We start from the raw sequence: 112,473 nt of genomic DNA on the forward strand, positions 1-112,473 counted from the left end.
GTATTTTTAGATGGAAACATTTATTTTTAAAACACTCCACATGTAGATGGAAACAGTTCCAACACAAATCTGTCGAATTGCTTTAGCACATTTGATACTCGAAGCATGTTGTCTAATATTTTAAAACATAATATAGTCTAATATAATTAAAAGTTCATTCATCTATTATTCACATTAAGGCCTCCATTCAGACAAATTCTTACCCAATAGGCTATCCAGCAAATAAAATATTCCTAGACAGAGTCTTTGTTGAATCCTCTGAATCGTAAGATAAGATAACCCCCAGCTGAGCTATGTTCAAGGGCAGACAACAGCTCTGAAACTCAGGAGAGGAAACCGTCAGCCACCTGGGGCTCCATTTTGACAGTTTATATTACAACTTAAATCCTCAAACATTAGGTGGCAAATTTCATAGGACGTCTCTAACGCAGAGGGGAATATGCCATATGTTCAATATGTCCTCACCAACAAATCAAATTATCAAACATAACTGCATGCAATGACTATTAATGAATAACTCTCTGTATTTTGTTGATAGCAACATCTATAAAACAGCTATTAACAAGTGTAAACACATTAAAACGTTTTCGTGGCCTTGACCCCTTGCAAGATGAATATTTACAACAGCTACAACATCACATGAACTCTAACAGGAATCTTTGTTAGTCCTGTAAACTGTTTGACAGCCTGACTGACAACATTTAACAGAAATCTCCTTTCTCAAAAACAGTATTCTCAAAACGCTGTTTTTCTTAAATCTGCAGCCAGACTGGCATTTTCTGTGTTAATTGTCTCCTTTACTGGAAAATGTACTATGGCACTAAATTTGACCTTCTTCGCATTTTATCAAACAAACGTGTTTTCATCTGTGGGGACAGGCGAAAAGCAGACCATGTTTGTTGGCATTGTAATTTAAAGGATATAGCTGGTGACTCAAAGAATAGCTCTGAGATAAATAGCCCTGCAGATGTGGTTTACACTGTATGCACAGGATGAAAACATGTTTTCAGATTTCTATGAACAACTATTTCTGACCAAGCAGATCTGTAGAGTTCTGTGCCCCTCCACCTGGACTGCCACATTATTCAGCACATGTGAGAGATTAGAGGAAAAACATGTCAGACACCAACATTTTATTCATAAACACACATATGTATTCACAGAACTGACCCAAACAGGAAACTTGTTGGGAAAGAGGTTCAATGACTTTTCCCCAGTCCTCAGATGAGGCTCTCACCACCTATCACATAACACCTTTAAAAGAACACACTGAATGTTTCTAAATTCTCAAACACTGAAAAAATCTGTGTCCCAAAAACATTTAGCAAATTTACACAGATAAATGAGTAGGTATTTTTAAAAGACAATCAAAGAGACTTTATTAATGATGGATTATTTTTTATTTTTTTATTTTATATTTTATTTAGCTTGTTGCTAATACATCTGAAAGTATCTCTATTATTATTATTATTGAAAGTGTCTCTAGCTTATCTTTTGTAAGACTTGCAAAGAATGTTTTTTGTACTCTATAATATAATGTAATATACACTCACCTAAAGGATTATTAGGAACACCTGTTCAATTTCTCATTAATGCAATTATCTAATCAACCAATCACATGGCAGTTGCTTCAATGCATTTAGGGGTGTGGTCCTGGTCAAGACAATCTCCTGAACTCCAAACTGAATGTCAGAATGGGAAAGAAAGGTGATTTAAGCAATTTTGAGCGTGGCATGGTTGTTGGTGCCAGACGGGCCGGTCTGAGTATTTCACAATCTGCTCAGTTACTGGGATTTTCACGCACAACCATTTCTAGGGTTTACAAAGAATGGTGTGAAAAGGGAAAAACATCCAGTATGCGGCAGTCCTGTGGGCGAAAATGCCTTGTTGATGCTAGAGGTCAGAGGAGAATGGGCCGACTGATTCAAGCTGATAGAAGAGCAACTTTGACTGAAATAACCACTCGTTACAACCGAGGTATGCAGCAAAGCATTTGTGAAGCCACAACACGCACAACCTTGAGGCAGATGGGCTACAACAGCAGAAGACCCCACCGGGTACCACTCATCTCCACTACAAATAGGAAAAAGAGGCTACAATTTGCACGAGCTCACCAAAATTGGACAGTTGAAGACTGGAAAAATGTTGCCTGGTCTGATGAGTCTCGATTTCTGTTGAGACATTCAAATGGTAGAGTCAGAATTTGGCGTAAACAGAATGAGAACATGGATCCATCATGCCTTGTTACCACTGTGCAGGCTGGTGGTGGTGGTGTAATGGTGTGGGGGATGTTTTCTTGGCACACTTTAGGCCCCTTAGTGCCAATTGGGCATCGTTTAAATGCCACGGCCTACCTGAGCATTGTTTCTGACCATGTCCATCCCTTTATGACCACCATGTACCCATCCTCTAATGGCTACTTCCAGCAGGATAATGCACCATGTCACAAAGCTCGAATCATTTCAAATTGGTTTCTTGAACATGACAATGAGTTCACTGTACTAGAATGGCCCCCACAGTCACCAGATCTCAACCCGATAGAACATCTTTGGGATGTGGTGGAACGGGAGCTTCGTGCCCTGGATGTGCATCCCACAAATCTCCATCAACTGCAAGATGCTATCCTATCAATATGGGCCAACATTTCTAAAGAATGCTTTCAGCACCTTGTTGAATCAATGCCACGTAGAATTAAGGCAGTTCTGAAGGCGAAAGGGGGTCAAACACCGTATTAGTATGGTGTTCCTAATAATCCTTTAGGTGAGTGTATATGTGTGTACATATGTACATATTAATGTGGATGTATATTTTGATTTTCTTTACTTTCTCTAATTCATATCATGTAATGTTTTTACGTGTTTTTCTTTTAACATTTTAATGTGTTTTTGTGTTTTTACTTGTACAGGTATAAAATTGAAATGGTAAAAAGCGCTATAAAAATAAAGATGACTTGACTTGAATTTAATTATTTATTTATCATTGCATATTATCAATTTCTTGTTTTGTCTAAAACAACAACAATTAGTCGTGTTTAAGGTAATCCCAACATTCATTACAAAACCCATTAGAAACCATTTAAGCACTAATTACTTATTAATTTAAGGAACTTTTTTGTAACATGACTATGCTCTTAATTACCCCATTAAACTACAGAAAACATATTTTTCTCCTCTTTCTGGTAACTCCTTGTGTCAGACATACCTCATATTTCCCCAATGAAGAGAACATGAAAGAAATATGGCATCAGCACTCTTGGGCGACTCAAAAGCACAGCTACACAAACAACATTTTCACCTTCCCCCAGTCCCTAAACCACTACCACACTGCTGCAGAAAGACAGGTGAAAGCAGGAGTCAGCACTTCATCAAAAATAGCAAAGAAAGACCTCACTCCCCGTGGAGTCCAAGACCTCTTCAGCAAAATCAATACAAGACGACTGGGCATGGTTATAGGAGACTGTATATGTGTAGTTAAAAATGGTAAAGCTACTGTAAAAGTCTGTTATTATGAAGTTTGAACCATGTTTTCACAGGATATACCCTAATACCGTCAAATATTGCTGCTCTTCTTCTGAAACCTTGTATTTCCATATTTTGTGATTTACATTTTTTGTCATAAATCATTATTATGTTTGTCACTGGGTTGTGCCAGTATCTATCCAAAAAAAGTATTAAAAGTTCTTGTCAACTTTGACAAAGTATTCATTTATAATTTAAAAAGTAGTTTTTTCCATTTCCTGAAAAACAGCGAATTTGGACATCGGTGGTTGCAGAAGGACAGCAACGATATTCTACTTGCAAGCCTACACCAAAGATATTAATATGAACAAGACGCGTCACTGCCATTGAAATGAATGGGGAGGAATGTAATGCTCAAAATGGCCGCCCTATCGAAGCTTTGCGCATGCATATTATCTAAAACAAAATGAAAAAGAATGCTTTTAAGCGCAATTTAATCATAGGAAACAAATGTTATGGGACAGTTTACGTCATTTTAAATGTTGTTTTTAAATATGTCGCTTAATTGGGATTTTAGCCGGCGATTGTAGAAATCAGTCACGTCTTGTTTGAATTACGTAATAACTGCCCTAACTGCCCGGAGGCGCGTTGCAAACATGGCCGCCGAGTGGCACGACTTCCCTTAATGGACTTTGCCTACACTCACAATATGTTGCAATTTGTAAACATTACATAATATAAAACGATTTTTATTAAGGTTGATTCATGTTATTTTTAGAGAGTGCAAAGTGAGTTCAGATATGACATGGTAAGCAGGGATACATACCTTGATAACAAATCACTTACACACAGTCCACTCAAAATTACACAATCCTCCCCACTGCACTGTAATAACATCGATTTACTGGTAATGAATAAAAGTCTCAAGAAGTCCCATAAAAAGACTGAGGCTTGGCCTTTAAAAGCACAACACAATGGGCAGTCAAGCACTAGCCTTTAGGACAATAGATTTATGGGGCCTGGAGAGCTTGATTTCTTTTGAAAAATTGTGCATGGTGCCTGGCTGCCCTTTCTGTCACGATTCATTCTTGCATTCAGTTTTGCCTAGTATTCTAATGCAAACACACACACCCTACGGCTCTACACCAAAACAACACGACAGAGACCCTCATTAGGCCATGATAATATTTCAACAGTTTTTTTTAGAGCAACCCATGGACTTGCTTAAGCAAAAACAAGTCTGATCTCAGGTCAGTGTAAAAGACTAATAACACTCTCGATTAACAAGAGTAAGCAGCTGATATTTCTTTCTGCAGGGAACAATAGAACCGTGAAAGTCCCCTAGTCTGAATTTACTTTTTCCTGTGACTGTTTTCACATCTTTCAGCCAAATGAGACTGAACGGATGCAGATACTACCATTAAAAATATCTGTGTTTTCTAACCTCCACTTGTCTTGGCTGTCAGACAGCCCTGTAGTTCTAAACACCTTAAAGGAGTAGTTCACTTTCAAAATTCTGTCATCATTTACTCACCCTTTTGTCATTTCAAACCTGTATGACTTTCTTTCTTCCGCAGAACACAAAAGATATTTTGAAAAATGTTGGTAACAGAACAGTTTTCGCTTTGAAGGTGAACTACTCCTTTAAGCAAGAGAGGTAAATAAGGGAGGTACATCTTTTTAATGATCCCTTTAAGAAGTATAGTGAAATTATAAATTTGTGTTAAAGGGGTCATATGGCGCGAATGCCCATGCATGTATTAGACACGTAAAATTACCAAAATTAAAGTGTCGGGACAAAAGATGCATTCTATCTAAAAATGCTCACCCAGACCTGCCTGAAACGCCTCGTGTAACCACACCGCCACAAATCTACGTCAGTTCGTGGTATGATTTGACTAAGACCGCCCAAATGTATACGCAAGTAAGGTGGGCGTACCTGTCAGTACAATTGCTTTGGAACCTGATGTTCCAAATATGGTAAGAGGCGTTACATTTCCATCACGCGTTTGCAGTATTCGACCAATCACTATGCACTGGTTAACTGGCCAATCATAGCACACCTCGCTTTGTAAAAAATCTGCACGTTTCAGAGAGGCGGGGCAAAGAGGAGATACAAACATGCACGATATGTGGAAAAACAGCGTTTTTGAACCTTAAATCGTGTATACACATTGCGTTACATCTAAAACAAACGATAATATTCAACCTGAGGGTGAGTAAATGAGGACAGAATTTTCATTTTTGGGTGAACTATCCCTTTAAGTATCACTTGATGGGTGAATGTTAGGCTTGACCTCTAAACCCAAGACTGGTTTAAGATGAATAAATCCTCAGTAATCAAAATGATTTCAGGGCAAGATAAGAGCATCCAATGTTGACAGAGATAAGCTTTATCATCAAACAAGTCCAATTCTGAGAAGCAACACATTGACTCAAGTCATTATCAACCCACTTTTAAAGAGACTTGAGATATACTACTAGAAGTATTTCACACAAACAGATGAGCCCATAATCAATAATTCCAATCACAACAGCCTGCCATTAGTGTCAGAATCACACTTTTTTTACACCTGCTTTTTATGTGCCTTAGCTGAATCAATGCAAATGTGTCCAGTCTCAAAAACAAAATACAACTAAAATTTATGGTGATTTTTTAGGAGAACCAAATTTCAAGGTAAATGAGGTCATAATAGAGGCCAGTCAAAGAGACAGAGACATCCTCGCACACATCCAGACATAGATTATACTTCTACCTGAAGAAACAGTCAAGGATGAACAGGCAATGACAGACCATCCTTTACTGTATGCACACACTTTAACCACCTCAGCAAAACAGTTTTGCTGAATTTCTTTTCATGTCTGTGATTTTATACAGAACCAATAATATTATAAAGAGGCGGTGGAAAAGACGATTTCAGGTCTGTACTACTGCTGTAATATATTCACAATATTTGAGTATTAAAAATCTTTTATTATGGAAGAATATAGTATCACTTATTATCTCTAAAATATAGAGCTGCACTTTAAAAAATGCACTATATTAATATGCAATATTTTTTTTGAATTTTGCAGTGTATTGTGTTGTAGATAATATCCTGGAAGAACAGTTCTGTTTGTTTTCTCTCATTTTTATTTTACAGCATACAATCTTATCAACAGCAACACAGAAATGGTAATGGGATTATTCTGTGATCTATTCTGTACCATGACCGACTACATAACCTACATCTCAATATCAGCAACATTCAGTCACTTATGATGAATGTATTACAATGTGATGTTGCCATGGCAACACGTGTTAAAAGTCACACTTCTGTCATACCCTAAATTGTATTCAGCCTCTGTTTTACTCACCTCACCTCTTGTGTTTTCCTGTTTTCTGTACAAACCTGACTTTCATCAAATAGGACAAAATCGATCAGCTGCACAAAACACAAACCGACATGAAAAATAAAAACAAAAGACTCAGCTTTATCATGTTGTTCATCTGATCCTATGGTATGTACACCCAAGACCGCATAATAAAGGTAAGAATAAAACCAGGCCATGATGTGGCCATCTTCTGTGCTATGAGCTTTTGATAATAATCACTTGTGGGGGTTTACATGTATCCATTTTAATTTTGCATGTTTGTGTTAATGTTTGAGCAAGTGCCAAGTCACCGCTATAAAAACATTTGCCTTTGACTTTATTTCTTCCTGTCTATTATTTCAAAATTATTTCATTGTTTATAATCCCCTCCACAGCTAATTCATTTAAACCCATGGTGGTCCGATGAATACATCTAACATTATCAAAAAGTGCGGGTAACTCCGCAAGAGACCGTCTCTTAAATTTGATAATGCTTTGATGATTAGATGAAGACGGTCTAAACAAATGGCACATGGATCCATGAAGTGCTTGTATAAAATGTAATTGTGACCATGACTGTCTCTTTGACAGATTGCCACAGTTGTCATGAACTTTACTGTAGCTGCACTTGCGCAGTAAGCATTTGGCATACTTTCAGTGTTATTGTGTTGCGTATGTACACAGTATAGACTAAATTATTTTTTGCCTCATTTAGCCACATATGCTTAAATTCAATAAATAAATCATTTTCAAGATTTAAATCTATTGCCAGGCAAACATCGAAAAGCAAATTATATCACAAAAGTTATTGATTTCACTTGACTCCAATGCAGGCTTGTCAACATTTATTAGGATGCTCATCAATGATAGTTGAATATAAAAAGCTTTCCTCTGAAAAAGTTAAAAATGTCATAATGATGCACTCACTCTACTATTGCATACTGGTTGCATCATGAATCACATTTTTAGGTTCCATGCAAATTTATTTATTTAGCATTTTATCCTATTTTTAATATTTTAATGCACTTCAACTGAAATTAGAATTGAACCTGTCAATATTAAACCGTGCCCATCACTACTAAACCATACAGTAAATAGCTGAAGGGTATTAATAGCATTTTTGTTCATTTAATTAGTCAAACGTAAAGTAAATGCTCATAGTGGCACTTACATTTTATAGATATTCATAATTAGCATCGCACTTCCACTGTAAAGTCTCTCAGAGCTGAAATCACCACCACATGTGAGCTGAAATAAATGAAAGCTATTATTTACCTGCTGCTTATTGCACAATGCACAATGCACAAGGGAAATGCTGAGCCAGCACCAGGGGCTCGTTTCACACATTATGTGGGCAACCGAAGCTGTCTGAACCCCAATTTTGTCAACCTAAAACATGTCCAATTTGATTTATGTGGCAGCTTTAACACAGCTTCCTCTCAGAGTAACCTCACATGTGGTTGTGTGTGTGCTATAAATGTTTAGACAGATTATATAGTCAGAGCTGAATTATGGAATATTTGAATTAATAAGTAATATATTTATATTTGTTTGTTAATGACAAAACATCATCACATTTAAACACCCTGTTTATGATCTTCAGGCATTACTTGACAAACTCACAACATGCTTGAAATCTTTAGAATAGCCTGCTGTGAAGCTGTTCATGCTACTTAAATCACAGATTCGCTGTAGGGGTTCGAACAATATATAACAACAGCATGATTTTATGAGTCTCATAATGTTTTCCTTCAAATGCAGAAGGGGAGAACAACTCATAATAGCACACAACCCATCCTCAGGGCATACTGGCCATTGAGCTGTTATTGAACCTCTATTTTCCTTATTCTCAGCCTGTGTTTCTTCTGCCACATAAACCATTGCATTTCAATCTGTTTTCCATCTCTTCACCTATTGTTCTGGCAGGTGGGATGACCGTGTCAGTGCATTAGCAACCAAATATATCTCTTTCATTGTGCTTCTTTAAGATCTTGTGTTAGGCTTGAGGTCAAAAGGGGAAATGGAAATAGCTCTTCATATCATGTAGCTCCTACGAGTACATTTGGAAGAAGGATTTTTCTCTTTAATGTATTAACAAAGTCTTTTCATAATATCGTGAATTGCACAGAGGGGAAATGAATGGCTCTCTAGCTTTGTTGCAATACATGAAGATGTCTCGAATAGATATTGTGCTTTTTAATTACCCGATGAATGGGGTGAGCGTAGTGAGATCCGAGCCAGAATGTCTTCACTGTGAGATGATAGCGTGTACCACAGCTTCCCTCTCTGCTCCTAAGGATGCTGAATGCTGTAAGGTATAAGAGTAGAGTAGAGTATATAATAATGTTATTTAAATGTAAGTAGTAGATAAATGTCAATATGTTTACAAAAATCTATTCGTCCTCATGAAAGCTACAAGGAAAACAAGCATGTGAGCAGACTTACAGATGATGGGTGGAACTAATATACAGCTTACAGATCGATCCATTGTAAACTGTTCATCATGATTCTAAGCACACTGTGAACCTTTAAGCACTAAATTCCTTTACAACCACAAGCATGAGCTGTCTGACCTGAAAAAATTAGAAGACCTTGTCAATAAGGTTGATGTGTTCAAAAACAACTCAAACACGTGGCTTTGATTTAAGATCTGCATTTTAATTTTCTATTATAACTGTTAACAGAGCACATGGACGAAAACTGCTTTAAAGGTGTTGTGTGCAATTTTTTTGGAGGATCTATTAACAGAAATGCAATATAATACACATAACTATGGCTTCAGAGGTGTATAAAGACCGTACATAATGATGCGTTATGTTTCTATCATCTTAGAATGAACTGTTTGTATGTATCTACATACACCGCGGGTCCCCTTACATGGAATTCACCATGTTGTTTCTAAAGTATCTCTAAACGGACAAACTGCTCTACAGAGCGTGTTTCGTAAATACGTTATCTCCTTCGGCAAAGAAGTGAAAACATGACATCTAAGTTCTGTGTCAGCAGTGCTTTGAAAGAGAGGGGTTAAGGGTTGAGTTAGCCGTTGGTTGCAATTCCCAACCTCACCGCTAGATGCCGCTAAATTTCATACACTGGACCTTTAAAACCATTTATGCACTAAAAATGAAACTGTAATGTGCATGAAAGAGAAAACATGTACTACAACTACACAAATGTATCTCCAGAACCTATAAATTGTATGTATAGTCAATCTCTGCATGTTGCTTGTAGTATATTGTTAATGCAGCGCTTAATTTTTTTAAATATTTAAATATTTAAAGAAAACATTATAGGATTACAGTTGCTGGAATACCATTTAGCTATTCCGCAGAGCGACACACATTCTGATTTAAAGACAACTAAAATATTTGGTTATTTCACAGGAAAGATTAGACAAAATTAGGATTTGCACAGCAGGATTTAATCTGATTTAAACACTGAACTGTGTTTCACCTCAGGATGCGGAAAAAAAACAATGTGATTAAAATGTCATGCCTGTGTTTTAAACCACATCACACGAAAGCTTAAATGTAACATTTTCATGTCCGTGCTGTGGGTGATAATGGCATAGTGTTCAAAGTGATTAATATCATTTCTGGCCAATCAGATGAACTCAGCATCTCCAAGATGTTTTAACTGAATACTGCATTACCCATGTAGCCAATGTATACCTCAAGAGCCATATTATATGCATTTCTGAGTAGTTCTCTCATAAATGCTGCATTTTCAATAGTGCAATGTGTGGCTTTTAATAATTTGATGGGGAATTTCCTTCTGTTGCACGAAAGAAATGTAATGTGATTCAGTTTCCATCATGTATTCATTTTAAGTAGCAATCTACTGTGACACCAGCAGTTTAATGAAGAGTAAATACTCCTGACATTTAGTATTACATTGAGACCCAGAACATTAATTTTGTTTTTGTCTAAACTGCTTAAATGTCACAGCAAATAAGGCCACGGCAGGAAAAGCATCGAACAAAGTTTCCATATCATAAACCATAACGTTCAGCCCTGCTAATGGAAATGATGCAGAAATACAGAATGAGATCTAACACTACGCAAAGACACCAGCCAAACAAGATCTTTTGGCTAGTCATCAGAATGTTTTTCCCTTAAGAGAAACATTTTCAAATTCTAAATTTGCTAGTTTGGTTAGTCAACTTTCAGGCCTGCCACCTCTCCTGAAAAAAAACAATAGAACCCATGACAGAACTTCTAATGGTTTCCATTTAAATACTATTATGAACCATTAGCTTTTCCATTACAACCATTACAAAATTCCTTTATGTATTGTGTTTTTGGGCATTGTTCCAATAGGATTTATTGGTGTTCTATTGGTTCCTATCTGCCAGATAACATCCCACCAATAGAATCCATCACATAGACACCGTCATAGTTTCCATTAAAACCTTTTACCACTTTTTATTGTGTTTTGAGCAGGATTCTATTGTTTTTCTTCTGCAGGAATATTGATGAACCCAAAGCCAGACACAAACTAAAAGCAAGAAAACTACTGTATGTTTCCTTTAATCCTCTGACATCCGTTTTATTAGAAGTACAACAAGATTTTGAATCTTTACAAGTTTACTATCCGTTCACTATCCAAAAGGGACCCAGCAGGCAGTAATGGATTTACAGTAATCATCAAATCTGACAGTGATCTACGATTACAACCCAAACTGTAATATTTCGAAATATTGCAGAGATTATAGCCCTGCTTCGCAGCATCCTTTTACAATAGCTACTAAAGCTGACCATCGGCGATGTTGTTGTGTTTTTATATCATCATACAGCCATCGTAAAAATTGAGAGCAGCAACTGTGACATCGGCACTCAACAGCACACATATGATCATCTACTGCTTTCATGATTTAGTGTCTTGTGGTGTCCAGAGGACCTCTTGTCTCCGTCTGTGTGGAATGCCATCAGTCATGACATCGAACTGGTACAGAAATATAGAAGATAACTGTGGCGTGTCGTGATGATGCCTGCAAATGGTGTGTGAAGCTTCTTTTTGAAGCATCATTTCATGACAGAAAGCTGTAGTGCGATAAAACACTTGATGCTCTCCAAACCATTTCTGCCTGCATTCAACAGGCATGAAAACTTTCACAACATTAGTCATGATGGGCTCTGCCCGACCTGTGTGCTTTAAACATGATGAATGACAGTACAATGTAATGTCAGTTACAGGTAGATTTACTAAAAATTAATGCTAGGCAGTATGAAAGAGTATATGAAAAAATATATTCTGTGTATACCACAGTATTTAAATAAGTGGGCATGGTTAACACATAGATCAAGAAGACCCAGAGTTCACAGAATGAAACAAAAATGATAATTTTACCTAAACACATACCTATAAATAGTAAATTCAGGTAAACCATTTTGAAATGGTCTCTTATTTTCCGCGGCTGTATTTATTAGCTTGTCATAAAATTACTCATACTATGAAATAGGCTTTTAATCATACTACCCAGCCCAGCAAATAATCAATACTTGATTTTGCTCATGGTCCCCAAACTAAAAATGACTTGTGCTCTCAAATATATATTTTTGTAGCTCTTTTGTTATGGATGATGTCTGATTACTAAACTGCAAGAGAAACCCTAAACAAAGATTTCCATGTGACAGACTAAAATTAAATTAAATCATAATTAACGCACAATATGTAACTTTTACATCTATAAGTACCAAAAACAACAACAAAGGCATAGCTTGATGATGCTGTTTTGTGGAATTATGGGAGTTGTAGCTTTCCTGTAGCTCAGTGGTTAGAGCATGGCGCTATCTATGCCAAGGGCGTGGGTTCGATCCCAGGGATTGCACATACTCAGAAACAAAAAAAATGTATAGTATAGTGCAATGTAAGTCGCTTTGGATGAAGCGTCTGCCAAATGCATAAATATAAATATATCAATATTTACCGCCACTGATGGAAATCAATCCGACAAGTATCAAAAAAGCTTGTTAAAGGAAACATAACGGTATCAATAGGCTAGGTTAATGTAATTCGTTAACAAAGTTAACAAAATATCGGTGCTAGTAGTTTTTTGATATTTGAATGCAAACATTTTACAATATTGTGCCTTTAATTCAAGAAAAATGCCAACAGTCAAAAAACATCTACAAAGACAACCACATTATCCATCACAGTACATCACAGAGTGTTGAATAATGCACGACATAACACACGCCTGTATAAGTACTTTCTCTTTTGCCTGTGGTTACATGAAATATCATTTCCACCCACCCACAAGCGATGAGCCCCTGGATTTACTCTCCTTATTACCTCTGTGTAGCATTTAATTTCCTGGGTATTTAGGGCTGTTATTGCTACAAGCAGCCGCACGTCAGGATGGGCAATCACTCTGGGCAATGCAGCATGACAGTGACGCATCATTCAGAACTCTGTGTGTGCGTGCATTAACCCAGCTGTTTATTTTCTCTAAGTACACTAGCTACAATCCATCATGCCATTGATTGTTGAGAAACACCTATGCTTGGGAAAAAATGGCCTAAATGAAGTGTGTGCTATGGAAGGGATTGATTTTAATTTAAAGGTCCTCACAACTGTGCTATAATGAATGTGTTACGAGTCCTCCGCGATGGCAGTGGACTCGCTCGCAGTTCTCTAGGGGGCCAAGCTGGGAAGATCTCTCTTTACTGGGCTAATCGTGGGTATAATAGACTTCCACATATATAAATGTATGTCACTGTATGTGTACTAGTTCACTGTATCAATCCTCAACAGATAAAAAAATGAAAGGATTCTAAAGGCATTCTTGATTTTGAGATGCACGTTTATCTCGCAGAGACATTCGAACAGCAACATAGTTGTGACTAAAATAAAAGGTAAAACAAAATATATTTTCTTTGCATATCGTCGCTGTCCTTCCAAAACCTTGTATGTCCAAATTCACAGTTTTTCAGGAAATGCAGAACACTGTACTTTTTAAACGATACTGTTGTCAAAGTTGACAAGCACTTTTTAATACGTTTTATTTGCAAAACCCAAACATAAAGGGTGCCTAATAATAATGATTTATGTCAAAAAATAAAAAATTTGGAGATACAAGGTTTCAAAAGGACAGCAGCAATATATGACTACGTCTTACGCCAAAGTGTGCTTTGTGTTGCCTTTTTACACAGCCAGATTTTAATTAGACATAGTAAATACTTGCAGTGTTTAATATCACACATTTATTCTTACAGCAGTTACTGCCATGACAAATGCTTGCGACCCACTAGAACATATTTTTTACTCCATTACCTCTCTATTAATGCTAGGTGAGGAAACATTAAATGTTTAATGGCATCATTGTTACTGACAGACATAATAGTGGGAAACCATTAATCTTGCCGGTTAAAATTTTAATTAAACAAGAGACATTAAAACAATGAAATGTACTCAAGTAACAACAGAGCAATGAACCACATATGCATCATTAAACCTCATAAATGCAGTTTTATGAGATTTTATTTACATCAGCTGTAATTTACGTTAGTAAAATGTTTACTGCATTATATTAGCACTGACAAACTAATAAGGTATAATAAACCCTGCCAAATGAATAAATATGATTCAATGCTGCTTGTGCATAAAATATCCCTGTATCTTTCAGCAGTTTACAACCCAAAATTACCCCTCCCCTCTTCAACATGTCCTCAGCTGAGAGGAAGGATATACCCTACTTCCCTGAGCTCCACACCCTGTGTATAGCACACAGACAAGAGAGGCTTAAAGACTCCCATAGGGATTAACCTGTGGGTGGGATCCCGCAAAAAAAGCAGCGCGGAGGATCCATGGAACAATCCCGCATTCCTTTCTCATCTATATGTGATTTTCTTTTCTTTTTTCATGTAACATGAGGTGATTTATCCATTCATGTATGTGGTTTACATTTTAAGGAGTGCAGTAAACATTGAGAATGAATCCCATTTATTTATTCACCTTAATGGTGCTTAAAAGACGTCATTGCAGTTCCTTTCTTCTTTCTAATTCCTTGGCGGTTCATCCCAAATCTTGAGGTATGCATGAGGCAGGAGAGGAAGTAGACTGAGGGAGACAGGATACAGGAAGTAGAGGCAGAAATAAATGAGAGCTGAAATAGCGAAAGGGGTCAATTCCCTCCTTTACTAGTACAAGAGCTTACCGGAGAATGACAACAACTCCATCCCTGAAATCTGGAACTTTCTTTTGGAATCCTAGAGAGCATATACTGTGTATTTCACGTAACATTATAACCATGATATTGGTGATACATACAGTATGTAATTTTTTTCCACCATAAAACATGTTTACCAAACTATAACAAAACCAAAAAAAAACATATACTTCCCAAGGGTTGCAAATCAAACTAAGTGTGGTAATAAAATAACAGATTCTCTTCATAGTATTTACCAAACTTCTTCAGTTGGGTCTTTTTCACTTATAGTATTGATTATTTCCACTTAAAAATGGTAATTAATTATTATGATTAGGCTAATTGGTATGCACAGTATAAATACAAAGAAACTCATTTCTGGTTTGGTGTTTTAGGGGGTACTATAACCTGACTGAGTTACGACAAAAAGCTTTGGTATACACAACAGACATGCATTTTACATTTATTGTGGCCATATTAAATTAATTTAAACATTTTGTTGATATTGGTTAAGTAAATGTTTAGGTTGCAATAATTAGCCTATCTGTGTGTTTGTTGATCACTGTGTGGTCTCACCTGATCTCCTCTGTGTTGGTCAGTTATGCATTTTTGTCCCCATCTTAGAATGGGACAACCCAGCGGGAAAAACATATGAGGCAAGGTCACAGTACGCCCTCCACCCCTCCAAGCAGGAAGTGTCGACGGGCCTGGCCCATCAGAGACAGGAAGCACAAAGTGCAAACCAGCATCCACAACTCAACCCTCCAACCAGGAAGTACACAGAAAGCTCAACCTCGCTTGCACTTAAGCATACAACTTAACACAGTAAAGATATCACACGTGGGTTACTAGTACTCTAGTCTCTGTTAATGTGTTACTTCACTGAATGTGTGACTGTTTCTAATCACATTTAAAAGACACTGTCAAAAATATTAAGGATTATGAAATTCATAAGCTTTAAAGGAATAGTTTAGCCAAAATTGAAAATTCTGTCATCATTTACTAACCCTCTTGTCATTTCAAACCTGAACGACTTTCTTTCCTCTGCAGAACCCAAAAGAAGATATTTTGAAGAATGTTGGTCAGTGTTAATTTCGTTAACGAAAACTATGACGAAAAGTATTCGTTAACGACATGTTTTCACTGACGAAAACGAGACGATAACTAAATAAAAATGAATGCATTATAACGAAAACTGTAATAAAAATATACTGACATTTTCGTCAACTAATAAAAACGAGACGAAAATATTCTTGTCCCACCTGGCGGACATCAGATTGCGCGCATGTGCTGCTTATCTCATATAAACGGCAGAGAGAAGTCTCTGGGAGAAGGGGAAGCATAGGTGTCTCCACGCGGTTTACAAAGCGTCTTATTTTCCTTCACGATCGCCGGTAAAACGCCGCAAACTTGAAGCGCGACTGCAGGCGAGTCACCCCGAAACACATTACGAAGGCAAGCTCAAGTGTTTTTATATGCCTATGTTAACTTAACACGAGCTGCTGCATAACGTGAAATGCAACAAAGTCAGCCAAAAGAAACCAGCGCCGTCCTCTACTGATTATAGAAGTGATGAAGTGAGTCGAACTGTACATTCCAACCAAGTATGTAACATGTTTGCATGACTAAAGAAATGTAATACAATTTATATAATATGTCTTTTTGAAAGCTATTCTCATTCATTGCTGTCTCAAGCAGAGACAGTGCAGCGCTTACTTCAAAGAAGCATGCCATGAGCCAATAGCCTTTGAGTGTGAGCCCTGTCAGAGCGTTTCATTGGTTGAATGAACACGCCCAACTTAACGAGGCAATTGAGTCAAATGGGACTGAATGAACTGGAACATGTCGTTCATGGTCTAATACTCTGCGTTCCAACAATGCATATCTAGTTACTGAACTTTTCTGAAAAATAAAGGTAATGACCTGGTTTAATTTCATTCTAAGGTGAAGTAAATTATGTCAAAACAGTTGAATCTTTGTATGGAACATTTAATTACACCAAGTAAATGATTTAAACCATTTAGATTTTAGTAGACTAAATATAATGTATATTTATTCGACTAAAATGTTTTTCATATTTCGTCGACTAAAACTAGACTAAAACTAAAATGATGGGGTTGACTAAAATGTGACTAAAACTACATTGCATTTTCGTCAAAAGACTATGACTAAAACTAAATCAAAATTTGCTGTCAAAATTAACACTGATGTTGGTAACCGAACAATAGCGGCACACATTTACTTCTATTGTCAAGTGGGAACCGCTTGTTCTTCAAAATGTCTTCTTTTGTGTTCTGCAGAAAAAAGAAAGACAAACAGGTTTGAAATGACAAGAGGGTGAGTAAATGATGACAGAATATCCATTTTTGAAAATACTGTACTGTAACATTAAGAAATTAAACGACACATATGCTTAAGCCACTGGTCCTAAGGAGAATAGTCACTTACCACAAATCTGTCTTTTCAGAAATCATGATACAAAGTAACGAACGAAGCATGTGGACCAGACACTCCATGTGTGAAATATCTGTGCTAAATGAACACTCTAGGCAACATCTGCCTAAAGTAAACACATTCATCATGCATTAAATAACCTAATATGTGCAATATGCACAACAGGGGATAACTCCAGTTTTAATACGGGGTGTCAGTATACAGAATATTTATCGCGAGGACAGACAGTTATGAAAACATCCTTGGCAGGCCATTGTTTGCAATATTGTTAGCCTCAGAGAAATGCACAAGATGCAATATACCTGGAGATTGCGCACACACAGATACTGTGCAAAGTGTAATGATGTTGTGAGTGGTGCAAATAAATCATAAACGCTTTAATCAAACCACAAAGGTATAACAGAATAATCAATCATTCAGTGTTCTGTCTCTCGCTCTATTTCTCTCTGTCCTATGAAGCATCCCTGCAGTGTCCATAATAATGATGTCAGGTCATTTCAGACATTATATTATTATTATTACAGATACTTCAAAGTAAATATCCTTAGTGGCCTTGAAAAGCACAACACAACTTGTAACACAATAACATAAACAGCAATAAATCACTTCTATTAAAAAAACTATCAAGTTAAATGAATCTAGATTGGGTTTACTGGTCCACAGTCTGTTACATGTGAGAATTAATTTTTGCCATCAACACCTGTCCCAAATAACACCCTTGATGTAAACTAGGGGTCTCGCATCATCTTCTTGCATGCGTTGTAAGATTCTATTTCGCAAAGCCTTCATTTGTGTTACTATATTTTAGGTCACTTAAAGGGACAGTTCACCTGAAAATAAAATTCTTATGTTTTTTTCCAACACTGAAGGTAAAATCATAATTTATGTTCAATGTGTGTTTTCTCAAAACAATGAAAGCAAATAGGGACTGGGGCTGTCAGTATATAAAATTCTGCCATACATCATGTTTTGTGTTCTATGGATGAAAGTCATACGGGTTCAGCTCAACATGAGAGTTATTGATCAGAAGGTACATTTTTCGATGTTAGGTGAATTGTCGCTTTAATTGTAGACTCAGAAGACTGCAAGGATTGAGGGTGTTATTTAGGACAGGTCATCCAACACTAGTTTTCTCCAAGTAGGTCTACAATTTCAGTTTACGATTTTCTCTCTGACAGTGAGTCTTATGCACCCTGATGGACAGTTCCCTGGTGGTAAAGGTGGGCAGTCAGGAGAATCAGGATTAAAGTCAGACACATCATTAAGGATCCAGGAACACATAGCCTATAAAAATCTCTGAAAATGTCTGCTGTGAGATATCTGCTTTGGGGCCAAATGTAAAGTGTCTCAGGAGTCAGAGCCCAAACCAACAAGATCCCTAATGAGGGGCCTGAATACTAACAAAAACACGGACATCTTCATAAATGTACACACAAATACACGTTTTTAGATTTGCAAAATTATAGTCTTAAAAATACGTATCTATGTGTGTATTTATTGTTATCTTTTATTTAAATTGTTGTTTTAATTTTCTAATGTGCATAGAGTTTTTCATAAAAGATGTATTGTCATTGTTTGGGTATATAATTAATAAATAAAATGCTATGAAAAATACAAACAAAATTAAAAACACTAGTTATAAACAAATGTGAGGAATATTTGTGCTAAATTATTACAAAATTTCACAATAGATTGTAAAATTAGAATCGACTTCGAACCATTAAATCCAAATTTGAGTAACGTGCCTCCCCTGGTGGTACACTGGGGGAATTTAAATGCTCTAAGTACTGCTGTGCATAACTCTTGAATGGTTATTTGAAAATACATAATATACATTGCAACATTCAACAAACTAATGCATGACACTATTCCAGGGCAATATTGTTGAACACATTTTGCTGAATTCTAGCAAAACTCACATCACAGGCACACAAATAAAGGTCATGTTCTGAATGTGAGACAAACCACAAAGGCATATCTCTCAACAGAATGACAGATCGGTTCAGTAAGAAACATTTTATTCTGGATACTGTGGGTCATTTTGTGCTCTTTACACAATCCAGCTGTGATAAATGATAAGACACCTGACAAGTACAGATATGACATTGAGTGTATCATTCCAAATGACCTTAGAAAGGCCACGATTGATGGGTATCACAACCCACATACTGTCTACAAGAAAAAGCCCTTTCCGAGTGGTACAAAGTAACTTAACAGAATACAAAAAAAGATACCAAAGTCATGCATTACTAGATACTGAGTAAGTTATTCTCAGACAAAAGATTTTTGAATTCCTGACAAGTAGCCTATTGTTAGTTACAATTTTCATAAATTTCATAACGCCTTAATATAGGTCACATTTCGGAATAAAAAGAGTGAGTCAAAGGCACCAGAAGACACGATACACCTTATCGGTACTATAGTTTGGTCAATTGTTTAGTGCGATTTGAAGGGTTTTATTTTAAGTTTTCTCTCTGATGGTTTACCGCCACCTACTGACGAGATGCTACTATGACATCATAATCAGAGAAGGCTATCATGCAACATTAGAATATGGGCAGAAGCAAGATTATGCACTTGATCTGATCAAATTTAGGCTAATATAATATAATATATATATATTAGCTTTTGGCAGTTCACTTGAAAAGATGTATAGAGCCTACAACAAGAATAGCACACGTCAACGTTTACTTAAATTGACTATCTAATACTTAAAACACACTAAATTAAACATTTGGACATCGAGTAAAATATAAATTGACCATTTTTTATCGTTCAAGAGCTTGAAGCGACATTTGGTGATTCGATTATTTATCGGAACATGGGCCCAAGAAAAAGGCGAACGGAATGGTATTTTTTACCTTTATTTTAAGTCTAGGCCCATTGTTTTTTCCTTGTGCCTCTTTTATTGATATGAATACGATTGATAACGTCGATCAATCCAATGGATGGTGACGCTTTTTTATTTCGCGTGACGCAGTTTAATATTTTAAATGCCCGCGCCCTTACAAATTCTTTAAGATTTTGATTGGCTGCCAGTGTTTCATCGTTCAAAAACTGGAAATAGTAACTTTGAAAGTGTCACCTATTAGTATCATATCGTTCCTCTGCATCGTTACAGCTCTGTGGAGTCCGATATGCGTAAATTGGCTAACGTTACATTACTTAAACGTGCACTGAGTGAAAACCTTACATTTCAACAGCAAACTACTGTAATCCATCATTTATTTGAATCACACGACTACAGAGGCCTATACTACACTGTTGATTCAAGAGGTAAAATTCTTAGATACTATTGTTTTTAAACATACTACAGTAAAACAGTATTTACTAGTTTGTTCGTTTACAAGTTAACACTAAAGAATATTATATTATGACAACATATATTACAGTTTACTGTACCAATTATTATGTAGGAAGACCTACATTAAGCATGAAATGTTTCAAACTATATCAATCACCTCTATGAAAATATTTTTAAGGAGAATGTCTAAAACAGAGAGAGACAAGAGCACAAAGATTACTTGTAATCATAAAGAGGTTTTATTAGAACAATGTGATCCGCAACAAGAGTGGCTTTAGGACAACCGTTAATAGCCTATAGACATATTCCTTAAATGCTGGTTAAGCTTTTACAATACAAAGACTTTCTACCGAGAACAACTCTTGCTTTTCCTTTACACATCATTTTAAAGCTATATGGCTTGCTTTTCTATTTAGAAAAAAAGTAGATAAAATCGTACCTGTATATACACACATACATACATATTTACATGTCTTGCTGTATTGTTCTAAACGTTTTTTCCGTTTTTAAAACAGCAGTACAGGGAGAAGGTTGTGCTGACAAAATTATCATCAGGTAAGTAGTACACCCAAAGATGTCATGAACATCAATGACTTTACATGTAAAAAGCATAAAAATGTCAAGCAAGACAAAGTACAAAAAAAGACTTTGAAGCATAACTTTTAAATCCATGCAACTTTAGAAAAAAAAACATTCAGAAAATGTTCTTTCAGTTTTTCATCATGTCAGATGAATGACTTACGAGTGGGATTCAGATTCTGTTGACTTTGCCCTAGAGGTGTCAGACTTTTCCCTTCTGTCGTCTTTTCTGTCTTTGCTCCTGCTTCGGTCCCGTCTGTCTCTGTCTTTCTCCCTCCCTCTGTCTTTCTCCCTGTCCCGGTCCCTATCCCTCCTATCACGATCTTTCCCACGATCTCGTTCTCGGCTCCTTGAGCGTTCTCGTCTCTTGTCCCTGCTATCCCGATCTCTTTCCCGGTCTCTTTCTCTGTCTCTGTTCTTCGCTCGCTCTCTGTCATAATCTTTTCTGTCTTGTTCTCTCTCCCTTCCTCGGTCTCTGTCTCGGTCCCTGTCTCTCCTCTTGTCCCCATCTCCATCTCTGTGTCGGTCAGACTCTTTGCCTCTACTACGTTCCCTCTCTCTGCTGTGTTCCCTATCCCTTTCTCTGCTGCGACCACGCTCCCTTTCTCGTTCCCTGCCCTGGTCTTTTTCACGTTCCCTTTCTCTGCCTCTCTCGTACTCGTGTTCTCTGCTCCAGCCCCATGATCGTCCACCATGAACAGCTTCACGGTCTCTTTCTCTCCTCCTATCCTCGGACAAATCACGTTGCCTCTCTCTTTCTTCAGACAATGCTGAGGGGGCATCTCTGTCGCGTGAGCTACTGTCAAATCTGCTTGGACGGTTGTGAGGCTCTGAACCATCTCTGGAGGAGCAGCTTCGCCGCCTCATTTCAGGTGAGTGTCGTCTCCAGTGGTCATCACGGTGGGTGTCGGGACTGTGTCCACCACCTACACGGCCTTGCACTGGGATGGGACCATCGGGAGGTGTTGGAAGCAAAGGTCCACGAACAGGTCGAACATCACTTAGGCTGTCTTCATTATAGCTGTATCGTGGTGGCGGACCAGCTTCCTTATCATAATGACCCAGTGGTGGACCTCTTGGCCCACCAAACTGCTGTACTGGTGGTCCTCGGTGCCTTTCAAAGTCTTGAGACGAACCCCCCCGTGGTTCGTCAAATGAGCCTCTGTGTTGAGGTGACCCACGAAACTGGTTTGGAGGTGGAAATCGCTGTCCTGACAATTCCCCTGTAGGACCAGAGGGAGGTCTCCTCCGTCCATCAAAGGGGTTTGGTGGCGGACCCCTAAAAGGTGGCCCTTGTGTGGGTTTCTGGGGTTTCTCTATTCCTTGATAAGAGTTTCCATCATCAACAGGGCCTCTTGACATATTAGAAGGAGGTCCATGAACCTCAATGTTATGAGGGGGAGGTGGTCCTCGTGGTCCGGGGAAATGAGATTGTGGCGGCGCTCTATTATCAAAGTGACTTGGAGGGGGACCTGGGAATGGTGGAGGTAGTCCTCTAGGTGCAGAGAAGTTAAAAGGGGGTGGAGGACCATTAAATCGTTGCCCGTCGAAGTTTGGAGGAGGTGGTCCAGAAGGTAGAGGCCCTGGAGGTGGGCCTCTTGGTCCAATATGCTGAGGGGGTATTGAGTTCATAGAATTATCAAACATCTGAGGAGGAGGACCTCTCTGACTTATCGGTTGGAATGGAGGCGGTCCTCTTGACGTGAAATTAGAAGGTGGTGGACCTCTTGGAGCATCAAACTGAGAATTACCACCCCACTGATTCTGAAAAGGAGGATATGATCCAGGTAGCGGATTTTCTCCAAGGGGAGGGGGTGGCCCTTGCATTGGGGGAATTTGCATTGGTGGTGGTGGTCCTGACATTGGAGGAGGGAGATGCATGGGTGGTGGAACATTCATTGGTGGAGGGCCTTGCATGGGAGGTGGACCGAGAATGGGAGGAAGCCCAATAGGGGGAGGAAACGATATTGGAGGTGGAATGTTTGTGGGATTTGTTGTTGGTATATGTTGTATATGGGAACTGTGAGAATCCATATAGGATGAGTTGTCCTGGAAGATATCGTCTGGCATTCGTGAGTGGACAGACGTGGATGACGAACTGATCGTTGAAATGCTGTAATATGTGGTTGTAGTGGTCTCAATAGGCTGTCCACTGGACACAACCTCAGATTTTAGTATGCTGGCAGAATTAGGCCACACCTCCTCAAAACTTTTACTCTCAGATTCAATAGGCTCATCCTTCATTTGTTCCTCTTCAGGTTCTCTGTCCACATAGCTTTCAACTAACTCCGGGTCGATGTTCTCCCCTAGTAACGGAATAGAAACTTCGGTGCTCTCTGTACCAAGGAAAGGTACCGCTTCACTTTCAGCTTCCTCCTCAGGCTTGGGTGCTTCTGTTTGCAGGATCTCATGCTGGACTTCTTGGGAATCCAAGGTGGTAGTGGCGTGTGATTGAAGTGTGTTCATTGTTGTAGAAGTTTCCTCCACTGGTGTATCCACAATAGAGTCCGGCTGTGTTGTTTGTGTGTCTGTGGCTATACTCGCTTGTGATGGCTCTATGACTGCAGATGGCTGTGGAGATGGCTTTTCTGTAGTTACATGAGACTGTTCTTCTTTCTCTATGGAATCAGACGTATGTCTTCGGTTTGCTGCTGCTGCTGCTCGAGGGTCCCTACTTTGCCTTGGATCTCTTCTCTGGTTAATAACTGGAGCTGCTGAGCTCTTCGCCACTAGGTCTTCAACTTTTTTACCAAGTTGCAACAACTGGCTATTAGCCAGTAGAGATGTGACAGGCTGTGAAATCAAAGTCTCTGGTATTTGTTGAACTGGATCCTCTAAAAGCTTCTGTTCCTCTACTTGTTTCTCCTGAAGCCCTTTCTGGTGTTCAGTTAATTTCTTACCACTTGGATCAACCCCAACAACATCAAAAATGGAGTCGTCCTCAGGGTCATAAGCAATATCATCCACCACACCAGGGATGCCCTCTGATAGCTTAATAGCTGTTGATAGTTTTGTTGAATTGTGGGTTTTTTCTGCAGCATAGCCAACAGCTGGATCATATTCTTCCTCTGGATCATACGGCCTATCATCATGTACTTCCACCTCTTTACCCTTGGTTATTGCAAACTGCTGTACAATCGGGTCTAGCAGCGACACAGAAGGCATGGACACCTCTCCAGCACTTTGGTCTGAAGGTGATGAGACGTCAGTATCTTGCTGCTTCTTACCAAAAAGTGTTTTAAGGATGGTCTGCAGCGGTGTGGAAGTGACTGCCGGTGCTGCTGTGACATTATTGCTCGTGTTAGAGGTGATACCAGGTGCTTTCACAGAGGAAAGAATGGAAAGAACGGAAGTTGAGATGGAACTTGAAGATTCCGAGGCAGTGAGGGGAGGTGGTGTGCCTGGGGAAGTTGTGCTGATGGCATCAAGACTAGATCGAAGAGCCTTGTCCTGTTTGATTTCAGGTTTTGCAACATTGGATGGTTTGGGGAGGCCTGTCTCATCATCTCGTAACGTTTTCGAACGTTTTTCCTCATTTTCAAGAGGGGCTGCGGGACGCTTCTTGTCTTTCTGGCAAATCAACAACCCCAGGAGGAGATTGGGACGAGCTGGCTCTAGCCCTGCAAAGAAAATAAAATCTTGTCGTCACTATCGCAGAGGTACAGTATATTCTTTACGTATACAGTCGCATTGGTTTCAGAGAGCTTGTTCCACAAAATACAATGGTAACACTTGTACAGTACACTTTTTAGTATTACAGTTCGGCATTATTTGTACATTTAAAGAAAACAGTTTTCCCTTTAAAAACAAATATAGCATTTTTACATACACTTTAAATTAACCTCAAGGTGATGACCCAGGATAGTGATGGGGACACTATACTGTAAAAAAAGCACAGTCCTTCGGATGAGATGTTAAACCAAGGTCCTGACTCCCTGTGGTCATTAAAGATCCCATGGCACTTCTCGTAAAGAGTAGGGGTGTAACCCCGGTGTCCTGGCCAGATCCCTGGCCCTTGTCAATCATGGCCTCCTAATGATCCCCACCCCCTGAATTGGCTCCATCTCTCTCCTCTCCACCTATAGCTGGTGTGTGGTGAGCACACTGGCGCCGTTGTACTGTGGCTGCCGTCGCATCATCCAGGTGGATGCTGCACACTGGTGGTGGTTGAGGAGAGACCCCCCTCATATGATTGTAAAGCGCTTTGGTTGTACATCAATACACAGAAAAGCGCTATATAAATGCCTCATTCATTCATTCATTAAAGATGAATTTAACAATGGTTGGAATAACACAAAATCTTATTCATTTAGATTAAATATACCCTTTATAAAACAATAACAACTCTGAATTATGTTTGAAAATGGTTAGAGTACTAATCATGTTTATCCTCTGGAACACGTCATAACACCAATAATGACTATTCTAATTTTGTGCAACAACTGGTCTTGAAGTAAAGATGCTGTTAGCACCTCTACATCACTCACTTGGCTTGAGCAGGTCAGATGACTTAATTGATCAACTTTGTTATTGTAATTTTGCGGCATGGTGGTTTAATTTGTGTTGTATTTTACAAGGTTAATACTAAGTGTATTTAAGTTTTATAGTTGTGACATACATTCAAACTTTGACCAACTCATATTTTTTATTGTAAGAAAAACAATTCTCTTTTAGACTAAGACACAAATCTAAGACCAAACTTGGATTCAGAACATATTTTATTAGCAAGTCTAAAAATACATGACAACTAGACAGATATCAAGTAAAAAGAAATGCACAGACAAACAGCTAGGGAAGAAACACACATTAAAGAATCCTTGACGTTGGTTTTCTTTTTTTTTGTAAATTATGAAACAAGCTCTCAAATAACCAGCAAAAATACAGACAAATACATTATAACCATGCTTATTTGTTATTAACATTAAAACAGATCAGTATTGTTAGATAACCTGTTCTTGCTTTCTATGAGCAATCTGAGAAACCAGATTTAATGATATCCGTGTAGATTCTTACCTGGTCCATCAAATGGTAGAAGCTTGGCAGGCAGTGGGTCTTTTGAGCTCAGTGGGATGAGGTAAAGATCTTTGATGCGCTTGTTGCTGTTAGCCACCACCCCAAACCGCTTACGGCTACTGAAATAGGAAAACAGAGACACATATGCTACCTCTTCCTCTTCAGTTGCTGGATGGAAACGAATGAGACAGAGTTCCTGAAAAAAAAACATTGAGGAAAGCGACAAGCATTGTAAACTGTTAGCAAGTTAAGTAACATTTTAACAGGGTTGACTTAGTAAATTGTGAATTCTCTTTGTTTTATATATTTTCATTTCATACTTTTGACAGTGAAGTCTTCAGCTTTCCCACATAATCCCACACTGTGTGTGGTGATATTCTACCGCCGATATGAATGGTGTCAGGCAAGTCCTGCAAATAAAATAAAAGGGTTTATAGACTATCGAAAATTTCTATGTGACATTCTAACAAAAAAACAAACCTCCTTAATGTGTTCGAAAGATCCAGAAACTAAGTAGGCTTTTGTGACAAACTTAGCGACTGTGTGCATGTTTATGAATCCTTTCCACAACATCTCCTGACCGGACAGGAACAAAGCTGTTTCTCCCTCAGGAGGGGGCTCTGTCACGCTGCTGAAAACACAGAAAAAATATAATTAAATCCAAAAGTGTGGAGATTGTCCATTATAACACATTACATTTCTTTCAGACGAATTGGATATGCTTTGAATACAGCTGTACCTAGCAACACTGGATCCGTAATGCCGTGCATCTGTTGAAGAGGCTGGTTTTTGCACCACAGGTTTGGGTAGAGATGCTGGGGCAAGAGGGGGCATAGGCAAAGGACCCTTTGCTTCTACGACCAGAGGCTCAACAGGCATAGGAATACTGGCTGGTAAAGCAGGAACACCAACATCAGGAAGAGTTAAAGGTACGGATGACCGGTGACCTGCTGTACGAGGATCCCTTCGAGTTATTGTAACAGAGGAAACGGCAGCAGGAACTGGGGTCTGAACCAATGGCAATTTACTTTTTGGATCCTCCATCACAGATGAAGAATCGGGCATGGATGTCTCTACACCACTGTAATAGGAAACTTGGGGGTGGTCAGGAGGGGCTTTGGACGGTCGCGGCTCTGGTTTGGACTTAAAGGATGGCTCTGGCTTTTTAGGCACAGACATTTTGCTTTTTTTGGAAGGTGGTTCATCATCTGCGGACTTCTGACCTGAAAGATTAGCATTAAGCAATTTAATGCACTTTACATGTAAAACAATTGTAGTTATACACAAATCTAGTTGTACCAATATGTTCCAAGAGATATTTAATAATTGTATTTAAATGTCCTTATTTTGACAATATTTTCTCACCTGTACAAATTTTGCAGTTTAGGTCAAACAGATGAGCCCTATGCTCTGCTGTAGTGTCTTTCAGCATAGTACTGAAGATATCAGGCATAGCACTGGCTTTTCCACTAGAGACTGAAGCCTGTGATGTAGAGGTATGCGTGTCTTCCTGCGAGTCCTGCAAAAAAATAAAAAAACGAAAGCAGAAAAGGATTAAAGAACAATATTACAGGTATTCAAAATGTTATTATAATCCATTCATTTATACGCTCATGTACACCTATAACAACAATGAACAGAACCGCACTAAGGTGTTTAAATTGTTGCAGATTTGAGTTTTAAAAAAGCAAGCAAATTATGCATCCAGCAAGCAAAAGAAAAAGAATTGTTGTGGGCTTCGGGAAACTGAAATGAAAGAACAGATAGATCAGGAAAGCCAGAGATCCAGCACTTACAGCAGCAGAAGCCAAGCGGGGAGATTGGGAAGTGGCAGGCATACATACATCTCCATCAGACATTGGAGGAGCTTCCTCCATGTCTACATCGGGGGGGACACCTTCTTGTCGGGATCCGGTTTTGGAATGTCCTGACTGGGATTTTACATCCTTGTTGGAAGAAGTACACAACTTTAGCAAAGCATTCCTACTGATAGATTTTTATGTAGTTAACGCAGACAATGTTTTTCATGTTTGTCGTTTTACCTCCGTGGTATCTGTTTTTCTCCAATCTGACATCTCCTTGGAAAGAAGTTCTTCAGGACTCAATCTCACCAGCCTGAAAGGACTGATCTCACCACCAATAACTCGATAAAACAAGCCCTGACAAACAGAAGAATCAAAGAATACGAAAGCCATTTAGATAACAATGCACATTTACTGTCTATGATGCAAAGACGCATAAAATACTTGTACATTAAAGGACCAACCTTGTTTTTAGGGTCCTTTAGATTGAACATAAGGGATCGGTACTTGTTCTTGTACTTGTTGTCAGTGTTCATACAAAGGTTAAACATCTCTTTCTCAATGCTGACCGCCAACTTCCCAACTTCACTCTCGGACATGGAGAGATCATCACTGTCGCTCACCCTGTGACATTTAATCAATTTGAACTACAATGAGATTCCATAAAAAACATGCCATTCGGTCCATTTCTTACCCAGTGCATAATTAATAAAAAATAAGCTAATTCTTAATCAACAAGACAAATAAAAAAAGGTAAAACAACTAAAAATATAAAAACAACAGTGTTTGAGAATCATCCCTCACCTCTTATACAGAATATCAGTGAGTGATCGTCTGATGTTGGATCTCATCTGGTTATTGGGTGGAGGTTGCGGCGGTCCAGCAGGTGCAGGGGGTTGGGTCGGTTTAGGCGTCGGGTGTTGGATGGATGGTGTGGTTGACACGGGTGAGGGTGGGGTTTTAGAGGAGGTAGAGGGACCACCCTCAATAGACTCCTTCTGCCCCGCCTGTGGCTGTTTTTTAGGGATGGTGAAGCTGCTCTTGGTTACGCGGAGCGCTCCAGAGGCATGATGGCGAGATCCAGGAGGACCTGGTGGAGATAAAACTGGAATGGGAGACAGGGGAGGCCCTGGCTTTTTGGGTTTGTTCAATTTTCCTTGTGGTTGGGGCTGTTTCCTTAAGTCTCTGGTACTACTCGTAGGTGTCGCACTGGGTTTCACTTTGGTAGGAGAAGCATCAGCAGGCTTTTTTATCCCCTTTGAACCAGGTGACTTCTTCCCACCTTTGAGAACATCTGAAGCAAGAGCTCTCTTATCTGCAGATGCTGGCTCCTTTTCTGGCTTCACTTCTTCACTGTCCTCCTTTTCTTTGTCTTTATTGGCAGCTGCTGGAAAACACAAGAAATAAATCGAGCCATCAACACAAGAGCAAAATGAATAAAATCAACTGTGTTATAAAAATACAATGCTTTCAAAGTACTGCAGTGCTGTTTATATGGTGTCTAAGGATGACTCGTATATTAAAAGAGCAAAATGTAGTTTGTTTGATTCACATACTTTAGTGCCTTGCCATGATATAGTAAACACTCATCTCATGTTAATGGACAAAGACCAAGCTCAGGAAACAAGTTGTGGATCATTCAAGATTTATTTTAGAAAATGTACTTTCATAATGCCTACGATATACTTTACAAGGCATAACATATATCTTTATAAATTATATTTATTTACATATATTCCTTTCTATAAAATATCTGCAACCCATGTTAAACAACAGTACTAGAAAAACCAGTGGCTTTATATTAAACAACAAGAACAAGCAAATGTGAATCAAAACGATTAAGGGTAGACCAACAAAATGATTAACATTTTATGTTGGAAACAAATGTAGATCACTTGAGAATCAAATGCAATTTCATCAAGAGACGCTTCTAAAACAGAAAATGCTCCTTGTATATTGTGAGATGTATACAGTGAGCAAAACGACATTTTTTAAGTGTTAAAAAGGAAAATCCTAATGTAATATTACAATGGAAAATGACAAAGACTTCCCAAAGATTACAGCTACACAAGGTTGGAATGCCAATGTATCACATTGAAATGCAAGGATATACATTTGTGCTGTAAATACTACAGCTCAGAAGTGTACTTTAAGTACCCTCTGTCAAATTAATCCACATTCATGTGTTATCCAGATCAGATGATTTCTCCTTGGTAGAAATGTCAACATTGACAGCACAGATGACACACAGCTGAAGCCAACCTTATGTACACAAATAACACTAAATATTAGACTCAAAACCACATGACCCGATTAGACAAAGGCAAAAAAAAAATGATTAACCTTAATATTCATATTTTGATATCAAACAAAGTCAGCATTTTTCTGTGTATTCTTCTATAATGACAACTCAACTTTCTTCCTTTAAAGTCAACCATTCCCACTGGAGAAGCAAACTCAACTTTCAATCTCAGCATCAATATCAGCTGCACTTAAACCTGTACACTAACCTTTCTCCATATGTAATCATTTCTTAAATTATTTTGAACAGAGAAATGCACATATGCATAAGTCTACAATCTATGTTCGTGTATAAACGTAGCTCAACATTTCCTTGTGTGCTGCAGTTATAAGGCGTGTAAATTCTGTCGACAGTTGCTGTGGGGTGAAATGGTGTCCTCAGCTGTTCTTGAGCGTTCCTCATTATTTCAGGGTCTTGGACTTCTCTGAACTCCACGGTTCTTCTCTCCGGCCGGCTCCAAGGACAGTAGGTTTCTTATTGCAAACCACGCTGTGACATTTAGCTTATGGCTGACAAAGGCCAAAAAGAGGCAAAGTCATGCCATCCAGTGTTGTAATCCAATAAACAGACTTCTTGCACAATTGAAGCACAAGGCCATCAAGAGTGTTATCCGTAAATTCACTTTATTTTGAATGCCACTTTTCTCAATTGGGGTTTATAAATGCAGTGCATGCAAGACAAAGGAATATCAAATGAAAAGCTGTTAGTTTAAAAGTTACACTTTCACTGATATGATAGCATTGTAGTCAAGTCTAAGTAAGAGATAAGAAATGTTCTATACTTAGTGATGAGCACAGGATAAAAAGACACCAAAACCTACCTGTTCAGTAGTACCTGTCTTGTGAAGTCAGAACATCTTTTTGCATCTATTGCCTCCCATGTCGGCAGAGATTGGAGATAAATTGGTAGATAAACGCGCACACACACACATACTTTACAGACCTTGTCCAGAAGGTATTGCAAATGTATATCATGGCAAGGCACTACAGTTTGGAGTCAACATTCTATAAAATTTTACTTTATATTTGTTCATCTTATTTAAAAAATATATTTTCTTAAATAGATTAAACACTATTTACTATAGACTAAAATACAATGCATCTTTATTATCTATACTTACTATTCGCATATTTTATAAACTTACCTGTTCGGGAGCGTGAATGACCTGATACAGGCACTTTCACAAAGCATTTTACAACAAAACATGTAGTGTAAGATGTCCAACTTGAAAACTTTCAGAATTATAGCTGTGCTAATATTTCTCAGCACAAATTTCCCTTCACAGGCAAATACCGTGGATTTCAGTCCAATTTAGACAACAAAGAACGTTTTTTAGATCTCGGAACTCAAGTCACCTATGCTGCAACAACATCACTCCGGGCAGTTCAACGGCCCTATTATTGGCAGAGACAAGACAATAAAAATGTGGAAAACCCTCAGAGAGATACATACACGCTTTGTTTAACACAGATGCTGATATGGGAGCAGTCTTTTCTGGCGTTACTGCCATGTAATTATGATCACTGGACCAGGATGACATGGCTGCTGGAGGTGGATGCTCCTCTGCATGCTTGTCTTCATCCTCATCTTCCTCAGTCCCAGAATCGGAGTCCTCCTCTTCCTCCTGGTTAGAGGACCTCCTTTCAGAGCCACTCTTCTATGAACAAAAACAGAAACGTTAAACACAAATGTGACCCTGTCTGTGAAATCCATCTCAAATTTCTAATTATAACAGTATCAGTTTTATTTTAATTTTTACTTTCACTATGATTTCAATCTTTGCAATGGCATTACTCAGGCAATATAAAGAGATCAAAGTTATATTTTCACAGAATTTTCTTAACATTATCTAGGATGATTTTATGTAGAAAACAGTAAATCACAAAACATGACTTTGGCTGGGTTTTCACAAGCAGGGTCATCTATCTCTCTATATAAATTTCTATTTAGGCACTCATTTAAGATTCATTACTATTTGAACATTGATACTGAAATCTTAGCAACTTCTTAACACTGCTACCATTTTAAATCAGCAACAAAGTGTCTGTAGAAAGTAATCAAATCCAAACATTTCAGACAGATACAGTCAGGTCTAAATGACAAAAAAAGACACTGTACCTTTCTCCCTGACTTATCTTGCACCTAAATTTGCAACCATTTGGTTAAACGTAACACCAATAGAGCTGTTTTTCTAAACAGAACAGTCATAAAATCAATGGATGCAAATTCATATTCCACCCCTAAATCACTACTAAAATCCATGCTGACCATTCTCGGGTGCTTTAGAATACCTTTTGCGGCGATTTATTAGTAGTCTTTTTCTGTTGTTTGGGCTTGCTCTTCTCCTTCTGTTTGGAGTCTTTCCCATCTGTGGTGATAATCTTCATGGCAGCTGCGGCATGTCGAAGGATGCAGTCATTCCCACAGTAGACGGAGTCAGGAAGAGCGTCTCTCTCACAGCCAGGACCGATGCACTTCGGAAGGGAAGACCCCTTGGTAGCTGTCACCTGCTGAAGACTCAGGGACGTCACATTTCTGCTGCCACTTGAATGTGGCAGAAATGTTTGAAATATCTTACGTTTTTTAATTAGTTTAATTACAGTAGATTGTCCTGATGTGCATGAGTGAACATGAATGCTTCTCTAAAAATCTGTATTTCTTATATTTTCACTTCTTTTATTCTTAAAATAGATTTTCAAAACTTTAGCTTTCATAAGACAGGGCAGCAATTTAATAAAACGACGCCAAACAATCATTACTTATAATGCAGTATTATCTTTTGCTTTAGCCATTTCAAACTACATTTTATGTTTTCCTAATATATTTTAAAGAGGATCATTTACATCCTGCTTTTAGGTTTATTATTAAGAAGGCAATCTGCATTTTACTACTATTATGTATATTTTAATCCATGATAAAACTTTAAATTTTATATGAAATTAGATGGTGAAGATTACAAAACTTTCTCATCTTAACTAAATTATTGAGAGTAAAACAAATTGAGAGCATAACAACAAACAAAAAAAAATGTCTTTACATAAAACTGATACATTTACCCTCGTTATTCTAGCATTATAGTCAAAAGTCTAGTAGATAGAACGTTTGCAATCATAAACCTACTATACACTAAAACAACCAGATATGATGCTATACAAGATACCAAACAATTACTTACATTTAAGAATCTCATACTGAAAATATTAAAAATTACAATATTACCTTACCAATAATTTACAATTTAAGTTAAACTGAAGTTTGCAAATAATGTCAGGCAATAAAATCCTAATATATGCATCACACACATGTGGATCAAAAACAGCATTGCGAACCAATGTCAAGTTGGTCAAAATGATGAAACAAGCATAAAAGCAGCAGTGTTTAGACTCGCGATTCATATTGCAACATACCGGCTGGAAAATCTTTATTTTCTTTTTGCCACTAGGATTGGCAGCCTTCTCAATCCTGCCTTTGATCCCCAGGTCATCGGTGGCTTTCTCCTCTGGTGTCACTGCAGCAGTGCTTGATGTAGCTGGACAGGGCTCTGCTTTACGATGGCCGGACGCTGGCCGTTTGCCATTCTCTGCAGCTGCCGCGGAGGGCCCGGCCTTGCTGATCTGTCCTTTGTGCGTGCTGCAGTTAGGACAGACGTAGTCTTCTCCGTTTCTCTCCATGAGCCGGCCTCGTGCCTCGGAGATGCCCACGCAGTCGCCATGAAACCACTCCTCGCAGCGATCGCAGCAGATCATGAACCTGAGCACATGGGTTTAAATAACCAAACACCCTCAAATACATATCTGAATATTTACTCAGACCAGAAGCAACAACCTCCATAGAGAATAACAAGCAATGAAATTTAAATTCTGGGCTGATACACACTGTTAAACAATCTGATGTGCCTAATATCAACCATTTCAGGTTTTTGCATTTTAACTGAAGATAAACATTACAATGCATTCAAAAGAAAAGTTTAAATGTACTTAATATATAGTTTCTTAATATGTGTAGTGTCCATAACATTTCATTCTATTAAAGGTGCTGTGTGTCATTTTTTGGAGGATCTATTGACAGCAATGCAATATAATATACATAACTTTGTCTTCAGAGGTGTATAAAGACCTTACATAATTAATTTTTATTACCTTAGAATGAGCTTTTTCTATGCACATACACCGTGGGTCCCTTACATGGAATTCACCATGTTGTTTCTACAGGAGCCTTAAACGGACAAACTGCTCTAAAGGTGCGCATTTTGTAAATACTAGGGCTGGGCAAGTTAACCCGCTATTATCGCGTTAACGCATTAATTAATGCCGACAATTATTTTATCATGTATTAACACCGTTTTTTTAAGTATTATTTTATTTCGAAAGTTTATTGCTCACACAGACAAACCATGGGTCACAGAAGGGGTGGGATATTGATCGGTAGGGCTGTCACGATTATGAAATTTGACTGACGATTAATTGTCTAATAAATCATTGCGATTATGACGATTAATTGTCTGTTTTAGGGCTTTGACGATTATGCAGATTAATTCTGTTTTTGAGCTTTGACATTTAATTCTCATTCATTTTTGATTCAGCGATTGAAACGACCATATTGTTCTGAATACAAGACTATGTTTTTTTCTTGGAAATACATTGGAAAAAATTGGGTCATCATATATTTAAGGTTTAGGCTTTTACCTGTCAATAATACAACTGCCAAATACTTGTAAATTAAGTAAATTGATCAGGTGTGAATTGAAGCCACCATTAAAATACTATCAGTCATAGAAAAGCTTCTAGTCTGTTTTTTTCTCACTTGCAAGACTACAATAAAATTTAACTTGTGTGTTAATGAAATATTGGTACTGGTTTTCACACTGAGATTTGCTTAAATAATATTAAATTGTACTGCAGGTAATTTGTATATGTTTTAGTTTTTTTTTTTAAGTGATTGTTTTGTGGTGGTACATTTTACAAGTATTACCATGCTTTAGTAACAATATATACACTAAAATATGAAATACGCCGATGCACTACAGCTCCCCCTAGTGTCTTCTATAGAGATGTGCAATAATTGCGATGATCTGAAACCATCGCAATGAGGTCAAACAATCGCTATGAGACTATTATTTAATAATCGTGACAGCCGTATTGATCGGTACTGGCTTGGGATGGGCGTCACCACGTGTCTCAACCAATGAGAGCATTTGGGGTTGGCCCAAGACTGCTGAAGCGTCATGAACTAGGACCACCAGAACTGAATGGAGAAAGGTACCGAATTCTTACATGGACATTTCGCTTTAAATCTCTTCCAGACGTCGGAGTTGACAGAACAAACCACTTCATTTCGTCTCCCCTCCTTCAACCATGCGCTTATCTATCAATGCCCTCGCCCCACAAAGACGTAATATGCGCAGGTGCAAAAGGCTTATTTAGTTGCATGTGTTGTATGCAATGTGAGGCTAAGGCAGAAAACATGAGTGTCAGATTGCAAACTACTACACTGAGTTCTCTTTAACGTCTTCTTACACTGAAACGGTCAAATAATCACAAAATTATGTCTAAATTCCCATATAAGCAAGGGTCCATGTAAAAGTAGTCTGTTTTATGAACGTTAACAGCTGGGAAACAAAACTGACGCTTCACAGTATATTATATACATATATCTGTATAGAGCGCTCTTAAAGGGGCAGCAGCATAATAAAGCTCTCTGTTTATAATGTTCATCAGACAACAAAGGACGGCCCAAAACACTCACTCATATTAAAGGAATTGTGTTCTCCTTAAATGAATAGTTAAGATAAAGAAAAAAAGTAGCATGCAATAATTTAGTTGTTAAAGATGTGCTTTAAAGACACTTTAAATACAGTACACTTTACACTTTGTGATGAAAGAGTGTTGAAAGAGAGTTCATGTATAAGCAATGATCAATAATCATTATAACATGTTTTTCTATATCAAACTAGACAGAACGTTAATGCCCTGGCAGTGGCAGATAGCTTTGGTTTTATATTTAATTTGATTCAACAAACCCGCACACTATCAATCTTGCAAAAGAATCAACATTTTTTAAATACAACGTTTCCGTCCATGACATTCATCAGGTATGCTATCGAAGGATGCAGTCACACCTAATGAAGGTCATGGACAGAAACGTTGTATTTAATACATTTTGATACTTTTGCAAGATTGATAGGTTGCGGGTTTGTTCTGTTGTACCTTATTACTGACCATTTTTTGGTCTTTTTTTCCGATGCGCACATTTCCTACAGGTGTGCGAGGGTGATCACTGATTGATATTTAATTTGATTACATTAATGTTTAAGTTGAAATTGACAATAAATATTTTAATGTGTAAAGGAAACACTGTTGTTAAAATGCACATTATTTGTTTAAAGTGTTTGCAAACCAAATTTTATTGCACTTTTGTTCATATAGCAGTACTTTTAAAATAAAAGATCACAATCCACTACTTTTGAATTCATTATTATACAGAAAGGTCATGCGATTAATCCCGATTTAAAATTGTACTCGTTGCCCAGCACTGGTAAATACTCTATCTCCTTCGGCAATGAACACTCAAAAAAATTTTTTGTTGGATTTACATAAAAAAGTTATGTCAAGTGGTTCCAAGCAAATATGTTGAGTAGTTTCTACAATTAACAATTTAGTTGTATGAACAAAATAATTTAAGTGAAGTTGACAAAACTTTTTGAGTAAATTCAAACCATTCAGATTGTACCAGTAATTTTAAGTTAATTAAACTCAATATTTATCCTTCTCAATAGTACTTTTTGTTGTCATACATAAATTATATACAGACTCACTGCATGCAAGTCAAAACACAATGAGCAAATCAGTTGAGAGGCATCTCAGTACTGGCATTAGCACAGTTAAAGCTCATTGAATGATGCAATAGACATGTGGGCATGCTTTAACCTCTCACAGCCTAAGCACATGTACCACTCTTCTAAACAATGGTAACCCTAAAACTCAAAAATACAACAAACTCTTTTATACCACAAAGATAAATGAACATTAAGCACAAACAAGTCTTAATCTTTACTGAAAAACACTTAAAATAACACAAAATTTAGGACTTTACTGCCTAAATGCAGTCTTAGGCAAAGCATGCTCGGAACTGAAAATCCCCCTCAACCAGTCATGTTGAATTAACTTGTTTATATTAAGTAACTCAACAATAAGTCCAATATTATATGGTTTTGCGTTTTACTCAACAATGTTAAGCTGACCAGTCAAACACTTGTTAAGTAAAGCCGACAGTACAACATTTTTAGTATAAATAACATAGTTAACTTACGTTAATGTAGTTACTTGCATTATTTATGTACAGTGAACAAGGATGGGTTTAGTAAAACTAACAACAGCGACAATTCATTTATTTGAGTGAAGTGAAAACGTGATGACATCTTAGCCCTGTGTCAGCCACCGTAGTGCTTCGAAAGGGAGGGTTGGAGTGAGCCGTTGGTTGCTCGCAACCTCACCACTAGATGCTGCTAAATTTCATACACTGGACCCTTACGTTCTTATTCAACCATTTTTATTCTATTTAAGATAACTTGAGTACAGTTAGGTGTATGACTTGTGTTGTCTAATATATTAACTATATGTCATAAAGGAACATCGTTTTATTTAACTATGTACAAGCTGTATATGGTTAAAACGACCATGAAGCTACTCTGACTTCATCTTTTGCATCTGCTGACAACTTGGAACCAAAAATCACAATATCATCACTCTGATGAGGAAAATTATACAGATCAAACTGTCATGTTATTAAAAACTCTTAACCAAACATAATATTAAGCTTATCTATTCCCCACATAGACTGAAATCTTGAGTATTTGTAGAGAGCCCTGTCAATAAAATACCATATTAACATGTACTATATTATTATTTATTTTTAACACTTTACCAACGCTTAACGCTTTCATAGGCAGGTGAGTCATGATTTATGAAAGACTTAATACAACCAACAACTATGAAAAGTGGCATAATGTTCATTTTCAACGGCTGATCCAAATGATCTTAAACACATCTCAGAGTACTGATCTTAAAATAATCCTCACAGAGCTACATGACATGCTGATCACACAAGACTGGTTTAGTTCTTTCTGCCCATTTGATAAATAAATACATCTGTCTGCACTGGTAATGATTAGGACACATTTACTATTATTATTATTATTTTTAATTGTAATATTTTACATATGCATTATATATATAAATATTATAGTCATCTTCCAAAGACACATACCTTTTATTGTGTTTCTGCCTGCAGATGCAGTATAGTGCATTAGGGTCATAGCCGTCATTGTCAGACTCGCTTGAAGACGACTCGTCATCATCATCATCTTCTTCCTCCTCCTCATCTGTGTCTTTGTGGAGCTTTGCTCCTGCTTTGGGTTTAGTGTCGTTTTTGGATTCTTTACTGAGTGACCTGGTTGGAGGACGTCTATTTATGGACTCATCTGAGGACTTCTCTTTATTCTCCTCTTTATTCTCCTCCTCTTCCTCCTCTTCCTCCTCCTCTTCCACTTTTTCAATTTCTTTCTTCACATCCATCGCTTGTTCTTCTTCTTTTGTCTCCACATCCTTTCCATCTTCAGCACTGGCTACGGTCTCGACATGTTCCTCTTTCGTCATCTCACCTTCAGCCTCCTCTTCGTTCTCAGAGCTGCAGTCGTCACTGACCGAGCCACCGCTAGCTTTAGGCTTGGCGGTTTTTCTCGCCCGCCCTCGTCCACGTTTTCTTTTCACTGGTGAGGCAACCTTACGTTCCTCAGTTTTGGCCTCTGTGTTTCCATCAAAGCTGTTTTCAGAGGCTGTTTCAGCATCAGTTGGGGTCTGGGACGGTGGATCTCCACCTTCGAGCCGTGAGGGACAACTCCTCCTTCCAGTTCCTCTTCCTCTTTTGACAGTAACCAGAAACTCTTCCAGTTTGTCAGTGCGCTTGGCCTGCCTGCCGCTGCGACGCACAGGGGCACCCTTTGCATCTGGAGTCTCCCCTGCCATATCACCAGGGATTTCTCTCTTGGCGATTGTGGTTCGACGAAAGCCCCAGGTCTTCTTTAACTCACGAGAGGGCTTGGTGGATTTTTCAGCGTCCTCTACTCTATCTTCACTAACATCACTAATGCCTTTTTGATCTGTGACTTCTTCAGAGACTGATGTTGGTTCTGTATTCAAAATGTGCGAAAAATCCACAATAAACAAATACTGCAATAAATTTCAGCTTTAAATTAACAGCATGCAGGAGACTCCTGATCACAATTAAAACTGTGAGAAGTGCATATGACAATGAAAGAGCAAGTGAAATTGCAGCCCAAAAGAATCATATGCAGTTTTAAACTGGCAGTAGAACATCATTGTAAAAAGATAATTGAAATGTTCCAGTGTAATTGAGATTCAGTGATTTCTTGATATTTAAGTAAATTCTCCATTGGAATTTTGATTCCTGACAATCTGACTCCTTCCCACAGCTCTCATGAAGAAGTGCATGTGGTGGACCGAGCTATGGTTACCTTGTGAGCTGGTATCCACTGGATCCTGGCTGGACTCAGGCTCAACGGCTTGAGCCAGCTCAGGGCTCACACTCTCCTCCATAACAGAGAGACACTACTTTCAAACAGAATATCTAAAATTAAGAAAGAAAAAAGATTTAAGGAACAGCACAGCTCCTTTATGTTACCAAAAGTCTTTCAACCAGGGATGTGTGGGCTTCAAACATAAATAGATGCATGCGTGTCTAAATGGAGCTTGCTTTGCTTTAGATGTTGCTTGTATTTGATCAATAGCTTGATTACTTACATACTCAAAAATCATCTTAAATCTCAGATCTTTTGCATTTAGCATGATGTGTCAAACCAACAGACAATTAAAGGAGTATAAGATGCTCAAAACACTTTGAAGTAGAGATGGTTGAAAACCCTTTTGCTATTCATCTATAAATATCAAGCTTGACTTTAAAGTACCAGTGAAATAAAAAATGACAATTCCTATTTTTTCATGAAATATTGCAGAATTTATAGTAAATAGCTTATCAATGTGGGTCAGTTTCTTTTTAAAATTCATGTACCCTCATAATCTTCAGTTAAAATCTGAAAATGCTCTTCCGCCCTGAAATGACTATCCATCTGAAATGAGGTAAATTAGACAGCTTGGCCGGAGTATCCGTTAACTCCTCCCCTTCAACTGTCAGTCTGCTGCCAGTTTCATTTCAAAATGTTTTACCACATCCAATCAATTCGCAGTGAAAAATGCAAGCCATGCCCACTAATTTTCTCCTTTGAAATTCCTTTTCACTCGGAAATGTGCAGAGATGGGTAGTAACGCGCTACATTTACTTGAGTAACATTTTGGAAAATATGTACTTTTTAAGTAAAATTAAAAGTGTGTACTTTTACTCTTACTTGAGTACATTTCTAATAGAAAATCTGTACTTTTACTTCGTTACATAACTTACATTGCGTGAAGTTCCTTCGTTCCTTCATTTTAAAATATGCTTTTTAAAAGCATCGTCTCTTTTTATGGGCATTCCCGAGTGATTGATTCTTTTGAGTCGATTCTTTTGAAAGCATTAATTGAACAATGGGCAAAACCATTTGAATGGGCTAATGAATCAGTTCAAATGATTTGTTCAGTTCGCAGCACGATCTGAATCATCTGAAGCAGGATTACTCACTCCTCGTAGCGCGAAACTTAAGAACACGCAGAACACAAAGAGCGTTGGATGAAGTGGATATTAATCTATATCTATACAATCAAAACTGCGAATGTGTCATATTGTTTGCCAGCAATGATAAATGCCAGCCGTGCGCGCAACCTGTTCGTCAGACACAGCAACATGCGTGTTACCTGTCAGACACAGAGACTTGGGCTTGCAGAAATATACATTTGAAGAACAGAAGGAAGAAAACTTGTTGATGGGCGTGTGGTTCACTGTTTGTTTACAAGTAAGAGCGTTTCACAACACACACGTGACACTGCACGAGAAAACATGAGCTTTGTTCAAAAATGTGTATTTCATTTAAGAGAGCACTGCAGATGTTCTAGATCATCTTAGGAAATGCTCTGAGTTTAGTTCATGCTTTAGTTTGACATGGTCTATTATTCTAAATAAGTTATGTAAACTACATTGACATCAGGACTAGATGAAATTTACAGAAATGCTCGTCTCTTCTGTGTCTGTCTATTCTTTAGTCTCTCTAGTATATTGCAAAGATATCAGCTTATGATAATTAAAAATATTGATAAAATGTAATATTAAAATATTGGCGTTAATATTAATTTAATGTAGTAGGCCTATATAATCAGATACAAAGTAACTAAGTAACTAGCTACTTGAATAGTTTTTTCATTGCATACTTTTTTACTTTTACTCCAGTAATTTTTAAAATAGTGACTTTTACTTGAGTAACAATTTCTCTAGTTACTTGTACTTTTAATTGAGTAAAGATTTTGGCTACTCCATGCCACGCCGCATTGCTGCAGTAATTCAGGCAAAAGGAGCACCAACTAAGTATTGAGTGCTGTACATGCTCATACTTTTCATGTTCATACTTTTCAGTTGGCCAAGATATCTAAAAATACTTTCTTTGTATTGGTCTTAAGTAATATTCTAATTTTCTGAGATACTGAATTTGGGATTTTCATTAGTTGTCAGTTATAATCATCAAATTAAAAGAAATAAACATTTGAAATATATCAGTCTGTGTGTAATGAATGAATATAATATACAAGTTTCACTTTTTGAATGGAATTAGTGAAATAAATCAACTTTTTGAGGATATTCTAATTATATGACCAGCACCTGCATGTATCTTGAACAAATGCAAGCCAAGAAAAAGATGGTGACTCTGTCTGTAATGTATACCGCAATGCAAGACAGTACATTTTTACAGATTTTTTTTAATGTGATTTATATTGAGCTCTCACTAGGAAAAAAAAGATCACAGTTGTAAAAATATTAGTCCCCATAATCACATGAATGGAGTAATGAAATGCTGCACCTGTTTGTATAACCTTCTCGGGCTCAGCTGAAATGAAGACCAAGACAGGAACTCTATCACAGACAACGATCTAAAAAAACAAAACAAAAAAAATGAGTAAAAATAGCAAGAAATACTTTGAACACTGCGAACTTCACAGTAAGAGGCCAATGTAACATCATAATCAGCAATGCCCTTTCAGTGTAAAACCAGTTGTCTGGAGACGACCACAGACTGTCTCAACCCTTATAGACATATATACATATATACCTATACCTATATATATATATATATATACACACACACACACACACACACACACATATACACACAAACATATACACATATACATACACATATACACACATATATTATATACACATATATACATATATATATATATATATACACATATACACACACGTATACATATATAAAACCGTGTGCCAAAACACGTAAAGAAAGAATCTGTAAAACACGGCTAATATACAAAAAACAACTTACGTTAGCTTGATACCACTATATATAAAAATAATTATTCAGTTATTCTATCATTCCATTTGTTAATAGTTTATCCTCTGCATAATCAAATTGCTGTTATTTTCTCGATTATTCTCTTTCGGTCCAGTAAAATGTAACCATGTGAGGATTTTATTAAAATGATCTTAAAAGTTAATTTTCTAACACGGATACAGCGCCAGCATGACAGCCTGTGATGTCATACGGTGATCGCTAAAATCTCCCAACATATTTATTCGAAAGTCATGCAAAATATCTTCTCTATATTCTCTCTATTACTAATAGACAAATATTATCACATAAACATGTAAAATAGCACTCAAATGCAGATATGGACATTTCAAAAGTAAAATAAGGCCTATTCACTCAAGTCCTAGATTAGATTTAGAAAGCTCTTTTGTCTGGTGCAATAAATGAATCCCGTCCTTCGCTTCTCTTTCTTTTTATTTTAACTACATAAACCGTTAACAAAATAAATAAAACGTACATAACGTTAACTTACATGTTGTTGGAGAGCTCTGGTATGGCCGCCCACAGTATTATATGTCATAGTAACACACTCGTACTTGACAACAAAAATGACGCAAGAACTGATAACCTAATAAACTGCGACAAGTATTTAGAAATAAAGCGTGTTATAAACACAAAATGCCACATTACCGAGATAAAATAGACTTTCGCCGTAAATATGGAGTTCGTCTACTCGTCTGTTAGCTTTAGCTAATCGTTAGCGCGCGACCTCCATTTCACACCGCCCCGCTCGTGCTCAATCTATCTTACATAAGAAAGCTTGGTTACAGTTGTTTTAATACTTATACTTGCCCAAAATATCTATAAAGAGGTGTATACGAGCCGGATATACATTATACAAGCTTTATTTACAATATGCACCAAGAGTATTACATTTTAAACGGGTGGGTTTCGGTCACGAAGGACTGCCACGTGATGAGTTGCTAATAACGTTATACACCTGAACATGCTAACGCTTAATACTATACTCATTTGAATGGAATCATATAGTAATGAAAAGCGTTCAAACCTATAACCATTTTTTACATATAAGCTAAACATCACAGGTGTGGCCGTCTACACACACTAACGTGTGTATCACGCCTTCTTCCATCAGTGCCGAAATATCACAAACTAGAATCACAGAAGTACTTCAGATATAAGTCGTTTTAATACAATAAATAATGACTTAAAGTAAGACTTTAAATAAATGCTCCCAAATGAATGCACCTCATTTATTGTTAAACCAGAGGACCTCACACACCCACTTTAACACCATTAACGTAAAAATCAAAAATTTCATAACATAAATAAAATATTGATTTAGAGTCACACTCAAAGAGAAGAATCACATAGTCATACAAATAGTACAAAAAAGATTTACAGTCACATAGTTATACAAAACAATGTGCATACCTTAACATTCAACACTGTAGCACATCAAAGCAACATACATAACGTTACACCCTTTTAATGTGTAATTACACTGTATACAACAGCTTTCAGTTGCACACGTCACCAAAACATAGATTTAGCACATTTCATCTTAAGGCAAAATGTGGGCTTTTAGTCATCTGCCCAGGGGTGTTGGACAAATCATTCTTAAATCACATAAATATGGAGGCTCGAGGCGCCATTACTGGAGCGCGAGATTCGCTGCTGTAAAACTGACATACCGCAAGTGCATTAGTATCCATCTGTTCAGCTCAGACGAACTGTGAAACGACATGCATTACTGTTAACTGCGACAAAAACTGAATACTCACTTGTTAACATTAATAATGTTCGGCCTGCAGTCAGTGCAACAGTCTGACCTCCATTTTCTTTCCTGTTGATGATGGTGGCGATTGCAGCATTAGCTTTTGCTTCAGATAGCATGAGGCAGAACACATTCTTTCGTTTAAAAAGTCAAGCGCCACGCTCTGGCGTGGAGGAGTAAATGCACCAAACATTTACTGCGCCACGCTCTGGCGTGGAGGAGTAAATGCACCAAACATTTAGCGTGTAAAAGTGCGCCCTCTAGTGTGCAATTCATGGCTTACTTGCAACAGTTGAAATGAACTTTAAAAAATGAATAAATCACGTGAAATCTGTATCATTGCTCCCGCCACACATTATAGATATCCTACAAAAATTGTGTCCTCAGCTTGTCTGTGATGGTACACCAACGGATCCAATAGTATGGGAGAGTCTTAATCGTCTATGCCCTCTGATCTTAAAATCATCATGATGGTAGCCTCATTCTAGTCCGCTAGGTCTAAAATCTTTTGGTTATTTGTCTGTGATGTTTCTGTCTTGTCAGGCAAGCATTTTTACAAATTTTCATACATGCAATTGTCATGTAAATGTATTCCAACTAAAGAATGACTTGTAATGTATGTAGCGTGTGTGCCATGAAAAGTTTCCACATCTAGATGTGTCTTTACCACGAAGATTAATCTTTGTGATATCCAGGCCTGAAAAGGTTATAAAAAATAATAATTTAAGTAATCTTAAAAATTAAAAGACAATTTCTATAGTATACTTTATAATATACTCTATAACTCTATAATATGCTCAGCTAGACTAGAAATTGTTTGAATCTCAATAAAATGTTTACTAAAATACTTCTTAGTTTTAAACAACTAGCCTAGATGTTTAAGACAATAGATAAACAACTAGCTGATCTAGGTCATATTGCTCAAAGTAAGACTCGAATGTGAAACTTTTTCAGGTGTTCTTTAATACAGTTGCACCATACAAAAACTATTAAATTACAATTTAGACCACCAGATCTTTATCAATATACAGTATGCAAATATCTATTTGTTCTTTGTTTGAAATCGCTCTCTTTTTCTGTATATGGTTTGGAATAACATATTTATGCACTATTAACATAAAATGAAGGAATGTTTCGGTTCAAAGTACAGCAGTTTGTTCTTCACACATTGAAAATAATGCATGATGATGAATAAACGTTGTAAGAAATTGTAAGTTATAACTAGCAAAGACCTTTGGTGTAATACAGTATATTATAAACGAAAATGTTTGATAAATAAAAACAATACCCACTTCCCCCACAAAAAAGACAGAAAACAGGAACAATGTTTAAACAAAACGTAAACAGGTCTTTTTGGCAGACTAAAAAAGAAAAAGATTATTTGGTAGAAACCAAATCATTTTGAAATGAGTAAGACAAACATGACAGTGTATTCTGTCACTTATCATTAGTCTAATGCTATAGTTCTTTTAAAAAGTGATTATAAATAAATAAAAGTGAACCCATGAGATCAGACTGATGTCACAAACATAACTGAAACGAACCAATGAGGTGAACTGGAGATCAAAAGGCAGCAAAAAATACTCTAAGGCATTTAAGATATATTACAGTAACGCAGGTAAACAGATCATGCTGACTGTATTAATGATAATACATAGTTTTACAACAAACCACAATCTGTGTCCACAGACACAATTCTACCAAACTGTGATGAAGTAGTCATATTTTTCGAAACAGTGTTTAAACTTGCCTTAGCAATGTAATGACATAATATAATGTAGTCCTCAACGTTTTATATGACCAAATATTCTTCTTTGATAAACTGGCATGAATAAGATATTCCAAGAAATACAGAACAGTACTATTTCCATCAAAAATAAAAATAGATTTAAATCAGATCAGAAATTCTGAATTTCTAATCGTCATCTTACAAACAAGGTGTTACCCCCCCCCCCCCCGAATAAGGCGGTATATAAATATGGCAACATTAAAAAAAGTTCTCAAGAATTTTAAAGAAACATAAATTAACAGGTCTTTCTAGGCCCTCTAACTTCTTGTAAAATGAGATCAGGAAAAGGTTTGGGTGTTCTGTGTGTCTTTGTCAGGAAACATTCAGACATGAAGTCAAAACGGAAAAGTATATCACAAGAGCACAATCAGGCAAGACAAAATTTTGTTTTTTGTAGTGAATACTCATCTATGTACACCTGTACAAAAGTAAGTGCTGTTTAGTGTATGTACACGTAAGCTAGGACATAGTGACAATGTCCTTGGATTTATCTCCTTCGCTGTTGTTATCAGCAGGTGAAGTGGTTACAGTCTCTCTCGGTGAGTTGGGTCCATTGTTGGGTTGCACGGGGGCTTTGGGAGTAACATCTGCGCCGCCTTCTGTTTCTTGTTCTTGCTGTGATGATGTTGCTGGAATGCACAAAGTCAAATTATTCATTGAGACAGATAAACATACATGAGCATGAGTAAGGTTGACAGAGGGTAATGATGGCAGAATTTTAATTTTTAGGTTTCTAGGTAAACTATTCCTGTAATAAAAAAGGGTAATTTTATAGTGGTTTGGTTATTGTTCTGTAGGTGTCTGATCTCCACACTATATCTTACCAGACTGTGTACACGACTTCATGTGTTCAGGCCAGTGTGCTTGTTGGCAGGGGTAGTCACAGTAACTGGTGTTCCAGCAGCAGTAGAAAATGGCCTCCTTTCTGCAGTTTGCACACCATTGCTTCTTTTTCGTTTCATCCACGGCCTGCTGTTTCTCTACCTCCATCTGCTTCTTGACCTCCGTCACGATTCGCTCTCGCTCCTGCTCAAGACTCTGTCTCATCTCGGCCATGGTCAGCTCTTAAGATCACACACAGACGTTTGTTTCATTTGTTGTTTATACATGTTGTTTTGTTTGTTTCTAAAGCCGACATAATGAATTTTATAAATCTAACCCTCACTATGCCATCCCTAAACCTAACCTCTGCATTTTTATTTGGTCCCCACCATGTACAGAAACCTGTACACACACACACGTCAGGTCATGATGATAAGCTCTAAATCATAGTAATAGACAACAAATTTACTGTACATCAATAAATAAGTACCTAAATTGTGCTTCATCTCTGATAACTCTTGTTGATGTAGCCACTGCAATTTTTCAATTTCGATTCGCAATCGTTTGATCTGTAAGACAGAAGAAAGTAAGCCATTTGTTCAAGTGACCAGGTTGCTTAAATAATAGTGTTAAGGCGCGTTCACATTATAACGATAACTATAACTATAAAAAGTAAAGTTTCAAAAATCATTCTTCGTTTAGGAGAATAGGGGTTCACGTGATTTTTTCCTGCTACTGAACGCAAAAGTCCCTAATTGGATCTCTAATATTTGGCTATTGATGATCGCGACGCAGGTTTTATGTCAGAATTAAAGGGATACTTCACCCAAAAATGAAAATTCTGTCATCAATTACCCACCTTCGAGTTGTTCCAAATCTGTATACATTTCTTTGTTCTGATGAACACACAGAAAGATATTTGGAAGAATGACAGATTTCCCCCCCCATTGACTACCATAGTGGGGAAAAATACAATGGTAGTGAAAAGTGCTCCAGAACGGTCTGCTGTCCTACATTCTTCAAAATGTCTTCTTTTGTGTTCAACAGAATAAAAAAATGATAAAGTAATTTTCCTACTATGGGAGTCAATGGGGGGCAAGATCTGATATTCTTCCAAATATCTTTCTCTGTGTTCATCAGAACAAAGAAATGTATACAGATTTGGAACAACTCGAAGGTGAGTAAATGATGATAGTATTTTCATTTTTGGGTGAAGTATCCCTTTAAAGACTGTAAAGACTGGTCCAAAAAGTGTGTTTACGGCGGGATATACTATATGTAATGCTTACAGTACTGTATATCTGAGCAAGCTGGCAAAATATATGCTTTACATCCCGGACACGAGTGCACCTTCATCCTTCAGAGAGACCATCCAGCCTTTGCTGTGCTTTGTTGTCATATTTTGGAGAAAAGACGTTCGGGAATGAAAACGAAAGCATCAGGTCATGTACTTTCATTTAAGTGACTGGGAACACTGCACTGCTTAAAATGAACAATGTAAATAACGATAATCGCTATCGTCCGCTGGTGTGGACGCAAATATAGTTATAGTTATCGTTATAATGTGAACGGCCCTTTATACTCTTGGAAGATATGAGTACAAACCTCAGCTATTGTGTTTCCTGATGTGCTCTTGGAAAGATCATTATATATCTCAGTCATCGTCCCTTTAATTGCATCCATGATCTGTTCAGAGTTTCAAAACACGCAGTCAAGCATATCAACATTTATGAACCAAATTAAACCTGTTTTCAAGATTTTCTTTCTTTCAGGAATATCTCACCTTGTTAGTGTACTTGGCGATGTCAGCTGCTACATCTGCAGATGTGGTGGGGATCTGGATGTCTCCGGGTGTGGAGGTCGATGATGAAGAGCTAACAGTGGCTCCTGCCATCACGGTGCCAGAAGCCGGCGCACTGGTGACAAGAGGGACCGCTGATGAGGACGTGCTGTGTGCCGAGTCTTTCTGCTGCACAGCTGGATATACAAACACATCAAAGTTAACATGAGAAACATTTGTATTATTTTCAATAAATCTTGTTACTAAATATTGATCTATTCATCTTCACGCATACCTTTAACAGCCTGTCTTGTTTGATATCTGGTGCTAGAAGAAGGCTGCTGTCCTGACGAGGACGAGGAGACCTGCGCTTGCTGCTGCGGTTGTTGGTTGTGCTGCACCTGTGTTAACACCTGCGCTTGCGTGGCCGGCTGCGCTTGGCCCTGCTGCTGCCTCTGAACCTTCTGCATGTGCCACTTTTGCGAGGACGTCTGAAACTTGGTGGTGGGGTTCCACACCACGGCCTGCTGAACCACAGGCACGGTCTCTCTGGGCAGTAATGGACGTTGTTTCTTTATGGTACTGGTGGGGGTAGTTGAGGAACTGTGGGTGCTGGAGGTGGCATTGGAGAGGGTGGAGGCGGTCAGAGTGGTGCTGGCTGGAGCTGTTGTGAGGGGTAATATGTTCAGCGGGATCGGCACTGGGGACTGAGATGGGTCTTTGATGCTTGGGGTGGAGGACAGAACAGCCGGGTTCTGAGGCTGGGTAACAGCACTGGAAATAGGAGTGGATTTACCTGAAACCAAAGAAAAATGATTGATATTTACTCAACATAGTGGCCCACATGATCTAATGCTATGATTGAAGTCTTTTATGGGAGTGAACATGATTTTAAACATGTTTCAATGGAACTATTCTATAGAGCACAAAACATGACATGCAAAATAAACAGTTATATTGTGGCCACAAATAAGAATTCATTCCCACGATTTATTAATACGCGAGCACGTTTTGCTTACTTGTTCCCTCGTTTTAGTTCAATTGTGCTTGTTTTATTAATTCGTTGCCTTGTTTTAGATAAATCAGTTTTATTAATCTTACTGATAAAATAAAATCGTACTTCCTTTTTCTGAGCAGGTTCCTCATCCCAGTCCTCAACTGTTTTATGCTCATATGATCTGGAATACTTCATTCGGATTGGCCTGTCGCAACAATCCAAGGTCAGTTAATTCTAAGTGTTTTACACAGTGTTGCAGTGATTATTATGAATGATTTATCCTTTTTTTTTTTTTTATTCATTGGCACTTGTAATCTTTATTCAAAACCATTAAGCTCCTCTCCCCCGCTTAACAACAACTCTTCACCACATCATGATGTAAGCAACAAAAACGAGGTAGGACTATACTCACTGTCCCATGGCCAGGCATTTTATTCCTCCCCTCCAGGCCCAACTTACAACAAACCAATCAAAAAGGGAAGGGCAAAATAAAGCCCCGCCCTACATTTTTTCTCATTTCAGAAGCCGTTTCACTCGGATATACATCACGATATGGAAAAGAAGTCAATCGCAACTTTTGTTTCATGGTGACTTTTAAATGATAAGTTTATTAAATGAATAAAACGTGAGCATGATCTACCTAAAACGAGATGAATTAGCAAAGCTTTTTCACATATGAATAAATCATGGAAATATTTTTTTCACATGTCGTGGGGGCTTCGTACTATTAATTTCTAAAGACAGAGTGCGCACCAAAGCATATTTAATATGTCTGAAAACGGCAGCTGTGGACACTTGGCAGTGTTTTTCTCAGCTGAGGTGCTGTGGTTGCTATGATACGGCACATCAATACAGTAATGTGTTATTTATCTGATTTCTCTAGGGCTTTGTTTATTCAACTAAATTAATATTCTGACAGTCCGACGATATTATCTGGTACAGAAATGATACTCAGTGACAGAAATATTATTGGTTTTCAGTGGTTTGTACACAAACATATGTTTGGAAAAGTAGGATGTGCTGGTTGGTTGGTGTGGCAGTTGTCCCGCCCCTCGTGCACTGTGATTGGATGGCTGCGTTAAAAGTGACAATGTGGAGGGTAGCGTCAAATTTGAAAATTTTTCAACTTTCGATCAAGTCACCAAACTTAGAATGGGAAAAGCTCTATTTTAAGTTATTTTGAATAAATTCCTGTTTGGTAAGTTATTGGTAACTTATATTTCTGCAGGTGAAGAAACTGTATCCATATCAATTTAATATCGATCTGCTGTCATGTTTTCACATAATGTGAAAAAAAGCCTTCATTAGTTAAAAATTCTCATGAAAATCTATTTAATAAGGCAAAGTTCTTTAATGACCCTGATAACGAAAGGCAGTCTCACCATCAGCTTTTGAGCCTGCAGGCTCTTTGAGTGCGGTGACAGCGGCTGAATCTCTCCTGGTCCTCTTCCTCTCTTTCCCTGCCTGCTCTTCCCCCAGATCAATGACCAGCTCTCTCTCTGAATCTGAATCCATGTCCACATCCACAGGTGCCGGCGGCCCATCCTCCTTCAACGTCTTGGGCTTCTCTCTAGAATCAGGTGATGCAGCAGCCACCTTTATCTTCTCTGGAGGTTCTTTCTCTGATTCCTCTTTAGCTATAGGATCGACAGGGTTTGTCGTCTGGGTGGGTTCTCCTTTGGTTGCCGTGTTGGTTGTTGTGGTAGACTCCATGCTGTTGTCTTTGTCCTCACCGGCCACTGCTGAGGGTTTCGTCTTTTTTTTAAGGGACTCTTTTGCGTTTTTCCCATCAGCTGCGGTTTTATTTTCTTGGTTGGACTTGGATTTCTGTTCATCGTCGGTGGCGTATTCACTGTCGCTGGAGTCAGACTTGTCAGATTCCTCAGAGTCACTGTGCTCTGCACCTTTATAAACATCCTCTGATATTTCATCTATACCTGTGAGACAAAATAAAATAAAAATGTAATTCAGAATCAATCAATAAGTATTTGTTTGTAAATGAAGAGGCTTGTAAATAATGTAAAAGTATTTGTTTAAAATCTGTATTAAAAGTGTTCAAGCCTGATTGTCTCATTGGTAAGACAAAACAGGAAATCCAAGGGACATTAGGCACTTTACACATACATCTTTTGCCATAAAAATGCCATAAAACACGTTTTATGTTTAGAGGTCAAATCACTCTGGCAATTTGCCAGCGTAAAGAGTTTTAACAATGCCGTAAAAGTTTTGTACTGATGCCATGTGTGAAAAAAGCCATAACAATGCTCTGAGCACGTCTGCAGTTACGATGCTCTCTCATGTCAAAGTTTTAGTGATGCAGTGTGAATAAGAAGAAGAAATAAAAACTATATATATAAATATATTTTAATCAATATAGTGGATTAAAAGACATTTAGAAAGTGTATTCAATGACAATGTGATGACCTCAAGTCTTTCAGGTCATATTTGCATCTGAACTCACCCAGCTGTGCTTTGCAGCTCTCTATGGTCTTGTCCAGGTTGAGCTGAAAGCGACTTCTGATCTGTCTCTTAGGGGAGGTGAGAGAGGGCTGCTGCTGGTTCTGCTGCTGAACGCTTTCACTCAGCTCCTTCAGGTCCATCTCTGCTTTACTGCGATCTAACAAAGAACACAGGCATCTCAGTCAAGTATACACGTATACAGCCTCATAAATGACAGTGGAGTTCACAATCAGCAGTAGGTCAGTTGTTAAATGTATTTAAGTTTTTTTTTTATAAAAGGTGTTATTAAGTGCCACTAGCATCACATCGTTGTTTCTCAGACAACAAAGAGAGCACCGCAAACGTGCAACTGGTTGAGCCAATGTTGCTACAACAGGTTGCTTAAACAAATAGATAAATGTTTAAATGGTGCTGCAAAGCTATAGTTTTTACACTTTTGAGTGTATTTTATGAAACGCCTTCTGGAATAAAGAAAAATATATGGAGGGCCTTGATTTTGTCCTTTAAGTTAAAAGCCTGACCATTGGACAGTCAGTTTACTCCTACCCCCAGGCCGAGACATACGTCTGTATGAAGGGGAAGTTAATATTTTTGATGAAAGATTATGAGGGTACATGAAATAAAAAAAATAATGACCTGCATGGATAAATCATTCATGACAAACATTGCAATATTCCATAAAATTAGAATTGAGTTTTGATTGCATGGTTACTTTTAAGATCTATGAGATCAAGCTTGAGTGAAAAAATGGAGAGGTGATGAATATCTACCAAGGTTGAGGTTAAGGATGCTGCCGGTGGTGGGGGTCTTCTCCTGTTTAACGGGGGTGCTGGGAGCTGGAGAGTGGAATGGTTTAGGGCTTTCTAAGCTGCTGCCAGTAAGACCTGCTTTAGGAGGAGTGGGTGATGCTGTAAGAGAAAAAAAATGAGCGTGTAAACTACACATTCACATTTTGGCAGATTAGTTCAAATGAAAATTCTGTCATCGTTTACTCATGTCAAACCTGTATTCTTTCTTCCGCAGAACACAAAAGTAGATATTTTGAAGAAAGTTGGTAACCGAACAGCACTGGCCCCCATTGACTTGCACAATTGAAGTGAATGGGGGCCAACATTCTTCAAAATATATATATTTTTGTGCTCTGCGGAAGAAAGAACGTCACAGAGGTTTGAAATGACAAGAGGGTGAGTAAATGATGAAAGATTTTTTTGTTTTTGGGCAAACTATCACTGTATCATCAAAGCTAGCGTGTGTACTTTCAGTGTTTTATATACCAGTACAATCCATTGACTCCTCCCCTGTGCTGTAATGGGGCAAAGCAGCTTTAGCATGGCTTTTTTCTGCAGTCTCTTGCTCTCCATCAGATCCCGTATGAGCAGAGGAGTTAGTGCTCATTGGTGAACGAGGCATGTCCGTTAATGAGATTCGCCTTCCAGTCCCGCCCCCTACAGTCCCACTGGACACCATGCTCTTGCCCACGAGCAATTTAGGAGATGCTGTTAAATCAAAGCTAAACTTGATCTTTTCATGTTTCTCGGGTTTGACGCAGCCCGCGCCGGGGTTTGCTGGGTCCAAAAGCATCTGGAACTGGTTGTCCGGTGTGTATGGCGTGCGGAACGGAGCGTAATTAAAGACTCCGAACTTTTTGCGGATGTTTTCGACGTACACTTCCATCTCTTGCATGGCACTGTTGAAGATGCTCTTGGTCTTTTTGACAGAGAACGGGATTTCTTTAGACATGAGGTAGCAGTTGTTAATAGGAACCCAGGCCCTGAGAAAACAAACAAACAAGTAAAAATAAATACAGAATAGAACCGATGATTCATGATTCTGTATTTCTTAAAACTTACTGTGAACGAAAAGAAAATATTGATAAAATAATAATATTAAATATTAAATAAATAATATAATCTATAATAAATATATGTATATTAAATATAAATGCAATGATATATTTATATTAAATATATTAATATAATATGGATATATGAAAATATAATCTACAATAAAATTTATATTTTAAAATATTAAATAATATAAATATTTCAATGTGTTCCCAACATAAAGCAGTATAGTGGAATAAAACATATACATTACGGTATTACTATACTTATGGTGTTTTTTATGTATTTTTTGCATAATGTTTGCATCATCCAACACCATTCTCATTCACTTCATGTATAAGCAGTATGTTCTAACAATACGTGCTCCGCGAATAATGGAAAGTAATATAAGAGAAAGAAATACAAGACATCAAAGTTCATACATGTAGTCACTTAGCTATTTCTCACCTGTCATGCTGCCCAAAGAATCGAGCATCCACTTGTCCATCTTTGTCTCGAAGGGCTTTAGCAGGCCAAAATGGAAACCCCTTCAGCTTGGCCCACACCAGAGGGTGGGGGTTGCTCTGATGCACACAAATATTTCATGAACAGATGGTTAACTCACACTTGTTACTATGTGAAGAAGGAATGTATAAATGCCCCATCGTTTTTGTGAAGACACTCACACATGGCTCACAAAACCAGTTGTCTCTTTTCTGGCACGCGGAGAGATAGCACTCCGGACAGACTTCGATCTCATTCATCTGTAAGAAAACAGGTGTTAAACCAACTGGCACTAAATTTAGTGTCACTTTATTTTCACTGTGTGATTTAATATTCTACTGTACAGTACGTACTTCGTGTTCACAGATTTTTACAATAACTTTTGCTGTTGCTGTAAGTTTATGGTTGCCTAAGAGAACAAAAACAGCACAGATTTAACAAAACAAAAACTTAGCGAAACAAATCTAATAAAAGTGGAACAATTTATTGTACAACCAACCTCCATTATAAATAATGCAGTTGTGCAAAATCCACTTCACATCAGCCAGGAACGCCTCGGTGGAGCCATACATTTTCTTTTTAATGTTCTGAATAATAACAGAACAAACACACTTATGAAATGCTTTATAAAATGCCAGACACTTCACATTTCTATAATGTAAAAATGACCATTTTTAGACATCAAATGCTTCGCTCACCTTTTCTAAAGTGCAGAGATCCATAGGATTAAATATATACTCTGCATAATCTGGATGCTGTTCCAGTGCCACTGGCTTCTGAAAGGGCTCCGTCTAAACAGAACATAAACACAGAGAGAAAAGATCCTTTAGCATTAACAAATCTCTAAAGGTGTCTTTGCATGACTGTTAATGCCTCACTTTCCACACCTCCACTAACTACAAAGTTTGACATTTTGTGTCCAGTAATGCACTAAGAAGTGAGGGATGGGCCCAATAGCACCATTGAGAAGTTAAGGAAGCTTTTCATGTTTGCAGAATATGTCCATGTTTGCCCTATGAGGGAAAGTACTTAAATAACTCCCAAATATTTCATTTCAGCTGGATGTCTACAACGATTATAAAGCAGAGAAAAGACACTTTTCACCATTCCTTGGGTGTTTTTTAAAATATAATCTCATTAGAATTACATCGCCACAAAGTGGAGATGACAAGTCCGTGTGTTTGCTGAAGGAGAGACATGAGACTTACACCTGGCTGTTTCATCTTCTGCAGAGCAAACTTCAGCAGGAAGGACAGCTGCTCCAATGTGAGCATTGTCATCGCTTTACTCTGAGTCTCTATGCATTCGGCAACTGTTATTTTCTGAAAGAATAGAGAGAATCATAAAGATATATATGAATGCAAATGTTAAAGCAGCAACATAAATACAAATAGACTTTTTCATTTTGTTTAGAAATAAGAGTTGCTGAAAAACATCACATTTACATTTATTCATTTAGCGACTTACAAATAAGAGATTTTTTTGTCGACCTGTGTTATATATCAATATTTGTTCAGTTATTATTTGTTTTGTAAATGTTCGTAGTTTCTCGTACCCAATCAAAACTGGTTATTTACATTTTTTTACAGGTTTACGTAGTCTCAACACGTGTATGAGAGAAAATGATTCCTATTTTGAACTTATTTAGCAAACAAAACGTCGATTATCTATGAAAACAGATAGATCGATGCAGTAAATAAAAATGTGTCGGCATATTGATAATGTTGAATCTCACTGGTTCTCAAGTGTGTTGTGTTCAATTGCGTTTTGTCACAGACATACAGGAACCAATGAGATTCAACGTTATCAACGTACCGCCATATTTTAATTTACTGTGTTGATTTGTGTGTTTCCATGGATGTCTTGGTCGCCAAATGACTTTATTAAACATTGCAACGCATTCATACGGATGTTTCCATATTTGTTGTAACATAGTTACATAAAGATACATAAATATAGTTTTTACAAAACAGTGAATTTTCGTGACAGAAAAGCATTTCATTTTCACATCTATTCAATATAGACAACAAACAAAAATGATTAAATTAAATGTTAAGGGCCAGATTTACTAAACAGGGGAAAATAGCGCAAGAGCACAATATAAAAAAAAGCGCCGATGGGAGTGGAAATTTCTTAAATAAAGCCGCAAATACCAGTACAATGACGATCGCAAACCTTATGCTGTGTCTGAAACCGCTCGCTCGTTCACTCCTTCACTATTCCCTACATAGCGAATGACATACGAGTAAACTATAAGGGTGAGAAGTGAATGTAAATGAGTGAGTGATTTCGGGCACTGACGTATATCTGACAGTACTGTCGCAGACGTTGGTCATAAACATAAACCTTAGCTTATATTACACCTGTGTGGCTTTGTGGGTTGTTTTATAAAATCCTCAAATTCATTTTCACTTTACTTGTTACGTTTATTGTATTAGTTTAAAATAAAGAGAACAAAACAACCATCACATTTATTCGCAGGTATGCTTATTTATCACGTTTAATAAAATTATTTTATATATTTAAAATAAAACACCACTGTTTATCACATTTATTTAATCTGCATACTCTTTAAAAGTATAAAATAACTGTCAACAAGAACAAACATGTGTGTATAATCATACATTCATGGCATTAACGGTCAGTGTCCTCCAGCTGATTCTAATCAAGCGGTCGTCTCATGTTGTCTCATGGGAAATAGTGAATGAGTGCACAAAATCAGAGTGCATTGTGGGTAAAAAAAGTGTGAACGAATGGAGGGAATGAAGTAGTTCACTCTGGTTTCAAAATGGCGGACACCCCATATAGTGCACTATATAGGAGATAGCGAGCGGTTTCAGACACAGCTTTAGTAAAATTTAGTAAATTTATTGAAATACTCTCCTCCCGTAAAGTTTGCGTCTGAAGAGGAAACTCCTACAAATGCATATGCAAAAAGGTCAGTCGCAAAAACACCTGTGTCTACACCTTTTTACCTCTAATTTTCACTGCGTGTCTTGAGTAAAAAGTTTAAAACAGACAGTAGTTTTTTACGCCAAAAAAGGTGTTTCCGCTGCCGCAAGCTGTTAGTAAATCTGGCCCTAAAAAACAAAGATGGTTTATTTATTTATTTGAGCTTTCATGTCATAAGCACCTCACATTCAGGACAGAACCAGTCTCCTTCCGGCTCTGCGGCCAGTTTGAGGCACTTAGCGTGGTAGACACGTGGGCAGAGCTCACAGCAGAGCACCTGGCCCTCGCGGTGGCACACCCAGCAGTAGAAGTCATTCCGCCCGTCCTGCGGTACAACATCAACAGGGTCTGTGGTGAGTGCAGGCTGCTTCACATAGTAAAAGGGACCATGTCTTAGTTCTGACTGGAATGCGGGCGAGAGAAACAGAGGGTCGGGTTTTCAAAACACTGGTATTAAACAGGACAAAACAAGCTGGCACAAAGGTTATCAAACAGGAAGTGGCATGGAAAGACAGAGAATGGAAAATACAGACAGGTGAACGTTGAATTAGTGACACTAGTTCCGTCTGAAACTGTCTTGATAGAGGTGAAAACAGGATGCAGAGGGGTCTTATAAATCATCTCGTCTACATTAACATGAATCATTGTCTGTTTGTCTGGCATTCGTTTGGCTGTTACGATTCCGAACTCCAATGAACAAGTTTTTCATATTGACCATGTTGAAGCATCTCCTTTGAAAAATGCATCCGACATTTGACAATAGAAACGAATGCCAAAAAATGGCCTTAGTGGATCTATATTGGTTGATGAAGGTAATGAAAAATACCACTTAAATCTTGCAGTGTATCACCATGTAGAAGCCACCCAAAAGACAAGAACAGACACACACTGTTAGTGAATGACTCACAATGACACACGTGTGTAAGTCAGGCTTGCAGGACAGGAACATGGGTTTGTATAGGGAGAGAAAGTTGCACCTGATCTTTGCTGTTATTGACGGCTCCAGGTTTCTTCTTCTTTTTGACAGGACAGGAGGAAGATTCGGATGGGGAGTGTCCATTAGAGGAGTGAGGAGGGCTGGAAACCTTGCGCTTCGAGGCAATCCGTTCTGCTGACCCTTGATCAGAGACTGCAAAATAATACCACAAATAACACACATAAACACAGAGCAAAGACATTATTAAATCGTACTTAAAAATATATACAGTATATATGTATGGAAACTCTAACATAAATACAAACTTAAAGCTGCACATATTTTTCAATTTAAAACAAAATAGATTAGTGTTCAAAACAAATTCACAACGGTAAATTTATGATAATGATTTATAAGTTGAGCTGCCAGGTACGATTTTCCAGGAAATGTCAGTATGATGTCATTTGAGTCCAACTCACGCATATATGCACCTGTAAAGTAACCTAAAATTTTATGCTTCAAACAGAGATGGTGATAGTGAGGCAAAAGATGCGGACTGCAGCTTTAAAGAAAAAGTGTGCAATACACAGGGCTGGGAAGGTTACTTTTAAAATGCATTTCACTGCAGATTGCAAAATACATGCTTTAAAAGGCAATCTGTAATGTAATTCATTAGATTACACAAATTTTTTATATTTGTTATATTACAGTTTATATTTGTAACGGGATTTGGCTGTAATGAAGCTCACGACCAAAGAGTAGAATCCAAAAGTCTTTTAATGAACAAACATGGAGAAATCCAAACACAATCAAACACAACAATCAAAGGCAGACAATGAACTAAGGAACAGACAGGGCTTAAATACAGAGGGGAACATAATTAGGCTGAACAGAAACAGGTGTGGGACTAATTAACTAATAATGAACACAGGCAATGAACACAGAAGACAAAACCGCAACATAGCATAACAAAACCAAAACGGACTGAAACCGTGACAATACGCCCCCCTCCGGAACAAGGTCCAACAGAAAAAGGAGGGCGGGGGCTCAGGAGGTGGATGAGGCGCAGGCAAGCGGCAGGTAATAGGGAGAGGTAGCAGTCCGTGGGGCCAGGGTGGTCAGGATGGTGGGAGGAGCCAGGGGAGCCTGATGAAGGTCCAGAGACCAGCACAGATGACAGTCCATAAGGGAGTCACCAGAGGGAGGTGACATGGTGGAGATGGGTTGGCAGGCGACACCAGAGGGCCGAGTGACGGAGATGACGCTGATTGACGAAGAGCCCAGGGTGATACCGCGCAGACGGAGAACCAGAGTGACACAGAGGATCTGGAGGGCCAAGGCGGAACCGGCGGCTCAGGCGACCGAGGCGGGGATCCGGAATACCACAGCAGAGCCAGAACAACAGAGGATGGAGGTGAAGCCGGAGGGAAGGAGGAGCCTGACAGAGCCATAGGGACAGAGTGACGAGGCGTAGCCGGAGGATTGGAGTCCCGAGGCGGCGAATGGTCGATGATTGACCAGGCAGAGCCGGAGGGACGAGGGAGCCTGGTGGAGCTGGTGGGATGACAGGCTATGGTGAAGGTGAGGGAGGCAGGAACCAAGGTGTAGCCGCTGGGTAGGAGGGCCGAGGTGGAGTCAGGGTCTCGGAGGCTGGAGGCGGAGATATGGGATACTCAACCCCCGAGGTAGCTGGCGGCTGGAGATCCCGAAGCTAATCCGACCCAATGGCCCTGGCGTGCAGAGGGTGAGCTGAGGGGTCTCCAGATACCAGCAGACCCAGGGCAGACAGACTGGCTGACGACAACAGAGGAGGCGGGAGAGGGAGGTTGGGTGGGACCTTCTTGGAGGATGAAGAGGAGGTGCTGGCTGAAGAAGAGCTGGACGGGAGCAGCGGGGACTTGGAAGAGCTGGACGGGAGCAGCGGGGACTTGGAAGAGCTGGACGGGAGCAGCGGGGACTTGGAAGAGCTGGACGGGAGCAGCGGGGACTTGGAAGAGCTGGACGGGAGCAGCGGGGACTTGGAAGAGCTGGACGGGACCAGCGGTGTGATTTGCAGGAGCTGGACGGGACCAGCGGTGTGACTTGCAAGAGCTGGAAGGGACCAGCGGTGTGACTTGCAAGAGCTGGACGGGACCAGCGGTGTGACTTGCAAGAGCTGGACGGGACCAGCGGTGTGACTTGCAAGAGCTGGACGGGACCAGCGGTGTGACTTGCAAGAGCTGGACTGGACCAGCGGTGCGACTTGCAAGAGCTGGACAGGACCAGCGGTGTGACTTGGAAGAGCTGGACGGGACCAGCGGGGACTTGGAAGAGCTGGAGGGGACCAGCGGGGACTTGGAAGAGCTGGAGGGACCAGCGGGGACTTGGAAGAGCTGGAGGGAACCAGTGGGGACTTGGAAGAGCTGGAGGGGACCAGCGGGGACGTGGAAGAGCTGGAGGGGACCAGCGGGGACTTGGAAGAGCTGGAGGAGACCAGCGGGGACTTGGAAGAGCTGGAGGGGACCAGCGGGGACTTGGAAGAGCTGGAGGAGACCAGCGGGGACTTGGAAGAGCGGGAGGGGACCAGCGGGGACTTGGAAGAGCTGGAGGGGACCAGCGGGGCCTAGGAAGAGCTGGACGGGAAATATCAGCTTTAAAAGAAAGCTGTTTTCACGTGTTTACATGCATAGTAATAAACCGGCTATGCAGAAAAACGCGTTTACATGGAAGTTTGAGACTTGCCAGGTTTCTTACGTGCAGTGACGTCATCGCCGATAGTCTGTTTAGTAATTAAAAATGCAGTGGGAAAATGGTCAGAGGTCAGAAGCTGTATTTGTATATCTCTTCTCATGTCCGAAATACCTGCATATGCAACAATAGTTCTTCATTTTGACGGTTCTACATCAACTGCATGATTCGAGAGCGGACTTTTATGAGTTATTTTACTATTACTTCCATTTGGGACTTTTACTATTGCGCCGTCAGACATGCGCACATAAACAAAACTGAGAGAAAACAGGTAAAGGCGTTTACATGCAACGCGAAATCGTAGTAATGGGCAAAAAACTACCTCTGCTGAGTGGGTTTTGCTTACGCCGTTTATGAGCTTTCCCCGATAAAAGTAGGGCTGAAACGATTCCTCGAGTAACTCGAGTTATTCGAATACAAAAAATAATCGAGGCGATTTTTGTTGCCTCGAAGCCTCGTTTAATCCATTTAACTACAGTACACACGGAGCGCTGCGTTTCCCCACGGACCGTTATTACTGACGCACAGCCCGCTAAACTCTATTCATGTTACAGGGCTCTCAAGTCTCCCGCATTCACCGTGAGATACACGCATTTGAGTCTGTTCACACGTATTTCTCATGCTGATAAATAACTGATAGCTTATTGAAATGGTGAACTGCTATTTGACTTAGTTTTAGTCTATTTTGCGAGTGAAACTTGTTTTCCGGCTGCAAACTAGATGCGCACTAGTGGATGCCGAATCATGTTACTTACACATCATCTGGCTGTTCTGCGTGTCTGAGTGAACGAACTGCACAGTTTAACGTGCTACACACGTGATGCTCATGAATTTGTCTGCGTCTGCGCTTTATGAGGACATGAACACATGAACTTCATCTGCAGAGTTGCTCTGAGAGTTTATTTCAGAACATTTTACTGAGTGAAGCTAACGCACTAAAAAATAAGCGTCTTCCGACGACCTGCCAAAATAAAAGTCCGGGTAACTCGGTATTTTTATGTGGACAAATATATTACTATTTAATATTAAAAAAAGAAACTAAAACTAATTTAGATAAACTAAATGCATCATGCATAAGCTGAAGTTAGTTGTTTACCTTTGAAATTATTCTTTCTATTTTTATTAATGTTTCATATTTATACACTTGTATTAGGCCTATATTGCATTTTGAATGTAATATGGCAATGGAATGTACTAAATGGGTTTAGTTTTCACAGATATTAATGTATGCAATTTCAGCAATAAATATGTTAATTTTTCTAAAAAGGAAACAAATGAGTTGTTCATTTTAAGAGACCTGTCTTATTTTCTCTTGTATATTTAGTATTGCTCTTTAATAAAGAAAACGTACTTATTATCCGAATACCCGATTAATCGATGGAAAAATCAGTAGAATACTCGATTACTAAAATAATCGATAGCTGCAGCCCTAGATAAAAGAAAACCGTTTTATGCGTTTACATGACTTACACGTTATCAGCTTATTAAGCATAATTGGAATAAGACTGTGCATGTAAACGCAAGGAACAGACAGGGCTTAAATACAGAGGGGAACATAATTAGGCTGAACAGAAACAGGTGTGGCACTAATTAACTAATGATGAACACAGGCAACAAACACATAAGACAAAACCAAACCACAACATAAAACCAAAACGGATTGAAACTGTGACAATATTAATGTTTCAATAAAATAAATTACATTAGAATTCAATGTAATCACTTTTGTAATCTAAAATACTTTTTAGATGTAACTGTTATTTGATTACCACCCATTTAAAAGTAACTGTAATGAAATAGTTATTCAAATTTTGCATTTTAAATACGTAACTAAGTTACATGTATTTCGTTACTCCCCAGCCCTGGCAATACATCAATCAAATTTACTAATGTCACAGAATTTAGGAATCTCACCCTTGGATCGTGTTGCGATTTCCATCCCTTCAATTGCATCTGACTCAGCCTTCACTTCTCCTTCAGCCAAACTGCAATCAAGAAATCAATGCTGCATGTATTTAAATGGTTTCAATGGTGTGATGGTGTCACCTGTATTTCTGATGCAATTCTTTCCAGTGAAACATTTTTTTTTTAAGGGTTTTTTAAGGGTTTAAGCCAGAAATAGTAAATTAATGTTAAATTTAACAAATGAATAAATGAAAACTATGTGTTCTGCTAACCTACTGTATGCAAAGGCAAACAAATGCACTTATTTACTATTTTTAAAAATCAGCATTGATTGGTTTCAGCATTGAATGCAATAGATGGACATTCACACACTGAAAGAAGCCTTTGACGTCATATCTGCGGCAGGCCTCCCTCCAGTCAACATAATATGCTTATTCTGTACTCTGAGGATCTGCCATTCCATAATGCTTACTTACAGCTACACTTGATGCTGAAGAAACTGAACATTAGGAACAATAGATCAGACATGGGTAGGTGAAGCTCTAAATGCTCTAAATGCAAAATTAACATTTGATACTGGTGAAAAACAATGAACACTACAAATCAGCTTATATCCTCATGGTCTTTTTTGATGATGACTAAAACACATCACACTTTACACATTAAAGATCCAGTTTTGGAGGATTTATTGACAGAAATGCAATATAATATGACATATAACTGTCTTCAGATGTGTATAAAGACCTTACATAATGAAGCGTTTTTTTTACCTTAGAATGAGCTATTTCTATCTACATACACCGCGGACCCCCCTTACATGGAATTCACCATGTTGTTTCTACAGTAGCCCTAAACGGACAAACTGCTCTACAGAGCGCGTTTCGTAAATGCGTTATCTCCTTCAGCAAAGAAGCGAAAATGTGACAAGATCTTTTCAGCCACCATAGTGCTTTGAATGGGAGGGGTTGAGTGAGGCATTGGTTGCAATTCCCAACCTCACCACTAGATGCCGCTACATCTCATACACTGGACCTTTAATAGTTATTCCAAAGATACAACAGTTATTCCAAACATCCAAATTTCAGATTACTCAAAATTTTTATTCTAAACCTACATTAAATGAAGAGGCAATTTTCAATTTTTTCCTAACACAAAAATATCTCAAAGTTCCCCTCTGGAAATAATCTGTACAATGTGCCTTCCTTCCCTCAAATGAAAAACAAACCAGGCAACACAGCTTAGTGATAACACTGGCAGAGGCAGCCAAGACAAAACTGTTCTGTTTCAAATTCCTACAAACATTAAACAGCTAAGACTGATGACCCAGAACTGTTCAGATTTTGTTAGCCTGCCACTGTCAGTTTACGCTGAAAAGCAGTTATAAACCTCCCCCAAAATTTATATTTCTTGTGCGGCATAAAGGCTTGGGACCTGCTATGCCGTTTTACATTTCGTGTCGCACTCATTTTGCAGGAATCATTTTTGTAAATGATTCTAAAATACCATCCAGTGGTAAACGGAGAGAAGCAGCATCTCTCCTTCCTGATGCCCGGGCCATTACCACACATACATGCCCACCATTGCACAGCTCACCAAAGAACAGAGTTTATCGTCCATGAGCCAACCTGACCACAGTCAGGATAAACAAAGAGAAAATCACAACATTACTGACATTATTCTTGTGAATTTTCTTTCAGCCATATAAACATAATTTCCTCATGAAGCCTGAAAATGAAATCCCTGATAAACCAGCAATATCTTTGCCTTTCTCATCAGGTTTTTCTCTGTCCTGCACCCCCAACCTTCAAAGATGGGTGGGGAGGGGGTGTGTGACAGCATGCAGAAGGCAAACATCTGTACAGACTGAGCATTTGCCGTGTTGGCCTCCTCACGTCCAACCTACATGCACCATCCACTCCCCACACAGCAGCATCCAGCTCCACTGACATAATCAATAACCCAAAAGCATCTGTCAAAAACAGCAAAATATAACCATACATAACACACAAAACCTCAATATATAATCTTAAGCACAATCACGTCAACACTGAATGATTCTCCACATAAAAACTGACACAGCATAATAACAGCATACCTTCTTCTTTACAGGCACAGTACAGATTCTTCTTTTAAATCTTTTTTTCAGATATAAAGGCAGTGAGGGATGAGACAAAGATGGGTGCAGAATTTTCCAGAAAGGCCTTGCTCTCCCTGCTGCTCTCAGAGCGATTGTCAATCTTTAACCTCGGCTGTGTGCTGCCGATTGGTTTGAGAGCCACACGGAGGCGCGTGATTGGGCAGCTGGAGCTGTGTGGCTCTCTCCGCTTCCCTCTCTCTGCTGCAATGCAGGGAGGGCTGCTCTGCCATGCACCGGGAAAACGCTCGGAAAACCTTCATATATATATCCCTTCTCCCGGAAAACGACCGGCTCCTGTGTGTGAATAAACACAGGATTTCGGACAAACATGTCAGGTGGCTTTTTTCTTCCTCCCCCTCAGGCACTGGTGGCTAGGAGCGACCATTTTGATCGTGTTCCCTCCCTGTCATGTTAAGTAAGAGTCTAAGAGAGCTTTGACAAATGAGTGACTCGCAGGAATGCAGTAAAGGTCTTATAACCACCATGAGACAAAGAAAAGGCTGGAAAATGTAATTTGATGTCGGAGTAAATTGCTGGTCTTGGGAATACTTTGTATGCGATCCCATTTAGCCGTCAGCCGCCTGCCAAAAGGGACCTCGTGCATCAACAAATGTTTTTTCAATTTACACAGACATGCTGTAGTAATAACAACAGGTCATTTTCTGCTACTGTAACTAAAAGTATTACGGGTGACCATGATGAATGTACAATGTTTTCCTGTTCTTTATCTCTCTTCATATAAGCTTGCTAGATCACGAATAAAGGGACAGTTCACTCAGAAATATAAATTCAGTCATAATTTGAACCTGTATGATTTTCTTCTGCAGAACACAAAAGAAGATATTTGGTATCTCAAGATATCTCAAGTAAAAACACACTGTTAAGCAGTCATGTGAAGACAAACAATGAGGCTCAAGATAGTTTAGTCAAGATAACTGAGCAACTGTCAAACACAACTAAAGAAATACTGGAAGCTAAGGTAAAAAACACAAATGAACACCTAAAGGTCAGTTTATGGTTCTGCGTAGGACCTACGCCGTAACCTACGGCGTACCCTACGCCGTAGCCTGACGCGCACCTCTCCAAAAATGTAACAACGCGTCAACTCAACGCGGACCCTACGCGGACCGCAAGCGCTGTGATTGGTCGGTTTGGCAGCATCGTACTTCCTTCTACGCATTTCCGGCATCTTCTTCTCTGGTGTCTTCTTCCGGCAAGTTCAGAGTCCACAAAAGAACAACATGGTGAGCATCGACATCGACCAAGTTACTGAGCGTCTGATTGAAGAGGTTCGGAAATACACGCATCTGTATGACTCCTCTTCGGCGGACTATAAAGACTGTCAGATGGCGGCGAATTCTTGGAGAGAGATTTCCTCTAACGTCGGTTTGGCTTCCATTGTCGTTTGCAAACACTAGCATACACACACACAAAACATCGGCGAAGAAGAGCAAACCCATGAAAACACAAAGAGCCAACTAGCGTTTCGGCGGTATAATTGCAGTATGACGCATACTCTCAACGCAGAACCATAAATGTTCATGACGCGTACGTAGGCTACGCCGTAACATCCTACGCAGAACCATAAACTGACCTTAAGTTTAACATTTTGGTTTTGTCGGAAACACTAGTCTACAGTCCTGTGGTCTGACCTCAGATTTCTACTTTATTAATTCAAGTACCGCCCAAAATAATATAGGCTATGCTTGCTATAAATATACATTAAACATGCAAAAAAAATTAACAAACAGTCTTTGTGGTTCTACAGCTGAAACCGGAAATGGCCAACTCATACCAAAACTGAGTTTTGATAAAATGACATTCCTGTCTCTACAACCTATGTAAACAAACAGAAGCCTATATTTACTATGAAGGACAAACCTAATTCACAATATCTGTTTAAAGTCAGGAATTTCTTTCTGCACCTCCAATAAATCTGCACACAAACGTTGCTGTGTGCTGTTGTGAATCAGGCCTAAATCCTGAGCAAACTGGACATTCAGTATGTCGGCCATTGAAAAGTATTCTTTAAACATGAAACTTGGGCTGCATCTCGAACTTTCTGTCAATCTGCACGTGAGCTTCCTCTTACAAACTGTCTGCTCCTCGGGGCCTTCCATTTTGAGAGGCCCGGCCTGTGACACAACCTGACACGACTGTGCTCTTCTCTACCTCTAACAAGAGAGAGACAGAGAGGCCATTTCGGACATTGTGTAAGCACAGGTCAGCCATGTGATCCTGAAAGACAAACTGAACAAGAGTAAGTGTGATTTCCCAGCTCTGTGCCTGTCAGGATCCAGATCTACAGTGTGGGGACAGGTCTTTTCCACCTTCTCTAATCCAATACATTTCTCCATGACATAATATAAATGTTCAACATTAACAGGAAGTGCAAAAAGCAAAGAAAAAAGCAGGCTTACCTCTGTGGATGCATGGCTTAAAACACAGTGTCAATGCTTATTAAAACATGGAGGACTGCCCTCAGCCTTCCCTCTCTATACAGAAAGAGCACTCTCAGCTCTCCAAGCCAGCCAAGCCAACATTCTGATAAAAGCTATAAAAGCAGTGCAATGATTGGCCGGGGCTCAGAAGCAGAATGGAAGGCAGCTTCTGATTGGCTGAAACGTTTCCTGAGTAAATGTCTTTTGTTCAGCTCAGGCAGGCTGAAAATGGAGCTAGGCCTCGATCGCACAGACTAACGCATACTAGAAATAATCTAAACTCTACCAGCCGTCCTCTTGCTGTGCATTTTATACATTATATAAAAAATGAATTATTTAAAAGGTAAAGGATCAAATGTGTGTCACTATACATGCATGAGGCCCAGAGTCCCTCCCTGAAATGAATCACTTGACCGAGAAGGAAATCAAACAGAGGTGAAGAACGCCAAGAACACGTCTTTCAGCTTTATAGCATATTTTAGGAAACACATCATCTGCAGTCTAATCTCAGGGAATTTGTGAATCATTCACTAGCTTGAATCATTCACTACTTACTACTTACACAGCCAGTGTAGTTTACTCAAGTTCACCTCATTTTTTACAAAATCATTTTTCTTTCTATAATATTCCAAGAATAAAAAAGGTATCGAGATATTGAACCAGAAAACAGCGAAAAAGACACACTAAGCTCCCTGTTGCAAACAAGTAAAACTACTCAAGATGTTACAAACTGTATGTTTCAGACAGAGAGGGTGGGGTTTATATTAAACCATTGTGGTTAGACAGGCTCTGAAGGTGTAATTCAACTGGCAAAAACACACCATTCTTTTCACCGATTTTGTCTTAATATAGTTAAAGACACTATCTTAAGAGGACCTAACCCATACTTACTAAACCACAAAGGCTAAACATTACTTTACACTACATAGTAGACTATAGGAAGTATGATACACTGAAACGATGAATAAGTATCATTTAATAATCTGTCATTTAAATAAAGATATAGTACTTTGATACCTCATAACTGTTGGTTATATATTAAATATTGTTCGCTACGAAAGCAGAAGCACACACTGTGCCTATTTAACAAATAAAGGTTGGAGATTTTGGAGAATAACAGTGCTTGCTTTAGCAACAGCACAAGTATGACGTCATGACGTACAGATCTATGAGTTACTCGTCACAAAAATAGCTAACTACAGTGATCATAAATTAAACCTGTCTGGTGGAAATATTTTAACAGGTATGCCAGACAGAATATATCCTTTTGATTTCGAATAATTTATGACGTCGTCCTTGATATACAGACAACATGATCATTATCTAAATTAGTATGCGTGCACTCGGCTAATCCAGGACGGGCAGCAATGTAAGCAACCAAAACACGCCTAATGTAAAAGTATCAACTGAGACTGTCAAACTGTATCATTCACGACACGTTTTGTCTATGTAGCCTGCTTAGTAACCATTCTGGGATGGTCGTTTAAGATGGTTTGACAGGTTTTGTTACCACCACATGTCTGCGTTTCCTCGCGCGTTGTTTTTCAGTGTCAGACGGCCTCATGTCAAGTCAAAACTGGAAATTATTACCTACACATAGCCACAAATTGTTTCTTTGTACATCGTGGAAACAATCTTATACGACAAAATTTTCAGATTTATATAATGTGTTTTCATACATACCCAAAATCCATTAAAAAAATTAGACGAGACAATTATTAAACGATTAGATATGATTCATGTCTTCATCGTTGCCAGTTGTCCACTAGAGGGCGCTGTTCGACTTTCTAGCCTCCCGTGTAGTTATCAATGCTGAGGACAGCTGTCTACGACTCCCTGCTGCATTAATAAATCAAAACACATACTGACACCGACACACACTCACACAGCATGCAAGAGCTCAAGCCAAAGAAATATTGATATGGAGCATTTTTTCCGTTGGTGCACTGCTTCTTTTTCAGCTCCATATCTCAAGATTCACACGCTTGCCTGTTTGTTTGTCTGTCTGTCTGTATTTTAGTCTTTTTCCACATAATTGATATATCTCATCTTTATATTTGGTCAAGTGCTTCAGCAATTCAATGAATCTAGTCAATCTTAAGGAGCCTTAAACTCAAAACTATAATTTACTCACTTAACCTTGAATGAAGTGATTTGATTGTTGCACATTTATACTTGATGCTCACTACTACATTTCTAACGAGGTGATTTAACCTTGTAAATGTTTTAATCGCATGATGTAGGGTAGGGAGGAGGTGGGTGAAAGAGGGGCTCATGACTGGATGTTTGCAGGTAGAGAATCTATAGATGCAGATGATTGGGGGCTATCTCCTGTCCTTTTAAACCGCTATCTCCTGCCTTTTCAAAGGGGACAGACGGAATGAGGGGGTTGGGGTTGACCGTCTCACACTCCTAGAAGGGGGAAGCCAGTTTATGAACAACATAACAACAACAGGTCTATAGGCCTCTGGTTTTTGGAAGAATGTTATCGGGACACTCTTATGGGTTTTTTCACACAAGCGTGCGGTCAAATACACTGATATCTGAAATGTATTCTTCGATTTGAGAATGGTATTATTCTTTAGGCTCAAATACTAATTTGCATTGCTATCAATTGGAATTAAATCTAGAATATTTTATTAATGTAAGCGTGCAAATAAGGTTTATTAAATAATCTTTTTATGCGAGTTTGCCCTCAGTGATTCTGATGGCTAGATAATTGCTTGACTCCACGCTTCACTTTTACATCCACATTCTTAGCCAGATGAGACCAGAGGTTGTATAGCAGGGAACTGTCATGACAGGAAACAGCAAGCAATGAGCTAATTACTACTCTCTCTCCTCAGTCTGTCTCTCTCGCTCTCCATTCTCCCTTCCCCCTCCCTCCCCTCTCTTTTTCCTTCCCTCCCTCCCTCTTTAGCACTGGCTCCTCCAACAGTTGAAATTCTACACTGGTATGCCTCAGAGATCACCATGGAGACGAGTTCATCGCTATCTTCCTTGTCTGGTCTTCAGAGGGCAGCCTCAGCAGACCACAAGAAGAGTGTGTCCTAAAAGGCCCTTACGACCATTCAAGTATATTTGCATAAGGATCTAAAATATATAAACATACAGTAAACAGTGCACAGTATATGCTGGACCAACACGCCTCCGATTATTTACTCTCAAGCTATCAAGTTTGCTATGTCAATATGAAGTCATTTATATTGTACACTCGAGTCCTTTTCTATGTAGCATTTCCTCCTGAACATGCAAACGCATGCAAACACAAACACAAGCTGCCATTGTCGCACGACCGCAACAGTGTTAGTTAATTAACAAACTGAAATTAACTAACGTTACTTCAAGTTACGCAATTAAAGCGCTCCGAACGAATCAACGCGAAGAGAGCGAGTTCACGATACTTATCTATGCACATAAAGGCGTACGTCAGCAGCCTACTCATTGGGCATAAGTGACGGTTATCTCTATGTAGTCCTTGGTTGGGCTAAAAAATAAAGGCACTATGTTTTTTATCTACTGTATTGCTACTACTGCCCATCTCCTACTGGATGTCTATTTTTCGATCTGCAGGGGTTCATGTATTTGTAGTTTATTTTTGCGCGAGCTCCGCGAAGAATGCGAAGTTCGCTTTGGTGAAGGAACTACACTACCCATAACGCCCCGCGCGCACGGTCGGGCAGGCTTCTTTAGGCTTTGGGAGTGTTTCCCATTTAAACAAACATAGCTAATGCTGAAGATGGCGGATGCGTAGAAGTGGCTTAAAGAAACTGGAGTGTTTCACTGGATATATTTACACCGGTAAGTGAACGGAATCACTTCGAACAGAATTGCGGTCGTAAACGGAAACATTTGAATAATTACTGTGTTCGTGAAACAATGTTACGAGATGCCGGTGATTCAGAAGTACATTCTCCACGGTGGGGATCTTGCCACCTAGTTATTCTGCCTATGAGACAATAATCGTAGTAACACAGTGTTGCCAGATACAATATGCTCCTGCTTGTTGGTTTACTTTGACGGCTTGAACGTTTTCATAACAATAATTGTTTCTTGACATTTTCTCTGTTATATTTATAAGAACATTTTGCTATTAAGTTGATACAGTACTTGACTGTTTCCCTACAAAGTTAATAAACATTCGTGGAGGTTTGCGTAAACGTACCTGCCAGTCTAACATATTTTAATTAAATTCCGCTTTTGATATTATTAGCAACGTTAATGGCTTTTATGTTGTTCATATATTTATTGTATTAATACAAGCATCGAGGAAGGGTTTCGCAGTTTTCTGTCTTTGATCAGCAGCAACTTTGTTTACCAGTTTGTGGTAGTAGATTGAGTCACGTAATCGTTGTTAAGCATTGTTCGGAGCTGAAGTTAGTTTTGCTTAAATGTAACATGTTTTTTTTAATATGGTTAAATCATCGTTGATTATTCAATCCACCAGAAGTCAGCTGGCAAACAGGATAGCTTGAGTCTCTTTCTCTTATCTTTCCCCTTATTCGATTTGACGTTTGCTCAACCGCTTAATTATCATCATGTTAAAAACTGTTACAGATCCAGTTTATTTACATATATGCTGCATAGGATGCTTTTATAATGTCTGTGTCTTAAACCCTAGCTAGCTGCCTTTGTAGACAGCGGCATTGTTGGTTAGTACAAGCGCGTTCTAAACGAGTAGATTCTCAAAAGGGTCAGAATTCTTATCAGAAACATCAGACGCTATTTTTAAACACTCATTCTTTACTGTTGCAATGTTAATGGAAATGACTGAGCCCGAGCACAGTGCACTGCGTTGCTACTCGAGAGTTTAGGAAGTTTCTTATAATTTACAGTCATGCACATTCGTATAGTCTCTTTAAACGCATTTGGAGAGCCAGAAGAGCGTTGCCTCGTGCCTTCTGACCACATCCCACCATTTCTAAAATATTCACTGTCCATTTATAGAAACTTTACAGAGCCATATATGAAGAACCAACGTTTTCCCCAAATTCACTTGCAAGCATAGCTTTACAAAGTATTTATTTAAGTTACCCATTATTGCTTTGACACTCAGGTGCAGGTAGGTAAATAACATGATCAAAATGATGGAAGTCTTGTTTATAAACACGCTGGCTGTTTAATAACACTGTTGAAAGAAAATCCTGACTTATTTCCTCATATTGCTTTTACAATGCAATAAGAAACATGCTGATAACTGTGATATTACTTTTCCAATCTGGTTTCTTATCCTTGCAGAGCTATGAGTGTTTCATGTTGCAAGAACACTGACGTTTCAGCACGCCTATAAGATATGCACCAGTTTACTACAGAATGTATTTTTACCAGCACCTTTGTTAGCAGCATGTGTTGACAGGCAATTGAATGCATTACAGCAGAAAATGCGTTATGCACCCTTTCCGTCTCGACATTATATCTCGGCGCTTGCACGCAACGGGACCCACGGATGGCCTGACTGCGTGTGGGAAAAGACCCTCTGAACTCTTCCTCACACTGGTCGCAGGCTGAGGCCCCCCTTCCCCCTTTATCTCTTCCTTTCTCTCCAGATCCCCCTCTCTCACACGCCGAGCGTCAGGCTGAATTAACTATGAATCAATCTTGTGTTGAACGCTTTGACTGCAGATGGGGTTAAGAATTAAAGGATGCATAGATTCTCTGTCCTCGTCCATTTGTTAGCTTGGGCTCTATAACTCATTAACTTGGCCGCTCTCAGGGGAAGGCACAAGATGAAATGCTTGTACAATAGATCACATTATTTTGATTTTAAGGATTGCATTGGGTTATGACTAAAATAACAAGCGTTTTCTCTATATCAGTGTCCATTGTTGCGATTAACATCTTAAAGGAGGCATGAATTAAAATCACAATTTTAACCCGAGCTTTTTGTTATATAAGAGGGAATCTATTCACGCGAACATCATGTAAGTGTCAGAACTTAAAACGTCCTTGTTACTGAGATTACATCTGTTATTGACACCAGGCCCAGCGAACACCAGGTCCTGGAATGCACCTATCTAGATTGAACACTGCCTCCACAGGAGAATATCAACGACTACTTCTCTAGCCCCGCCCACTAGTTCGCTTATGACAATTCTGAAGTAACACAAGTGGCGCGGAACCAGATAGAGCGAGCAAGTCGCTGCATAACCTTCCTTCGGATTCCGATATTAGGAATGCGTGGTTAAAGTTTATTTTTAAAGACGTTCCAGCGTTTCATTTCTCCCGAGTATTCCTTCGTGAACAAGGCACAGGTCGACGCTGGATTTGTGGAGAGACTAAAATTAAAAAGCAGTGCTGTGCTGTCAATATTGGATCCGATAGGAATGGCGCAGCAATCTTATGCGAGTAAAACATTGTTGTACTATGCGTCACTATTGCTTTGTTATCGCTTGATGTGCCCTGAGCACTATTCGCACAGGATTAGTATTACCTGGGGACCTCTAGTCATTTGTATTAATTGCAGCGGTTGTCTGTGATCTTAAGCCCGTGCGAATTGGGATCTCTGTGATTTGGCGGGCTCATATATCATTTTTCAAGGTTTTATCCACCGTTTGCGAATAACGGAGGCTGTTTTGAAGTGTTTTGGTGTTATTCCGGGTGCTGGGTCATATCCATAAGTTACCGCGAGTCTCCCGTTTGTTTATTTATCATGGAAACTCTCGTAACATTTGAGACCCGCGATCACGGTGATCTTCTGTCCGGTTTGCGATCACGGGTCTCAAATGCTGACAGGTACGGTCATATATCATTAAACACCATAAAGCTATAGGCTATACAAAATATACGCGAAGCCTTGCCATCACATCTGGGAAATAAGTCAGTAAATTTGAGTAAAATCATCCCGTGCGAATGCGTCACATGAAATACTGATGTGGGGAGGTACTTTATAAATCACAGGAGGTCCCCAGATAATGCTAATCTCGTGCGAATGGTGCTAATGTGTAACCTAAACGTTACGTCTCTAAACATATTCACAGAAGGCTCCAACTACGCAAACTGCTCTCCAATCAAAGCAGTGGGCATTTACTTATAAAGTCTTCAATGCGGCACGCCCATTCAAACCGAGCGTTTGTAGAGCTGGCCTCAAAACCCGGGTAGAAAATAGCCTATTACTTATTGATTTTGATGTTTTTGATGTAAAAATCACGCGAACGTCATGAGTAGACCTCATACAACAGTATAAAACAATAAACAAGCCCAGTTCATCACACATTTAAAGAATATATTTTAGTGTGTGTGGTCTGGATCGCTGGTGGTTGTGACTAGCACCAGAAATGACTAATGTGTTTCTCGTCACCTTTTTGACACTGATCTGATGATTGTCTCAGCTCATTTTACATTTGTCAGGCCGTGTTTTTCTGCTGATCATTTTAAAGAAGTTGAATCGATGCCATCCTCTAAGGGTTCGTGTAAGAGAAGGAAAACAGTGTGGTTGTTGTGGGTGACAGTTATTTTCAGAGAAGGGAAAACAGTCCACTTCTATCATGTATCTGTGTGTTTGCTTCAATGTAAGATTAATGGGGGGGGGGGGGTCGGGTCGGGTCGGGTCGGGGGTGTATAGTGTTACGTTGACGGCCGCGGCTTGAAACAAAAGCTTGATTGTTGCACTAATTGAAATGTGATACCTGTTCCTTTGTGATTTTTTTTAGCCCTGTAAACTTTTAATACGTGCGGTGTGCTTGACTCACATCTAAGTGACTCATGTGTGCAAAATGAGTCGAAAAATTAAACACCTGGAACTTACATGATGTTATGATTTATGGCACTCATAACTAAATCTTTTGGATTAGGATTTCTTTGAGGAGTTTGCACTGTAATTTACTGCGCTAATTTGTTGCCCTAAAAGCCTGCTGTAACTTTTCCTTCTGTTAACTAAAGAGACAGACAGAAAAGTAATGTCAATGCTTCCCGATGAAGTCCACAGCGAGTAATAAATTTAATCATTTACTATTCCATTCCTGTACACGTTTAGGCACCGTGAATGGGTGCCAGATGAACTGCATTGCTTTGTTTATAAACCCTCGTAGACAACATTTCCAGTTTTCATTTCTCTCCATTTGTTTAGTCGGTTTGTAAACAACACGTCTGCTGAACTTTCTCCCTTCAGATTTGCAAATCAGACGTCCCCGTCAAGGGCTTTACTGTTCAGGTCCGTCGATTAAAAAAATTCTAAGCAAATCATTTGGAAACTTATGAGTCATAATTGAGAGCGTGAGCCTCTGCGTGGCATCCGTGTGTGAGTGCCGCGCTGTGTTCGCTGGCTACGTTTTACAGCTCCCTTTAGTGTCCTATAGCACAAGTCAAATTTAAGAGGAATGGGTAAGTTGCATCCAGCTGTGGCTGCTTGTGTAAAGCTGTGTTGCCATGACGACACTCCTGCACGACTGGCTCAAGGTCGTTCGGGCGGTGACGACGAGCTGGATGTGGTGATGGCGTGCGTACGATATGCACACATACGTGGAAGGAAGCTGTCTGCAGTACTGTGGGTTTGAAAGTGAAACTTGAAAATTCATGCATTTTGGAGTTATATTTTTATCTATTGTTGCATGAAAATATTGAGATGGTGAAAGGGTTTGAGGAGAAACGAGGTGTTTTTTTTTTATTTACTCACAGCTGTTGTGCTTTTTTTGTTGTGTATTTTCCTTTCCAGTTAGCAGTGGTTAAGGTCTCTCCATGATCTGTTGATGTTTTCCAAAACGCAGGCTGAAATGTTACTGTTATTGCTGTGAAAAGAGAAGAGAAAGGGGGTGAAACGGCTAACAAGGAAAAAAAGAGTGAAAAGTGCACTGTTTTTTTCCTCTCTAGTTTTTTGGCTTTCTCACCCTCTGCTGAAGAATGCTCGTAAAACGGGTTCACCTGAATATAAGGCCACGGGAGGGTAAGGCCCTGGTCTGGTCTTGTTACCATTGTAAAAAGTTAGCAAGACTTGGTGTGTTTGTGTTGTGCTTAGGACCCTGTTGTATAATAGTAGAGAAAAGTTTTAAGTCATGCGGTAAACGTTACCAGATGCGTTCTCCGGCAGTTAGACCTAGAGGAGAGAGAGAGCAAAAGAGATGTAGATGGAAAGAGAGAAAGTCAACTTTGGATGAACTTCTCAACTGCTTAGCGGCCACCTTGTTTTCTTTTTGCCAGCATCCCCACCCCCCAATTTGACGAAAGGTTTGTGGAGAGTTGCTCAGAAATCCACGCTTACAAAACCCCACTGTGGTGCTGGAATTCTACTGCTGCAACTACTGTAGAATTAACTCTACAATGAACTCTTTGTTAAATCTTAAGTGACTAAATAATTTTATATGGCCAGGTGCGAGTTGTTTGTGCGCCCAAGGTTTAGGTTCTTTTTGAGTCATGTGTTTCAGTGGCTCAATTTGTAAAACATAGCATTGGCAACGGAAAGGTTTGATTCCACTGAACACGCATATTGATAAAATTTGCCAAATGCATAAATGTAATCGTCATGTGGACAAATACAGTCTAATACACCTTTACGGTAATTCAGCCAAATAAAAATATTTTTTGTAGAATAGTTTTCGGTTTCAAACAAACAAGCATTTGTTTAAGTTGTTATTCAATTAAAATATTCCTCTATGCTACTGCTTTCAAATGTCGAACATGTTTCTGTTTATTCAAATATTTCCCGTCAAGACACGCCATGGCAAGTTTGATGTCAGTTTTTCAGAAGACTAGGAATATAGCTTACATCTGGCGTAGACTAGTTTTTTTGTGTCTTCTTTGGCAGATAGTTGTTCTTTGCTTTTATTGTTTCATAAATTCCTGTTATTTGTGTTCCATAGAAGTAAATCAGACTAGAACAACATGCGAGTAATTGATAACAGAATTTTCATTTTTGGGTTCTTTTAAATGGAAAAAGTGAACATTTTGTGATTTACACACCCTCTTTTCATTTCAAACCTGTACGACTTTCTTTCTTCCGCTGAACACAAAAGAAGATATTTTGAAGAATGTTGGTAACCCATCAATGGTGGTACACATTCATTTCTGTTGCATGGACACAAAACCAATGCAAGCCAATGGGTACCGCCGTTGTTCGTTTACCAACAATCTTCAAAATATCTTTTTTTGTGTTTTGCAGGAGAAAGAAAGTCAAACAGGATTGAAATAACAAGAAGGTGAGTAAATGATGACCGCATTTTCTATTTAGGGTGAACTATGTTCTGCAATTGGTTTTTAAAATGTTTCCCACTCTGCAACTGTATGTACAATAACCCTACTTCATCCCCTGACCTCTCCTCTCAGATCACATCCAAGTTTAAAAGACTGTCTTCTCTCGTCGTTTGTCAATAGACTTCAGCTTTCTTTGTTCTCGAGGAGAGTCTATAATCTCTCTTGTCTCCGCCTGAAAATCTGATCTTGTTGAAGAGACATAGCGCAATAGGATTTAGCATCGCAGCAAAGGTAGGATGCTGGAAAACGGGGTTGTCGCATTTTTGCATTGAACAGATGCACCTTATGCATTGGCCTTGAAAAACTATTGCACCAGGTGCTTGAAGGAACGGCTTGTCCTTTTAATCACATCATTTAGGTTTTAATTAGCCACTGTCGTTTACTAATGCAGGCTTTGAGTGCCGCTGGACCGGTCACACACCTGAGACACATGTGACGCTTGTCAAAGTGCATAACCGTCCGACCGGACACCAGCATTATCAATTTGTTCGGACGGTGCTTACGGTTGACCATTACAGCTGAAATACCTATTTGCATTTTATGTTTCTGTCAAACAAGATGCAAGATGCTAGCGTTATGTGTTAAATTAAAATTAAAATTGTGGAAATGATGTTTACGCTCCCAAAGGATGTGGGGAGGGTCTTTTGGCTTTTGGTTTGAAATGCATGTCATTCTGCTGGGCAGATTCCAAGACCTTGTGGTAAAACAGATTATATCCTGGCCTCTCTGCTGTCTGTCTGCCTGCCTGTCACCATGGCTTCACTCATGTTTGTGGCCTGTTGTCAAGGTGATGGGGCCGGTCGTGGGCGGGGACAGCTCTCCTCACTGTGGAAAAGATGATGGGCATCCTCATGCCTGTAGGAGGTCCATCTATCCAGTGCACTATTAATAGAGCTTATGATTACATGGCCCTTTTGTTATTGCTAAATTTTAATTAAACTCTCATTGTGTACACAGAGAACCAAGGTTATGCCACTAGGTATACATCATAATGGCATGTGAGCTACTTAACGTTACCTTGCAGTGTTTTTTTTTTTATCATCAAATAATGATATGAAACCATGAGTTCCTCAATCAAGCAAATTGTTATTATTGCATATTATACATTTTTTCAGTCTTTTACTGAATTTTTTTGGAAATGTTGGAAAAATCTGAAGGCCATTTGTCATTTTGACAGATTAGGCTAAGGGTGATTTATTGTAACTTGTAAGTGTAATTCTCATCTTTATCCATTCTTTGCATGTGGCATAATAATAAGCCATTATCTAGTATTGTCTCATCTTTGATCCATCAAACACAAACAAAACAAAATTAAAAACTGGCAATAAAATTAACTATATTAAAACTGCCAGAAGTTGTCAGTTTGAGCCAAAGACACAAAATGTGATGACAATTCCTCACTTTATGCGAGCACCGCTTTTAAGTACATGAGGATCAGGATTAATTGTATTTTGTAGTGTTGTGTTTTTCATATTTGCATGTTTAGGCACAAATGTTGTGTTTCACTCTGGAAAAAAAAAAACATTCATTCATCTGCTTTGTATGGCGTTTAGCAACATGGCGCACAGTGTCTGTTCATCTGTTCTTTTCATAAATAAATAAATGCATAATCTAGCCCAGGGGTTACCAAACTTTGTCTTTCCAGGACCCACCTAGACAGCTGTAATGTATCTCAAGACCCACCAAAATATTTTAAATGGAAATGTTGGGACAAAATACAATTTTTTATAGTATTTCTGAATAGTTTTAGTGAATTTTTGTATTTTGTGTGAAAGAAATACAAGTTTAGTTGCAATATAGTTTAGTACTAGCAAATAGCAATACAAGTTTAGTCGCAAAATAAACAATCAGAGATGGTCATTAACTGGACTTAACTTATTTTTGTGTCATTAACCACAGTAGCCAAGTTATTTTATACGACCCACGTTATCCCGCAGTTCGGGTTCGATTTATTCAAAATATTCAACAGGGCTCTAGAGTGCGACCAATTTGGTCACACATGCGACCTAATTTCTCAATGGTGCGACTAAAAAAATCTGAGGTCGCACCGGTGCGACCAGCCGTTCGATGGAAAAAAAAGTCTCTGCGAAAGTCTCCCTGTGGTTCAACAACAGACACATTAGGCCCATATCGTGGTCTAAACCAATCAGAGACAGTGAAGGGCGGACCCCCCTCTGATTGGCCGTGGTCCAGATATTCTTGTATGTGTGTGTACGTTTGAAAATGCTGTGCTGCAGTCTGACAGAGAGGTGAGTAGCCTATTGGCCCGTCAGATAAACAGAGTGGATGTAGCCGCGGATGATGAGAGAAGATGAAAAGAACGATTGACAACTTTTTCGTTAAGAATGTTAAGTTAAGGCCTGATCTGTCCGAAAATCATTACCAATGCTCCGACAAGCGCTAGACTGCGACTAAATGGTCTCATTTTGCGACTATTTTTCCTGCCAGTGCGACAAGTGTTTCTTAATGGTCGCACCGGTGCGACTGTCAAACTGATCAATATATAATTGAATGTTATATTGCGCAAGCTGTGCATTCAGTCACTCATTTTCGTCTCCCCTCCTTCAACCATTCACTTATCTATCAGTGGCCCCGCCCCCAAACACGTAATTCGCGGGTTACGGGTAAGAGCAAGAGGCGAAGGACCGAAAGAGCAGACGAGTGAAGCGCTCAATCTTGCAACTTAAATAAATATGCACAATACAAGAATTTCCCTGGCTAAGGTACAAAACAGCAAAGATAACGAAATGTGTTGCAAGTATTGTATGCATGTGAAGCTAATGCAGGAAACACGTGTTTAAACTTTATGCACTAAACTATTGTATAAAGATCTCTAACAATACTGCAAAGCATACAAAACATTACACATCACGCTAAATACTATTTATTTGTAAGTCGCTATTTATAGAAGCCGAACGTGTATCAATGCAGCTTTCATGAAGAATAATCACTAAAAGCCTTCAGGTCTCGCGGGTTGTTTGAGATGCGCGCGCCCAGAGAGTCCGAGCACCAAATACTAAACAGAGTTTTCTTTCACGCCTTCTTACTCTGAAACGGACATATTAACACAAAATAACGTAAAAATTCCCATATTAACAAGAAACCTTGTAAAGGTATTCAGTTTGTTTCGTGACCAAACAGTTGGGAAACAAAACACGTGTTCTAGTATATTGCGCTAGCTCTTAAAGGGGCAGCAGCATAATAAAGTTCTCCGTTTATAATGTTCATCAAACAACGGACGGGCCCAACGCACTCACTGATATTAAAGGAATTGTGTTCTCTTATAGGAGTTGTTCACAACAAATAAAGGAAGAAAGTAGCTTTAAGAAAGATGTGCTTTAAATATGGTAAAGTGTTGAAAGAGAGTTTACATATACAATAAAAATAATTCAATCATAAACAATGATTTGTATTAATTTCTAATTGATTTATTAATGTATTAAACACATTTTAATGAAGTTTTAGTGATTCTTTTTTCTTACCTCACCCCACGACTGGTGCTATCAAATTAAGGGCTGGTGCCACCAACTGAATAACTTGGTAGCACCAGTGCCACCTCTCTCAAGTGTTAGTCTAGAGCCCTGTTCAAAGTTCTTTTTGATGATAACAAATGACTGCAGAATCGCTTGAGACCATAGGAAGACTGATTCACTTGTCTTTTGCTCTTTTTTTAAATAGAAAAAATACCTTAAAGTTATGCGGACACACCATAGAGCAAATTGCTTGGCAACTTCAGGTGGTGAGTCTGGTTGGTATCATTGCCCATGTTAGATCTGTCTTGTAAGGTCTACGTTATTGCTTAAAGGGACAGCTCACCCAAAAATAAAAACTCTGTCATCATTTAGTCAATCTGTATAAAATCTTTGTTCTGATGAACACAGAGAACGATATTTGGAAGAATGCTTTTAACCAATAGTTCTTAGCCATCGTTGACTACCATAGTAGAAAAAATTACAATGGTAGTCAAAAGTGCCCCAGAACTGTTTGGTTTTCTGCATTCTCCATAATATCTTCTTTTGTGTTCAGCAGAACAAAGACATTTATAAAGCATTTTTCCTACTATGGTAGTCAGTGGTGGCCAAGAACTGTTTGGTTACAAGCATTCTTCCAAATATCTTTCTCTGTGTTCATCCGAACAAAGAAATTTATACAGATTTGGAACAACTTGAGGGTAAATGAAGACAGTATTTTCTTTTCTGGGTGAACTGTTCTTTTAAAAGTAATTCAATGAATAGTTTTTTTCCTGAAACCTTACTATTGCAGTTTAAAGGGCCTAAAATCTATCATATTGTTCTATAGAAACGAGAGAGGATGTACTGTAATAAGCTGCGTGATCCGTTGACAAAGTCTTTATTGACATGTATGCCTTTGCCTAAAATAAACTTCACAAGAACACAGCACCTCTAGCTACCCAAGCTCTATTTTTGTAAATCCTTGCATTTTTTCTTTGTCTTTGCAGCACACCAGGTAAACTCTATCAGCGTTTGATGCAGAAATCACGCATTGATTCAAATATAATATTTGCTTTTCTAACCTCATAATTGATCTGCAAAGATTTACTCATTCTGTTGGACAATTCAAAACACATAATTTTTATATCCAAAGAAAGTGTCAGTTCACAATGGAGCCTGACAGTTTGACTCATCACCTGAGCTTGTCTCCAATCACCATCTGACCAAACAGTGTTCAGGATCAGTGCGTAGTGACCATTTTCTCACTCAGCACCCAGTCAAACACCATCGGCAGTGGCAACATAGCCCCACTGGCTGACCTCACAGCGGGTCAGAGGTTATCTGAAAGAAAAGAACAAGCCAACAAAAGCAACTAGCCTTTAACCCTGCTCATTCTCCTCTTTAGAGAGTGTTGAGAGTTAGCTGCCATTTTGCAGATCTACAGCCCTCTAGAATACACAGGTACAGGAAGTTTTCAGGTTTATTTATAGTTTACGTTTTTGTTTTGGTGTAATTCAGGTGAGGAAGGTCACAGCGGAGCGGTTGTTTGGCACTGACATGACATGGTTATTCTAAACACAAAAAGAACGCCATTCTTTTTGCATTTTGAGGTAACACATTTCCCATGGTGCACCTCTCTTTATAAGAAATTACACGTTAACTCCCCTAATTACTTTTCGGTCGGCATTGTAAGTGAAAGAAAATAATGTCAACGACCAAAGTTGAAGCGTTTTGTGTGGCTGTTACCATTTGACGCCCATTGTTTGAAGTTCAGTTCATTTACATGAAATAACTGGTACTTGCCAATCAGCCTGCGTTTTTCTGCCAAAGTGACTAAGAGCGTAACCTTGAAATATTCACAAAGGCCTTTTGAACCCTTCCAGGCTTCATCGAACGTATTGGCAGTTCTAACTCGATTAGTTGATTTTTATCTGCAATATTGGAGCCACTTTGGAACGATCTCCTGCCTCCAGCCTTTCTCGCGTGCTCCCCGGTGCTCTGCCCAGTCGACCTCTCTGTTGTCTCGGTGCTCATAAGTCATTTAAACACGCTTTTAACAGTGTTAGCCCTGCGTCGAGTTGCCGTTTAGCCTGCGCTGGGGCAGCATGTGGTGAGGGAGAGCGAAGGAGAACCTTGACAACAGAAGGGGTCATAGACTGGGGTCAGCATGGGGCATTTAGCTCCCTTTGCAATTTATAATTTGATTTGTGAATGAGCATTATGAAGGGAAGAAAAGTAGTTTGTTTGACCCACTAGATAACCAGCTGTTTAAGGGAAAGAAAGAGACACTGGCGACGGCTGTTTTACTCGTAGTCCTGAACAGTTATACTTAAATGGTTTAGCCCAGAATTCAGACCAAAACGGTTCTTACCACAAATAGTCTAATCTTGAGTCGGAAAATATTATGGCTGAATAGGAAAATTGACACTTGTATAAATAAATAAATGACAAAGGAATACCATATTAAAAGTCCTATAACATTTGTATGGATGTAATGTGATTATTAATTTTGTTTTATGTTTTTAACGTTTGCTTTTTCCTTAGTTTCCTTACCTCATTAAAACAGAGCCACTAGTTGAAAACCTCTGATCTAGGAAAAAACAATAATAGGTGGAAAAATATAAAAAATGGCTAAATTACTATTTGGTTTCTGGGCAATTCCTTTTTCAGGCAAAACTTTAAATTTCAATTATCAGAGTATGTATTTATTACCGATTTATTGAACCATCTGTTTATATTTGACTAAACACCTGATGATAGAGTCCAGACATCAGAAATAATCAGTCTATGCACAAGTTTTCTATTTTAAAAGAGGGAAAAATGAATCCTTTATAAATGTAACAACTCGCCTATGGGAAAGCCTTAGAAACTTAAAAAAAGCTTTAAGAGAGACTTCACATGGGTATTTATACCACCAAATATTGACATCAGACCTATCAGCATGGTGAAAACCTTTGGTACAAAACTTGACATTTTCTTCTAGATGTCTGTTTGGACTGTCTATAGATCTATTTATTTTATTTTTAGTAGGTTTTTACATTCATGTTCATACATTTTCCAAGGAAGATACTTGTTTGCATTAACCAAAGCTAGTTTAGTTTTCGTTTTTGTCTTAAAATAGTTCTTATATCTTAGCATTAGCTCGGCCGAGTTGCTCTACCTTTAACATTGTTTAAAGTCTCCCGTTCTAGCGATTTCAAAACAAATCCAAGTAGCGAGAAAGAATCTGAATAATAAAAGAAAGAAACGAGGGGGGAGACAGAAGCGAAATCGAGCAGCGATCCTCCTTCCAGTAGAATCCTTTCGTAGGGGTCAGAGTTCAGCTGCTGCGCTGCTATTGGCTGAGGAAAGGTGAAATTAAAACCACTGTAAACTTTTGACCCTGCCGGAGCTGTGCAGGAACGCCCAGAACCAGTTTGGAATGGAGCCTACGCTCTTCCTCTGTTTACTTGGAGAGGGAGGGAGAGAGGGAGGGAAGTGGGACGAGCGAGCGCCAGAGAGAGCGAAGGCTAGAAAAAGAAATCGACACAGTCTGGAATGAATACGTTTTTTAACAGCGCAGAGCAGTCAACATGAGTTCAAGAAAAAGTAAAGAATGATGGAAAAAAGAGAGCATGAGTTCCTCTCTCTCTTTTCTCCTCCCCTTCTTCCGAGTTCAAAAATCCATAGATGTTTTTCAGAGCGGAGCTGTGCTCTTTAAATGGGCTTTTTTACGAGGAAAATGGGGCCCACCCTCTGCTTTTTCCATCTCCCCTTCGAGCGCTGTGTTTTTATGTGTGTAAAAAAGTCAATGCTACATTAGCTCACTGACTAAATCTCAAGCTAGACGACCGAGCATGTTACCCCAACACCCCTGTTCTTCTTTCTTAGCTGTTTCTTTCCATGGCTTGCAGTCCTTTTCTTTCTCGTTGTGCTTTTTTCCCGTCAGGCTCCTGAATGCCCTCTCTGTCATAGATAAATGAATGAATTTGCATAGTATGGACTCTTGTGTTCAAATACATTTTTTTACCCCCATGCTTTCTCTCTTGCTGTGTACTGCTATGCAAAAGTGATTGTGCCAGCCATTGTTGAGTTTCCCCTCAACTCTGCAGTTTTTGCCGAGTGCTGTTGGTAAGAGAGGAGGTGCGTGTACCAATTTTCTAAAGGGGATGAAAGGTCCCAATCTGCTGCTTAAAGGGGCAGTTCACACAAAAAATGAAGACTCTGTCCTCATTTACTCACCCTCAGAATGTTCCAAAGCTGTATAAATGTCTTTGTTCTGCTAAACAAACATGAAGATATTTCTAAGAATGTCAGTAACCAAACCGCTCTCATCCCTCATTGACTCCCATAGTATTTATTTTCCGTACTATGGCAGTGAATGGGGGATGAGATCTGTTTGGTTACTGACATTCTTACAAATATCTTCATGTTTGTTTAGCAGAACAACATTTATACAGATGTGGAACAACCGGAGGGTCAGTAAATGATGACAGAATTTTCATTTTTGGGTGAACCGTCCCTTTAATTATTATTCCCCATTTTCTGTAAAATAGTCTTTATTTTTTTATATGCATATTTTAGAATCTTTTAGACTGTAAATCTTATTATATTGTATTGTCATTGTGTTGAATGTCTGTACTAGAAGCTTCCAACACCAAAGAAAATTCCTTGTGTGCGCAAGCACACTTGGCAATAAAGCTCTTCTGATTCTGATTCTGATTTAAGAATGCGTGTAAGTGTTACAGACAATGACAAGAGTGTGAGTAAATGATGACAGAAATTTCATTTTTGCGTATCCCTTTAAATGCACTATATAATTTCAGTATGCATTCAGTTAACAAACCCTAGAATGTATGTTCGGAAAAAAATATTGCTTGATCACCCAGGATATCTGGCTTCATCACCTTGCCAGTTTTTAAGATCTAAGATGTCCGATATCATTCCCATTTTTTCAGTTCTTCACCAGAGTAAGCAAAGAGCTTTACAGCGAAAAGCTTATGGATGTCTGCACATGTACACACATGCTTGCCACATGTCTGCGTGTCTGGGCTGTTCTCTATTGTTCTCTCTCGCTTTTTGCTGGCACTCCTCCTCCAATCACAGCCACTCTCTGTCTCTTGTTCTTTATCTGTGCTCTGTTTTCTTTCTCCCTATCTCTCTTTTTGTTCTACCTGAGCTCATCTCATTCACTTGCTGGCTCACTCCTCTGCAATAGTGGCTGCACGGACACACTCTGGACTGCTCAGGACCGGTGACTTGTGGAGGAGGAGGTGGCACACACGTCTGACTAGATTTTGTGCCTCATGCATGGTGAAGCCACAGCGTGCATGTCATTGTCTGTTGCGTGTGTGTGTGTGTGTGTGTTTATTTAGTGTTTCACTGAGATCAGATTTCATGCCTTATTTCAGACTCTGCCATAATGTGCCGGCTATTCTGGGTCTGAATGGCTCCTGCATTCTGTCTGTTTCTTTTGGCTATATTCTACCTTTAAACTCGTACCTCCCATTCACTTTTCTAAAGATAAGAATAATACACGGCATTTGTATGCATGATTTACACACATGTTGGATTTATGTTACCATTTTGATTACATGTATGCACTTTTAGTCTCTCAAGGAAAACAAGACTGAGCAGATATATTTGAGTAAACCTACAAAGCTCTGGTTGGATGTTGTAGGTAGCTGATTTCCTTCGAAATCAGGAGTAGTTCAAGCAAAAATAAAAATTGTCATCTGTTATTCACCCTCATTTCATTCAAAACGTGACTCTTTCTTCTGTGAAACACAAAAGAAGATATTTTGAGAAATGTGGTTGTGTTTCCATACAATTGAAGTCAAAAGGGACCCAGTGTTGTTGGGTTACCACTGTTTTTCAAAATATCTTCTTTTGTGTTCTGCAGAAGAAAGTAAGTCATGCGAGTTTAAAATGACATAAGGGTGAGTAACTAATGACTATGAAATGAACTTTACCTTTAAAAGCTTGAGGATTTAACCCTCAACAGTAATAGTAGGCTATTAGTAATAATAATATAAATAAATATTTTACTACAAAGATCTAATTCCGCTTCCCAGTCAAATACAAATGAATGTGAACTGGCTTTATTTAATTCACTTTAGAAATGAGCAAAAGCAAAGAGAGCTTGGTTCTCTTGTTAACACCTTTACAGTAAAAATGAAAGGATGTTAGGAAATCCATTTTACTTCTGAAATATTGTCTTATTTTGGAGTGAAACTGAATGTTAAGCAATAATGTGTTAACAGCAGTCATGTGTAATTTTCTGGCTGATGTCCAATGCGTAGCTTATGCTTTGCGTTCTTTCTGTAACTGGCAGCTTTTTTAAGAGCTTCAGGTTTGTAAAAGGTGCCATTACAGTTTTATGAGGTATTGAAAATACCATAATAACATTTCACATTAATGCATGATTTGTTAAATAACTTAATAGTCCTTTATTGCAAACAGTGTACAGTTAGTTGCAGGTGTTTCTTTTTAATAAGTATTTCACCCTTTAACTCGGTGTGATAGTTTTGTATGGCCCATTGAATTTCAATGCTGTTATGTATGGAGAAGGTGCTCTGAGGTGCTTAAGTAGACCGTGTGTTGTGTGTGCATGTGGTGACAGGAGGCAGCCCCATCAATAATGCAGGTACTCTCTGTGTGGGGTCAAGGCATGATGGGATATTAAGACGTTACCCTACTGGTCGTCAGGGAAACAGGCTGAGGAGACCGGATCAGTGATTGGATAGAATGGTTGTGGTTTTGTCAGCTATATCCGTAGAATTGGTTGATGGTAAACTTCTTTATATTTTACTATATTTAATTAATAAAGGATTCTTTGCCCTCCAGCTAATGTATTAGTATCCATAAAATGTGGTGCATGCATTTTTTTCTAATAGACCTTGAAGATGCTGAATTTTATAACATGGATCCATGGAAAGCATTTTAAAACCATTTTCTTATTTGAATATTAAGTGTTTTAAGGTTTTAATGTTTTATTTCCGTAAATCAGAACTGTCTGGTATATATGTAGAAATATGAATAATAATTATAAAATTAATTATAATGTATAACAGAATTCCCAGGTTTTTTTTATTTAAATTAAATTTTATAATGTATATACATTACTCAAAATAATTAAGGGAACACTTAAATCATATAACAGATCTCTATAAACAATGTATTCAAGTTAAAAATCGAAATTAAGAAGAGGCCATTCCAAATATTCATTTAATCAGCATTTCTAGATGTATTCCAGTCCTGTATCTGTTGAATTTCAACAAAATCAAACCTCCGGAGTGACAAAGTCATCCAACAGCAATGTGAAAGACTGAAAGCATGACAAGACACATGAAAACTGTGATATAAATCAAGGATATCGCAATAAAAAATAGCGTTTGAACATTTCCTCAATACATGTACAAGTATGACTGTTGTGCTTAAAAGTGAATATGAACTTCTTTTCTTTGCAGTGCTTGAAGTCTGAAGAATACAGAGCATGTATTTTGACCCGTTTCTCCAGTTTTTATTTTCTGCAAATAAATGCAAATAGGAACAATATTTTTATTTGAAATTTGGGAGAAATATTGCCAGTAGTTCCCAGAATGAAACAAAAAATGTGCATTTTACCTAAACACATACCTATAAATAGTACATTCAGAAAAACTGAAAATAATTTTGAAATGGTCTCTAAATTTTTTCCACAGCTGTATTTATTATATTCAAATATAATAATTAGTTAAAACTTGTCACATGCAAGGTTAGTACGTGATTTTATCACACTAGTGACATGCAATTTGTTGGTCCATCCTGATGAATGACGGCGTAATCTAGGGCATTGAGTTTAGCCAATCATATCAGAGGTCATTTACATACAGGCTAGAAGTCTTAAAGATACAGTATCAAAAACAGCCTTCTCAGGGTCAGAGAGAGGGCGGGAAATTGTCATAATTAAATGATGAATACTGTTACAAGGGAGCCTTGACTTGGGTAAACTACACAATTGTAGACTATAAATGTTTAATTTTCCTAAATGGTGCTTTGACAAGTTAAAGTTATACTGCTCTTAGTAAGAGAGCGACTGAGTGGCTGTGCGATGTTTAAAAAGATGAAGCGATAAAGAGTATACACACGGAAAGAGACAGACAGACTGATTAGCTTCTGAGAGAAGACAGACCAGTTCAACCCATGAGGTTGAATATGTAAATACAGTTGCACAGGGCCAGCAGGCTTTTTCCAGGCAGAGGAAGTGGTGACGCAGAACACTGCGTGTGTGGGACAGCGCAAACAGGATGCCTCCTTTTGCCGCTTCCTGATTATGATATTCTCGATAACTGTTCCATTAAAATAACCATTATTCTCAGAAGGACTGGAAATGCATCTTCACGTAATGATGCTCTGAAGTGTGTTCTGGGAGAGGTTAATGCAAAAGCTCTGTTGTAATGAGCAGCAGTCTTCTTCTTTGTTTTTATCAGGTACTCTGCGTCTTTTAGGGGTCTAAAAGGTGAACAGAGTGCATCACTGTAAATTTAGATCTTAACATGCTTAGAGGAACAGTTTTCCTCCACACCAAAGTTCTGTCATTATTCACTTCCACTTATGTTGTTTTGAAAAGAATTTGTTGTATTTCCAAAAATTCTGTCTTCATTTACTCACCCTCAAGTTGTTCCAAATCTGTATAAATGTCTTTGTTCTGATGAACACAGATAAAGATATTTTTGAAGAATGCTTGTAACCAAACCGGTCTTGGCCACCATTGACAACCATAGTAGGAAAATTGCTTCATAAATGTATTTGTTCTGTTGAACACAAAGGAAGATATTTTGAGGAATAAAGGAAAGCAAACCGTTCTAGGGCACTTTTGTCTTCCATTGTATGTTTTCCTACTGTCTTTTTAAGTGTTTCTGTAGGTCATTTGGTAGAGCTCTGCGGTAACAGCACAAATGTTGTGCTTTCCATTCCTGTGGAACTGTAATCATCTACTGTACGTTGCTTCTATAAAATGCACAAATGTAAATACATAAAACACAAAATATTCCAAAATGTCCAGTGACCTCCTGTCCTTTTTATGTTAATAAATGAGGTATCAGCTGTATCTCCATTATAACGTGAATGGCGACTGCAAAGTCTGATTATTCTGTGCGTGTTGTTGATTTGTGACAGGCTGCCGTACCAGTCGGCACAGGCAGCGTGCTGTGGCATGGGCAGAGTTGTGTAATGTTTCACCGTTGAGTTTAGGAATGATGAGCTCATACCAAGTGTTTTAAGGTGACAGAGGGCAAACTGTGTGCGTCTGCATGTGTTCTCAAGCGAAGGGAAGAGGCTGTACACATGTGTGTGTTCGGCAAGGGAAGGGAGCAAGACTGTGACCTGATGGCCCGTGCTCTGAGATTTCCGCTGAACTCTGGGAAGGGTCAGGCACGGGGCAAGGTCAGGCCTCTAAAACAAACACACTCGCACACATACAGCAGAGGCTCTGTGACCACTGATAAAGACTGATAACAGTAGAGGGAATGCGTGGAATGGAGAAGGAAAGATTGACAGACGAGTTCGTGTATGTACAGTGGCCCCCCAAAAAATATTTGGACACTTGAGTTACACTTGTGACTGTGAGTGTTATTGCGCTATTATTATTATTGCTATATTATTATTATTACATGAAACTGAGTGGCATCTGCAGGCAAATGATGCTAGATATGTGTTTCTCAGAACTAACCTTGCTTTTGCTATTGCTGTTAACCAGCTGGTCCCAAGGTCATTTTTAGCGTATGCATGAAGTAAGTTCATTTCAAGTTCACACAAGTCTCCTGGCAGAGTCTCACAGGTGTATTTCATTAACTCAATATGTTCCAGTAACGTTCAACATTTGTCTTCATTTTCAACAGTTTATGTATTGTGTCATTAAAGACGGAAAGCAGTTTTACACAAGAAAAGGTTTTAAAGACATTTTAAACGTTAAATGCTTTCTCTTATACTAGCTTACTTTGCTTTGTTTGTTTTCGCCTCCCGACATTGTAGCATTGACTCCGACAGTCATTGTTTTTGCGATTCCATTTGTTGGCACTTCTGACATTGAAATTACGTTTCACTTTAAAAGAAATGCCAATGATATTTGGTATCTAATGCAGCAGTGATATTCTGAGGTTTTTGAAGGAACAGTTCAACCAAAAATGAAAATTCTGTCATCATTTACTCACCCTCAAGTTGTTCTAAATGTGTACACATTTCTTTGTTCTGATGAACACAAAATATATTTTGAAGAGTGTAGGAAAGCAAACAGTTCTGGTGCACTTTCGACTACCATTTTAAAATTTTCTACTATGGTAGTCAAGAACTGTTTGGTTACAAGCATCCGTCCAAATATCTTTGTGTGTTTAGCAGAGCAAAGAAATGTATACAGATTTGAGAGTGTAAATTATGACAGAATTGTATTTTTTCTTTTATGTGTTTTTCATGTTATGCTCATGCACAAACTCTGACGGTGTTGTAATTTCCTAAAGTAAAGGAAAACATCGTAAATTACAGTAAAAGTAATCTGACAAGGGCGCGCACACACAGACAGACAGACGGAGAAGTGAGAAGTGTCACTTAAGAAGAGGAAGCGTTGTGGTTGGTGAAGTGGGCGGAGCAATGACGGTAAAAGTAGGAAGAAATGGTGTGATAGTTTGTAATAATGAGACGTGTAGGAGAGACGTTATGTCATGTTTTTTCATCCGATTCCTCATGTTTTGTGTCCATTAGATTCTCTGTGTGATTTTTATTTAACTTTAAGTAACGCTGATACATCAGCATCACATTTTTAATGAAATTGTTTCTGCATTTCAAGTATATTCTGCAGCGTACGACTTCATGGGTTGAGATAATTGACCCAGTCCCTGCATCAGAAATACACACACACATGGGGTTGATCCATTTCCCCGGGGGCCTCGCTTCACTCCATCATAATCAGTGTCTCTTCTCAGACACATACACACACACATGCATACAGCACCACTGCTGTGGCCTGGAACATTCCGCGCATTCAGCTGTATGTGGGACCACTTAAAAATAAGCCTTAGACACACACACACACACACACACGTGCAGTTTTGCACTAGAACACCTTCAAGTGCATTGTGTTGAAATTTTAATATCAGTTCACTATTTGTTACTTTGCACTTGTGGTGCATACGAAATGCATGCGTTTCATTTTAAAAAGATAGTATGCTTTGCAACTTGTCAAGTATGTAAAGTTTGTTTGTTTTACGTGTTTGCTAGGTGCTGATATGTTTTAAAAATGAGTAGAGTGGGTGAGAACTCACTTGAGCCCCTGTGCTCGGACCGGAAACGCAAGCTCTCCACATGTGACACGCCAGGGCAAGGGTAAGAAAACAAATATGTGAAATATGCAGCGCACGTCTGGGGTATTCCACGTTTGCGGGGTTTTGCTCACTGCGTGTTTGTGTTCTACAGGTGTGATAAACGCAGGAGGGAACAGGAGAGCAAGTACATCGAGGAACTCGCCGAACTGATTTCGGCCAACCTTGGCGACATCGACAACTTCAATGTCAAACCAGACAAATGTGCCATCCTTAAAGAGACAGTACGCCAGATACGACAGATCAAAGAGCAAGGTGCTCGAGTGCTCAAACTGCTCTTTTACATATTGGGTCTGTGAAAATATTTACTGAACCCACAGTGTGCTTAAACAAATACATATCATTGGTTTAGAAAACGCTGCCACCTGGTGGCAGGTGTATTGTTGTGGTGCTGCAGTGTGGTGGCCCCTGATATTCGGTTAAATCCTTATTTATATAGCGCTTTTCACAGATCTGCATTGTTGCAAAGCAGCTTTACATACATTTAGGCAGTAGTCAGGTAGTAAAGAGATAAAATTATGAAACATAAAGAAGACACAGATTATACTATACAAACGGGATTATAATACATGGTATTTTTTTAATATGTTGTACAATGATAAAACTTAACTGAAGTTTCATAAGTTTTTGGTCAGACATTTCTATTGGTAGTACTAGTAAGCACTATATTATTTGTTTGTAATTCTTTGTTATTGTTACATCTTTGCCCTTCAGTAGCTGATAGAAACCTTTTTAAATAGTACTCAAACATGACTTTCTGTGTATGAAAACGTGAGGGATGTTTCATCAATCAGGCGTTCACAACAGGACGATCAACATGAGACTGTCTGTGTAACAAATGTAGCTTTTATTTTGCGAAGATCACCATGGCAACAGGCGTGACACTCCTGTAACCAACACTTTGACAACTGTCGAATGTGCAAACTAAATCTCGATAAAAAGATCTTCAATACATCTTTATTGATAAACTGTGCTTAGTTTAAATAATGGTGCTAGTTATTGTTAAAGATTTGGAGTGTTTTCTACAATGTGCTTTTCTTGTTTGTTTGTTTGTTTTTTCAAATAAAAGTATAATTATATATTCCGTTCATGAATGTAGTCTGGGAAATGGAATGGGTAGCATGAGCTGTAGCGTTTGCTACAAGTTGACACATGCCTTTTTTCATTTGAACTTTCTAATTTGACATTCCATTAGATAAAAGTGTATTATAATATTGGAATACCACAAATACTTACAGCCATATACCAAAATAAATAGACTCACGTTTCCACATTGTAAGATGTGATGAAGTAATCAGTTTGTCTACAATTGTTTTGTTAACATAGTATGTATAAAAAATGTTCAATTGATTGATTTTTGTAATAATACAATTGTGATATTCTTTAGCCTAATCTGTTTATAAAGGTTTCCTAATGTTATTGCTAAACACAATTTGTGTGCACACATCATCCAGGTAAAAGCTCATGTGGCGATGACGACGTCCAAAAAGCGGATGTGTCGTCTACTGGTCAGGGGGTCATTGACAAGGACCATCTGGGCCCTCTGCTGCTTCAGGTTAGATTTGAGACTTTAAAATGTCACCAGCAGAACATACACTGTCCTTCATCCACCCTCATCTTTATTATGATTTGTTGACACGCAATTCATTTGTTTATAATGCATTAATAACTTTTCATTTCTCTCTGTCAGGCCCTTGATGGATTTTTGTTTGTGGTGAATCGTGAGGGCAGCATTGTGTTTGTGTCAGATAACGTGACTCAGTATCTGCAGTATAAACAGGAGGAGCTGATCAACACCAGCATCTATAACATACTGCATGAAGAAGACGGAGAAGAGCTACATAAAAACCTTCCCAAAAGCAATGGTAAGACCACTTGTGTGTAGTTATAAGCACACGGTGTGTGAATGTTGCTCTGTTATTGTCCAGCAAAGCATAAACGCGGGCAAGCACATGACCGACCAACCATACTACCATCATCCCACATAACAGGCTGTTATCTTTAACATGATCGAACTCCATCCTTTCAAACATCATGCATACTGTTTCATACGTGTCAAACCCTCATGTGTAATAGGTGTCATGTATTTTTAGGTCCCAACAGTGTGTCATGGGGTGGTGATGCCTCCCGTCAGAAGAGTCATACATTTAACTGTCGTATGCTGGTGAAGTTCGGTCATGGAGGTCCAGGAGGAGAAGAGGGGGGCGGTGGGCCTCGCTACGAGACCATGCAATGTTTCGCTCTCACGCAACCTAAAGCTATGATGGAGGAAGGGGAAGGTAATGCATCTGTTCTCAGAATGTCCCCATGAATTTAGATTTGTTTATTTTGTCTCAGTGCTGACTTCAGTGCAATATGTGTCCTTTAAGAGTTGTTATAATTTTGTCTTCTAGACCTGCAGTCGTGTATGATTTGTGTAGCACGAAGAGTGACGGCTGTGGAGAGGACAGAGCGATTCAGCACTAGACACGAGCTATCAGGTAAATTCACTTCAGTTGAGGTTCTTATAGAGCAAATGCTGCTTTGGAAGGTAACACAAGTGTCTCCTTTGCTTAAGGTTAACTGTAAATGTTCGACCTCAATGCGTCATTTGTGTTGTGAACATCAATGATACCTCAGGTTGCGTGGTTAGTTCAGAACAGGTGTGCTAAATCTAGTTTGAGGCTAGTGTTTTCATCCAGGGATTTGTCGACACCTGGGGGTGTGTGGAGGTACTGCAAATTTATAAAATGGAAAACTTCATAACATTAAAGCTATTTCAGTAAACATAATGATCTGACATTATATGCTAATATGAATTAAATAATAGTTAACACTGAATGATTTTATAATTAGCTAATTCATAACAAAATCTAGTTTAAAATCTAGATTGTTTTATTTTGGGTCGTGCCTGTTGCAGATAAAAACACATTTTCTTAAGAAAATGGATTTATAATTTTACCTGGAGAATTATTAAAAAGATTAAAATCAATCCTATAGACCAAAATTAAAGAAGATATATCATATTAGTACATCATAGAGACTCTGTCCCCTCCCTAGCAACAACCCAGAACACCCTGGCAGCTGCATAGCAACACCAAGGCAATGAGTTTTGCATAAGCAAAAATGTATTAACATTCACTACAGCAGAGTTCTTTTATTTATTAGTTTTATGGTATTTTAAAGCATTTAAATTGGCTTAAATTTTTTTCATTTCATGACCATTTTAGTTACATTTTTCTCATTTAATTTGATTCATCCTATGCCATTTTTCTTTCAGTTTTGTTTTAGTTTTTTGCTATTTATTTTCAGTTTATAAGTTTAGTGCCTCAACTTAATCTTTTTACTTTATGCTAAGGCAACATGTTCTGTTTAGTTTTTTTAATAATATTTAAGCCTATATTTTTTATTTCACTTAACAAAAATGTTCTAACAATTATTTAGTATACTATAATAACCCTTCTCCACTTAAAATGTAGAAATTTTGTTTTAAAATAACATGCATCTGGATGTGTGTTTGACCGCAGGTAAGCTGATAGAGATTGAGCAGCAGAGTCTGTTGCACACCACCATGCGTCCTGGCTGGGAGGATTTGGTGCGCAGGTGTATGCAGATGTTCCTGCATCGCAGCGAGGGTCAGCCCTGGTCTTACAAGAGACACTACCAGGAAGGTATGTGATTTTATTCTTGCATGGGTTTGCTACACAGAAAGACTTTCCAGAACTAAATGGAAAGTATAGATTGTATTGATATGATATGTATTTGTTGCCTATCCTAACATGTCTTCTCTCTCTTTACAGCATATGTTCATGGTCGAGCAGAGACTCCGCTCTATAGGTTTTCTCTGTCAGATGGCACTCCTGTAACGGCACAAACACGCAGCGAGCTCTGCCGAAACCCTGTTACCAATGAGCCGCTGACCTTCCTCTCTACTCACCTTCTGCAGAGGTCGGTAGCGCTCTGTTCAAACTCCAACATTACACAGAGTTCTCCAATTTTAAAATGAAATTTTGTGACTTTTAGTCCACTTTTTTTCCATCCATTTGTTCACTTTAAATGAACCTCTGTAACTCCTGTAATGTTCATTATCCATTTCTTTTAACTCCCACTTCCACACAGGGAGCAAAATGGATACAGACCAAACCAGGGTGGTGTAATGCGATCAGTTATGGGCAATGCCAATCCTAATGCTCAGATGAGCATGCCTCCTGGTGGGGGTATGGGAGTGGGTAACACAAGGGGCTATGGCATGAACGAGCAAGCTCACATGGGACCCCGAGGCGGCCCTATGTACGGCCCAGGCAACCGCATGAATCAAATTAACCAAATGAATCAGATGAATCAGATGAACATGAATCAGATGAACAGTATGAATCAAATGGGCTCTATGAATCAGATGAACTCCATGGGTCAGATGAATCACATGGGACATCCTGGCATGAATCAGCATCAGCAAGGTCAGTTCCATGGTGGCGGTTATGGCATGGGCATGACCAGTCCTTCCCAAGGGAGCCCTGGTTTGAATCCTCCTCAGCAAAATCTCATGGGGTCTCCACGGATACGAGGGAGTCCCAAAATGGGTGCGAGCCCCTTCTCACCTGGAGGTATGTGTCCCTGTGATACAGTTCAGCAACCCACCCCCCTCCCTTGCATATGTGGCTATTTTTTACATTTATACATTTCATTGGCAATATTGTAGGTGTACCCAAACATGCCAAAGCATTTACATGAAACAAGGGTGGAGTTAAAATAAGGTGATATGATAAAATATTATATAATAAAATGTGTAAATATAACATATAAGTATAAACTACTAAAATATATAAAAATGTACATGTATTAGACTCACTTGTGAAGGGAAAAACACTATTTTATTGTATAAAGTGTATAGATTGGAAATTATTCAATAATAATTATTTCATAAGACTTTCAGCTACCTGTAAATAATGCCATCATTGTTTAATGTATTTTGACATACTCAAATCCATTTTGTAGTTTTTACTAGGACATTAAGGATAATGTAAGCAGAATATTTATTATAGTTTTATTATATTATTTGTTAGAATTATTATAGTTTTTGTCGGTTAATTGTCATTTTATTAGTATTTAGAATTAGCTTTTTTGTATTTTTAGTCTTTATGTTCCTTTTATATAACATTTTAGCAATGTTTTTATGTGCTTTTTATATATTTGTATTGTTTTATTATTATATAAATATTTTTATAAAGAATTATTATACACATTAATATATATTTTTTAATATACATAATATAATGGTAATAATAGTTTTTTATAATTTTTATTGAACTGTGTAAGTTTAATATTCAGTTAATACTTTTAGTGCCTTCACTCAAACTTATTTTAGTTTATTGTTGGGGCAAAATTTTCAATCTCTGTTTACTTTATTTTAAATATTAAATAATATTTAGGCTGATATTTATTTGATTTTCATTCACAGAAATGTTTTAGTAGTTTTAGTTAAGTATAATAACCCTAATGCAGGTTTCATAGTAGTCTGAATGATTTATATGATTTAAATTATATTATCAATATAGTATCATATAGACCATTTCATTGGACGCGTGGGCTGGGACTGCAGTTAACTTCCGGTTTGGCTAGTGTCTAATAATATAACTATATTATTGTATGTTCTTTTTATTAAGTAAGGGGTCCTGTAGTTTGGTCGCATTTAAAGAAACCGTATGGTACATTGACATCTAGCAGTTGAACATAATATAACAGTCTAAATTCTAAATATTGGAGAGGCAAGTTTAGCCAAGTAAAGGTTGTTCTCGGTCTCTTTAGCTTGTTATCAGAACTAATCTACAGGCACTCTATTGTTTGTGAATGTGTACCAGAAATTAAGGGCAGTCCACGAACGTGCGCATGCGCAGTAACGTTTGTTTGTCACTTTGAAACCGTCTATAGTATGTCATATATGATCAAAATATAGTTTTTTCAGTAAATTATTCCTTCACCTTATGTCATAGGTATGCATTCTCCAATGGGCCCTGTCAGTATGGGAGGCACTGGTGGATCTTCTGGTCCCACAGTTGGCAACACTTTCTCGAGCAGCTCACTGAATGCCCTTCAGGCCATTAGTGAAGGTGTGGGTTCATCTCTGCCTTCAGCTCTCAACTCACCTGCCCACAAATCCGACAGCTCTCCCAGCATCAACTCAACCCAGTCCAGTCAGCAAGGCCAGACTGGCAACAACAAACCCGGCAACGGTGACTCCAAGAGCCCATCGAGTTCTCACAGCAGTGGAGTAGATCAACAACAGGCCTCTTCATCTGAGACCACTATGGAGAAGCCAGACAGTCAGTCTAGTAAGGACGCTTCTGCTGGACCTGAAGTCAACAGAAGAGTCCCTGATGGAAAAGGCCACAAGAAGTTACTTCAGTTACTCACCTCCCCAACAGAAGATATTGGACATGCGACAGGTGGACCCGTCCCAGGTCGCGCCTCTACACCAATGAGTCTCGAGTCCAAGGAAACAGGAGGTGGCATGATGAGTCCTTCGTCAACAGGCGTGTCTTCCTCATCCGGTTCATCATCGGGAAATAATGCAAATCAGCAAGGCTCAGGAGGTGTTTCATCGACAGCTTGTCCCAGCGGCTCTCACACCGTACAGGAGAAACACAAGATACTCCACAAGCTCCTTAAAAACGGAAACACGCCAGATGAGGTGGCTCGCATCACAGCCGAGGCCACCGGTAAGGCCTCTCTTGGTGCAGAGCACCCGGGTGCCGAGGCCAGGAGTTTGGAACTCAAACAGGAGCAGCTCAGTCCGAAAGAAGGAAAAAAGCCAAAGGCTCTTCTCCACTACCTCCTCAACAAGGATGACTCCAAAGACCCCAATCCCACAGAGGCCAAGCCAAAGCTGGAGGAGCTGGAGGGGAGAGGGGCCATGGGAGGGCAAGGGTCAGGGGTCACAACCTCGAACTCGAACAACCAGGAGGGCAAAGTCAAGCTCGAGCCACCTGATGAGGTAATTGAGTTGCTTGTTGGGCTGAGATTCACTCAGCTCTAGATTTAACACAATCGAAATTGTAAATCCAGTATTGTTGTATCACAATATTTTGAACAAAACATTTGTTAAAACATCAAGTACGTGCAATCCCTGTGTTCGTACCCATGACTTTGGCGTTGCTAGTGCCATGCTCTAACCACTGAGTCACAGGAAAGCCTGTATTGTTACACATTTACTTTTCAAGATCATATTAGTTGTGTATTTTGGGATTTCATTTTTGGGCAGTATAAAAACTAAAAAGTCATTGCTTTGGCTTATTGTACAAATTTGACATAATTTGAAAGTATTCAAAGTACTAAACTAATCACAATTACTGTATTGTTTTGTTGATGCGCTGCCAAAAATATCTGCCTTGTTTAGAAAGAACAATCTGATGAAAATCCGAGTTTTAACATCAGCCCTTTGTGTTTCCAGCTGGACAGCTTGGAGAGTATTCTTGGAGGCCTGAGGAATTCTGCTTCTGGAATGTTTGCTGATTCTAGAACTGGCGGGTCGGTGGGGGGAAATAAGCAGGGCAATGGACCCAACAGCACTGCACATGGTGAGTCACAACACCTCAAGGGCAAGTCAGGCAGGGGGCTGTGAAAATGTAATGTGAATAGGTGATAGCATGTCAAGTTCAACAGAAAATGTGTTGAGAAAACATTTGAAGGCCGTGTGAATGTTAAAGGTTTAGATCTTTGTCTGTACCCATATATGTATTAATTAGTGTGTTTTTGCAAACTACTGTGTGTTTCAGACCGGGAGGGTGTTGGTATGGCGTCAAGTCAACGTGTGCCCTTCCAGAGGGCAGTGTCTGTCGATGGTAAACCCTTGAGTGGTCCAGGCATGTCGGGTAGAAGGAGCGCCCCCTCATCTCTGGTCAAACAGGAGCACACTGATAACCAGATGGCCATGGGTTAGTTTCTTTCGCTTTGTGTTTGCTCTGTGGAACAGAATTTGGATTAGTTAGACATGTTTATTTTAGAACGTTACTCTTTTCAGTACATACTTTTGGTAGATTTTAACATCCCCAACATGTTGTTCCCAGGAGGTCCAAACAGGCCGATGGGAATGAATCGACCCTCTATGGCAGGTGCAGGCGACTGGGGAATGTCCAGTTCCAGCCCTGTTGGTCATCCTGGTATGGGTCGCCCCGGAATGGATCATAATCCTAAGGGCATGATGGGAGGACCCATTGTTAACAGATCTAATAGCGTTCCAGCAAACAGATCTATACTGCAACAGCAGTTAATGGAGATGGGTAGGTGTTTGTTTAGGATAACACCGTGTCTACACTGGACGCCACCGGCTTGTTCTAATGGAATTTAGAAAATGTAAAATTATAATGGGTTCTAATGCGTTTTTTGTCTTTTGACACGTAGTGCCGCACCGTGTCCAGTTTTTTGACTATCGAATAATTAAAAAATAACTTCAATTCAGCAGGATAAGCAAATTACAACAGATGTCTAAATATCAGATTGTGTGTGATGTTATTTTTGTAGGGCCTTATGAGGTTGGAATGGGTATGACTGCATTCAGAGGACAAGGACCTCCACCACGGTCACCTTCGTGGCCAGACAATGGGATGGGAATGGAAGGAGCACAAAACACAAACAGGTGCGTTAATTGAGCTTGTAATGGCCAGGTTACATCGGATCTGTTTCTTTAGTTAACTTGCCTTTTTTGATGGTGGTAAATGTTAAAGTTGCTGAAAGATATACGTATACTGTATTAATGACATTTTCTTAAAGGAACAGTTCGCCCAAAAATGAATATTCTGTCATTTAGCCACCCTAAAGTTGTTCCAAATCTGTATTAATTTCTTTGAACATAGAGAAAGATATTTAGAAGAATGCTTGTAACCAAACAGTTCTTGGCCACCATTGACTACCATAGTGGGACAAAATTGTTTTGTAAATTCCTTTGTTCTGTTGAACGCAAAAGAAGATATTTTGAAGAATATAGGAAAGCAAATAGTTCTGGGGCACTTTTGACCACCACTGTAATTGTTCCTACTCTGGTGGTCAATTTTGAGGTTTTTCTTTTTGTTCCCCATTGTTTTTTGAACACCTTACCAGATGTAATTTATTTATATTTAAAACTCCATTCTACAAAAAAATCATCCAGTTGATAGTAATTCTTCTCCGATATATAAATGATTTGTAGAAAAACAAGATTTGTGCCAACTCATGTTTTTTTTTCTTTAATGTCTACTACAATGGACACCATGACTGAAGAGTATTCACAATACATGTGAGCAGGCTTTGCGCAGGCTTTGCATTTAAAACACTTAGAACAGCTATAAAGACTGGGAAATAAATGAAAAATCACGCTTTACAAAATTCAATTCAGTCTTTACACAGTTTTGCATTGTTTCAAAGCAGCTTTACCTACATTTAGGCAACAGTTATTGTAGTAAAGAGATAATATGAAAATAACGAAGACACAGAATATATGGTATTGCAATACATGGTATTGTTATACAAAAGCGTGTAATGTTTTCTGTTTGATTATCAGGTTACCCTTTAATAACTCTTTGGATGATCTTCTGGTTCCTCCATCCACCACCGAGGGTCAGAGTGATGAGCGAGCTCTGTTAGACCAGCTGGACTCTCTACTCAACAACACTGATGTCATGGCTCTGGAGGAGATCGATCGTGCCCTTGGCATACCAGATCTCGTCAGCCAGGTAAACAGTCAGTTCAGTTCACAGAGTTCAGTACGCCTTCTGTTCTTGAGAGAGGCCCGCATGCGCTTAAAACTTTAATGTGTAGACTTTTTTTACTGATGCAAGAATCCTGTCGTCCCAATACTCAATTGAAACTAAGGAAGGATTTTTTTTCACTTTAGGGTCATAGAACAGAACAAGCCCCTCCAACAGACCCCTTCCCCTCTCCCTGTCCCGACTCCACTTTGGGAATGGACCCCAAGGGCATGTATGGCCAGGGCTACCCGGGTCCCCCTTCCATGGGGATGCAGGGCAGATATGGTCCTGGTCCCAACTCTGGACCCGGTCCCATGCAGGGGCAATCTGGGCCAGGCTTTAACCCCATGATGAATCAGATGAGCCAGCAGGGTGCTTTTCCTGGAATGGGCGGGATGGGTGGTATGCATCCACGTGCTAACATGATGAGACCTCGGATGATGAATCCAACCAAGCCGCTCCGATTACAGCTTCAACAAAGACTACAAGGACAGCAGGTGAATAGCTTCACTCTATTAACACACGATCAACAATATTTGCCAATCAACCTGAGAAAACTGTAAACATGCGCAAATTTGTTTCCTTTACTGCAGTTTTTGAACCAGAATAGGCAAGGCATGGGCATGGGCATGAGGCCAGATAACAGCCCTGCAGGAAACCCTAGCATGAGACCTAACATGCAGCCAGGCATGGCTGGACAGGTATTTTTAGCTCATTTTAATGCACCACGGTGTATTTTTCCCTATATATAAAGCCTTATGTTCATTGCACCTCTCTCATGTCAACCTTTCTCTATTCTTCAGCCCGGGTTCCTGAATGCTCAGATGATCGCGCAGCGGAACAGAGAAATGCATAATCTATCAGAGGTGCGAAGACATGATTTATGTTGATGTGTCCTGTATATAATATATTTATGTAAAACGTGTTCTGGTATAGTCAGTTCACCTATTATACTATTTGTGAAAGAAGAGATGGCTGGTACATAAAAGCAACTCATAAATCTATAAAAATACAAATGTAATACAAGATTAGCAATAGTATTTAGCGTTTCAACTGTTGGTGGTTCCTCTCCTGCAGATGAGAAGACAAAGGATGATGATGGTGATGCAGCAGCAACAGCAACAACAGCAGCAGGTTGCACCCGGAGGCTTCAGTCCTCCTCCTAATGTTACCGCACCCACAGGAATGGACAATCCCATGGGAGGACCCCCAATGAACCAGTCCAGCCAACAGGCTTTTAACTATGGAGGCAACTATGGTAGGCTGAACTTGTACCCTTTCATTTGTAGAGGTTCATTGTGACACTAAACCAGACTGAATTGTGAAAAGTCCCGAACTAAACTCATGCAGTTGTTTAAGATCAACAGTAGCATTTTGATATTCCCACAGAGCCACCATGGTGACGCTATTAGGAGTAACTAGTTTATGAATGGCTGATATTTGTTTATGTATATGAACTGTGTTAGGAGATAGTATTTAACAATAAAAATATCTGATTCACCTTATGTACCTTAATAAAGCATCTGATTCACCTTAAATAAAGCATGAAATAAAAAGAATCTTGATTAACTCACTTTTATAGTAATTGACACATTTGACACTATTTGCGTACGTTGCAGTCTTGTAATTATTTGTGTTTTTATTGCAGGTATGGGCCAGCAGGGGGACCCTTCATTTGTGGGAACAGGTAGCAGCCCCCCTGACAACATGATGTGTGGTCGTATGGGTGGCCCTCAGAATCCCATGATGCAACAGCACCCTCAGAGCAATCCCATGTACCAATCTGCAGAGATGAAAGGATGGGGACAGGGGCCCATGCCCATGAATAGGTAAGTTATACATGTATGTTTTGACTGGTTGCATGAAAAATAGGTAAAAAAGATGACAAATACAGATACCGGCGTTAGTTATGTCACTCATCATCTTCGCAATACTCGCATCAGCTTGAATTTGCCAGAAAACTACTTGATGTTGCATGAAAACTCATTGGTCAACAGAATTCATTGAACATGTCCATTAAAGTAACAAAACGTTGTCTTTAGTTATTATTCTTTACAAGATATAAAGTAACTCTGCTATTTGTTTCCAGTTCATACTCGCAGCAGCAACAATATCCCCAGCAGGGGGCGCAAGGACAGTACGCGGGCATGATGATGAACGGATCCATGCAAGGGGGTGTGACTGGCAACGGTGCAGGACAGATGCCCCCAATGCAGGGCCAGATGGGCATGAACGGCATGGGCATGGGACGCATGCCAATGGGACCCGACCAGGTACAGAATGTTATCTGAATGAAACTTCACATACTTCATTGCAATATCTAAAATATTTGTATTTTAAGACATTAGATCAACTTCGAAATTGTCTCAGTGGTATATTGTAATGAAGAAAGTGCAGTATTTTATGACTTAATTTTTCCAAATTAAACATCACACCCATTTGTATGTATTGGTGTTGCATATTTTTAAAACGACTTATCTGTGTATTGTACTGTGTATGTACTTATCTACACAACGTGTGTGTTCACAGAAGTACTGCTGAGGCTGTGAGCCGTCTCTATGAAATGGACAAGTTGGAGTCTAACTCGGACTCTGAAATTTTAAGCAACAATCCAATGAGGAAACATCAACGTGAACTTATAAAAGCTGCCTCATAGAGGTAAAAGCACTGGAAGGATCCAGTGTAACTCGACTAGGAGAGAAAAACAATGAAAGGGAAAGAGAGACTCCCGCCTTTATGCCCAGTAGCACGTGCAGCAGGCTCTCTCATGTCTCTGGCTGTACTGCAATACACAACATAACCACCAGGGGGCACAGAGTAAGATTGGTTATGGTACATCTTGACTGTGGGGGAGCACTTTATTTTAAGGCTAGTTTGGAAAAGGATGGTTGCAATATATTTCTTGCTTTTTCTAGCCTTATAGAACGATTATGTGCATATTGTCTATTTTGAATTAGTCTCGGAGAAGTCTCATTTTAAAGAAAACCATGGGAATTGTAAGCAACATCATTTCACATATCAAAGCAATAATCCTCCTAAATGCCACGGCTCAAAGTGGTGTGTCAACAAAAAGCAAATGGTACTGCAGTGTTAGACAGATGTTGGTTTTTTTGTGTGTGTGTGAATAGGATCGAAATTGTAAATACTGTATGCTACAAATGTATCATACATGCTTTTACTACATCTTTTTTTTTGCACAGAGTTTGGACCTCTGTTAGGTCCATATTATCTATATTTTAGGTCAACTGCTCTAGGTTTTACATCTATTTTAACTTGTCAAAGGGAGAAAATATTTTATTTTTATCTTATCCAGCACCGCCTCTTCTTTTCTTTTTTTAACGATGGCCATTATGTTTGTATGGCACTTTTTCTAAATGTTGTTTGCAGTGGAACGCTTTCATGGGTTTCATCTCCACTGGTTTTGTTTTAACAGGAAAAATCAAGTTTTCAGATGATACGCAAGATGATCTTGATGTTGCCCTTTAAGCTAGCTCTTACTAGGGAAATTAACTCACTTACTCACTGTATCGTAACGGTTGGTTCTTCAGAAATCAACCTTTAAGAAACATGCACAATCCAAAGATCTCTTTTTAGTTTCTCAAGTTTGATGACAAAATAGTATCATTTATATATGTTTTTGCGCAAAAGCGCAGAGTAAAAGGTACATATCATATGAACATATTACTACATATTGTGATTTTGTACTATATTCTGTATACATACTAAACCAAGTATACCTGTTTATTTTTGAGGCCAGTTAATATTTTAGCAGTATTGTTGTCGCTTATGGGGGTTCTCTCAATCATGCGGTTTATTCCTTCTTCAAGTTTTGATGGTTACGAATGATCTACAGAACTGCCAAGATCTGCTCTTTAAAGAGATTTGTAACTTTTGAAGAGTTTTTAAACCACTTTTAAGAGTCTCTTGGGTGTACTTTTAAAAGTAAGTTCTGTAAAGACACAGGTGCAAAGGCAGTAACCACACCTTACTGGTTACTGTGATCATTTCGGCACACAGAAATCAATCCTGAAATAAAAGGCTCATCTGTGCATCTATATATTGCAGTAATTTTTGCTCTTTTCATTAGTCTAGTCTTTACCATCAGTGACTTATAACATTGATTCCCAATGAAGGGAAAGACATTGGAATGATATACAATGGTAAGCTAATAAGTCCAAGTCTTTCTATTTCAGGAAAGAAACACTTTCATTTGTGTTCATTTCGCTAGATTACTGTAGATTGTGACAAAAGTATATTTTGAAATTGTAATTCTGGAGCTTTGTGGTTATTCTGGGCTGTTCTCTGAACTGGTTGACTGAGGGATTGTAAACATGGAAGATTTTACAGGATGTAAATTACAATACACTTAATTATTTTGCTTGATGTTGATATTGTTGTAAATAAAAGTTCTATTTAAACGTGACGCGTGTGCGCGTGCGTTTGTGTTTTTCCACAAGAGAAATTGATTATTAAGATGAAAAGATCAATAGATTTGTTATTAATCCCATATGGGGAAATTATTTTTGCATGAGCAGCCAGACATATCACTACAATACCACACAAACATGTAAAATATTTAAAGAGATTGTTCACCCAAAAATGAAAATTCTACCATCATTTGCAGAAAAAAAACAAGACATTTAGAAGAAGGTTGTGAAACCGAACAGCGACAGTATTCACCTGCATTGGTTTTGTGTTTGTACAATAGAAGTGAATAGGCACCGCTGTTCGGTTTCATAACATTTTTCAAAATATCTTGTTTTGTGTTCAGCAGAAGAAAGTCATACAGGTTTGAAATGACAAAGATGTGAGTAACTGATGACAGAATTTTCATTTTTGGGTAAACTATCCCTTTACCAAATTTACACAAAATACCCAGAAAATATAATTTGATTCAAAAACATTACACAAACGTATACAAAAATACACAGGATATACACATTATAGAGTTAAACATGCTAAATTATGCAAAAACGTGTGTGGTAAGGAGTAGGGAATATAACAGATCTGTAGAAAATCAATAGCAAGTCCCAATGAAGATAACAAAACAAACTTATAAAGTTCACTGCGTTTGTGTTGCCACAGCGGGGCGCTACAAGCTAAAATGTGTCATTTCAGAAGAACCCCTTTCTCTTCATCAAATGTAAATGTTTAGTAGCAGCATCACATCACACATGAAACAATACAGTATATCGTTTTTAATACAGTAAAATGTTGTAAAAAAAAAATGGAATAAAAATATATGGAATAAAATCCCAATAGTCTAATATGGTCTTTTTAAATATTTAATAGTAAATAATATTTATTAAATAATAAAGTATGCTAGTAGCATATACGTTTATGTGGGATTTTAAAAATGACAGGACGATTTACTAAAGGTGGAGTTTTTTATTTTCTTGTTAAATTTAGTACACATCTCGCACGTACCTAACATGATTTTAACTACGTTAAATATAGAAACAAAGTGAAGTGGACTGCTTTGTTTTCTATAATTAAAAAATAATAATCTACAGTATTTCCAATTGACATATAAAAGAGCGCGTTACTTTTCCCCTCTCGTTTCCAAAACGATGTTGAGCTTTTGTGACGTTCTAGTGGAAAACTCTGCCTGTAAAAGTTGGCCGGAGTATACGCCGCTATGTTTAAATGCGCAAAGTTCTTATTAAAAGAAGGTCTCGTTGCAGTATGTGGGAAACTATACAGAGGGAGTGAGAGTTCCTTGGCCGTGTTCCCGGCCCATCTGCAGCCCGGGCTTGCGGATTACTGTTTGTTAATGTTTCAATCAGCTGTGTGCCGAGGAATGTGGAGCGATTTAACCTGAACTTCCCCAGGTGTGCGGCGGCGCCGCTCAGTCTGCGCCCTCCCCTGCCCTTGGCACAAAGCGATCACACAAACACAATCACACACACTGGCCGTGCCTCACAACGCGAGGCCTGCAGCTGCGCGCATCGCACCGCAGGGAAATGAGAAAAACATTGCACCAGGGAGACGGAATAAATCTTATAACGAACTGCCTTCTTCTCGGAAAAGACTTAACCCTTCCTCTGCTCGCTATTTTAAAACTGAGATGCATAAAATAAGTGAAATTATAGACTTTTAAAAGATATGAAAAATATCTCTAGCCAAATATAACTTCGTTAAACGAACATAATGAGTGATGAAGTCATTCTTAACCAATTCAATCTGATTTGACTAGTTATAATAGTTAATTGTTTTGTTTAAATTGGTTGTTGTTGCCCGTCTTCCATCCTATAGTAATTGAAATCAACACGGCACACTCCCCAGCCATTTATTTCCCAGATTTATATTGCTTGGTAACGTTATTGCAGTTGTTTTTCCATTATTTTGATACATGTTAATATGAACTGTTTCGAGACAAAGCCGAAGATGTTTATTTTTAACCATTTGAGATGACCTCCAAATGAGTTATTTTCAAACATTTAACAACTTGTTAAGAGTCTTAAGTTTTAAGAATGGCCTCTAACCTTCGGACACAAACTTTAAAAAGTGTCCAACTAGACTTTGATTTACAAATTCAACTTTCACCCCCACCATAAATATCGACGAGCAAGTCGCAAATAGTCTCATTTTCTGGTTTTATTAAAAACACAGATACATTGTAAAAAACACAATAAAGCGTTCACATCATGTGTCATTGTAATATACAATACATTCTTCGCTCAGTAATCTGAGAAAACGACCTTTACAACAAAATATAACATTTCTCTAAAGTTTATGAAAATATTGACAAAAAGAAACAAGGAAATGCATGAACTATAGGTGAATAATCGCCATGGATTCCACAGCTAACACACAACAGTCTATGTATGGGAATATTTCAGAGAGCAGGTCAAAGTTCAGTCTGCATGTCCACGTATTTTGTGACTCTCTACTGAAAGTTTTTTTCCTCTACAACAGAAGAATGGGATTCTCCTAACAGTTCAAGGCGTCACGACGTTGCTGGTCCATCACGTCAGCACACCATGTTCGTTCTCCGGGATGCTTTCTGTCAGTTGATATGAAACCTGGCGCATCAACTTAACGGCACATGATTCGGTCATCCGAGCATCCGTTCTGCAAGGAAAGAAAGAAACACCATGAGTCATTCGAACTCTTTAAACGCTCAACGCTTTATCTAAATAGTCATGGTAGTTCAAAACACGTGTCCTATTCGATATTTACCTCAACTGCGATGCTGGCAAGCTCGGCGTTCAGAGTCGTAAGAGGAGTGCGGGAAGCGGAGTTCTGGTGCTTCTTGCCAGGCTCGTCCAACTCCACCTGCAAGTCCCAGATGTAGTCGATAACGTGCTGTAGGATCTCCACCTTGCTAGCCTTTTTGTTGGTCGGTAGCGTGGGCACCAGCTCTTTCAACTTGCTGTAGCAGCTGTTCATGTCCTGAAGAAACATGGTCATCTGCTCATCCAGGAGCGGGATCTTGCATTTGGAGATGGCCAGGCTCTGGTCGGAGAGACAACGGACGACATCGTCCCCGCCAACGTTGCTCTTCAGCGCGCAGGTAGGTCCCACAACTTTCATTTTGGCTGTGTTTGTCGTAAAAGTGACAACTAAGTCAAAGAAAATACGCGGAGTTGAAGTAATGTGCTCGTACTCCTGTTTTGGTCTCGCCTCGTCGAGTGTGCGATGACAGTTCACCACATGCTCCGGCGCGGAGTTGTTCGGTATTTATAGCATATCAGGGCTTGTGGGCGTGCACCAAACGCTCGTGTTTGCAAGCTCGGACCAATAGGTTAGGATTTCACCACAGTCGTTCCCTGAACCAATAGCAGGAGAGCCCCGGTTATCGCAGTTACAATATGCTTGGGGGATGGTGTTACAAATGGAAACAAATGTGTGTCTTCTGTGGATGATCTGTGGATATCCAGCTTTCCGTGGCCTCAAGACTCCACAGGTGAAGAAGCAGACAACAGGGGTGGGGGTGGTCGAAGATTAACAGGCAACAGTTATTACTTAAATATGAAACAAGCTTTCATCGTTTGTGGGCTGTTTCGAAACAAGACAATTTTAGGGTAAAAAGTGATATAATAATAAATTGCTTAATATTTGTAAAATATGATAAAATCGTGGTGCAACAGGGCATGGACTGAGATTCAATATGTTTCAAGAGACTGTACTTATTATTCAACTGTTAATTTGCAACTATTATTAGTAGTAGGCTATCGTTACATTTCCGTCTGTTGTGTACTATTTTTTGTATGCGCATAAAGAATAAACGATCTGTTACAATAAAGTATCGATATATTATTTGCATTATGCTGAGTTATCCTATTGTACAATCATGACTGGCGAGAATGACTGGCATTGTGGTTATCGTTCTTTTTTTTTCTTTTACTTGTTTATTTTCGAACAATGATTGGCTCATTGTTGACCTCCAAATGCGTTTCCTCGCACAAACTCCCAAATTCCTTCACATGTGCGCGTCGCCTTGAGCGCGCACTCGCAGAACTTTGCATTGCTCTGCTCTGATTCTTCCCCCAGATTGTCCAAACAAACCGAAGCAGACTGCCGGGCGCCAGCGCCGTGACGTCACCCATTCATTCGAGCCTTGACGCCTGTCAGCCTGGCGCCGAGCGGGCGGTCTCCATAGCAACAACAAACAACAGGCTCGCATCCCTCCACTCTCCCCCATTCACCTGCGCGCCGCGGAATCCTGAGAACAAACTGGTCAGCGCTCATTTATCACTTAAAACCTCTGATGCGATTACCGCTCCGCGCACCTGCAAACTGCCATTGTGGACTCTAAAGACGCTTGTAAAGACACAGAAAGCGAAAGACAAAGTGAAAAATAGGCTATTGAGCCGCGGGTTTTTTTTCTAGTAGATTCCAGGGGTCGCGTTATTTTATTTACATTTTTTCTTTAGAAAAAGTTGCCATTGGGTTTAATCGCACTTTTGTTTCCAGATAAAACTTTTTTTAAATATATTTTTCAATCAAACCAGTGTTGTGTTTAATTTAGCATCCAAATAACCACGCAACGTTTGCAATATCGCAATATGCTTAAATAGGCCTACTTTGAAAACTTGCGTACGTGTTTTGTAGCCTACTTATGGCTCGTACGCATATCTATACATCCTGCAGGGGTTAGAGGGACTGGAGCGTTTCTCTCTCGGTCACAGCTGAGCGGGGTTGAGGGGAGGTGGAGGAGGAGCTGAACAATGGGAGTGCAGTATCGGGACTGTGAGAGAGAATCTCGGCTGGAGCCGACGAGTCTGGAGCGCCCCTCCACTCGCTCATCCCGCTTTTGTTCAGCTGCACAAGCTATCAGCACTTCCTACCGACTCCAACAATAAGCCCTCACAGCTGGGCTCTCCAAAGCCTGTTTACTGCACATCAAGGCAAAGAGAGGCAAAAAGTGTAACATCCCCATTGCACATACTACCCACACACCCTTATGAACTTTTGGTAAAAAATAAAACATATCCCTAGTATTTAGAAGAGAGAAAACGTTACCCTTGGCTGAACTGTGATTTATTAATGCTTTATTGTTTGTTGACCTCATGTGCTGGACAGCGACCATTGCTTTAATGTTTAACGGAATCATTCAATAAAACGTGTGCAATTTACATCAAATCAGACTACACTGTTACTATGTAATTCAGAAATCATTTTTTATTGACAATATATTCTATACTTTAATATAGGCCTAAAGGCCGTTTTGAATGCAAGTGATGTCTTGCAAATCAAGCGATGATGCTATCAGTTTTTTTTAAACATGATTTCTGTTTTTAATGGTTTTGGATGTGATGCTTGTCTTCATCTTGTGGCATCTGCATGTATCGTTGGCTTTCCCTTCTCATGGGAAAAGTGCCCTCTGATAATTGTCCTCAAGGGAATCAC

The 112,473-nt window shown here is 38.9% G+C and overlaps 4 protein-coding genes across 15 annotated transcripts; 1 reads left to right on the forward strand and 3 right to left on the reverse strand.

Moving 5' to 3' along the window:
* Positions 1–20,941: 20,941 nt before the first annotated feature.
* dido1 (death inducer-obliterator 1) lies at positions 20,942–44,816 on the reverse strand. 9 transcript variants are annotated; one of them, XM_057361726.1, is made up of 17 exons: positions 44,708–44,816; positions 42,435–42,504; positions 39,948–40,060; positions 38,681–39,602; positions 33,823–34,165; positions 32,707–32,922; positions 31,868–32,072; positions 28,918–29,500; positions 28,578–28,737; positions 28,354–28,470; positions 28,108–28,257; positions 27,677–27,830; positions 27,051–27,534; positions 26,792–26,942; positions 26,632–26,721; positions 26,312–26,507; positions 20,942–24,918 (listed from the first exon to the last, which is right to left on the reverse strand). In XM_057361726.1, the coding sequence occupies exons 3-17, from the start codon at positions 40,027–40,029 to the stop codon at positions 21,458–21,460; spliced, it is 7,314 nt and encodes a 2,437-aa protein (XP_057217709.1). In that variant the 5' UTR covers positions 40,030–40,060; positions 42,435–42,504; positions 44,708–44,816; the 3' UTR covers positions 20,942–21,457. The 9 variants fall into 9 exon arrangements, with proteins under 9 accessions (XP_057217709.1, XP_057217707.1, XP_057217708.1 ...); XM_057361724.1 differs by having other exon boundaries at positions 32,707–32,925; XM_057361725.1 differs by lacking the exon at positions 44,708–44,816 and adding an exon at positions 43,435–43,474 and having other exon boundaries at positions 32,707–32,925.
* An 822-nt stretch (positions 44,817–45,638) lies between these two features.
* Positions 45,639–70,825, reverse strand: zmynd8 (zinc finger, MYND-type containing 8). 3 transcript variants are annotated; one of them, XM_057361909.1, is made up of 20 exons: positions 67,933–70,825; positions 63,385–63,455; positions 58,805–58,956; positions 58,009–58,152; positions 56,084–56,197; positions 55,574–55,666; positions 55,375–55,462; positions 55,229–55,284; positions 55,058–55,135; positions 54,840–54,955; positions 53,823–54,319; positions 53,319–53,456; positions 52,550–52,705; positions 51,471–52,025; positions 49,387–49,887; positions 49,095–49,288; positions 48,917–48,997; positions 47,802–47,880; positions 47,314–47,553; positions 45,639–47,118 (listed from the first exon to the last, which is right to left on the reverse strand). In XM_057361909.1, exons 1-20 carry the CDS (start codon positions 67,944–67,946, stop codon positions 46,949–46,951), a joined length of 3,537 nt encoding a protein of 1,178 aa, XP_057217892.1. In that variant the 5' UTR covers positions 67,947–70,825; the 3' UTR covers positions 45,639–46,948. The 3 variants fall into 3 exon arrangements, with proteins under 3 accessions (XP_057217892.1, XP_057217890.1, XP_057217891.1); XM_057361907.1 differs by having other exon boundaries at positions 58,009–58,230; XM_057361908.1 differs by lacking the exon at positions 67,933–70,825 and adding an exon at positions 65,471–67,911 and having other exon boundaries at positions 58,009–58,230.
* An 851-nt stretch (positions 70,826–71,676) lies between these two features.
* ncoa3 (nuclear receptor coactivator 3) lies at positions 71,677–107,041 on the forward strand. 2 transcript variants are annotated; one of them, XM_057361913.1, is made up of 24 exons: positions 71,695–71,754; positions 78,044–78,080; positions 92,820–92,924; positions 93,015–93,175; positions 94,375–94,475; positions 94,611–94,785; positions 95,014–95,199; positions 95,314–95,400; positions 96,427–96,570; positions 96,700–96,847; positions 97,019–97,503; positions 98,890–99,890; positions 100,347–100,473; positions 100,672–100,830; positions 100,963–101,175; positions 101,417–101,531; positions 102,432–102,603; positions 102,765–103,115; positions 103,212–103,319; positions 103,422–103,484; positions 103,696–103,876; positions 104,267–104,447; positions 104,708–104,891; positions 105,148–107,041. In XM_057361913.1, the coding sequence occupies exons 3-24, from the start codon at positions 92,839–92,841 to the stop codon at positions 105,157–105,159; spliced, it is 4,440 nt and encodes a 1,479-aa protein (XP_057217896.1). In that variant the 5' UTR covers positions 71,695–71,754; positions 78,044–78,080; positions 92,820–92,838; the 3' UTR covers positions 105,160–107,041. The 2 variants fall into 2 exon arrangements, with proteins under 2 accessions (XP_057217897.1, XP_057217896.1); XM_057361914.1 differs by lacking the exon at positions 78,044–78,080 and having other exon boundaries at positions 71,677–71,754.
* A 2,156-nt stretch (positions 107,042–109,197) lies between these two features.
* Positions 109,198–110,294, reverse strand: id1 (inhibitor of DNA binding 1, HLH protein). Its single transcript, XM_057362103.1, has 2 exons — positions 109,801–110,294; positions 109,198–109,692 (listed from the first exon to the last, which is right to left on the reverse strand). The coding sequence occupies exons 1-2, from the start codon at positions 110,152–110,154 to the stop codon at positions 109,657–109,659; spliced, it is 390 nt and encodes a 129-aa protein (XP_057218086.1). The 5' UTR covers positions 110,155–110,294; the 3' UTR covers positions 109,198–109,656.
* Positions 110,295–112,473: the final 2,179 nt, after the last annotated feature.

This window comes from Triplophysa rosa, linkage group LG20 (assembly GCF_024868665.1).
Source record: "Triplophysa rosa linkage group LG20, Trosa_1v2, whole genome shotgun sequence".
Classification (NCBI taxonomy): Eukaryota; Metazoa; Chordata; class Actinopteri; order Cypriniformes; family Nemacheilidae; genus Triplophysa; species Triplophysa rosa.

Coding starts and splice junctions, on each gene's coding strand:
- ncoa3 (XM_057361914.1), top strand. CDS start 92,839: ATGAGTAGAGTGGGTGAGAACTCACTTGAGCCCCTGTGCTCGGACCGG. Junction 100,831..100,962: donor TGATAACCAGATGGCCATGG/GTTAGTTTCTTT, acceptor TGTTGTTCCCAG/GAGGTCCAAACAGGCCGATG. Junction 103,116..103,211: donor AAAGACTACAAGGACAGCAG/GTGAATAGCTTC, acceptor CCTTTACTGCAG/TTTTTGAACCAGAATAGGCA.
- dido1 (XM_057361720.1), bottom strand. CDS start 43,482: ATGACATATAATACTGTGGGCGGCCATACCAGAGCTCTCCAACAACAT. Junction 39,603..42,434: donor CGAGAAGGTTATACAAACAG/GTGCAGCATTTC, acceptor TTTTGAATACAG/AACCAACATCAGTCTCTGAA. Junction 32,073..32,706: donor CTAATAAATCGCCGCAAAAG/GTATTCTAAAGC, acceptor TTTTGTTCATAG/AAGAGTGGCTCTGAAAGGAG.
- id1 (XM_057362103.1), bottom strand. CDS start 110,154: ATGAAAGTTGTGGGACCTACCTGCGCGCTGAAGAGCAACGTTGGCGGG. Junction 109,693..109,800: donor TTGCCAGCATCGCAGTTGAG/GTAAATATCGAA, acceptor CTTTCCTTGCAG/AACGGATGCTCGGATGACCG.
- zmynd8 (XM_057361907.1), bottom strand. Junction 49,289..49,386: donor AACAAGACAGGCTGTTAAAG/GTATGCGTGAAG, acceptor TTGTATATCCAG/CTGTGCAGCAGAAAGACTCG. Junction 48,998..49,094: donor TCGCCAAGTACACTAACAAG/GTGAGATATTCC, acceptor AACTCTGAACAG/ATCATGGATGCAATTAAAGG.